This window comes from Centrocercus urophasianus, unplaced genomic scaffold, assembly GCF_019232065.1.
Source record: "Centrocercus urophasianus isolate 14NV4802_14NV808 unplaced genomic scaffold, USGS_Curo_1.0 seq_10, whole genome shotgun sequence".
Classification (NCBI taxonomy): Eukaryota; Metazoa; Chordata; class Aves; order Galliformes; family Phasianidae; genus Centrocercus; species Centrocercus urophasianus.
The window spans coordinates 3,478,052-3,604,425 of NW_024884142.1; the positions used below are offsets into that span (position 1 = coordinate 3,478,052).

General features: G+C 43.5%; 2 protein-coding genes and 3 long non-coding RNA genes across 7 annotated transcripts; 3 read left to right on the plus strand and 2 right to left on the minus strand.

The window, feature by feature from the left end:
- Window positions 1-6,370: 6,370 nt before the first annotated feature.
- LOC122162789 lies at window positions 6,371-29,693 on the minus strand. The gene is made up of 3 exons (XR_006169700.1): window positions 29,562-29,693; window positions 13,772-13,866; window positions 6,371-6,679 (listed from the first exon to the last, which is right to left on the minus strand). It is a non-coding gene; the product is annotated as an uncharacterized LOC122162789 (long non-coding RNA).
- Window positions 29,694-38,434: 8,741 nt separating this feature from the next.
- LOC122162794 lies at window positions 38,435-52,887 on the minus strand. The gene is made up of 3 exons (XR_006169702.1): window positions 52,764-52,887; window positions 39,831-39,915; window positions 38,435-38,727 (listed from the first exon to the last, which is right to left on the minus strand). It is a non-coding gene; the product is annotated as an uncharacterized LOC122162794 (long non-coding RNA).
- Window positions 52,888-70,313: 17,426 nt separating this feature from the next.
- On the plus strand, window positions 70,314-90,553 carry LOC122164514. 3 transcript variants are annotated; one of them, XR_006170242.1, is made up of 5 exons: window positions 70,314-70,392; window positions 72,427-72,488; window positions 73,656-73,768; window positions 88,229-88,289; window positions 89,811-90,553. It is a non-coding gene; the product is annotated as an uncharacterized LOC122164514 (long non-coding RNA). The 3 variants fall into 3 exon arrangements; XR_006170236.1 differs by lacking the exon at window positions 72,427-72,488 and having other exon boundaries at window positions 70,324-70,392; XR_006170241.1 differs by lacking the exons at window positions 72,427-72,488; window positions 88,229-88,289 and having other exon boundaries at window positions 70,324-70,392.
- A 1,141-nt stretch (window positions 90,554-91,694) lies between these two features.
- Window positions 91,695-104,382, plus strand: LAPTM4A (lysosomal protein transmembrane 4 alpha). The gene is made up of 7 exons (XM_042822074.1): window positions 91,695-91,874; window positions 97,941-98,061; window positions 100,213-100,289; window positions 100,375-100,497; window positions 102,021-102,116; window positions 103,020-103,118; window positions 103,610-104,382. The coding sequence occupies exons 1-7, from the start codon at window positions 91,776-91,778 to the stop codon at window positions 103,682-103,684; spliced, it is 690 nt and encodes a 229-aa protein (XP_042678008.1). The 5' UTR covers window positions 91,695-91,775; the 3' UTR covers window positions 103,685-104,382.
- Window positions 104,383-106,287: 1,905 nt separating this feature from the next.
- Window positions 106,288-121,657, plus strand: MATN3 (matrilin 3). The gene is made up of 9 exons (XM_042820211.1): window positions 106,288-106,420; window positions 106,590-106,716; window positions 108,245-108,885; window positions 111,384-111,506; window positions 111,593-111,715; window positions 113,195-113,317; window positions 115,102-115,224; window positions 118,838-118,945; window positions 121,147-121,657. Exons 1-9 carry the CDS (start codon window positions 106,288-106,290, stop codon window positions 121,200-121,202), a joined length of 1,557 nt encoding a protein of 518 aa, XP_042676145.1. The 3' UTR covers window positions 121,203-121,657.
- The last annotated feature ends 4,717 nt before the right edge of the window (window positions 121,658-126,374 follow it).

Genomic DNA, 126,374 nt, shown 5'->3' on the forward strand with positions numbered 1-126,374 from the left:
CATCCCAAACTTTCATTTTAAATGGATGCAGACACATAGAAACTGGTGGTTCTCTCTCTTTCCCCAGTCTCCTACTATGGCCATGCTGATCACTGCAGGTGACCCTGCAGCCCAACATTGTCTCTTACACAAGGCTGTGGGAAAATAAGGGAGCTTCTTAGTGCAAAGAAGAAAAATTGAGTGCCAAAGAGGTGACAGAAAATGATGAAAACCTTCTGGTAGGACCATTTCCAATCTCACCTGGCCAGATGCAATCACCTAGAAGTTCTTCATATAAATGTCTGGGAAACCAAACGACGTGTCCATATGGGTGGTAGTCAGCACTTAGAAATATGCAAACAATACACTAGAAGGTTGAAAAACATCTGGAATTTGTTGGGGGAACATCCACTCCACTGCCTGGCTTTAGGCTAAGCTGCAGGGCTTTAGATCTATGCCAACAGAAGCAAACTCAGAAGGCCCTCCACTGCTTCTCCCACTGCTCTGAGTCCTCTGAGCTTACCAAAGCTACCATTTGCTGCTCCCAGTAAGAAACCATTACCAAAACGGCTCCTCTTGGTGGCTCATGATGTATTCTCACCAGTCTGGTGGTCACAATCCCAGATCCTCTACCACGTCTCCACTCTGCAGAAAAGGATGAGAAGCCTCATGAGAAGCCTAATGGGCTCCAGCAGAGGCTACATTGTTGCAGACCCTCCTGAGCAGAGCCCTTCCTTTCCTGCTTCCTCCTATGTTTTATTTCTCCCCTGTGCTCCTTTGCCCCATAGCTGCAGGCTACAGTTACTAATAGTGACTAATAAAGAGGCAGGGCAGCACCAGATGAACCCTGAAAGGTCAACCTAAAAGCAGTGGTTTAAGAGCAGCCAAAATGAATTGTCCAAAAGCAGTCTGAAATCAATTATTCTTCAGCCCAGCATTACCCTCCAACATAAAATAACTCCTCTTGACCTCACCAAACCTTTGATTTGCTCTGAGAAGCTCTGCTGTTGCTTTCCATTCGGAAATCTCATCTTCCTTTATGCAGGTACTGGGGCAAGTTTCTCCAGGATTGATGCCAACCAAAAGTGAAGCTCCTGTGTTTGATCTGAACCCAACCACAGTCTCTTGCTGAGGTTAGAAGTGCCCAAAATTCAGCCCATGCTGGCCCACAGAGTTTACAAATCTCAGGGGCCTTGAGGCAAGCCAGGAGGAAATGTCTGATGTTTGGTGAAAGCCTGTGCTATGGAGGAACCTTCTGGTAAGTCCACATGGTTATCTCCTTTCTTCATGAATCATACTGAATCCTTTATATTAGCTGTACTAAGGATTTTATCAGAGAGCTCTCTGCAGAGACTGCAACGTAAGAGGGAAAGAAAGTGGTAGCAAAAGGATGAGAAATGCAAAAATGACTTTTTCATATACCTACACTTTGTAACGATGAGCCATCATTGTCCAGGCCCACAATAAATATTCAGTGAAGTGTTAGTCTGTGTTCTGTAAAACCAGAAAAGTTAGAGAATTAACAAGGACTCAACAGCTGGACATTGCAAAGGCTGCCCAGAGAGGCTGTGGGTGCCCCATCCCCAAAGGTGATCAAGGCTGGGTTGAACGGGGCCCTGATCTGGTGGTTGTCAAACCTCACCATGGCAATGGGTTTGAACTAGATGATCTTTGAGGTCCCTTCCAATCCAAGGCATTCTATGACTTATGCTAATTAGATGGGCATCCACAACCCCAACATGAGGATGACATATCACAAAATGGAAGCAACAGTGGAAACTCTCCCATGAATGTCTAAGTTTGGAGTTTTTTAAGAACGTATGTCTGTCTTTTCTATTGCCAATAAGCAATGCAGTTGTCCAGAACTTTTGAATATCACACCACTGTTTAAATACCTCACTGGGGAATTAAGAGCTTGCTTAAGGTCTTGTTTTTGATGCTTCACCTGATAAGTATTTAAGGAATTTGCTATAAAAATATTTCTTTCCACATTCTTTTTCGGCTGAACATAAGCCTTACGCTCTGTGGATTTTTAAAAACAGGTTTTTGTTGCTCCTTGCTGCACAGAGTAAATGAACTTTGGGTACTTTATAGAAATATTAAGCTACTATTGGGACTCATATATGAGAAGTTTTCAGTGGTTGCTACTTTTCCTAAATCACATTGGCTAGGTGTTAATGTTCTGATCTTGCAAATATTTATGCCAAAGGGCAAATATTACTTGCATGTGTCAAAGTAGCTGCAGTCACAAAAATGAGTCAGACCATGGTTTCATATTGTAAACGTTCACTTGTTGAAATTAAAATCATAGGAGTTCCTGATCCGTTGCTTCACGGGTTGATGGCTGGAGTAGATGATCTTAGTGGTCTTTCAAATCTTAATGGTTCTGTGATTCTATGATTCTTTTAACAGCAGACATTTGACACTATTGTTCGGGATACTTTATCTCACAAGGTGCTTAGTGCTGAAACTGCTCTGTTGTAACCAGGTGGCAGATGACAATTTGTACCTTCACGTGAAGGAATACAGGATACCCCTCTGCCTCGTGTTTTGCTGCAGCTAACTACAGAAATCACCACTAGCAGTATTTTTCAGGGAATGGCCTTACTTCACTCTTGACTTCCCATATTTTCTGGCCAGTACCAAGAAAAGCATGTGCTCCTGACACAATAGCATATGATGAATTAAAGCAAAAGCATCCAGCACTGCAAGCAATTGCAAAGGACAGCAGCACCGCATAGTCCATACATCCAAGCACTGGTGTTGCATCTAACCCCTTAACAAGCCTAGAGAACAAAGTTAAGCAAAAGGCAAACACCTAATAACAAAATGTTTCATGCTAGGAAGCCTTCATAAAATGGTGAATTTTTTTTAAAGGGAATTAATCCAGCTGCCCACCATATTATTACAGCAACAGAGTTGCATCATTTCTAAGAAGGAATGTGAGAAGGAACAGCCTTAAATTGCAGGGGAGGTTCATGCTGACTATTAGGAAAAATTTATTCTCTGAAACAGCGGTGAAGCATTGGCACAGGCTGCCCAGGGAGGTGGGGGAGTTGCCATCCCTGGAGGTGCTCAAGAATCATGGAGATGTGGCACTGAAGGATGTGGTCATGGTCAGTATTGGTGGTAGGTGAATGGCTGGAGTAGATGATCTCTGGTCTTTTCCAACCTTAATGATTCTATGAGCATGCTACGAGAGATCATCAATATAAAGGCATTAGAGCAATGAAAATTAGGGCTGTAACTCAAGATGCATGAGCAATCTTTTCCCACTCCTTTAGGACAACATGAGTATTCTCTCAGCAATCTTTCTCCATTACTTGACAAGGCAAATATTACATGGCTTAAAAAAAACCCAACAAACAACAACAGAACAACAGTCTGAAATGGAAGAACACTTTTAAAACAATTTAAGGCCTATTTTGCTCCTTGGTGAAAATATGTTTTACATAAAAACAACATAAAACCAGATCAGCAGGAAAGTCCTGACAAGGAAACAAACACGTGCTGCACGGAGCATCCACACTTCAAACACCTTAATGCAGTAATTTGTTTTTAATGATCCGTGCAACAGAAAATATGAGGAAAATGTCATATAAGTGTCCAAGAATAACAGTGGTTTGTTGCTTGGATTTAAACTCAAAGGAAGTTTCCATGCTCTTGAAGGTTTCCATACCAGTGGGCCTGGGGGAACACGGGTACGGTAGGCTTACATCTGCTGAGAGGGTGGCATCCATCCTTCTGAATCTCCTCCTGCAGCTCTGTATGCTATGTGACTGCACAGTCGGAGCCTGCTTTGAGTCATCCATCTTGCTGGGGCCTTAACCTCTTGCCCAAGCCTTGCTCTGGTGCTGCCCATGCCCTCACAGCTGCTGGCAGCCCCTGGTGCAGCACTAGGCTGAGTTGTTGAACCATGTTGAACCAGAAAAAATATCACTTCTTTCCACAGTGATGACAACAAAATGGCTCTCTGTGGTCACTTGGGGTGAGCAATCTCTCCTCTGTGTGCAGCGACTCTCCAGCCTGGTTTGGGATGGAAAGGAAGTGAATTTTTGTCATGGGGAAATGGAAGGCAGAAAAATCTCTTACGCACCTGTCTGTTTCTTTTGGTGCCTAAATACCTTTGAAAGTCTTGCCTTGAGTGCCAAAGCTATGATGGATCACACAGTATTTCCTTTTTATTATTGCATTGCATCCTTTGGGCCTCACATTAACATAATGAGGGCCATATGGCGTCAGAATTTCTGCTGGTTCAAACCAAGGCAGCTCCTTTGAAGTCAAAAAGCCTGTGCCAGTTTATACCTGCTGAAGATTTGGTTTATGGCCTGGGAAACGAGAGGGAAGGTGGGGTGGGGGAAAAGGGAGCCAGCCACATTTTTGTAGTTAATTAAGAATTATGTAGATATACTTGTGTCCTGCTTCTGCTGTCCACCAGGAGCTGTGCCTGAAGTGCCTTCATGGTTGTAATATTCTTTGCATGACTCTCATTATCAGCTGCTATAACTCAGTATTTCAGTGGTTGGTGGTGAAACTGCAGTGAGCCGGAGCCAGACAGCCAGCCACCTCTGGGCAGCAACCACAAACATCCCGTGTTCCTGGCCAGCAAGTCAGAAGGACATAAGGGTTTCCTTGAGTAACCATGACTTTTGTGCTAGGAAATTAAATTCTTGAGTTTTGGTTTTCCTTGAATTAATTGTGAAAACACTTGATAGTTATAACTAAGTAAAATCTTATAGAAATATCTGCTGAATATCACCAAAATTAAAGATTAAAGATTAGTCTGCTTAGAAAGTAAGCAACCTAAGTCAAAAAATTAAGGCCTAGGAATGAAAGCTAGGGAGAAGGAAATAAATAATACGCCTAGATAAAATTTCAAACTCCATTGCTGAAGTTCTTATTCGAAACACCCAGATAAAAGAAACTGAACTTTCAGAAATGTTGTCACTAGTGAACGCAGCTGAAGTCAGCGAAAGCTCTGTGCTGCTGGTACCCAGAAATGCCCTGTCATGTGGGCCCTGAAGCGGAACATGTCTTCTGGGGAACCCGGACATGGATGCTGGACATGGCACTGAATTTGTGCACCTTGATGAAAACATTCTGCCCAGTTTCTGTAACAACTTCACATTGATGCTTCAATCCCAAACTTGGAGGTAGTTCATATTCACATCAGTCCAAGGATCGATATTGCACATGCTCTTCCTCTGTCTGGCCAGCTCCTGAAGTACTGTCACCTCCCTGTGCTCTCAGCACTGCGACTTCATTGAGAGGGTTTGTATGGCAGGTGATGGGATGTAGAGGCAGCTCCTGGGAAGAGGGAGAACATCAGTTCTCTGTGGGTGTCAGTGGGAGGTGCTGGACACTGCTGGAGCTGGGAAAGAGGGATACATTCTCTCCAGGTATAGCTGCTTTGCTAGATCACACCTGCTCTTAATCTTCTGCTACTATGCACAGTTAAATATTTATTAGTCAGCTCTCAGTTGGGACTCAGAGTTGATTATTCTGAGGAATTTCCTGCTTTGAAATTAGATTATCACAGGGCAGAAAGGGCTCATCTCTGATGGCAGCTTCAGCCCACGAGGACTCCTCCTGTATGTTTCCATATGGCAAATTGATCTTATATGCCCCCTTTGTAGCAGTGATGTAAATCAGCAGCCCTTTGTAGGGTGATGTTCAGGTAAAAGCCACAGAACTGAGCTCTGAGCAGGGTAAAGAATGTAGATTTAGGCAAAGAGACTGAAATATGGGCTATTATCTGTGCAGGAAATGTCCTTTCCAAAATGAAATTAAAAAAAACCTGAAGGCTGTGATCACTAGTGAGGCCACACCTCGAGTACTGTGTCCAGTTTTGGGCCCCTCACTGCAAGAAAGATATTGAGGCCCTGGAACGTGTTCAAAGGAGGGCAACAAAGCTGGTGAGGGGTCTGGAACACAGGCCATATGAGGAGAGGCTGAAGGAGCTGGGAATGTTCAGCCTGCAGAAGAGGAGGCTCAGGGGAGACCTCATTGCTCTCTATAACTTCCTGAAGGGAGGTTGTAGTGAGCTGGGGGTCGGCCTCTTCTCTCGTGTCATTAGTGATAGGACCAGGGGGAATGGCTTCAAGCTACGGCAGGGGAGATTCAGGCTGGACATGAGGAAGTATTACTTTTCAGAAAGGGTGGTCAGGCACTGGAATGGACTGCCCAGGGAGGTGGTGGAGTCACCGACCCTGGGGGTGGTCAAGGAAAGGCTGGATGTTGTGTTGAGGGACATGGTTTAGTGGGAGCTATTGGGAATAGGTGAACGGTTGGACTGGATGATCTTTTAGGTCTTTTCCAACCTTGGTGATTCTATGATTCTATGATTCTATGATTCTATGATTCTATGATTCTATGAAATGTTCTTCCCAAAACGAAATTAAAAAAAACCTGAAGGCTGTGATCTCCATTGTCTCACATCTCATCAGTGCAAATCAATCCAATCGAAATGGAGTAAACTTACTCCACTGAAGCAAACAGGTTGCAAAAGGGCCAGCTGAGAGGACTTAAACAGGACTTCTGATTGGAGGAGAAGTGTGGGTCTTCTCTGTTAGAAGCCACTCTTACATTGGTGCAGTGACGGTGGGACTCTCAGTCCCTCATTTGTGGGAAGAAGGGAAGCTCCGGCTCAGGCAGGTCACAGGGTGAGGGACAGCTCCTTCCTCCATCCTATTCCTCCTTTCTGCAATGCAGAAAAAGATGAGAATCGTGCAGTCTTTGTTCAACTAGATAACAGTGCACAGAGCAATTTCCCAACTGTGCCGAGTATTTTACTGGAAAAATCAACTATTTGAGATTCCTTGTATTCTGCATATGCAGTGATGTCATGGAGGAGGTTGCATTCATAGCACTGTTTGAGTAGCTCAGCTAGGAAAATCCTAGCTTCTGTTAGCTGTTTTAGTGTTGCTGCTAATGTTTTAATGTGGTTATGTAACTCACAGCAATTTGAACATTTCATTAGACTTATTTTGCAGGTTATGTATCACCTTGCACACAAGTCCCCTCCATTAAATCATCTTTGCACATTCTGCAAGCACTCTCTACATCCCATGCCTCTTCAGCAAGGTCAGACAGCACCTTACATTCCCTTTAGCAAAAAGTGAAGAGATTCAAGTATCGGTGCTGGAAGAAATGGAGGAGATTGGAGCCTCAAAGCTGCATAAGACATGAGTTTTTATCTGATCATATTGATGACAAAGTCAGACTCGGCCTTTTTCTCTCCTTGCTAAGGATGCTGCCAGCTCCTTGACCAGTGGTGGTTTTGCACTCACTGAAGTATTAAAGAAGTCTCTGATGCCATTGTGTGGTTTCTCTGGACTGCCTTAGTGCCCTATGTTAGGCCTGCAGGCAAATGACCAGGTCCTTGAGCTGACTGCGGTTTGAGGTGAGGCTAACTAAGCAAGACAAGGGAAACCACAGGTCACAGCTGAAGAAACGGCTGAAGATAACAAACAGCAGTGTAAGAAATAGCAGAAAGCTAGAGACAGTACTGTGAGAGATGGCTGCATCTCACAAGTGGTGAAGGGACTGTTGTGTGAGAAATTTCTGGACTTCATAGGTAGCTGAAGGGTAACACTGGGGACTTCCTGGGGAGCACAATCTGCAAGGCCAAGAGCACTCAGGTAGCCATATCCATAATCCCATGGAAAGCTGTCCCCTGACACCACTGCATCCCAGCCGTGCCCACATACAGGTGACCAGATTTCCCAGTATATACTGTCCCCACACTTGCCTTGGCATCATTGACTATTTTATCATAACCAGGAGTGCCTAACTCCGGGATAGATCTTTGTCACCTAACCTTTGGCACCAGGCAGAGGTGCACGAGGTTGAAGCACGGCCTCTTTTTCTTATTCAGGGAAGCATAAGGGAAAGATAAAACTGTCAAACCACTTTGAGCCTCACATCACTGATATAATACTATTAACTGACCCTCAGGAGTAGCATAAGGCTTAATTAATTGCTCTTTGCAGAGACAAACTGATGGAGGACACTGTAGAAATGCAAGCAGATCTATTAACCTGAAGAACTAGTCTAATTAAGTGCTTGAAATTGCTAATAGATATTTAACTTTATTAAAGCAGAGGCTTCATACCAATATTTTCATGTAAGTGTAGTTAAAGTTTGATTGTCTGTTTTGAAAAATAGTTCCATAATGTTAATTATGGGCTGGTTAATTATCTTATGGCCATTAAAAGTCCTGTGTACAAACAATTTGATTTCTCCATGCCTTGCACACAAACATGGCTAACAATTGTCTTTATTTCTAACATACGAGCGTCTGAGCTGAAAACACAGGAAAAGATCCATCACTTTTTCAAAACCATCCCTGCATCTCTGAGAATGCCCTTGACTCTGTACAGTAATGCTTAGCAGCAACTGTAAACATTGATGTGTTATCAACATTGTATTTCTCTTAGAACCAAAAGCACAGCATCACACCAGACACTCTAAAGAAAACAATTCCATCCCAGCTGAAACTAAAACACACCCACACTGCACAAAAATAGATGTTCATGCCAGCTCCAACCAAAGGCCCAGCTATCTTACAATCATGTTTCCAATATGGACTAAAAATGTAAACCTAAGGAAAGTGTAAGGAAAATACAAGTGCACAGCGATAGCCACCCAAGTACTCTATCAGCTTAAACATGCCTACAGCTTCAGGAATCACAGCGTAAAGAAATATTTCATTCTGTGTGTTCTGAATTTGCATCTCTTGGCTTCATTTCAATCCTGTAATTGCAATAAAATCGTATGATAGAATAATAGAATTGGGTTGAACGAAACCTCAAAGATCATCTCTTTCTTCATAATTTTATAGATATGTATCTCAAAGCCCTCAGCTGCTTCTCCCAGCAGAGGAACCAAGGCACACATTGTGACCGTCCTCTCTCCAACACTCATCCCTGTCAGCATTCTTGGGTGTTCGCTTTCTGGGACAGGGACCCAAATCCTTGCCAAATGTGACAAAGGACACTTTCTGCTGGGTGTAAGGTGATAAGCATGACATAAAAAAAAAAAAAAAGTTGGTATCATGAAAATATTATGCAGCAAAATCCCAGAGAAGGTGTTGATGAGAAGTTTGAAGATTCTACACATGTTCCTTTCCTTCATTAACTACCAGTTCACTACACTTCAATCTTCTGGTTGCTTTTCCTGGTGTAAGGCTGTTTAAGGAAAATTCTACTGATGATTTTACCAGTCAGATACTTTAAAGACTTTCCATACAATCCTAGTTAGTCACTACTGACGCATCCCGTTTACAGTGCTCTTAGGGCTGCACACCATGCCCACTGCGTGACCTCTAAGGGAATACGTCCAAAAATGTTTAAGTAACCTACAGACTGAAATTCTTTTTTAGAACTACTTCAGTTCAGATGTTTTAGGCACCTAAAGGTGCAGGTAGGGTCTTAGCAGAACCTGAATTTAGAGTGTTAGCCACGTGCCTAAGTGCTATGCAGAACTTCACTAGAGCTGAAACCCCCTTGAAAATGAGATCAGGCCTCTAAGATAATGTGCAGCTTTTAGAAAATGCAGTCTACAATTCTGTCATACAATCTTTTAAAATTCTCTTGCCATCTCCGCTCTGCAACAAGAAGCAAGAATACATATAATAGGGCATTTAAGAGAGAAAAGTGGGACACATCAAGTGAAACATTTCCAGCAAAAATAGGGAAGTATCAGTACTATTATGTAGAGATTTAATGAAACCTCATTTGGTCACTCTGAGTTCAAGAAAGAGGAATTCAGACTGGAACAAGAATAGCTTGAATGGTTGGAAGAACAAGCATGCTGTTAGACATGGAGAAACCAAAACAACTTGGGTCTTTAACTGCTCACATTGAATCTGTATTGTACAATATGGAGTCCATGCCTGGGATGGAAAAGACTGCTTATGAAAAGGAAAGTGTTGGTACTGCCAAAACAGTTATAAACTCGCCATGAATAAGTTTAGGCTGGAAAATGGAAGGAAGCTCCAGAGGAATGATGTCCTCTGAGTCTTTCCCAGGGAAACAAACAACCCAGTCACTTTTAAGCTCGAGCAGTTTGTGAAAGGGATTGTATCATAAAGCCACCTGATTATATCACAGCAAGTCTCCGCCAGCTCTACTTGCCAACAGGCTTATACCCAGATAGGCTGAGCCAGACAAAAAACACCCTACATGAATGGGGAACTTGGCACAGGGACCAGACTTTGTAACTTCCTTGTAAAACTGCAATCCAAAACTGCCTTGGTTTTTTGGAATTCCTCGGAAGAAAGTGAAAACATTCAATAAATACTTCAGTATTGGCAAGAGAATGGTCAGTTTCTTTAGCTAAGTTGGTTAACAGCACATTGATGAGCACAGCTGAGAATCTGCAGGTCCAGGCAACTTGAACTCGGGAGCCATAAACCAGTTAGGGGAAGGAAACTTGGCACGCTAATGATAAGCACTGGAAAAGCTGGGAAGTTCCAGAGGGCTGGAAATGGGCCCATGTGAAGGCAGTCACACATGGCAGTCAAGATTATTTGAGGAACTACAGGCCAGCTACCCTGCTGCTCTCAGGCAAGATAATGGGAATGCTTCCATTAGCAAGATTCAATTAGCAAAGTAAGAAATGATAAGCAGATAATTATGTCAGACACATGGTTCGCTGTCTTTTTCAAAGTAGTTTGATTTCATTACCAGAGGCACTGTGGAGTTGAGTGGTAGTAGCAAACAGGGATTTTTAAAGCTTGGTACTCCTGCAGCATTGCAATTAAAAAGAATTCCATGTCATGTCAATAAAATGCACGTTAATTGGGTCAAAATCTTGCTAATTGACAGGTCTCAAAAAGTGATTGTCACTGGGAATCATTTAATGATGAAATGCTGGCTTCATTATATAGTCAGTACTGCTCAACATTTTCTATAGCACTCTGAAAGCAAATATAAGAAACATTGCTGAGTTAATTTACTGTAGATGACACTGAGATTGACAGAATGATAAATAATTATGAAGATAAGGCTGTCATCTAGAATCATTTGAAGAGAGAGATGAATCAAGATGATTCAAACACATCATGTTTTAAATTAGAGAGATGGAAAATTACAGAATTCATAGCAAAGGAAGCTGACCATCTGCAGGGCAAGGCTGTCTCCAAAAAGCAGGAACTCAAGAAGGATTTAAGAGTGCTATTTGGCAAGGCACACACAAGCTCTCAAGGTGACAGGATAAACCGATTTTTGTGTGTACAAGGCAAGGAAGTTATTTAGTAGGAAGAAAGAAATTATTTTACCTCTTTAGTTGGCCCAACTGGAAAAGATTAGATTCTGGAAAAGAATCCTACAAATCTGGTGTGCATTTTAAAACACGCTGCCAAGCTGGAGAAGTCAAGAAATGCATCACAGGAGAGGGTTGTATTTCCAGTGGGAAATACAAGCTCAATCTCTTACTAAAAGCAAGAATGAAATGAGTCTGTTTACAGTATGCATATTTGCAATGCAAAAATGCAAAGTCTAAAATGCTGTGGTGTGCATGGCTGTGATATCTACTGTGCCTTTGAGTATGTAGCCTTTGTGTGCTCACAAAACAGAATTTATCTTCAGCCCCAGCTCACTGCAGGATAGGATGAAACAATTTGTGAGAGAGGGCAAAGAGCAGCATGATGCGTAACAATAATAATTGAGTCTGACAGCACAGCACACTCCAAATGTTGATAAATTCAAGCTCTTTAGAGTACGGGCCATTATCCTCATTAAGTCTGCGGCTCAGACCTGGCCAAATTCTGATATGTTCAGCTTGCTGATGGCTTGGGGCTGTGGACATCCCTCCCAGTCACCACACAGAGATGCAGAGACTGTTTGGCCCTGTCCAGTCCCAGCCCCATTGCGGGAGGCTTGTGTTCAATCTGCCTCTTGCATGAAAGGTCTCTAGCTCCTTTCAGCACCAAAAAGCTGGTCCTTGTAGGAAATCAGGAACCTCAAAAGCCAAATGTAAGCACAGAAAGAGGCAATGATTACATGGTAAGTTGACAGATCCCAGCGAAGACATTTTAAACTAAAAGAGGGAGATTTAGGTTAGATGTTAGGCAGAAATTTTTTTGCTCTGGAGTGGTGAGGCACTGGCATGACTGCCCAGAGAATCTGCAGTTGCCCCATCCTTGGAAGTGCTCAAGGCCATGTTGGATGGGGCTCCGGGCAGCCTCAGCTGGTGGGTAGCAGGTGGTTGGAACTGGTTGATCTTTTAAGGTCCCTTCCAATCTAAGCCATTCTATAATTGTATGATTTTTTGGGAATGTTCTGACCCTGTATGTGCATGTAGAGCAAGGGATGAACCCTAGGTTGAGAAGCAGACCAGGCCAGGAGCCCACAGGAAAGGAAAGAGAGCAGAGAAACCATAGCTGTGTGCCATGGGCACTAGGAAGAGCTCAGACATTTTGAGAACTAAGACCAAAATAAACCAGTTACTTAGTGCTCCTGTGCTCAGGGAAGAAGGCTTTGAACCTTCATGTAGCAAACCAACAGGTATGAAGAGAGTTGAACTCATCTTCAATTTCTACCTGTAACTGAAATGACCTACGAGATCCCGAATTTGGCTAAAGAATCAATGTGTATGAATCTGTGTGTGTGTGTGCAAACGTGTGCTCAGACACAGACTGGGAGTCAGCTTCCAAGAATTGCTTCCCTGCAGTGTCAGCGGCCTGACAGGAAAAGCACGTTTCTAATGAGACAAATGCAAAGTAGAGCCAGAGAGAACTTAGAAGACGCTACAAAAAGGCGACTTCAAAATATTGTTAGAAGTGAGCTCATTAAATCTGCCTGTTTTGATCTCTGCATCCCACACAGTACAAAGGGCCCACTGGCTGTGTATCAAGGGGGACGGAAAGATCGATTCGTATCAAGGACATAGGCAGAAGTACACAAGGGTACGAGTGTCTTGTTTCATTTGCCTGTTTTAATCTTTCACTTGCAACTACTTTTCGTTTTGAACTTTGAACCCAAGAGCAAAGGTGTGCGGAGCAGCGGATGTAAGAGGAAGGCATGAGCAGAGCAGGCCTCAGGTGTCACAGGGCATAAATAGTGGCCACCAACAGAAACGAAGGGGAGAGAAGAGGTCACAGGCAGCACATGTGGCTGTGCAAGGAGGTTCTGTGTGAGCACAGCATGTATGTTTTGGATGCAGGAGTTTTGCAGGGCTGCAAATATTGCAAGGCCCAAGTGCAGTGAAGCAGGAGTACAGGCTGCCAGTGTGGAGGAGATGGGGTCAGGAGGATGCTCGTACATGTGGGGACAGAGCAGACTGGGGTGTGGGGTGGCAGAAAGCAGACATGTGGAAAAATAGAGGCCTCTAATCATGAACACAGTGTTGCATTGCAGCTGTAACAAGAAAAGTGACACAGGGAGGGGACTTCAGCCCTCAGATCCAGTAAGAGCACAAGGGTTGAGCAAAGCAGATCCTCCTCATTGTGGCCTTCCAGTACTTGAAGGGATCTTGTAAGCAGGAAGGAGAGCAACTCCTTACACAGTTTGATAGCAACAGGACAAGGGGAAGTGGCTTTAAACAAAAAGAAAAAATTTAGGTTAGATGTTAGGAAAGTTTTTACTCAGAGGGTGGTGAGGCACTGGCACAGGGTGGCACAAGATGCCCAGAGAAGCTGTGGATACCCTATCCCTGGAGGTGCTCAAGGTTGGGCTGGATGGGGCTCCAGGCAGCCTGAGCTAATGGGGGGCAACCAGCCCACAGCATGGGGGTTGAAAGCCATTCTATGATCCTTCTTAAGGGAGTATGTGTTACTGAGAGTACAAACCAGCATGAGATAGGGCAGCCTTTGCACAGGAGAGAGATGTCATGGAAAGGATGGCATTGCAGACATGAAGATCATCTTCCATAGGCAGCTCTGACCTGTGGAGAAAAGTGAACACCGGGTTAATCTTTCTGATAACATAGCATCCAGTGTTTTCTTCTGGTAAAACTGGGCTGGATATCATGTGCTTCTGCTCCTGCTCTCATTGTTTCCACTGGATTTTGTTGGACTGAGCATAGGAATCTTATATTTGCCATCATACCCATTAAGATGATCCCTACTGTGAGGATGACTGGCACAGGTTGCCCAGAGCAGTGGTGGATGTCCCATCCTTGGAAACACTCAAGGTCAGGCTGGATGGGGCTTTGAGCAACCAATCTAGCTGTAGGTGTCCCTGTTCATTGCAGGGGAGTTGGACTAGATGGCCTTTAAGGGTCACTTCCAACTCAAATGATTCTATGATTCTATGGTTCTATGACCCCACGTACTGTGACTTTGCTCAAGTCACCATATTTACAGTGAACCTGGTCTTGTATCAGAGACAGAAGATTAACACAAGATGAGAATTATGTTGAGCAGTAATTACAGGAGGCTGAGTAATTGGTTTTATAACTACAATACTTCAGCTAGGTGGGATGAGTTTCCCCCTGTCCTCTCCCATCCCCTCATACATGACACAAACCCATGAGCTCCAGGGGCAGAGCTCGCCTGCACCCTGTCCATGGAAACCACTGAGTAAGGGGCACTGGGAGCTGGCTGGTGTTAAGGTAGGTCAGAGCTCTTAACAGGGTACAAAAATGTCATGGCAATTTCACTGCTCCACATGTGAAGGACTACAATACATATTTTTATTTATAAAATAAGAAAAAAGATATAAAACAGGATTCATACCACAGATACACTGATTTGAAAGGATACTGCTATCATAACAGAGGTCATTGACATAGCTGAATCGAGGAAAATGACCAAGAATTTAAGAAATCTGAGAATATATTATTTATGGGAAAGAGATGCTCAGCAAGGAGCTGTGTGGCAATTTCTGGGGGTGGAAAGACTCATGGTGTCTGGGTAAGAAACAGCTTGTGCAATCTGTCTAGGAAGGGAGAAGTCATCTAATTCAAGGAGAAAAGTATACAGATAACCAAAACAACCCCAGGGGGCTGCTGTGTGCAGGCTCTGAGAGAAGTGCAGAGGGAGTACAAGGATCTATTTCAGTAAACACGAAAGCCCTGCAGAGCACTGAGAACACAGATGGGAGCAGAGTTTCCTTCAGAGACTGTACATATCATAGTGAAGGGCAAAAGCCAGTAAAAAAATTGGGACTTCATCCAAAATCCAGTCAAACAGCACAAAAATGCAGATACTGTGCAACAGATAGATCTCTGTTGTGGCCTAAAGGATCCTGGTTGTAATGACAAGGCAGTTGTCTTGTTGAGAAAACTATATGTGGGCTCCTGACTGGTTTACAAAGAGCTTTCCCTCAGTCATTGAATTTGTCTTTCTGCCAGTGCTTTGGGCATGATAGCAAGTCCTGCATTAGTATCTTTCTAAAATCTGAGCTGTTAGAATGAAGTGGTTTTACAAAACTCTTTGGGGCTGTTTTTTCTGAGTTCCTAAGGATCTGTGCTTGTCTAGTTGCTCCTCAATCGGTTTTTAGTAGCAGTGATCTAAAGAGCTTAAACCATGGGACTGCAGTGAATTGGCACACATTAACCGAAACCTCTTGGGAAGGAATGACATGATGCACAGGCCAGCATCGTCTGCATAGGTACAGACAGTGGTCAGGGTGGTCAAGACAGTCTCATCCTTGGGCAGTGGGGAGCGGCTTGGGGATCAGCCCCAAAAATTTGGAATATAATATAAGGCTCTGAAATATAAGGCTTAAAGAGGAAAATATCTTCTGTGTTCCTTGGGTAGGAGCCCCTGAAAGCAGAAGGTGAGCAACGCTGTTTTCTTCTGCACTTTTCTATGGCCAGGGTGAGAATCTCACTTCACAGAGCCCTTGTTTCTCTTTTGCTCCTTCTCTGCCTTCCAGGTCCTTGGTACTTCCCCCCACCTTCAGCCTGCCATTGCCTCATCCACAGCAAATGCTCAGTGCCAACAAAAACCCAGACTGAATTTGGTGGAGTTAAGCCCAGCCTACCTTTCACAGTAATTTCCTATGTACTGGCATATTCATTTTGTCAGAAAATTGAATGGAACCTTAAAATATGAACCTTTTGGAAGAGACTTGTTTCAGAACACGTAGGAATGTGAACATGTTTTATGACTGAAATATAAATGCCTTTAAGGTGGAAAAAAAATCAGTGGAAGAAAAAGATAATGGAAATAGTGGCTCAGTGTTCAGGACAGAGCTGGCCTGAGCCCAGTCTGGTGCTCACAGACCTGCTGGTTTCACAAGAGCTGCCTCCTCAGTGAGGATCAGGCCCTGTAGTCACATTTTATTGAAACACTGGTAGAACAAATTTGAGATTATGGCAGCTAGAGGTAAGATAAAAGGAAATGAACCAAGTACGATGCCTTCATACAGCTGCTGGTTATAGGAATGTACTCTGCTGGCCTTATGGGTAATCCAGACTTTGAGATCCCATTCATTCCCATTCTCTCTCCCATGACTTAAAGTAATTCCTTGTGACTGTCTATAAGCCCAAACTCCTTGGAGCTTGTTCTGTGCAGCGTTACACTGCTGGGGCTCCTCCAACTGTTGTGTAATGGAGTGAGATCACAGGCTAGCTCCATCCATGTGGCTTGCACTATCTTGCCTGCCTGATGGTTAGCTGCAGTTGAAACATTAAAAAAACCAATTCATGTAGGATTACCGTTGTAATTCTTAACAGCAGCAGGAAATTCTGATACATAAATGACCTTACATAAGCAAGAAATCATCTGATGTGGAGATGTTTTCTACTAATGTTTGTAAGTTCATTGACTGCTGTGGCTGCTGTTTGGGACGTTCAGTCTTCGCTTCATGTGCTGTACAAGCAGATGGATATAGGCTGGCCAAGAAGCAAGGACAACAGTGCAGTCATGTTTTCAGACATGACATTTAGCCCGTGTTAAATGAAAAACTGGACAGTATTCACATACTTAACCTTTCAGACTATGCACCACGATTTTCAGATTAGAGCGGCCCTAACAATCACAAACTTCCATCCCATGTGGGGTTTTCCTTTCAAGTAAGTCATAGGCCTTTTAAAAAATCTCTTACTGAGAGGCTATTGACATACGAGGCATAAAGAACAAGCAGTCTAGCTTCCTGAATTTTGGCTTCATGAAAGCAATCAGGAGAATCACGAGCATTCAGTGTCCTTTTATTTACACAAAGCCTCTCGGAAATGCAGTGTAAAAATGAGCCCAGTGTATTTCACTGCATCTGACCAGCAAGTATGAGCAACTGAGGTGGGACTCAAAGCTGTACCTTGGTGACTCATTAAGGTTTCTAACCACCACAAAAATCACAGTGCAGCATAATGTAAACAGTGAATGTGCTTTGTCAAGAACAAGGTTCTTTGGGAGCTTCTGGGCAGCGGACATTCTTTATTGAGTAAAATTGAAAGAACTAGAACAGTCTCTTATGTCAGCATATGAGCAAGTTGACACAGTCAGGTGAATAAGAATACATAGAGTGGTCACTGAAAACAAAAAGAATGTGGCCAGCAGGTTGAGAGAGGTGATTGCTTCCCTCTAGATTGCCCCTGTGAGACCCTGCTTGGAGTAACGTATCCGGCATAAGAACAACATGAACCTGTTGGAGTGAGTCTAGAGGAAGGCAATGAAGATTCTCAGAGGGACAAAGCACCTCTCCTATGAAGAATGGGTGGGACAGCTGGACTTGGCCAGTCTGGAGAGGGCTCCAGGCACACCTTCTTGTGGTCCTTCAGTACATAAAGAGGGCTTAAAAGAAAGATACAGAAAGTCTTTTTACAATGGCCTGTAGTGACAGGACAAGGAGCAAAGATTTTAAACTGAAAGAGGGTAGATTTAGGCTGGATATAAGGTATACGTCTTTCACAGTGAGAGTGGTGAGGCAGTACCTGTACCTACCTCCAGTACCTCACTGGAGGCAGTACTGGAACAGGCTGCCCAGAGAGGCTGTGGATGCCCCGTCCTTGGAGGTGTTCAAGGCCAGGTTGGATGGGGCCCTGGGCAGCCTGGTTTAGCATTAAACAGGGAGGTTGGTGGCCCTGCATGTGGCAGGGGGGTTGGAGATTCATGATCCTTGAGGTCCCTTCCAACCCTGGCCATTCTGTGATTCTGTGAGGCAGTGGCACAGGGTGCCCAGAGAAAATGCGGATGCCTCAACCCTGGAAGTGTTCAACCCAGGTTGGATGGGCCCTGGGCAGCCTGATGTAGGAGGATTGGACTAGTTGGCCTTTAAGGTCCTTTCCAATTCAAATCATGAGATGATTCTATGATTCTGTTCCTCTGAAGAGTGCAGGATCTGCCGTGGGTGCAGGATTAGGAGCACCAGGCCTCCAAAAGCAGCCTGGTAGCACATGGGATGTTTGTCTCTGGTGTGCAGGCACTGTCTCACCCATGCTGCTGCTGCTTCCCCAATCTCTGTACCTTCACCTTTGTCTCCTTCATGACATATCCTTGCTATACTCTTCACCCTTGACTATACAGTTATTGGAGCCTGAAAGTATGTTTTGGGAGAGATTACTATAACATTTTATCATCAAGTCATTTGTTGTTGGCCTGGGTGGCTGTAAACTAGAGCGAGTGATGTGCCTTTAAAACAAGCCCTTCAGTCAGAGAGGATGAGCTGTGGTTGCAAAATTCTGTGCATAGCGTAGCATGGTCTGAGAAGAGAAGGCTGGAAATGCTCAAGAGCCACTGGCTTAAACATTTACACATGAAGGTAAACTATGACATGCGGCCACTCTGCAGCCAGGTGTTGATATTTGTGGCTTGCCCCTGGATTATTCCCTGGGCTGTTTTCCTGCATCAATGACATCCCAGGCTGATTAGAGACAACCCCCAAACCAGACAAAGGATGGGACTGTGCCTGTGGGTTTAACCCAAGGGCCAGAAAATGAAGAGTTGATGAGAAAATTGTTTCCTGTTTGCTTGACTAAATACAACTATAACATTAAGATAAAAACCTATCCACAGTCCTCTGCAGGTGTGCTGTGACGATGCACCACTTAATGCTTGTAAAGTGTTTGGAAGTAGAAAATACTGCAGTAATGTAAAGCCCTGCCCTATTACAAGAAAGCTAATTGCTTCTTTTATAAGGTAACAAACCCCAGAAACATGGAGTGAAAATCATCACCAGATCTCTGGCAGCAGTCCTATCCCTAGCTAATGTCAGTGGCTACAGCTGTTGCAACACAGTGCTGCAATCTTCTGGAAAGAGAGAAGGAAAAAGCCTTCTAGGATTCTTTGGTTTCTAGATGCTCAGAGTTGCTGTTATTTCCACAGAAGAGTGCTGCTGCATCCCCCAAAACAGGAGTTCAGGCCTGAATCTGGCTGCCATCAGTGTGTCTGTAGCAGTTCTAAACACATAAATGAATGCATCTTCAAAACAGAAGATACTTAGAGCCCAGTGCAGTTTGAAACAGAGCAGTTTGTACTCAGTTGGCAAAACTGAGTACAGAAAGAGCCACTCTTGTTTTCTTAAAAACATTTTTTTGTATGAGGATCAATACACGCATTAATTTGTGAGCCTATGGGACACAGAACTGTGAAAATCTTGGATAGGCAAGACAATACAAAATGCTTGTCAGCAGTTCTGGTAAAGAAGACAAAATCCTTAATTTATTGAAAAACCACTGCAGGACGCATTGCCTGGGGACTGGTAACGAGCACAGTGCGAACAGTCTACAGCTCCCCCTTGGAGATCAGTACTGAGAAAGCTTGCTATGCAATGAGATGCAAAATATCTTCCTTCTTCCTCATGTGCAGTATCTAATTTTATTTCCATGGGATGCTTCCAATGACACCACGGATAAGCGCAGCCTGCCAGCCAAGTGCCACCCTTGAGAAGACATCAAAGATGAACAAACAAGAGCCAGAGGGGGATTGATAGTGCAGAAATTCTACACCCAGTTTTCTGCCGAAGGAATGTAGTAAGGAAGTAATGATCCCCTCATTTTTTTTTCTCGTCTAGATTTGTTATTAGAACAGGTATGGGTGACACAACTTCTCATGAGATACAATGCTATACAGCCTGGTGTGAGGACCACAGTGTAACTCCCAGTAGTGGCACTACTATGCGCAATGGTGGCTCAGCCACCAGGGATGGAAACAGGAGGCACAGAACCATAGAATCTTTTTGGTTGAAAGGGACCTTACAGATCATCTAGTCCATCCTCTTTGTCATGGGTAAGAACACATTCCAACAGATCAGGTTGCCCACAGCTCCATCAAACCTAGCCCAGAGGTGGGCTTTCCACAGTGTCTCTGGGCAGCCACAGTCAAGAAGCCACCATGACAGTCCCAGCTCTACTACCTTGTGGGATGAGTAAGTACCCCAGGAAAAGCAAGTACAGACCAAATACAGTACAATGGTTCTTCCCTTTCCAAAGTCCTTCCCTTTCTTATACTACACATCTCTATATACACAGCTTCACTACACATCCAGACGTACAGCTGGGGTAACAATAGAGACCCACCTCCCAGGGTGCTGATTTCAGCAGGGAAATTAGCCCCAGTTCCAGATTCAAAGTTGTACCACATGGAACAAAATTCCCAGCCTCCCTTCTTCCCCGTCCTGTTGGTAAGAGGTCAAACAGCTCCATAGGAAAGCCATGTAATTCCTGCTTCAGTGGAGTGCTGGTTCCCATTGGTTCCTTCCAGCTTTTTTTTTTTTTTTTTTTACAGTTTCTTCAGCCACACATGGGGAGAAGGAAAAAAAAAAACAAACAAAAAAGCACAACAAAAATGCCTTGGGAAAGAGAAAATGTGTGTCATTTTGTGTTGCAAAGGGAGCCAGGAAAGGTGAGCTACATGCAGAGCCTAAATATCCAGCAGCCATACTTGTTATCTGAGCCTCTGTGCCATTAGCAAAGCAGGAATACTGGTTTGGGTTTTCCCCTCTGTTCTCCATGCGAGCAGGTCTCCACAGGCTCCTTGCTTACTGGATTGATACTATGAAAAATAAAACCCTGTCGAGAAATGAAAAAGTATGAAGAGGCAAATAAGTGATCTCAGAACTCCAGAACAAATCTTGGCTCTGATTTAGTCTGCATGGGGGCAAATTTATCTGCCGCCAAGGAAAAAAAAAGCAACAAAATACTAACAGCCTGGTTTTGATTCCCATTCATTCCAGCTGACTGTTGGTCTCCAAGCTGAGCCTGTTGTTTTATTGAGAGCTTCTTATTCAGTGAGCCACAGGCAGTGACTGCTGGGGAAAGCACAGCCTGGTTTTATTTAGGTAGTTTCAATTGTAAGTAAAATGACACTTCCTTCCGTGAATGTCACAAAACCTACTGGACCAAAATATGTCCTATATATTGCAACAGGATTTCCTTGTACTCTGTTAGACACAGATGACCTGAGACCCACTCAGCCCATTTGACCATGGGAAGGAAAATGAGATGAAGAACGAGGAGAAAGAGCAAGAGGGTGAATGCAAAAGCAGAAGGCACCCACCGCTCTGTCCTTGCCTGGCTTTTGATGTGTGCTCTTCCTCTGGCTTTTAGACATGTAAGTTTAAGCCCACTCTGAAGCACTAGAGGGAAAAATTCTGCTTTGGTGAGTTTAAACAAGCTGGTAGTAGGCTTGTTTTACCTCAAGTGCTTGCCCAGTTTGTGAAGGCTACAGATGGAGTGCTGCTGACCTCCCAGGTAAGATGCAGCAGTGGTTCCATGGAATGGAGAGGAGTTTTGTCTGTGACAGAGAAAAAGAGGACAACACAGCCATATTAGGAGTAGCTTTGGGCTCTGCATATCCGCTCAGTAAGAGATTTTTCCACCTTCTCCTGCTGGAAGCATTTAATTCAAACTGAAGCAGCTCAGATATATGCAGAGATCTGTTTGTGTGTGCCATGTATATACATATGCATGGAGATACATGCAAAGCATGCACAGACAGCTGTACATTTGTGGTGTTGTATTTCCTTAGGGACTCACTGATCTCAAGCCACTGCGCAGCGACAGCTTTCTGCTGGAAAGTCAAGAGGGATCTCCTGTTGGCCATTTAACAAGGGATGGAGTCAGACTGAGATTTCTGAGGCCTTGAACGTTCAGCCTTCTCCTTTCTCCAGCCTATTTGCCTTTCATTTTCACATTATGCAAGAGATGTGATCCTCGAATAAAAATACTCACTGTGGGAGAATATTGCTTAATTGTCAGAAGTGGATACTCTGCCAAACATGGCCAGTATCCCATCAGAAATATCAGGATGCTCACAAGTAAGTATATAACCAAAACGAGATCAGAATTGGAGGCAGGAGAGAAGCAGGGTCAGGGCGGTAAAGTGGAGGAGGAAGTCATAAAATTCCCCTGTATTATCTGCACCCAAATCCTACTGCCTCTGAATCACAGTGTGCAGAAATAGCTCACAATCATCTGCAAGAAGTCATCACATTTGTAACCATTGTCCCTTTTACCCAAGAATTTGCATGGTTAAACTATTAGTGGTGCAATATCTTGATCCATACACAAATTATACCTCAACTATGTAGGGTGTAATTCCTCTAATCCAATTTAGCTGTTGAACATTGCTTGAATGTAGCTGGGGAGAAAATCTAATGCAACAAACCAGACCTTTATCCACTAAAGGAGATGAAAAATCATCATTGCTTCAGTCTGAATATATCTAATTCAACCACAAATTGCTAGGCTGAGTAGAGTCCACTGAGCAGCCAGGAAGGCTAATTTCTCCCTTGCAGGAATTATCATATTAAACTCCCTGACCTGGGTTGCACAGGAGGTCAGATTAGATTATCACTGTCCTGAATTCTGGTCTCAGAAGCCAGTTTTCAGTGCCAATCTGGCTGAAATCCCAGGTAAACATCATGAAAGAAATGCGGGCGTGTGGTTAGCATATCTCATTTCTGTGTGCTGTGGTGGATGAGCCAGCTGGCTGCTGTCGGTAAGAAGGCAGCAGAACTTCCTGAAAATGGGAAAATCTTCACCAGATGTCAAGAAGCTGCTCATGGCCAGTGTTGGTCAACATGGGCCCCCCAACACGGCGCATGTTATCAGGCTGGCAGCTCCTGCTGCTCAGGTGGGGTTCTCAAATGTCCCAAGTTTGGTTAAGTAGGTTTGAGAAATGGTTTCAAACTAAAAGAGGAGAGGTTACATCAGCTATATGGAAAAAGTTTTTTATGATAAGCGAGGCACTGGGAGGCCCAGGCATACAGTGGATGCCCCATTCTTGGAGACACTCAAGGCCAGGCTGGATGGGGCTATGAGCACCCTGATGGAGCTGTAGGTGTCTCTGTTGACTGCAGGGGAGTTGGACCAGGCGACCTTCAAGGATCCTTTCCAACTGAAACAATTCTTTGGTTCTATGAAGGCCCTGTTGGGAGCACCTCATGTTTGAAACGCAGAGGCAGATGTTATCAACAGGCCTTGGGCTCTCTTCTTAGGTGCCAAGAAATCACACAGTGATTGATTCTTCCCAGACTTGTCCACCCAATGCTCACCCAGAAGAGGACAAGTCCTCTGCCTCTGGCTGCCTGTCCTTTCCCCACTCCTGGAAATCTAGCGAACAGCAGTGCTGTGACTAATGGCAGCGTGAAGCTGTCAGCCATCTAAATCAGGCACCGAATCAGGAGGAGCAGGGGAAAAAAAGGTATCTGAACCAGCTCTGATCACACACAGGCCACAGCAGGATCAGCTGGGTATGTCACTGACTCACAGGTGAACGTGTGACACTGCGAGTGGTGGCATCAGCGCTGCTCCCAGTCTGTGCGGGAAGGCAGCAACATGGAGACTTTCCCACATGTATTCCTTGCTCAGCACATGATGAAATTTGGTCAGAAGACAGGGCACAGAAGCAGAATGATATTGTCAGGACGAACATGAAAAAAAAAACACACCACCAACAAAAAACAGTGCGGTAAATTCTTGCAAAGAGTGGTATTTCCATGTGCAGGCTTGCTCCACCTGCAATTTTACATGTGTGTGGTGATTGCTGATATAATGCCTCTGGTTAAGATGCTTGATCTGAGCTTTGGGAAAATCCCTTCCTTATTAATCCATGATTTGATATAAACGTAAAGTAGCATATAATGTGGTCTCAATCCACAGAGACTTGTGCATTTGGGGCTGCAGGTATCTGAGGGATGAAGGAGAGAGAAGAGCTAACAGCTGAATGCCCTGCTTCTAGGCAGTCACTGGGGCTATGACTGGGCTATGACTGTCAGCACGGTGGTGGTATTAGCACTAAGACAAAAACTCAGCTGAGGGATTTGAGGCAGAAAAGCATTTCCAAAGGAGTGTTGTCTACCCATTGCCAAGCTCGCCTTGATAAGAGATGTGCGCATGATGGAAAACCATCTAAAAACACACTGCTCCATAGTGAGGAAGCTGCTGTTGGCCAGCAGTGACATCCCAGCCCACTACACACACTGTGCCATTGGAGCAGTGGAAATGAGGTGAGATTTCCTGATGGTGTTCCAGGCACTGGCCTGCAGGTATCCCAAGGACATCAGCCTGATATGGCAGTGTTGCAAACAGAACATCCTTAGACTAATGATAACCAAAAAAATCATTGGGAGTGGAGCTCAGAGGAGAGCATCCTGACCAGGTCCTGCAATTTGGGGTGCATATCCCTGCTGTGCCTGATGATTTACATGGAGCCAGCTGCATTTTTGATTGCACCACAGAGACTTGCAGCATTTTAATGTTAAGCAAACTGGGTATTTTTTCATGTATTCTGGTTATTTGCAGAACCAGGTCCTAAAGTGAGACACAATGCAAAGTATAGTGAAGGAAGAGAGGGGATGGGAAGAGATGGAACAGTGCTCTGTAAAATCAACCAGAAGTGTAAGAGTGCCTGCTTCAACTGTTACCAATCTGAGTGTTATTTCAGACGTACCAAATAGAGGAGGAAAATGCCAGAAGCCCAAGGATGCCTAGAGCCTGCCACAAGCCCACAGGATAACAAATCTACTGTCTAGCTCTCAGGCATCTGGAATACCATTTGCACATCATAGTGACATGTACAGGAATGCTTGGTGGCAACAGAGCCCCATGGGTTTTTTGTGTTATATCTTTACAAACCACCCGGGGAGCTGTATTTGCTGGTCTGTCCTGGTGTGGACATTGCCAAGACAAGCACAGGGTGCCTGCAGCCTTCTGCCTTCCTGTGGTATTTTCCATTGGTTTAGCACATCTTCTGTTGTTTATCCTGATCTTTGTGTGTGTGTGTGTGTGTGTGCAAAAAACGACCTCTGTCTTTTGCAGGGAAGAAGATGCTTGCTCAGAGTGTTGCCAGCCAGGATCCTCATTAGCTCCTGCAGCCCCTCTGGGTGCCAGTGCAGCCCTGTGCAATCCTTGCAGTAGTGTGTTTCTATGGATATGTGAGTTCTAATCCATGCTGTCTCATGCAGACGCCCCAGAAGGGTGGTGGATTAGGTGCAGCCACCCTTCACAGGCTCTTTTGTTATGTGCTCATGAACAACCATGATCCTGGTTTCCAAGTCTCTGGTCACTCCATACCAGCTTTTCTCAGGCAATGTAATCTGTGCTCCTCCGTCACTAGAACCAGCACCTCCTCTATACTAAACATATACTTCCATCCTAGTATGCAGATGGAAAATGCCCACTGTCCTGTCCTCCCTTTTTGAGTTCTGACTCTGGTCTCTCCATGATGAAATGGAGTTGAAAGATCCTATCTCAAGTGAAGCTGCAGCTAATGCAAGCTGCAGTTAATGAAAACTGCACTGAGCACTGAGCTCCTGGTGCTACCGAAGCTCTCTGCCTTTCCCAGACTTCCTGGGAAGTGTTTTGAACTTTATTTTTAAAAGCACAATTAATCACGGAGCAGAGCTTGAAATCAGTCCAAGTGCAATAAAAGCACCCGAGTGGGGCTCAGCCCAGCAAGCATTGTTTGCCACGGCCTGACTTCAGGCATCGGGAAACTTTTCAGATGTGCTAACTTTGCAACTCCTGGCTCCTGCAGGAATCTTAACTGCTACCATCTGTACGAGGGAACAGCAATGGGAGAGCAGCTCTCCCTCTCCCTTTACGTACATTCCTCGGAGCACCCATTTAGCACCCTCTGCAATTTCTCACTCTCGTTGACTGAAAGCTTCACCCTACAAAATTGCCATTTCTTAGTGCTTCCATCCCTCACTGGGAATTCTGAGGACCGGCAACATCTTCGCGGAGCCCCTCGCTCTCGCCCCTCCATCTGTTGCTGCTCTCCATGTGGTTTACAAGACGCTACAGGAAGGCATTTTCTCACGCTATTAAGTTTTCACTAGATGCGGAGGGGGATCAGGAATGCTTCGGACGGCGTAAAAAATCCCTTCTCGGCTCAGTTATTGGGATCTCGCAGCAGCAGCAAGCAAAATTATAGCCTCCATGAAATCCGAGTCTGCTGCCTCACCATGGGCATGGGGTGCTCTTCCAGGTACGCCTGGATGCCTCCCAGGCCAGTTCTCCTTCCCTTATCTGCCTCTCTTTTTGGAGCAGAGGTTGATTGCCTTCTGCTGCACATCCAGCAGATACTGGGCTATGGTTTTGCTTAGCTGCTCTAGGAACAACACCATCAATAAGCCTACTGCAATGAAAAGACCAGGGCTGTACCCTTGGGCTGAACCCAACAATCTGCCTGGATGTGCTGACTGTCATTCATCTCCAGGAGAACTCAGTTGGCTTTCCTTACCTTTGTTTCTTTCCCCAATAAACATCTTTATATGTCCAGAAAAGGGCAATGAAACTCTGAAGAGTCTGGGGCACAAATCTTATATAGAGTTGGTGAGGGAACTGGGGTTGTTCAGTCTCAAGAAGAGGAGGCTCAGGGGAGACCTTGTAGCTCTCTACAACTACCTGAAAGTAAGATGTAGAGATGTGTGAGTTGGACTCTTCTCCCAGATAGCAGTGATAGGAAGAGGGGCAACAGCCTTAGGTTGCACCAGGAGAGGTTCAGGTTGGATATTAGGAAACATTTCTTCTCAGAAAGAGCAGTGATGCACTGGAACAGGCTGTGCAGGGAGGTGGGGGAGTCACTGTCCATGAAGGGTGGATGTGGCACTGAGGGCCACGGCCTAGTGTGGTCACAGGGATAGGTTGGTAGTTGAACTAGAGAATCTCATTGGTCTTTCCAACCTTAATGATTCCATGATTCTATGATCCTCATACATGGTCTCTATAGAAGGTTCTAATCATCCTAACTGTACTCAGCACTTGTAAAGTACTCTGCATACCAGAAGCCCCTCACAAATGTAAACTAGTCGTCCTTTCCAACACCTACATGGAGGTGAGCAGGAGCTACAGCTCCACTTTTCAGCTGAGGAGGCTGACACATGGAGGTCCATGGCTACAACCAGGGCCACACAAGGGCTAGCACAGCTGGGATCAGGCATCTCTGGTTCCTAAACTATGCTTAAACCACCGAACCTCATTGCAGGGGCACACTAGAGGGGGTGGATCCAAACCAAAATGAGCAGTGCCCAGGACTATATATAATTTCTCCTGATTCTGCAAAGCTTGTGCAAAGTACAGAAAAGGCTGGTGTCATCCTGGGTTTATGGTCGTGTTTCCTTCAGAAACCCCACAAATCATTCAGCTCCCAAGTACTCAAATAAGCTCTAGAAATGAGAAGCTGTTGAAGCAGTGTATGTAAGCAGACTTTGTGCCTGGATAAGGACTGTGTCTATAGCATTGTATCACAATAATAACAGTAATGAAGAGCAATACTCAAAAGCAAGCCTACATACAAGGTCTTGAAATAGCAGATAGCTAATAGAAAAGCAGGAAGAACAGGGAGAGGGAAAAGGAGAAGCCCAGTAAGAATGACTTTGGTAATCTGGCCTTCTCTGGTGAAAGCTGAAAGGAGAGACTGTTTCCCTACCAGTCATCTCACTATGGCTAGCTATATTTGCACCCAAATATAAAGCTGAACTTCAGTGTTCAAGAGGCAGCTTTGTCTGCCTCATGCTCCTGGCCAGAAGAAAGCCAACTATGGTTGGGCTGAGCATAAAATCACCACATTTTCCCCGTGTTTTTCATGTAATGTTCCACTCTGCATCTCCAGAACGTTTCCCTTTGTGTGGGTTCAGCTTCTTGTCCCTGTACAGTGGAGGTAGGGGAATGTGACTCAGCCCTACTCACACCAAGGAGCTACGGTCACCCTGCTTGCAAACCAGGTCTGATGTCCACAGGCTGTACAAGCCTCAGGCGATGTCTTCTGAGGGCAGAGCTGGTTTGATCACCGCTGTGTCAAAGGGGAGACAGGATGCACAAACATCCGTTAGTCATCCTGGCTTCAACCCCACAGGATATCTCAAGTGACTGAAATGTAGGTGGAAAGCCAGCTTAAACAATACATCTGGGGATTTCAGCAGTAGGTGATCAACCTCACAGAGGTCCAACACAAGATGGCCAAGTAGGTAGCCCCAAATGACAGCAGAACAACCACCAGACGGAGTTGCTAGCTCCTAACTGGTCTGGTATCACTGGTGGCAGCCAACAGCCAGGCTTTATTATGATATTGTCAGAGCAGAGAAATCATGGTCACGGGGGAAAAAAGTCTCAAGGGCAAGATTTTCTGAATATGCAGCACTCCTATGATTCTGCTCCCATGCTCCCACCTCAGGACTCTTCTGGCTTCCAGATGAAGGAAAGCAAATTGCTGAAGGTAAAGCAAATTCCCATCCTGTGTGCCTGCAGGAGTTAGCAGAAAGAGGACAGCATGCAGAGAGCTGGACTGTTTTAGGGGAAAGAGACTCTGCAGAAGGCACAAGGTAAATTTGTGATAGAGAACTCTAACATCAATCCTTATATTTTGCTTGTCTGTTTTGCTTTTCAGCTGATTATACAATTTTGAAATTAAGAAGATGATCCTGTCTTCTCCATTTTTCTGCCAGTACAGTTTCTGTGTCTGAGGACAGTTCCAAAAACAGAGCATTGGAAGTGAGATGTGAAATGAGAATTCAGATTTTACAGTAGAGTTAGGAATTGTGAAGGACTGCTGGCTCACCCTCTCCACTTTCCATGCAGGACAAATCCACTGACTTCCATTTTCAGTGCTTTCTCTATTTGCTTTATCTGATAGAACAGATGTTTCTCTTGGAGATTAAAACGTTGGAGTGTTATTGAGCAGTAAAGAGCTAAAATATATTTAAGGAACATGGATGTGTCTAAACATGGGAAAAAAAAAAGCAAGGATTTTACTATCTGACTTATACAGAAGATGGCAAGAGATTTATCTGAGTAGCATTTGTAATGTATGCTAATGGTGAGTGTCTTAAAGGGAAATGAAACTGGAAGACAACATCTATGACAGCCGTGACGAAGTGGAAATAATTCAGTGTCACTCCTTAAGGGTGAGCATTTCTCAGCTCATTGCCCCTAAAACAGGCTCCAGCTGTATTTCATCTGTGTAGAAGAGTCAGCCATCGCCATTTCACAAACATCTTTCCATGAAGTTTTTCACTGGAAATAAAATCAAGACAATGTGCTTGAACTAACTTATGGTAGCCCTATAGAATGCCAGTGATGTGCTGGTGAATTTCGAAACTTTTACCCTCAGACATTTTCCCAGCTAGAAAGTTCTTCTTTCCTTGGATTCTTACTCTTTTATCCCCAGCAATGACAAAGAGACTGGTCACCTCCATTGTCACAGCCTGCTGCCACAAGCAACCTCCTTAATATCCACATAAAGTACGTACAGTTATTGTGTGCTGAATATTTTCTAGTGCTGATTTTCCTCATAATGCTCCTCATTTCAGGGAATGCTTGCAATTCCTTGTGGCTGATGGTTCTACAGATGTTGCACCACAGCCGTGATGGCAGCTGGAGTGCACAACGTGAGAACTGGAACTCTGCCCAAGGCATCTGCAGGAACCAAGGAAAATAATAGTCATTCTTATCCCATCCTATCCACTCAAATGCTGGAGTACACTCGTGGACTGCCGTGGCCAGATGGCAGCCATTGCAATTCATTTCTGCAGCTATTCCACTGTGAAGATTTTCTTTAGGATCCACACTGAATAGCATCTGCCAGCCTAAACTTACTCAGCTGGCCTGACTCGCTGTGATCATAGAATTGTAGAATGGCTTGGGCTGGAAGGGCCCTCACAGCCATCCAGCCCCAGCCCCCTGCCATGGGCTGGTTGCCCCCCACCAGCTCAGGCTGCCCAGGGCCCACCCCAGGGCTGTGTGTACCTCAAGGGATGGGGCACCCACAGCTTTCTGTGCAACCTGTGCCAGTGACTCAACACCCTCTGAACAAACGTGGCAGGGTTTGTGTCAGTCATCTCTTCATGAGAAAAAGCAAATAAAAGAGCAAAGAACATCCCTGCTCATGGCTGCAAAGGCAGCCGTGACAAAGGCAGCACACGGTTTGCTCTGTGATTTGTATTAAATCTTAAGAGGACTATTTGATCCTCAATATATTTCAGCAAGTGAATTAACCAGGTTTTTTGAGAGCCTTAAAAAAATTGTCCATCCCATAATTTCTTCTTCTTCTTTTCAGAAAATTAACATCATTGTTATCAGCAATGTCACTCAAAAGCAACCAAAATTTTGTTACCTGGTGGCTTTCCATTAAGATTGGCTGAAATGAAAAGACAAAACAAAACCAAAAGCAAACAAAATAGCTGAATACACAAGTGAAATAAAAGAGGAGAAAAATGAAACATTAACCAATGGGAAAAAAAAGTATATCACAAAATAGTTGCCATGTCTTCTGCTCTGCTACATCCTTTCTACTTGGAAATGGCCAGTCACACGACCTGCCCGTGCCCTTCCCTTATCTTGGTAATGGATAAGATCTGGGATGAAAGTTACTCAGCTGAAACCTCTCCTGGAAATTAAACAGTTTTCAGTAGAGCATTCAACAGACTGCATCTTGAGACACAGGTGGAATTTCCACTTAGAAGTGTTGATATCAAGACTTTTATTCTGATCCCATTGGTTTTCTCCTCAGGCTGTTAAAACATCAACTTTTTTCAAAGTCTTACAAATATAAATCATAATAAATATCAGCAAGGTAAAACATACCTTTTGGATGGGTTTTGTGGTTGTTTATTTTTTTATTTTTATTTCCCCCACTCCCCCCAAAAAAAGCTTTAGGGTTTGCTTCGACTAGATATCAGGAAGAAATTCTTTCCTGTGAGAGTAGTGAGAAAGTGGAACAGGTTCACCAGTGAGGCTGTGGATGCCCCCTGTCTGGAAGCATTCCAGGCCAGGCTGGATGGGGCTGTGAGCAACCTGGTCTAGAGGGAGGTGTTCCTGCCTATAGCAGGGGATTGGAACTATATGATCTTAAAGGCCCCTTCCAACCCAAGCCATTCTATGATTCTATGCTCCTAGCCAAATCCATGGGAAAAAATAAAATAAAATAAAATAAAATAAAATAAAATAAAATAACACATCGATTTCATCAACAGTGGATTTAGGCCGGTGCTTGGAAAATTCCTTCATGTAGCCTTTAATGAATAACAAATCCAGTTAATAATAATTGCTTTGCTCTTTTGGTACAGTGATGTACTCAGGAGCAATCATCATTACTTATCATCCTACCAGAGGTCTGCTCTGAGCTAGGTCAAGAGGCACTTCTCAGCAGCTATTTCTCCTTTATACTCCAAAGGGCTTTACAAGAAGCCCTTGCAGACATGGGGTAAATGTTTGTATTCGTGCATCCTCAAATGACTTGAGCTCATCAGGCTGTAAGCAGCACTAGTATATGCTGCAAGATATTATTCTTGTCTTTCTCTCTTCTGCGCTGACCTTTTTCAGGCTTCCTCGCTGTGACGTATCTTGCTTTGTACATTGTAGCTCTTATTCATTGAAAAGCTTCAGATATCTTAGCCAGCTTTTATGGTACTTAGCCCTGTGGAACCTCTTGGTGAGGTGAATCAAGTTCTGTCATATTCCCCTCTTCTTCCTTATTCCCAGGCTGATTTTTAGCGAGAATAAAAGCAATGAGGTGCTCTGAAGAAAGGAACAGTAAATGCTGTGTAGCAGGTAAGAAAAGCATCACTGTGTCATTTTTCTTAGCCCCTTTTCCTTCCAAACATGGATATCCATACAACTGTGCAAAAGTTCACGTGCAGCTATATATCTATGTCCATACATGCATATGTAAATAAAACACTCTTTTTATGAAACTCATTTAATGGGGGGTTCTGTATATCCTAAATTTTATTTTTCTTCTGACACTGGAAAATTCCCTTAGGCTATCAACATCAGCTGCTTTCTGTTATGCTGCCATCTGTTATGTAAAACAGCTAGAATTCCTTTTTTCTCTTTTCCCAGTGGCTTTCCTGTTTTTCAGCTATGGTCAGCTCTGGTTAGTTTTGCCTTTTTAGCCCTCTTTTATGATGCAAAATAGCCTTTTAGTTGTTACATAATTATAACATTGTGAAATAGGATAAAAGGATTTACCTCTACATGGAAAGTGTGTGTTTATCTATGTCAGCCATTTGAAAAACACTTCTGCTTTCCTTTCGGATTGCAGTTTAAATCATGACACACTCCTCGGTGCATGTGGCATTTACAACGGGAGCATAGTGGTATACTTCAGATCAGAATCCAAATTCAGATTTTAAGACATCTTTGGAATACAACTTAGGTTGACCCAAGGATTTTGATTTAGAACTTTGATTTACTTAAGATCCCATATCCAAATGATGGTGCCAGCAGCTAAATATCCATACTATCTATGCTGCCAGTACTTCACGTAGCACACCGCAGATGGCTTTGAAGTCTTTGAAGACTTGTTAGGTTGGCACAGATTTTGAATATAAGTGAAATATGCAGTAAAACAGACTGCACAGCTGTATTGTTATTCTAATGCTTTTCTTGGAACTAGAACTTTTTGCTTTTTTAGGTGACCCTCAGACAGTGCTTTGGGATAAAGCTTTCTCCCCACATCTTCCTGTGCAGGCTATACATTCTCAGTTTCTTTAAACCGAAAGAATGTTCACTATATATATGGGAAATGCAATTTATATCTGACCAACGTGTTAAAGAAAAAATGTGTCTCCAGGTTTTTAGGTGACTGCATTAAAACCAGGATTCAGTAGCCTGTTTTGCCCTGAAAAGATACCAAAGGCAGTGATGTGATGTCAGTCCCTCCAGCTCACCTTTCTCCTGGGGGTCTGTGCAGCTCCCTCTGGTCCCTCAGCTGCTGGAGGTCATCTTGGAGTCTACAAACTTCCAATACCATCACTCTCTCTATAAATGTAAGTACTGGGGGGGAGGGGAGGTGGTGCTTTGCCATTTTTTAGCCTCTATTTTGAGCTAGATTTCTAGGAGGAAGGCAAATGTAATGGCACAGGACCAGCTACAGAGAATTGATGAACCTCTGTGGTTTTAAAACAAGCATTGACAGAAAGGCGTCTAGTCTACTGACTGGTGCAACTAGCTTTTCAGATGTGAACTGGGGGAACTGGGAAGGTCTGTGGTTGCCTCTTGGAGCGGAATGGGAAAAGCAGAGTGGAAGAACCAGTATGACTGCTCCAATCTAGGACTGTTCTATCTGCTGGCCTTCAATAGGTGAGCTGAATGTGCTCCTGTAGGTAGATATCTGTGTGGCTCCACGAACTCACTACCTTCCCTGGAGAGCTCACAGAGTATTTAAGTGATCCGTATGTGCTCCCCGAGAGCTGTGCCTCTGCTTCCAAGAAGACAGAGATAGCTCTCATTCTGCCTAAATTCAGATATGTAACATTTACTACCGAAATCTCAGCTGCTTTTCTGGGCAATAAACTTTTCTTCTTATCTAACTTTAACATTCACCTTTAGAATCATAGAATCATTTGAGTTGGAAGGCAGCTCTCAAGGTCATCTAGTCCAACCCCTCAGCAATGAACAGGGACACCTACAGCTCCATCCGGTGCTCAGAGCCCCATCCAGCCTGACCTTGATTGTCTCCAGGGATGGGTACCTACCACCTCTGGGCAACCTGTGCCAGTGCCTCACTACTCTTATTGTAAAGAAATTTTTCCTCATATACAGTCTAAATCTCCCCTCTTTTAGCTACCACAGATAACAGAGAGAGCCCAAAACCAACTTAGAGATTTAGATGAAACTGACTGAACCTGGAGTCCCAGTGAGACAAGCAAGTTGAAAGCTGGTAAGTGCACTGAGACACATCACAGTGGGCAGGGAAATGTCCATCTGTGGGAGTACCAGCAACATGGGCAGCACCACAGCAGACCCAACATGCCAAAAATTGCTATCATATGCCAGTCACAGATTTAATTAAAACACAGCTCCATAGAGATGTTCACAATCAGTAAGGTTCCCTGCAGCAGATAAGTAGTGTTTTGGAGTTCCCTCTGCAAGAGTACTTGATGTGGGGATGCTTGCTGTGTGGGGAATTACCCTGACTTCAGTCTTGCAGCAACATGATGGTAGACTGAAACAGTTTCCCTCTTGTGGAAGAATTCCTGCTTTCTTGGATCGCTTGAGGCAATAAATAGTGACTTTGAACATTACGCCTTTAAGATTGCTAAATATGTGGGAAAATTACAAATATACAGTTTTTATCCTATAAAAGTCCTCCAAGGCTGTATGTCATGCATTTACTGAATAACAAGGGGGAGAATACTCACTTGCTGTGTGCAAGAAGTTATGTCACATGGTTCTGTGGGCATGGTGGGGATGGGTTGATGGTTGGACTAGATGCTCTAAGTAGTCTTTTCCAACTCATATGATTCTATTCTATCATTCTGTGACACTATTTGTGCAGACATGGATTCACACAAATGTTGCTGAAATAGAAACTCTCCAGTTAGGAACCTGAAGGGAGTCAGTAACTAGCAAGTCATCCAAGCCACAGAGCAGTGAGTTTGCTCCATGAGACATGCCTACTCAGAGCTTAAAGGCAGATATTTGGATGTTAGGAAATTTAAACCTGGATAGGAAGGAGGTTTTTTGCTATATGACAAATGTGCTGATAAATGTGTGATAAGTTACTGAAACTCCTCAGTCGTGACAGCAAGTTCAATATCCCAGACAGAAACAAGGATTTATCAGTCAGGAAAACCAATAGCTCATCCTTTCCATCACTTTTGAATGATCTATACTTGGATTGCTTCCTGCTCTGCTGACTTGTCCCATCCCTGAAGGTGGCTGCAAGTGCAGCTGTTCAAACAGTGTGCAGCAACCCTAAACCATGCAAGGAGTGGGAGAGAATTCTTTTTATTATTCTCATATTCCTGCAAAGGAATTCTAGAAAGTTGAAATTACTTTGCATCCCTGCAATATTGTCTCTCTTCTGACAGAAAATATGCTAAGGTATCTTCAGTGCCCAAGTGTATTTGTTTGTTTTATGATGACAGAAGCAAGGCCCACAATTGCAAGCTTCGTAGAAAGAGCAATATTTACTGGTCAGCTTGTTTTCTTTATGAATTGAGAAGAAGTGTTTTGAATGAGATGGCATAAGGTAATGAGAGGTTTGAAAAAAAATATATCTTGAAATCTACCCTATTAACAAATTAACAAATGCAGAGAAGGGGGAAAGAATTTCTGTGGACTTCTTGAAAAAATTCCTTTAGTTGAATGCCATTTATGGCTCTTCTGTCCACATACGACTTGATTTCCTTTCCTAGAACATTTTTTTTTAGTCCCTAAAGAAGAAGAATTCTCATTCCAGTAGGATTATTTTCAAGAAAATATTCCCAGTTTGAAGATACCTTAGCAGTATTTAACTACCAAAGGAAATTGTTCTTCTGGTCTTGTTAAAGAGCCAGAACTATCTTGGGAGGTACACTACAAAGGGGTCTGGATAATAGATAACACATCTAGTATCACACTGGAAAGATTTGCAATCAGTTTAGTTGAGACTATAGCCTTTGCTAGTGTAGGCACAAGACACAATTATAGCCCCTATTGAAATATTCAGATCTTTAAAATGCTGGATTAGTAAAGTCAGCAATCTGAGCACATATTAGAAATATGATTTTCAGACCTTTACATGCAACCAGGAGTTGTTTTTTACTAACCAGGTCCATTGGACCTCATGTGTGCTTCAGGCCCTGCCTTCAGAAGAGCAGCCAGATGTACAGAAGAGAGGAGAAGTCCTGGCTGACCACACTGCATGCTCCTTTGCCTTTGACTGTTCCTCCCATAGCTCCCACCTCCCTGTCTGTTTGGTCTCTCATTCATTTACTTTCACTAAGTACTCCCAACATAGTTTGAGGCCTGTGGACAGTACTCTATTACATGTGTATATACAACATTTTCAGAGGAATAACAATTCATTTGCAAGCGGGAATGACCTGCTTTTCCTCTTTGAGCTCCCTACAACAAGAGCTGCTAATGACTCCACTGGGAACTAACTGATCTTGCCTTTCTCTTTCTCTCTCCCCTTGACCTTCCTGGGGCTCCATAATTTCTAGGGATGAGGTTCCTAGTCATGCTGAACCTTACTTTCTGAGACATACAATTCTGCATATTCTTTCCCTGCTGCTTTGAAACCTGTAGCAGAAAAACATGTCCTAGCAGGTCTAATAATCCAAATTAATTCCTCTTAATTCCTCTAGTTCTTTAGGTCATCTATGTTGGTCCATTAGGAAACTGTGGAACACAAACCAAACATGGTTTAGTGGGGAAGACCAGATCGAACAAATATCTTTCCTGTTAGGACACTCATGGCATCATTTATCACCTGCAGTGAGCCCACCTCAGCTTCCCAGCTCTGTGCAATGTGTGCTGTTCTTCCTGTCTGCAGAATGCCTAAGTTGAGAATAACTCAGGCACAGCCACAGGGACAGCTGGAAAACTCTTGAAAGGAAGCATAAGTTTTTCAGTTCTTTCTGTGCAATTTGTTCAGCTTTGGAAAGGAGAGCAACATGCAGTGGCAAGTCTAACTGTGAATGGTTTTAGGGAGGGTGAATCTGTGGGTGTAGCTGTCATCCAGTGTACCCGAGTTCACAGCACAGAAGGAAAGAAGGAAAAAAAGAAAGAGAATGAAAGAAAAAATGAGAAAGTAAGAGAGGGGATCTTCTATAAGTTGTTTATTATTCATGACTTTCCACACAGCCTAACTGTCCTCTCTGAACCAAAATATGAGATTTAACATTAAAAAACGTACTTAAACATGGCAAATACCATAATGGTGGAAATACAATCACAGCTGTCAGTAAAGTGAAATGGCTCAAGGGCAGGCAGCCCTGCTCTGCAGACAAACACCAAGCAACACTCCATCCGAAATGCTAATAGACCGTACAAAGTCTTATGAATATCACTGGATAACTTCTGCTCTCAGAGAGTTCAAACCACATCTGACCTCTGCTGGCCACTTTTTTTCTAGTCTCTCCATTTGCAGAAAACCCACTCCAGCTCCCCAGCTGTGTCTGAGTGTGGCAGATATTTTGCTGGTAACTATTTGGTTCTCCTTCAGTAGAGGAACTATACCACATTTTTCAGCAACTGAAGAACATGACTAAGTTTTCCAACTGTTTTGCAAGCCCTGAGCAGACACCAACACTTTAGAAGGTAACATCTGGCAGAGTGAGGTTTATGACCAGTGTCCCAACAGATCTCCAGGCAGCGTGGCCTCATTTCACTCCTCTGCCTGGGAACACCTCAGGTGAGGTTTCCCACGACCAACACACCTTACTGCCACCCAGCCACCGGGGCAGCTACGACTGCACTGACAGAAGAAATCCACGCTTTGCTTATGGTATACCTTGTGGCCAGATTATTATTAACAGAGATTTTCACGTTCATGCTGTTTAATTATGTTTGTTTAAACCAGAATTGACATTACCTGGTTGTTTTAAACTTACAGTGAGTGCAGAGCGTCCACAAGGCATCGTGCCATCAGTGAGGGATGACTTTTCCTTTTCGACTGCAAAACTGAGTCAGAAACACGCATGACAGGTAGCTTATTGGTTCAGTACATCACTGAAAGGCATCCACATCCCACAGCAATGGGTGTGTTACGGGGACAGCACAAATAAACCACGGCAAAATGCATATTGCAGAGGTACGGGTTCCCACGAGCACCCTCACGTTGTGCTGAGCCCTCACCAAGAGCCCATGTCTGGGTAAGCCATCCCTCCCCCTGAGAGCTGTGGGGTGTCCACCCCACTCCTTGGGAATAATAACCATATGATTTGGGGTAAACATCTGACAGCTACATCATCATTGATCACAGTTTCTCAAAGTCGTTTCAGACATCATTGTTAGCATTTCTCAGAATGCCCAAGCCCTGTTTAATGGCAGAGTTTGTGAGCTCTTGGGCTGTAATATAAAGCGTGTTGTGCAGAGTAATCAGCAGCTTCACATCGACTTCAATGTGAACTCAATGTACTTTCCTCTTTCATGCATCTATATGTATTACAGGTGGTTTCACACTGTAATTCTTGGCTAGCCACAAACGCCTGTAGACATTTAGATGCCTGTCCCCTGTTAAAAAGCCCACAACACTGATTTCTCAGTGTTACGGCATCAATGCAACCTCCTATTTACATGGAAAGAATCACTGACACAAAATATCAGCACATGACAAATCCTAAAATCTTTTCCTGAGCACAAGCTCATCAAAATCAACAAGAGCAAAGATGTAAGGATCACTCACATAAATGTTTCAGGTCTGTTCTTTCAATCTACATCTCTTAAAACAAAGAAAACCTTTTAAAAATGTGTCAGATCAGTTTGCTTTGTGTCTTTTCTTGCCAGCATGAAGAATGCCTTGATGATTGCACAATGACAGTCCTTCAAAGAGTAGCTGTGATTTTGCTTAAAAAAAAAAAAAAATCATAATGCTGGCTTAGACATGTAGACTACACTTACCTTTGGGATGAATGAGATACTTTCTGCCTATCAAGCTGAAATCCTTGCCATAGTTCTCAGATTTTAATGAGCATAAAATCTCTGCTGGAAAGACAGGTTAGACTTGATTTATTCTTTTTTTTTTTTTTTTTATAAGATGAGAAAACGCTGTCAGTAGCAGTGGGAAGGAGGCAACATGTTCATTGGTTACAGCAGATACAAGATCATAGAATTGTTTCAGTTGGAAGGGACTCTTGTAGACCATCTGGTCCCCCTCCCTGGCAATGAACAGGGACACCTACAGCTCCATCAGTGCTCAGAGCCCCATCCAGCCTGACCTTCAGTGTCCCCAGGGATGGGGCATCCACCAGCTCTCTGGGAATTTTATGTATGGGAAAAGTATTAGAGCAGTGTGGATTTTACCTTTTGCAGATCTGGAAAATTTAGTTCACAGTGGGGAACAAATGCCATATGTTGATCTCACTCCTAACAGTGCTAGGGACGGTTTTGTCATTCATTCCTCAGAAGCAGCTTTTATTTTTCGTTCCATGCCCAAGAGTCGCACCTGAACAGCTCAGGCTTTCAACTCCACAACACGCTCGTGGTACACTTACAAAACAGGCAGTGCAGAAAACCTGGTTTTTCAGATTAGCCTTAGTGTAGGCAGCCCTGAAGGAAGAGGGAACAGAGTGCACTATCTAGCTAGCGGGCAGCCCTGGAAATCAAGGACTGCAGACTGGATTTAAGAGCAGCAACATGAGCTCTTAGTGTAAAGCAAAAGGAGATAATGTGATTCATGGATGTATAAACAAGGAAGCAGTGAATAGGAGTGGGGAGCTGATCTTATCTCTCTCCGCTGCTCTAGTAAGCCTAATACTGGCATAGTGTAAAAAGTTCTGGTGCCTGTGTTTAAAGTGGGAAAAGCTGGAGATAAGTCAGGAGAGAGGATGAGAGAAAATGCCTCTCTCTAGTGAAAGCCTGGAAGGGATCTCTCCACTCATCTTATCAAGAAGATGGAGACGTGACTTGATTAAAGTGTACAAGTACCACCACAACAAGATAATAGCATATGCAAAAGATCTCCTTCATCTAGTGGAGAAAGCACAGCAGGAATCAACAGCTAGAAGCCAAAGCCAAACAAATTCATACAAAGAAACCCAGGCATGCATTATTAATAGTAAGAGCAATTAATCCTGGGAACTACTTACCAAAAGAAGAGTTGGATTCTCTGTCTCTTGATGTTTTCAGATCAAGATTGGATGTCTTCCTAGTAGAGATGCTCTAGGCAAACCCCTATGAAAGAGAAGCAAGGTGAGACATAATAACCCATGATATGCAATCAGACAAGTTGACTGGGTGATCCTTTTGTTACTACTCACAGGCTATACTTCTGCTGGTAAATTAGTGCCAGAACCCAGGCCCAGAACATGATTACCTGCACTGTTAAATTCAGAAAGAAGACCCCCACATGTTGTTGTTCTAGGCCACCTAGCCGTCTCCCAGACACACAGTTCGGGAAGTAGCATAGTCCAGGACTACGAGCAATTTGGATATGGCACCCTGTTTTGGAGAGGAAGGAAATGTTATATATTTGCCAACTAGACAGTGCCAGAAGGCCTCAAGGCCCAAGAAACAGATCCTTGCATTATTTTGGTCTTAGAAGTAAAGTACCCTTTCAGCCTTTGGATATGATAAACCAGCCTACATGCTTCATTTCTCCTCTCGCGGTCAGCGGAGCACTGGCACTGAATGCTGTGCCATGCCTGGCAGGTTGCTAAAGGCAGTAAAGCAACCCTGGCCATGTTACCTGCTTAGATTATGCCAGAGGTCTGGGGGAGGAAGGGTTGGGGTGGTAGGGTGCACCTATCACATGTGGGTTTGTGTAGTCCCTTCTGAAAGCAACAGCAGCAATCGCTGCTTGTGTCTTGGTGGGAGCAGCAAGCTTGGTGCCCCCAGCTCCCTGCACACCGCTCCTGTCTGCCCATCCCACCTCTTCCCTTCCCACTTCCCAGCTCCTTTTTTTCCATTGCCAGGTCTGGATGCTCACGCCTTTGTTGGCAAACTCCATTTTTGCCTGAATTACTTGTAAAAGCTCAAGACAGCATTGGCTGCACAAGGCTCAGTGCCAAGCAAGTGAAATGCCTGTGAATCAGATATTCCAGAGCACCTCCCAGTAGGTGGAATGATGTTGACACACTCACAGCTTTGATGAGCCCTAAAAGGGAAAAGGGAAGAATGTTCTGACATATTTTGAATATTCAAAAAGGATAATTGTTTCCTCCAGTAACTGACATTCCACAGGGGTAGTGTATTCCTGCCGGTCATGTCCATACTAGACAGATACACTGGAGCAGTGCTTCCCACACAACCCTCACAATTAGGCAATGTGGAACCTCATAACTGAGATCTTTCAAATGTCAACATTCCTCTTCCAGTGCTCGCTCGCTGCTCATTAGCACCATCGAGTTAATGTGTTTTGTTCCCGATGGTGGTGACGTACAGGGACCCAACTGCTACCCTCAATGTCTGCTGTAACAGGAGAAGGAAGAGTGCAAGAAGCGTGTTGGAAGGTTTACCATCTCATCTCAGGTATCCCAAAAGGATGATCTTTGCTGTTTTCAAGTGCTGGAAGCATTTCTTGCCTCTTGAATATTAAACAGATATTAATCCTTGGGCACTTCATAGTGGGGAAAAAAAAACAACCATATAGCCTAACTACAGTTTTATCATTCTCTAAACCTACAGTGAAACTGCATCAACAATGTGCTGGTTTCCAGCACTACTGAACCTGGGACAACAGTAAGTATTGCATGGTCCGAAAAGAGATGGGAGCTGTTTCATGGAATTATTTAATTCGTTAATACATTCAGTGAAAAGAAATATCCAGAATACTCATGTAGTGTTGGCAAATTTTGTCATTTTCAATGTCTCAAAAAGATCACAAGAAGCGTAAAATAATTTGCAATGTGTTTTTAATTAGTTTTGCAACAGCTCATAGGTTTCGTATTTTTCGTGGGTTTGACTGCTCACTTAAATGAGCTAAACATGCATCTTCAAGGTGAAAAGCAGCTTATCTATGCTGTATTCCAAACTGTAACAGTGCTTAAAGTGAAACTTAACTTAAATTATGTCACAGTGAAGTGATGGCTAATAATTGCATGCATTGTGAGATACTGACTAAACACAGTCCTGTGAACAGTGAAAAATATGCAGCCGTGCTTTTCATTTTTAAAAGAATTTGAGAATAAGTTTCAAGACTGCAAAAAAATGATGATATTTTTTTTGTGTGTATTTGCAACTCCATCTTCAGTCAATCCAGATCTATAGCAAATACAAATACATTACATGTGGATTTTCAATGGAATACACTGAGTTGCAATCAGACATTCAACTCCAAGAAAAATCTGACCATGTCTGTTAACCAGCTTTTTATGAGACCAAAATATCCCTTGCTTCACAATCACGCCTTATTTGTGCTTTTTGGCACTTCTGAACAACTGCTTTCAAGGATGAAGTACAGGAAGGGTAAAACTAGATCAAAAATCTCTGACCAACACCTTAGGAACTCACTGAGAAATGCAACCGCTTCCATCAAACCACGCATTGCTGCATTGGTTTCACAAAAACAAGGTGAAATACCCCACCAGTTTCATGTTTTTGCTGCCCTCTTTTTTAATGTTTTAATTATATAGATATATATACATAAAGAAGTTTTGATACTTACAGACATTAACTATATTTTTTATTTGGCCCAAATACAAAATTCACTTCACTCAGTGTCTCCCAGACAAGCCAAAAGATTGGACACCCATGCATTAGAGCAAGCCTCTACATAAAGACCCAGACTTCATCACCATTAACAAATCAACCAGCACAACACTCCCAGGAGAAAACTAAATAATATTGTCCTTTTTTTTTTTTCTTTTTCTAGTTGAAGAAATCGAGACAGAAAAGCTAAGTGCTTTTGCTTCACAAGACGTCCAAAGAAAACAGAGAGCCAAAGGGCAAGCCTCTGTTGCTGTTTGCTGTGGGGAGACACCAAATAGCTTTACGAACTCTGCATTCCTCAAAAAGAGATATTTTCCTCCACACTGAGCACCACGGTGTCAGGACTAAGTTAGCAAAAAGTGCTGGGGCTGGGGAGTTTTATGTTAATTTACATATCTCCTCAAAACACCCAAACCAGCCTTGTGCCCTCGTGCATTTGACTTGGGGATTGTCAGAATCCAGAAGGAAAACACTACAGCTGCAGCAAGGCAACGCAGAAAAGACCCTTTCCAGTCCTCTTCCACAACCAGAAAGATCCTCTGCTGAAAACAAGGTCATCTATCTTAGATTAAGCTTTATTTTTTTTGGTGAAACTCAGATCACTCAACACCTGGAGGCAATTTCCTAAGCATCTGCATTTTTACAACACGCAGCCAAGGTGGGATGAAAGGGCAAAACTTACTCGGCTGTCAGAAAAGCTGGCACTCCCAGGCTTGGCAAGCTTGCTTTGGCAGAGCAGCGTTGCCATTTGCAGGGTATCCGTGCAAAGCTTCTGGTTTAAGCAAAGCAACACCAGGGCTGTGATTCCCCCTTTGCTATGCAGAACGTACACATTTTAGAAAATTTCAGTCACACAAAAGTGGGTGTAATGCTGAGCAGCAGCACTACAAACAGAGGATGCAATTATACTTGCAAAGTGTACAGAGACCCGCAGGTTGGCCATCTCTCATTCCTGACCTGGGTCAGTTTGCAGTTTTTATCCTTTCAGTTCTACAAGCAACATGTAATTGGATTCTCCTTCCCTCCCTACCGTGTTCCCATGGGTTACAGTAAGTTAAATGTCCTTGAAGAAATAAAAGCGTTTCCTGGATTAAAATTTGCATTTCAAAAACGTTATGAATTTAAAAAGACAGGCAGAAAAAATGGATCCCTAGAAAGTGTTATATTGGTCTTATTTAAGATAATTACAAAGAAACAATCAGAATACTACTCTTATTTACGCCAGTGTTGATTTCCATGCTGTATAGTACCTCATACCCCCTTGAGGCATTCAAAGCCAGGTTGGATGGGGCTCTGGGCATCCTGCTTTGCTGGGTGACAACCAGCCCTTGGCAGCCAGTTGAGACTGAGTGGGCTCTGAGGTCCCCTCCAACCCAGATCATTCTGTGATTCATTCTATTGCTCTAAATACTGAAATTCTGTCTATGTGAGATGGCATAACATTTTTAGAGAAAGCCACGGGTGGATCATGTCTGTGAAGAGGCACAACACCGGTCTCTAGTGTTTTTTATTGGTTTTTATAGAGCATAGAAAGCAAAGCCCACAATATGTGGTTGACCACCTGCCTGATCCTGGGAGCATCCATCACCACTTTGAGCCTCTGCTGCCCTTCATCCCATTTCTTTGGTCTCACCTGCTTACCTCTGTAATTCTTCTGACATGTGCTGCTACGCTGGGACCACTTTCAAACTATGCCTCCTGTAAACTGTAGCAGCCCAGACTCTAACTCCCATTCAGAAACATGAGAAGTTAAATGCTCTGTTTGTATGCTCTGATTTCAGCAATGTTTTCCTGGTCACAGCAGCAAGCCTTAACAGAACTTTATTAGAGGGAAGGGCAGGAAACAAAAGGAAGCCTTAGCCTGGGAAAGCTAAACTAATAGCCATCAAGCTCCAGCTATACTCCTCAGTGCAGTTCTTAGGAATTACTTTGGATCCAGTCCTCTGCCTACAGACATGAGGGTGCCAAAGAGACACTGCCACCTCCTCCCAGGCCATGCTCCCCTTGCAGCATGCCCATGCTCATGGCAGTTCAGTGAGATGTTCCAGGCCTGTGCCTGTCCCAGGATGTCAGCTTCACTCTCTGAATGGAGTCCTCAGTCTAGACATGTGCTCCCGGTTGTCCCAGGTCAGCATTCAGTAGCTTTCATGCCATGGGTTTTGCCCTGGACTGCTGTGGCTTGCAGGAGTCTTGGGCTCCACTGCTTAGCAGTGCTACCTCTTCCTGGGGACTTGTTCTCTGCAGTTCTCATGCTCTCAGGCCACCTCCTCACAACCTCAGGACCAACATAACTCTGGTATCCAACTATAGTTCCCTAAGGAAGCTGAGGGTGGCTCTTCTGCCCACTCACCATCAGGGCCAATGTCGTCCCCAGCTTTTTGTTGTGCCCAGCTACCATTTTAACAAGCTTCTCACATGTACCAGCTGTCTCATGCATTTCCATTTTAGAAGGACCTAAAAAATGCAAAGCTGATGGCTATTACTGATGTAATTAACAAAATAATGGCTTCAGTGATACAATGCTACATGGTTCCTGTCCCAGAGAACTGCAGCTCTCGAAATGATCAAAAGTGATGGGGGTGCAAACAGGAGAGTGGGCTACATAATACCAGTAGGTAGTGAACTGTTGAAGTATTGACTTCTTTGCAATGGACAACGAGGTCAGTAGCACTGGAAAGGATTAGCAGATGACCACACGAATGTGATGGAAAGGGATGGAAAGGTGGTGCAGTGTGAACTGGATGTCTAAATGTGGGCAGAACTGCGTCCAGTGAGCGCCATTCCTGACTGCTGGGGGACGTCCAACAGCAGCTCACAGAAGAGCAGAACACCCAAGAATTCAAGTATATCACACTGGAGATAACACTTTATTAAAAAATAAAAATAAATAGAGACCACTCTGTGTGTGCAGGTGCCACAGCCTCCCTTCTCTCTCGGGTGGGAGTGAGGTTTTGGGACTTGGCAGTTTCAGCGTGGGAGTTTCAACGGAGCCCTGTGTGGTTCTTCACTAAATAACTCCTATTTAAATCTGTTTCTTTACCATCAGAAGAATCATTATGGACAAATCCTATGCCCCTTTCTTTCACAAGTGACTGCCATGAGCTCACTCATACGCATGTGTCCTGCATTGCTTAAAGTTAGTAACTTCAGGAAACCAAAATCAGGACCTTAGCCACTTCTTTCTCAGATTCTCATTTCCCGATTTCACTTCACGCTATTTGTAAGAGGAAAACAAGTGAGGTCTTCAACCTTTCTGTCTGTGAGGCAATTAATTCCTCTTTTTAATTGCAGGGGTGTTTTGCAACAAATGGTTTAACTTCTACCCAGGTTGTCCTACATCTCCCATGGCTTCTCAAAATCTCTCGCTGCATGGGGCTCCTTATCTCCCACATTGTTCCACCTCTGGAAAACACTTCTGTGGGCATAACTATTATGTCAACTGTGTTTTAAAATCGTAGAGGCTCTAAGCAATGCTCCTCGCTGTCAGACCCCACTGCATTGCCACGAGGATGGAGACAGCCTCCTATTGCCCCTGCTAAATCTTTTCCACGTTGTGAAGGTGGCCTAGGCCAGAGTTTAAATACTCTTTCTACAAACAGCTGGACATTCAGACAGAGGCTTAACTTTTAGTCTGTCTCATTGTGCTGAGTATAAAAAAAAGTTTCCTGTTTATTGAGAAGTAGAACAAACAAGTACAGTGGAAACTCCGGCTTGCGTTGAACCAACAACAATAACAACAAAAGAGTAACACGGGGTCTTATGGAGAATAAAACTACTTTTGTCACTGTCTAAAATATTTTTTATCTAAAACAAAATGTTTTAAGACTTTTGGGGGAGATAGAACTTAGCCCTCAAAAAAGCTTTCTTTGGGAAATTTTTAAATTTTAAGATTAAAAATGCCTTTTTGTAATGAAAAGTGAAGAGTTATGGTTGGCCAATACCAAGAAGAAACAGCAAAGTAGTACTTTCAAAAAGTATTCCTGTATTTTGAAGGTAAACATCTTTGGCCAAACCCTACCCAGATCTGTAAATAGACAGACTCTTTCCAAAGCAGGTTTCTAGAAGTAAGTAGCTGCCACACCTGGTTGAAGGACCTGGCCCATTCAGTTATTCTGGAGTAGACAAGGGGCTTCTCCCTCATTTTTTTCATTGCTAAGAATCATGGTTTTCTTTCCTCTGGTGAAATGATGGATCAGTTTTTCTGTGCCCCACCTCTGAGGAGGGGTGAACTCAATTGCAAACCTGATTTCCCATTACTTTGATCTTCCAAGCATGAAGGAGCAGCTTATGAAGGGGAGCGCTACCAGCAAACCTATGAGCACTTCCCATTTTTCTGGCTTCCCATCAGGATGCTGAAAGAGAAAGTGGTGAGAGAGGAATTATCTAAGCTGTGTGGCACAGTCTCTTGTGGACTAATTCCTGCAGAAATAAAGCCAAAATTATCCTCTGGATTTCAGCCTCTTGCTGTCCAAACAAACAAACAAAAAGACAAAAAACCCAAGACAGTAAATAAAAGATTTTGGGTGAGCTAAACATGAGGGGATGTACTTGTCACTAAACATGTCTTTAATTAATTGAGCTGCAGATCAGTTACACCATCACAAGAACTACCAGTGGGTTTTTGCTGTTTCAGCACTCCTGCAGACTTGGGATGGGAAGCCCAAATCGTTGCCTTTATCTGCTGCTCTTGTGAAAAGTGAAAAGTGAGGGACAGGTTTTTCAGGGATCATCGTCAACGGCTGCAATTGCTTTCAACACAGTTCACACCCAAAGGCAGGTCAGTGAGCATGATCTTCACTTCCATTGGAAATGTACTGCGAATGACGGAGATGAGATTTTATGTAATGCAGGGACCTGGTGCAGCACTCAGCAGGCAATTTACCGGACCCTGTGATTTCACCTTGCACGAAGAAGCAAGGTTACTTCACTCAAAGCTCACTCCCGCCTCTACAGTATCATCGAAACAGAAAGTTTCACATGATCTCTGCATCAGACATACTGGTTATCAATGGCTCTGCAGTGCACCGATGCTCACGGGAATGCAAGTTTTACAGCCAATGCATGCATCATAAACTCACACAAAAACATGCTTTCCCTGTATTTACGGCTGCTGTCACGCACAAGGCCTTATTCTTGGATTCTGTAATCATTCCCTTCTCTGGGCAGAAGCCTTAATACTGACAAGATAAATAAAACTGAAACAAATGCCAAGGGAATATTGGCCTCAGCATAAACTGTCTAAATTCCAGCTACCTCAGCTGGCACCTTGCTTGTGTAAGTCCAAGTGTGACCCTAAATGCTCAGTCACTGCCACTTAGGTGCTATGGAGAAAGCTGAGCCGCATCTCCCCAGCAGCTAATTCTCTAAAGCGTGTCATGAAGCTTAACACATGGAAGGGCAGGACTAAGCTTTACATCACTTTTTAACTCAACAGCTCATTCATTCAAGTAAGATTTACCAAGACATTTTGCAACTCTGCCGCATGCAGTCATCAGGGGCGTGTAACGAATATCTGATCTGCAGGCTGAAAGATTTAATTGGATGTAGATTGCCTTATGACCGTGGCCAGAAAGCAAACAGGGACTGAGCACCAAATGAGCTTGTAACAGAACGTGTCGAGGTCTCTGACTCAGTTTTTGCCTTACATAAAGGAGAAATGCTTAAGAATTGTGAAACCTTGGGAATTACACAAGCAGGCTGTTTAATAATTTTGATGGAACTTATAGGTCTTTTCTGTACTGCTTGTAGTTCTTCTTATTATATTTTGAATACTTCAAAACCAGAAATAAGAACTGCAGGCAAATTTGACCTTGATATGGCTTTAGAATAATGGAAAATTATTCAGGTTGGAATAGGCTAAACCAGGCTATTTTACAGCGCCGTTTTAATTCATACAAAACATAAGAAAAAAAAAGCAGAAAAAAAATAGTTCATCTAATTTTCTCATTTCTTACTGAAAAATTGTGAAAGAGTTTAAATGAGTTTAATTTTCAGCAATCCTATGGAAGCATTTCTGCCTCCACTTGAAAGAATCTCCTATTTTGAGAAACCAAATGCATTTATTTACGTTACCACAGAGCATTTCAGAAAGTTACAACACAGAGATACAACACATCTGTTTTCCAGCCTGCAGTTTACTGAAAGTGTCACATAGATACAGTATAATATTCATTCCTAATTATATAAGAATCTAATAATGAAACTTGACACGTGGATTAACTGAAAGAACTTCTTTTTTCCACACTTAGAAGTTCTAAACGTATCATCAAGAGGTAAAATCAGAAACTTCAACATGCCCCACTATTGTTCAAAGCAGCTGAGTGCAAATGGGGTGAAAGAGACAGTGATGTGAATTTTTGTACGTGGGCATATGCAGCCATTCATTTTATAAAAAATATCAGAATAAAACCAAGTGAAAATGCGTTTGTAAATGTAGCATAAGTACTTGATACAGGGAAATGAAAGTGATCTGGAGAGTTATGGAAATTAACATATTTTAACCCAGAAAATTGCTGAGCATTATTTCTGGCAATGCTGACCCAACCCTACTCAGTTCCTTAATACAGTCACCTTGGCCATGGACATAACAGCCACTGGAATTAAATTTAATTCTTAATTACAGCTGTGTAGTTATTAGTGAGCTTAATTTGTGTATTTGTTTTATTAGTTAATTAGTTGTGTGAAACTAAGAATAGTTTCAGGCACCTACAATTCAAGAAACTTGTAGATGTGGTACTTAGGGACACGGTTATTGGGCAACATTGGTGGTAGTGGATGGTTAGAAAAGATGATCTTGGAGCCCTTTTTCAACCTCAATGATTCTGTGATTCTACGACTCTACGAACTAGCAGTACCTGTATTGTGCAATACCAAGCACTGCCTCTCCACTGATTTTATTGACCAGCAGGGAATACAATCTGAATTGCCGTAACGGGGGGAAAAAGGGCCGTATTTGTGTTCCTGTATTGCCAGTGTTACTAATTTCCACTTAATCTGCACACTGAGCATCTTTAGGGTTGCAGTAATTCTTGTTTTCAATTCAGTAATTGTATTTCTCTGCTTCTTAATAGACACATATAGACAAAGCATCTCAATTTGATTTGAGTATTTTGACATCTCCTCTGACATCTTTACACCTTAAACACATCAATAGCAAACCACTATCCTTATTTATTATCTCCGGCAAAAGCATTGGCTACAGTCTGGACATGAGTGTAGTAACGTCTTTCTTCATGAAAGGGTCTCTGCCTCAAAGGTCGAAAATGACTGAAAAAAACAATTAGTGTAACTGCAAGGTTTACTCCTCCTTATTTATACAATTACTTACACTGATCTTTCATTAAAAAATAAGGAAATTTATATATGTATGAACACATTAAAGATCACTTAGTTTTGCTGAAAACAGATGTCACAATAATTAGTGCCACTCTGCTCACCAATTTTAGCTGGGTTAATTGCATGTATTACAACACAGTCTTGCACTGTTTTAATTTGTGAGTTTAGGCTTCCTCAAATACGAAAAAGACATGAAAGGGAGAAAACAAAAGTCAGATGTTTTGCTGATAGACTCTGCTCAGCTCAAAGAGGCGCTTTGGGGGGTTGGTGATACTCCAGCTGCTGGCCCCTGCATGGTTTACAGACTAAAGCCTAAATAATGTGAAGTTGTCATACCACTGCTCTGTATTTATGCAGTCTGGACATTCTCAAGCAAAGTTTTCAGCTAGGAAGACCTTGGTGCTAAACACAGAAATGAAACAAAAGGATAAGGGCCAGTGGCAAAAAGCCACAGGTCCGCATGGCTTAGTGGGCCTCAGGCTTGGCTGGCCCCAGTTTTGGGTCACAGCACATATGACTTGGACAGGGAGAGCAAATGACAGGAGGGGCTGGGAATAAATGTGTTTGGGGGAGGAAACTGAAGGAAGAAAACCTTTTTCGTAGTGGAGTAGAAAGGTCATATGGTGGAAATCCAACATGAACCTTGTGAAAGTCTAACTGCTCTACCTCCAATGACTGCATGATCCTTCCTTAAGCAACTGAGGCTTCAGCCAAGAGAAGAGTCTAAGTTTAGGCTTTGTTTAATGCTATCTTGAAGTGCTTTGCTGAATCGGGGCTTATAGCATCAAGCTTGGAGCACAAGGTTTATCCCACCTGATTTTAGGCATTTGCAAAGCAGGTATCTGCATCAGAGCTGGTGCCCACTTGTTATCAGCAGGGAAACACAAGCATTGCCAGGGCATGTTCTTTAGGTCCACTCTACACTGGGACAAGAAATACCATGCAGTAGAAGTGCTAGGAAGCAGAGCTGAAAACAGTTAGATCCAATGTAAACATCTACAGCCTCCGTATCTACCTCCACATACCCAAACCACAACAACCTCTGATGACAGATAAGTAGGAAAAAAATGCACTAGTTGTAATGTATCAGGCCAATGCTGACTGAACTTTTACAGTCAGACGGGCAAATGAAACTGAAAATTCTTTTCTTTGTGAAAAAGTTCCTGTTTTAATTGTTTTTAAGACAAACAATGGAAGGAAAGAATAGACCATTATGATTTCCATGTTTAAAGCATTGTTTCTTTCATATTTTCCTCATCTGAAATTGCCTTTTCTTCCTCCACTGGCTACTGAGGGTTCAAGACATTTTTTTGCTGCAATATTCAACTCAGAACTGGTATTTGCTTTGAATGCTGTAGAGAGCTGCTCTTCTTGTGCAAGGAGATGGGAAGCAAACTTCTGAGAATTACTGCAAATTTGAGAATGCCTGGAATCCCTGTGGAAAATAACTGCAAGACCCTTAGTCCTTGTTATCTCTGAATGTGCATATTTTTGTTTGGTTGATTAGCAATGGGACAGGATGATAGATGAGCTGGATACTAAAGCATCACACTGCTTCTCTGCCTCTGGGAAAATGCTGGTTCCAGGACAAACATTACCAAACTGAGAAGCTGCCTGGTCCTCAGTGTAAAGCCACGGTGGAGTCAGGGAATATGCAGCAGCTGCAAACACATCAGCAGCAACTGCAGTTTTTGACAGCACAATGCAGTGGCAAATACTCTTCACTTATACATGACAAGTTGGTGCTTAATGTGGTCTGATACCTAGGGAACAAGTCAGGGACGCAGAGGAGTATGGTGGGACTGTGGCATTGGTTGATGCCACCTATTCGAGCACTGATCTGGGGCAATATGTTGAGATTAAAATGGCTTGACATTTCCTTTTATGAATAGTGGTGAAAGATAGACAGCTCCAGAAAACAATTCATCCAATCCCAATAAAAAGATATCAAATACGTGGTTTGAATCACTGTCTGAATACAGCAACCTTTCTAGCAGCAAGAAAATCACCCAGATTCTTAGCTGAGTTGGACACTCCAGTCCTTACACGCTGCTAATATAAATGATCAGCTTCTTAGCACTGCAAAGGTGTTTTTCTCTGCACTTCTGCAAAGCCCACAGAAATGTGGACCATGCTGAGGTGGCTGCTTCTGTGTCCTGTCACAGGGAGGCTGATAGCAGAGCTCTGGACTCAGTGAAATCTCAGAAGAATTCACGTATAGGACCACAGCACAGTTGTCTCTGTTGGTGTTTAAAGCTTTCCAGTTCTAACACACATTAGAGTTTCCACTACAGGCAGCAGCCTTGGAGTTGCATTAGAGTTGAACCTGGTAAAGGGTTTGTTTTACTTGGGGACAGATTCTGTCTGGGTGTTTTGTGGGACTCAAAGAAGAGGAAATGATTCATTGGCAAAGTGGGGAACAGACGCCTTGACTCACAGTTTCCTGATCTAACCACTAGACAGTTCCTCTAGCAATTTCTTAGCATATCAAAAAGATGGATTCGCTTCTTCTTAAATCCTTAAACCTCAGCAAATGGTCATCCTGAATTATATGTCCAGACTTCCCATGCTGCCCTTTAAGGGAAAATCTCTAGGTCATATTCTATGTGTTTGTATAATGAGTTCCAAAACAAGAACATTTGCTTAACAATCCCATTGATGATAATGGAATCCAAATGCTACGTTTGCTGCACTCACATGTTCAGGGGCTGGACTTTGGGAGCTGATATATCTTGTTTAGGGCACAAAATTCCAAACATTAGAAGCATTTTGCTAATTTTCTTGTGCCTAATTCTGTAAGATACTGGATGTGTACTAAGAAACACAAAAAGATTAGATCTGCATGGAAGCAAATCATATGTTCAATCAAATAGTTGTAGAGTTTCACCTCCCTTCCACTAAACAGAATATCTCTATATATCTCTAGCCACTATAAATTGTTTCTACTTTATATAATGACAATTCACATAGTGCCTTATGATACACGGATGCATAAAAATAAAACAGAACAGTAATTACATTTAAAATGACAGTCATACCTGAGAGTCTTGAAATAAACTCCACTGCTACCAAGTTGTCTCAGAAATGCCATTTCTTTTATAAATAATTTGCCCCGAAGAGAAAATACACTATTTCCAAAACCAGCCTACAACAACAGCCTGCTGGTTGACAAACCAGTAGATTTACTCCGCAGGACCTTTCCAGGGGCTTTCAGATTTGTATCCTGGGAAATATTTCCCCACGGCTGCACTGCGGGCTGATGTAAGCGTTAGGATTGTGCCATCTGCTGTTGGAATCGCAAATTTCCCCGTGTCCGCACTACGTGCAAACACTAGCTCTGACAATTTGGCTGTGCAGTGGCTGCAATTTGTTCTCGTGTCAGAGACAGATGAAGGGTGATGCTTCCTGCCATTCTCATCAGAGGCTTGAACCTTCCCAGGACCATTTAGGACCACTTTGAAGGCTTCCACTTCGTGAGAGGTATTTAAGGACCTCCTTTTGTCTCTCTTGTTAAGAAGCAATCTTATCAAATGCAGATGGACAAAGGTTGCTCAGAGATGTGGTGGATGTGTCACCCCTGGAGACAATCAAGGTCAGGCTGAATGGGGCTCTGAGCACTGATAGAGCTGTAGGTGTCCCTGTTCATTGCAGAGGAATTCATATCATCATAGAATCATAAAATCATAGAATGGCCTGGGTTGAAAAAACCACAATGATCATCTGGTTCCATCCCCCTGCTCTGTTCAGGGTCACCAACCAGCAGACCAGGCTGCCCAGAGCCACATCCAGCCTGGCCTTGAATGCCTCCAGGGATGGGGCATCCACAGCCTCCTTAGGCAACCTGTTCCAATGTGTCACCACTCTCTTGGTGAAAAACTTCCTCCTAATATCTAACTTAAATCTTCCCTGTCTCAGTTTAAAACCATTCCCCCTTGTCCTATCACTGTCCACATTTTACTAGATGACCTTTAAAGGTCCCTTCCAACTCAAATGATTCTGTGATTCTATGAAATAACATGCAGGGCCTTATTCTGCAATATAAAATTTTCACACCACAAAATTGCAACTCCTTTTTGCTGTCCAGTTCCATGCATAGAGAACGTGCAGATAAGGACAGATAAGGACCCGGCAGCCCGAGGCAGCATGACCCTTTGTGCATACTTTTCACAGAGCCCCTTGTGTGGAATGCATCATGTGCCTAATCCCATTGGCCCACACAATATGGCCAGCTGGTGGCTTCCCATAGCACAGGTTACCTCTTCAGTGCGAAGACCTCTGTGCTAGCACCACAAAAACTGGGTTACCAGTGCAGTATCTGTGGGCAGCATTTTGTCCTGCTACACAGATCCTAAATCTGCATTTGGAACAAGATTTATCATGGCGACGGATCATGCGGCAGGGATATGAACTGAATGTTCTCTACTTGGGACTGGCAGTTTTTGTCAGGGCTCAGAACGCAGCACACACCAGGATTTGACCATCAGGACAGGCTGAACTCTCAATAGCTAAATAAATAAATGAATGAATAAATAAAAAAGCACTAGCAAAGTTTAAAATGCCATCAATTTTCTGAAAAATAAAATAAAGAATAAAATAGGAAATAGTTTTTGGGATAAACACCGTGCTCGGATGAATGTAACATGAGTTGGAGCTTAGGTGGTGCCACCACCACCACATCCAAGCACCCTCCCCTAAGTGCTAACTTGGCAGTGGTGCTTTGATCAGCAGTGTGATAAATAAGCCTAAAAATGAGATGCTGGTGATTGAAATATAGTACTGGTTGCTGCTCTTGGAGCTTGTTGCAGACTCACGTCATTTGTAGATCAGTGTCTTAAAGGGGCTGCATGTGTGTGAGAATGAGAGGATCGAGAACAAGAAATGAACTCCCAGCACTAACACTGTACTTCAGTTCCCATTCTTTACAAGCTGCTGAGACTATGGTGCTACAAAAGATTAGCGGGAACAATAGAAGTATTTACTGCTGAAACTACATTAGACTCAACCACAAATCTCTCCTATCTGACAACATGAACGCAACTTCATCTGCCACTTCATTGGGAAAATGGAAAAGCACAGCGCATTTGCGCCACCGGCTTCCTCACAAGTGTAGCTTCTCAGTCTTAACATTCTGACAGTAGGGACGTCTCCCCAGCAGGCAGAGCAGAAGTGGTGCAGCTAGTTTGGGGAGTCAGGTGGTTGGCATACGGGTGAGCTCTTTATGAAGCCAAAATCACACTTTGAGAGACACAACTAACCTGAAACTTTTTAATTCTACCCTTGGTTCCTGCTGTAATTACATGAGAGTGCCTCACACCACCAACGTATTTAGCTACTGACAGTGTTAGGAGAATAAATGTCTTGTATCTTACTTGGACACAGAATAGTCTTAATAGCTCACATGAGGGTTTGGTTACTGAGAGCTGCAGACAGTAACACTGAGACTCACAGGGAGAGCAAAGCCTGGTGCTGCCCAGAAAACTTGTCTTTGTAGCCCGTGGGCCTATGGGCACCATCCCCATAAGTCTTTGGCCTAACGCGCCTCAGTCAGTGCTTTGCCCCAGCTCCTATAGCCTTCCCACTGGAGCAGTCCCTGCCATCCCACCAAGCACAGAGAGCATCACTTCGCAGGAAACAGTAACCCCACACATAAAACCCATGGGTGTATGAGGGGGAAAAATTGCTGCGAAGAAGGAGTTATACCCACTGTTTTCTTCATGATGGTATATGGCTTCCAGCTTGGTCATGGGCTCCAGCTCCCTCTTCAACCCTGCCTGGGGTTTTGCCTCACAGACCATCTGAGCTACACCACCTGTCAGCACAGAGAGTACGTGGGTTCTTTATGAAACCAGAGCTTTAGAGTAGAAAAGCCATGAATGTTTGTGTGATGATGCTGGGAACCCAGAGTGCTGCTTGCTGCCCACACTGGTGACAGTGCAACTTCAGGTAGTTTGCTCTGGGATTTTTGCAGGCAAACTCATGATTTCTCTGCCTTTAATGTTGAAAATACTGAACACAAGCCAGGTCTGGGCAACCAGCTGCAGGTAGAACAAATAGGCATGTCCCTACAAAGCACCATGTAGACAGTCCCTGAAAGCCACTTTTATTCTTAGAAGGTATGCCAATAATGCAAGAAATCAAATACATCTATAATAATTCTTTTCACCCAATCCTTCATTACTGCTAACAGTCAGTACAGAAGCAATTTTTAATCTAGTGCCTGTACCTGCTATGCAGACACAATGAAAGAGACAACCTGAAATGTATGCAACAAGCACAACTCCCTTCAGCGTCCTCAGAAAGATTTACCTTTTCAGTGCTCCAGATCCTCTGTTAATTGTGAAAACAGAAACAAGTTCTTGACGATGTTAAGTTAAAACTGACTGTACAAAGCACTGCAGAAACACTAATTCTCCTGTGCAGAGGCGGGCACTGAGCACAGGGCGCTTACCTCCTGCTGGTCTGTGTATGTCATTTACTTCAGTAACCCAGCAAACATGTACGAACTGAAAGTAGCAGTGTGCCGGTCTCAGCATCTTAACACCAAAATGTGAGCAACGCTCTTTGTGTTGCTCATACATTTTTGACTCTAAAGCCTTCCTGAGGGCAATGGCTTCTTCTGTTCAGGTGCCAGTCACAGCTCTCCAAGTGCTGCACTTCATAGCAGTAAATTATCCCTCATTTAGTCTCGTTCGCTGTGTCACATGACAGTTTGGAATAAAGCAAGGACTGATATTTATCTTGGTTTTAGGAAACTTCCCTGTAGTCACCATTGTCTTGAAGAAAGGTATACGTGCTGCTTATCTCAGATTAAGGGATTTAGGAAATTCCTGAAGAGAGAATTTGAACTGCCCATCAAAGAAACAGAAAATTACCAGCTGGTTTCTCAGACAGCTGGATCAGAGACAGCCTGAAGAGCTGTAAGACCAAAAATGCATGTAAAGAATGTAATAACAGCCCTGTCTTCTGCTGCTAGACAAATCCATTTTTTAAATTGTATAAAATATTTACAAAGGGATGTGGTAGATTGCAGTCAGCTTATTTTGTTCTTGTTTCTGTAAAAGGGAGGGGGATAAATTCTACTGCCCAGTTCCCAGATCTCCTCTGCAGATGGGATGTAGAGAAAAGCCACCAGTGGTGCTGCACACTCCTGCAGGTTTTCAGCCATGTAAAATGAGGGGGCACGAGTGACCTGTGGTGTGCAGCAGCTTCTTTATGCACTGCTTCACAGGGATGCAAACTTCTCACCTTCAGGAGAGTTAACCATGCATATTTCTATGTCTGCTTCTGCTTTGCTCTCGAGGCCCTTGATTTTATCTTTAAACCAGCGGTGATTACAGTTCTCAAGATGATCATGTTCTGCTAAACATGTTTCTTTGTCCCATACTGTTGCTGACAAATCTGCTAGCGAAACAATTCTATTATGCACTAAGTTCAGTTTTGCCTCCAACTTTTTCACTGTACCCTTTGAACTAACATTGTTTGCATTAATGCCTGCTATGATTTTGTCCACCACACATGTCATTGCTGTATCCTATGAAAAGCAGTTGCAGCCATTCTTACTGCTGGCTTCCTTTTCCCTTTTGAAGCAGCTTTCTTTGACTGGTCTTAATTAACGCCTAAGCTGGGAAAATGCCTTTTTTCCGCCTGGTGTTTCTATTTCTTTGTTTCAATTTCACTTGTATGGCTGAATAGATGTTTTCAGTATGCTTCTTAAGAAAATGAAAGGGAAATTGAAGTTTGTGCGATTTTTTTTTAAATTATTTTTGTAAAAGAACCCAGGTTGTGGTTCTACTTTGACTGCATTACTGTTGCATGTTTGAGTCAATTTCTTCTCCCTATTCTGAAAAGCCAAGTAATGTTATTCAAGTTCTTTTCCAGCTCAAAGACTTTAACAATCAGCAAAGGTGGATCACTCACCAACTGACAGCAGCATCTAGAGGAAACCAAGTGAGTGTTAAACATATTTACTAGGGGAATCAGCTAGGAATGGTATTCCGAAGACCTATCATTAATGAAAACAAGATGAAACAAGAGACTGAAGGCCTATTAGATCACTACTAAAAATCTAAAAAGCTGCAAACCTCGGAGCAGACACAGATGTCATAGGAAATACCTTTGCTAGATACCAACTTGCCAAGGAACTAATCATCCTATTTAATAGGCAATACCGGGCTGTGTGGGCAGCCATGCCAAAGGCAGCAGCTGGGTAATGTGGACATTAGTTCTCATTACTGGTCACTGCTGCACTTTGGCCAGGTGTGCACCCAGCACATGCCTCATTTTCCTCATCAATAAGCTATGCAATCTTGGCAGGTCCTCAGCTTCATACATGTTCATGAGAAGCCCCTAGTGCACCACAGCTTCAGATGGGAGAAAAATGGGAACTGTGTGAATTGGCTGGAAAACACACAAATGTTACCAATTCACCCATTGTCTATTGATAAACCTTGCAGTTTGGTGCCTCTTTGAACCTGTAAATAGGGCTGGAAGATCATCTCCACCTGAAAATGAGCTTCAGTGCAGCAGAGAGGGTGGAGTTGCAGCTCAGGGACACACCTTCGCTCTGCACCACATTACCTGCAAATGCCTGTAACACAGACCTCAGCTTTGATCTCAGCATCCCTAAGAAACAACTGGCACAGAGCTCAGGAACTGGCTGTAGGAAGGAGAACTGCTCCAGGTCGCTTCAGAACAGTGCAAAACCCATCGGGCAGTTACTCAACATTCCCCCAGCTTCAGAGCAGGGAGGATGAGTAGGACATGAGAACAGTCTGTTCTGAACAACCTCGTCACCGCTGGGTGTTTCTAACAGTGAGGGGAAGGCTCATTCTCTCCCTGTACTGAAGGCATTCAGAACAGCTGTTACAAATAAAGCTGGCCTGTCTCCTCACAGCTGTAGCTTTCTAAACTGTCAGCTCAGGGAAGCTGATAAAAATGTATTAAATACTGCAAAGGTCTTCTTGCTGCCCCTCAGAAGGTGTTTCTGCTGAGTCAGTTTAAAAGCTTCCTCTGAGCATCTCTGACTTGTTTGAAATCACTCATTTTTCTGTCTCATCTGGTGCTCTTGATTAAACACAAGCAAGATGTTCAGCATCAAGGTTAGGGCATTCCCCTTAACTGCAACGGGTGAATCCTTAAGTCTATTGCAAACACTTCAGATCAGGGTCTTACAATTTCTGTGAGATGTTATTAAAATACTTCAATTCCTTCCCAGGCACTGAGGATTACACCTATTTTGTCAGTGTATGGGAAGTGTAGATGGATTTGCAACATATAAGTGGTTCCACTTCCTGGTTGTTGCACTGCCTTTGTGAGCGTGGAGAGCAACTTCACATCAGATTTTTGCCATTACTATACATCATGCCAAAATAGAAAATTATCTTCTCAGGCTTGCAATAAAATTTCAGTCTATCTTTATAACATGGCTTCGTGATAATCTGTGCTATTTTCCTAGACCAATTCTCTAAGTGGTATGTTGCCAACTATGCCTGTATTAATATTAGAAGAAAATTTATTATGGTGATCTTTTATCTTTGAAGATGAATGCCATCACAGGCCATCCACAATAAAGTAATTGTCTTTATTTTGTGGGGGAAAAAAATAGACGTTATGCTCTCCAGACGCAGCATCATTTTAGACAGATCCTGGAGTGCGTTAAAAAAAGTGTGGCCAGCAGGTCAAGGGAGGTGATCCTTCCCCTCTGCTCTGATGAGATCACATCTGGAGTACTGTGTGGAGCACTGAGCTCCTTTGTTCCAAAAAGACAGGGAACTTCTAGAGAGAGTCCAGCAGAGGGCCTCAAAGATGATTTAGGGCCTGAGCATCTCCCTTGTGAGGAAAGGCCAAGAGACCTGGTACTGTTCAGCCTGGAGAAAACTTCTGGGGGATTTATCAACATTTTTAAATATCTAAAGGGTGGGTGTCAACAGAATGGGGCTAGGCTCTTTTTGGTGGTGCCCAGAGAGAAGACAAGGGGAAACAGGCAAAAACTGCAACACAGGAAATTCCAACATGAGAAAAAACTTATGTGAGGGTGACAGAGCACTGGAACAGGTTGCCCAGGCAGTTTGTAGAGTCTCCTTCTCTGGAGATATTCAAGACCTTCCTGGGCCTACTGTAGGGAACCTACCTTAGCAGGGAGGTTGGACTCAATGATCTCCAGAGGTCCCTTCCAACTCCTATGATTCTGTGACATTCTTCTAAGAAAACAGTGCCAGGTCTCAGAGTAGAAACACAGACATTTGGAAGATTAGTCAGTACTGAACAACGTTCTTGAGATCAGCAGGGTGAGAGGCAAACAAAGGGTGGATTATCCCTGGGATTCGTGTTTAAATGGGACCTTCCAGTCCCAACAGTAGTGCTCCAACTAGCACTGTACATACCCTCATGGCTCTTTACTATGTATTCAGTATTCCTCCTTCCCTCCTGAAGACTTATTCTCCCCATAAAGCTTCTTAGCACATCATCTTATTGATAATCAGCCCATGTTTTTTTGGTAATACCCAATGTTATGCCTTCTTATTACGCTTCTAAAAACTAAGCCTATCCAAGACCAACAGGAATTAGGCACAGAGTATGAAAATATTTAGTCTTTCTTCCTTGAAGCATTGATAATTCAATGGAAGGGTCATTGATGAACCTTCCCCACTGCCTTCTTGAACATGTTTGCAATGCTGACAATCATGACTTCAGATGTGCCATGCTTCCTATCATAATACTGGTTTTCAAGGTTTTATTACTTTGTCTTAGAAATTTTAACTGTTAATTGTATTATGGTTGTGTCTTAATTGACTATTTTTTTTTTCTTTCATTGGTAAAAGCAGAATCTGCACCTGACAGCATACATGTCCTTGAATTACAGAAGAACAATTAAATCAAAATCAAATCCTACTGATACAATCATTAAGGTTGGAAATATCACATCTAGTCCAACCATCAACCCATCCCAACCATGCCCACTAACCACATCCCTCAGTGCCACATCTCCACGGTTCTTGAACACCTTTAGGAATGGTGACTCCACCACCTCCCTAGGCAGCCTGTTCCAGTGCCTCATCAGTTCTTCTGAGAAGAAATGTTTCCTAATATCCAACCTGAACTCCCCCTGGTGCAAATTAAGGCCATCACCTCTCATCCTGTAACTGTTACCTGGGAGAAGAAGCGGACCATCACTTGTCTGCAGCTTCCTTTCAGGGAGTTGTAGAGAACTGCAAGGTCTCCCCTGAGCCTCCTCTTCTTGGAATAAACAGTCCCAGATGGATGGACCTAAGGGATGAAGAAGAATTTCAGTAACAATTTATTAGTAGTTTTACAATCATTGTTTTACAATCATAGATTTATCATTATCAATATTACATAATTTGACTTTAACATTCTGCAGAACCACTGGGAGCAGAGGGGGCAAAAGGGATGGACAGCCACAGGACAGATGCTGGGCTGTTAGTTCAAGCAGAAGACAATGATTCAAATAGGTATTTCCTAGTCAGAGATGCTGTACCTCAAAGGTCTGAATTACAGAAACCAAACTAGAAGAGGAAGAGGCAAACTGAAGGGATGAATTTGTTGACAGTCACCTGCAGTTTCTATCACTAACCTCATCTTCTGCTGCACTGAGCTGAGTCCTACACTTTAAGGGCCAGACTTAAGGGCCAGAAGCAGCCACATCTCACCTGTGTGAGACCCACCAGTTGTGGTGTGAGTGCAGAGGAGGCAAAATATGCTCCTAAGGAGGTGGAGGATGAGAAGAGGATGATCAAGAAAAATAAGTTAAAAGACCCTAAAGGCAGATAACCTGGGGAAAACATCTCACATGCTGAAATGAAAAATTCAGTTTGTCCTCCCATGACAGTACCTTGCCCTTCCTCTTCTCTATTTTTCTCTTTTGTTTTCTTCTCCCCACCCCTCTTCTCCATGGCTCCTTGTCATTTCCCAGCATGTTATCTCTGCCTTAGGAACACCATATCCTCGAGGCAAAAACTTTATCTCCTTACGTAAGTGTAAAACACTGTGTGCTGCTTTGGCACTCGGCTGATGCGAGAATGCCAGAACTGCAGAACACTTTTAAGATGCCGAAATTTGCGTCTGGAAATTCCTACCAAGACAGCATCTGTGAGATTATCAGTAACAAAATACTGAGAGACATGGCCAATGGCATGAGGTGGGGAGCACAGGTACAGCAGGGTGGGAGCCCCGCTCTGCTGCATGCTGAGGTACGCAGCCAAAGAGGAATCGCCTCCAGTGCTCAGGTGTGTTGATGCATCCCAGCAGCCAAACATCCGCATATCCTGGAGTGGTGGATAAGTCAAGGTCTTAATTAAAAGAAACTAGGTGGTTAATTATTTTTTCAGTTTGGGAATGCGTGTCTGCCAGTGATTCCCAGCCGCTGCCCCGTGGGTGGGCTGTGAGACTGCCTCTGCAGGGCAGCTCTGCACACAAAGCTGTGGATCTCTCCAATATAGGGCTGATCTGACATCCCAGAGTCAATGAGGCAAACGTCAGACCAGGGTGCCTTTGCTTCACTCTCTGCAGGGCTCCTTCTCAGCCTGTGGCCCCCTGCTCTCACAATCACCCCCACACTTTCCCAAGGCCCAGTCACCAGCATACAAAGCTATAGTGACCGCGTCAGTCTCTCTCAGTATCAATGCTGGTGTCAGGGAGCTTTGTTTAATTGACTCATTAACTTTGCATATAGCGTTTGCAATGGAATGATTGCAAGTCTCAAAGCAAGCGGTGCACTTCAAGGCGAGTCTGGACTTTTTTCACAGCTCATGTGAAGGAAGTATGTTGAGCAACATTTGTTCAAATGTGAGCATGGTCTTAACACAGTCATACAAGCAAATTTTGAATGTGATCTCATTAGTCATCATGCATGCCAAGTAACATACTAAGTCAATTTGTGTGTTTGTCACACATAAAAAAACTTCTAGAAATGATGCTCCAGGCTTTAAACCTTTTCAACACAGTTTCTTCCCCAGTTAAGAGTTTTTGAGGAAATTGTTAACACAGTTTGCCAGAAGACATCCAATTGAACAGGATGGCCATTGGATTTTTGAGGTTTAACAAAAGCAAGTGTAGACTCTTGCATCTAGGGAGGAATAATTGCATGCACCAGCACAGGTTGGGGGATGAGCTGCTGCAGAGGAGCTCTGTGGAGAGGGACCTGGGTGTCCTGGTGGACGACAGGTTGGCCATGAGCCAGCAGTGTGCCCTTGTGGCCAAGAGGGCCAATGGCATCCTGGGGTGCATTAAAAAGAGCGTGGCCAGCAGGTCGAGGGAGGTGATCCTCCCCCTCTACTCTGCCCTGGTGAGGCCTCATCTGGAGTACTGCGTCCAGTTCTGGGCTCCCCAGTACAAAAAAGACAGGGATCTCTTGGAAAGAGTCCAGCGGAGGGCCACGAAGATGGTGAAGGGCCTGGAGCATCTCTGCTATGAGGAAAGGCTGAGTGAACTGGGTCTGTTCAGCCTTGAGAAAAGAAGACTGAGAGGAGACCTGATCCAGGTCTATAAATATCTAAGGTGTGGGGGGCAGAATGGTGAGGACGGACTCTTTTCAGCAGTGAGTGCAGACAGGACAAGGGGAAATGGCCAGAAACTGCAGCATAGGAAGTTCTGCACAAATGTGCACAAGAACTTCTTTACAGTGAGGTGACGGAGCACTGGAACAGGCTGGCCAGGGAGGTGGTGGAGTCTCCTTCTCTGGAGATGTTCAAGACCCGCAGGCAGGGTAGTTTTGCTTTCTTTTATTTCCAGCCTCCAACCCGTTTTGTTCCAGTTTTCTGAAAGGGGCAGCCTACCTTTCTCTGCATCTTTATTCACGTTCTTAAGCGAATTAGTAGATCCCCAGTGTGTGAGACACATACCAGCTCCCCTTGGGTTTCCTGGGCTGGGTTTGCCCTGTATTGGTGTCCTGTTAAGGAAGCAGGCAGTGTGAGGTGGGATGCAGGGCTGTGCCTGGAGCTGCAGATACACTCCTGGCGTTGTTAATTAAACCTGCAGCCAGCTGGTGGCACCCAGAGCAGAAAGCAGAGCTCCTCATTTGATAAGACACTTAATTGTACGAGGGACTGCTCTTTTGAAAGGTAGGCGTTTCAGGGTGCTGTCTTTATGGCTTTGAACACACGTTGTTGTTGTATTTTCATGATGATTTTTAATATTCAGCCCTATCGCTGCACCTTCTTTTTTTTTGTTACTGTATGAGAACGGCACGAAAGAAATTAAACACTGGCACAAAAGCACAACGGTTTCAGAGCAATCATCAGAAATATAACCGTAGGTTACATCAGATGGAAAAAAAAACCACACAGGGTGTGTGGGGGGGAAATCCTGTTCTACTGGGTTGCAAACCAAATGGCCCTGAACTAAAAATAATCTTTCTATTGTTCCACAGCATGTGAGTACAAAATAATATGCGAAGTCTGATACCACTAAAAGTCCTGATTTTTTTTCTCTGCATGTATTTCATGTATTTGGAATCGTGCTGGGGACAGGATCCAGTTCGTAAAGTCATCCGGTGTAGACGTGTTCTCCCTGCACAAAACTACATTTTTCATAAGGAAAACATTACCCTGACAAAACCCATTTCTCCTTAATGAGTCCATTAGGTTAAGTGAAATAAATCATGGAAGTTCCTCCTTTTTCTTTTTTTTTTTTTTTCTCTTTTCTTTTCAGAATGGCTGAACAGCGCGATAAAGAGGCTTGACTAATTCAGTGTCCTGAGGGCTTTCAGGGGAAAGAATAGGGAAGGGTGAGGTGGGGCCCCTCATCTCTACAGTCTGCAAACAGGGCTGGATAAAGGCAGGATTTAACATGAAGCTCAGGCTAGAATAATGCTTCTCCACTAGAAGGAAGCTGAACTCGGCAGAATTGCTGGTGATGAAAGGAAGGGAGTTGCTGTTGTTACCAAAGGATGGTGGAAAAGCAGCAGGTATTTCAGGTTTGGAAGAAGACCTTCACAGAGCTATTTGGTGATCAAGGGTCAGTGGTCAGATCTGGTATTTATCTTACACTCAGAAGCCCATTAGGAAGGATGCAATGAGTTTCTGGAGTTCCAGGTGGGTATTTAGGGCTGAGGAGCAGCCAACATGAGGACCCTTGGGATATAGTAAATACTGTCAGCAGCATATTTTTAACATCTCAGTCATTGATGGAAAGGAAATAGGATCTTTGCCTAGCAGATGAAATATCATTTAAGTAGGAAATGTTGTGCTTGTCTGGTAAAGGTATATAGCAGTCAGATTGGCAAAACATTAAAAGAAAGTGCTATATTTTTTTCCAGCTTATAGCTTGCTCTCATTTCTATAGGGAAAAAATCCAGGAACGTGATCCTGCCCTAGCTGAGATTTTGCCATCAGAGCAAGCGTGGGTATAGAGTATAGGTTGTGTCTTCCCTAATTCTCTGTTGCACTCCAAATTTCCCCTCTGGAGTTTTCCCAGCCCCAGGTTGTTCTGGCTTATGGCAGTCCGTGGGAGGGAGATGGTGCTTTTCCTTCATCCTGACAATCCTCCTCATCTCTCTGTGCATCAAGCTTGCAGAAGCATCTTGATGTAAAGAGACACTAATAGGAGGTGGGATGTCTCTTACAGTCTGCGTTTGTCTGAAAAATGGCATAAAAGCCTCCTCCTTCCTGCCTCATGATTTGGTGCTGTCATTTTTGTTGCTGATGATGGCAGTCTTGCTACAAGCAGCTTTACTTGGGAGCTCATTGGCAAAGTCTTTACAAAATGGTGACTATTTAGTTATGATAATTGGGAAATCAACTAAGTTTTGTTGAGTTTGGAAAGGAATATTTTGCTTCCCTCAGTTGTCTCTTTCTGTACTCATCCTTTAACGCTGTTTTCTTGAAGTCCTGTGTCATGTAGTAGGTTTTTACATCAGAAACTCCTACCAACCCCAACATTTTATATTGCACAAAGACACAATCTGTTTGGATTTTCACACATTTCTCTGGACAGATGCATATGCTCAGAAGATAAGAATAGTGTAAGCTTGAGATCTTCATATTTCAATCCTTTTTTTTTTCTTTTTCAGCAAAATTCCCCTGGCTTTACATTTTTATTTTGTTTCTTATCCTATATGAGAACCTGACTCTCTCCCTATTAGTGGCAAGATGCATGTGAGCACTTCCAGATGCTTTGCCAGTGTGTGGGTGCCTATAGCTCACTTTGATGCACTGTTCAGATCAGACCTTTCTGAGACTGGTGAAACACAGCTCTGAAATCTGCAACCTGCACCAGGGAGAGGAGTGCAATATGCTGAACTCCTGTTAATTACAGAGAATTAAAATAAGCCTGCCTCGGCTGCTTCTGTGAGACAGGCTTGCTCTATTTGAACACCAACTTTGATCCTAGACAAATTTTAGGATAAATCACAAATATGTCTGCTTTGGAATAAATCTATGCGGTGTTTCTAGATTTACATTCATAAAGGCTCAGCTAACACTAATTAATTTGGAATAAGTTAGCTTAAACTGGAACAGGGCCATCAATTCTAGCCCAGATTTGTACTGGGTGTTATTTAGCTATGTCTTTCATAAAAAAATAATGTTATGTATATATGTTTACAAACACACATTCACATATATTCCATAATGCATTTTTACTGCCAATCTTCTAAGTTCCAGTCAGTGGGCAGCTTGAAGTGTTGGTCAACATCAGGGAGAAAAAGCTTTCGAGTTTATGGAGCATCTTTCAAGAGAAACGTGTTGGAGATTGCTCCTTATTTGATATTTCTTTGTTAAAATAACTTATCGCACCTGTTGATGGAGAAGTCAAGGGAAGAATGAGGAACACGAAGCTGAATAATGCTGTGGCACACTCATGCCATGGTGCTTGTTACTGTATGAAAATGGCCTGAGGCATTGCTGGGTCCTTCTAAACCCGTGTAAACTGCAGATACTTTCATTAAAAGTAGCCTGTTGTATAAGTGGCTTTTATTTGTTAAACATAAGCAGGGTCTTAACTGTTGCTAATTGGAAAGGGGATGAATATTTGTAAGTTTCCCTCCTCTACAGTCTTAGGAATGATAAATGCAAATCTTACAGAGTTGGTGCCTGAATTATAAGATAAGCTTTCTATCTTGGCAGATAAGTCTATTTTTGTAGACCAAGAGCTGTTATGTTCATCACTTGCAAGTTCGGAATAAAATGTGCTCAGGAAGGCTCTACACCCACTTACAGAGTCCAGCAGCCTCCTGCTGTCTCAGTTAGCCCTCTGTGGTCTCCATGTCAAAACTATTGCACTGACTCCTTGTCTCCTCTTTTGGAGATGTGACAAATGCCTGTTAGATCTTTCTTTGTGCATCTCTTGGTTGCTGAGGTATAAGAAGAAGAAGAAAGCCAAGTGCTCAGATGAGGTGTTGAAAGATTTGCCTTGTATAGAGAAAGACGAACTGTAAGAGAAGGAAGGGAACAAAAGTTCTGGTTGTTCTGTTACCTGATTGATATTGCCAGAAGAACATGGGATAAAATACTTGGAAAGGGAAGTGTTCTCCACCATTCTAGTGTTCCATGTTACAGGGAAAAACAGGCATTTTGAAAAAGACTTGTGTCATCTGCTCGTAACTACATGTAACTACACAGACAAAGGCTATGTGCTTTCCTGCCACACTTCTCAGACCCATTCTGCATTCACAGTGCTGGCAAACCTGTGGATGAGGAATCATATCTGGTGTGGCCAGAGGTCCACTCAAAGCAGGGTCCTGCCTTCCTGTTCTGTTTCTTTGGCTTCTGTGATATTGATCCATGCTGGAATGTTTTGTTGGGGCCGTGACTGAGGCTGCTAAAGGCCCAGGGGTAATGTACAGCCAATTTCTAGTACACCTACCATCAGAGCCAAGATCTTTGGTTACAAATAAAGTTGTAAAGAAATCTGGCAGAGGCAAGCAAGGGTCAGGCAGCTATAATTTCACCAGAAAATACACTGCACCTAATTTTCTCCTGTCTCTTTCCCCCCACTAGGGGTCATATTGTAAACGATCACATCTAAGCTTTCCCAGGCTTAAAAGATATAATGTGATTGGAGTGGAGGGGAGAGCAAGAGGAGCCCTCAGTGCTGAATGGAGTCATCCCTGTGAGCTCCAGGACCAAGGCGTGCCTCCAGGACAGGGGAGAGTGATGGGAACAGCAGAGGCTTTCTTCAAACAGCTGTTTAGTTTTTTGGACAGATGAACCAGCTGAAGTGTTTCACTTGTTCTGGGATGTTTAGAGAAAGATGTTTGCGAGGGGATGGTGTTTTTCCTTTATTAACCATTTCTAGTGGTCCCTTCTGGGTCTCGGAGTGCATGGATGAAGGCAGGGCATGGCCTGATCAGTGTGAATGAGTGTTTGTGGAAATCAGCTGCTTGGCAGGGGCTTCACATTGCACACCAGAACTGAGGGTGTGTTCAGGGCTAGGGAAAGACAGGAAACTGAAGCCATGTTTGATGTTTGAAGCCAGATTTTCATGAACTTCTTTCCAGTGTCAGATGTACGAGGCAGCTGATGCTCTGCTGTCACATCTCCCCAAGGCAATTTACAGCTTCATGGGAAACAGTCAGCGAGCATCTACCTTGTAAGCAATACTGGCAGCAAAGAAAGATTCTTGTTAACTTAAGATGAGTCACGGTGACCTTTGCTCTGTGTTGTAGGAGTCTGGCAGAGTAAGATCAGAAGTGGATAAAAGAGACACTTGAGGAAGGAAAGTCTGGAAAAAAAAGTAAATTTACAGGCTATGGAGAGTTTGCATACCTGATCTAACTGGGCTTCATACCCCTGTTAACTTGCCAGTCTTCCCATTTTCTCTGTTCACCCATTTAGGCTGCTCAGGAAAAAGGCAGGTTGGGGAACTTTGTTCTTTGCTCCAGGCTTTCATTACAGCACAAATTATTACCCACAGGACTTTGAAAATAAATATCCATTAGATCAGGCATCTGCTGAAGGTGTAGTGTGATGGGATTAGTTACTTCTGCATGACTTGACAAAAGACGTTTTCCAACAATGAATGTATAGAAACCTGCATTATTTGCCCAGTTCCAAACAAGTTCTTTAATTCATGCCTGCCCAGAGTAAACAGATGTAAGAGGGGAAATATGTTAACCCAGTGAGATAAAATAATGCAATGTTTTTCACTCACACCATGCTTTTCCTCTGGGGATTTCAAATCCCACTGCATTTACACTGATATACATTTCTACTAATTACGTTATTATAACTGCTGTATAAAAGCAGACCATTGAACTAATGTACCTGGAAATGTCTTGATAATTTAATTATCTGCATTAAAACTGTCAGCATAACAGCATAACAGAGAAACTTATGAAGTCAAATTTATTAGAGTAATTTAGAAACTAAAATGTTTGAGACACACAGCTGAGTAAATATGGATATTTTTGCACTGAGTGCAGTAAGACATTATCTTAGAGTACTCTCAGATGCTCCACTGAAATAGAAGATCAGAGCAAGTGAACAGAAAATTTTGATTTAAAAATATATGGACGTTTCTCTATCACATGGATTGTAGAAAACAACAGTTAAATATCTATGTGATGATGGCTAAGGGCTTAAAGCACTGAGGTCTTGAAGTGCTCTCCAGCAGAGCACATGGGCTCACATTTATTCATGGAAGTTGGCCTGTTGGCACCACTGGGCTGGCTGCCTGTTCAGAAGTACGTGCACATTAACCCAAAGCCCACACAGGTGTATGTGCTTTGCTGGTCTGGGGTGAGGGAGCTCAGAGGACCAAGTTGCAGCTGAAACATCAGAAGTCACCCATGAAGTCCAGAAGGCTGCTTTGTGCAGTGGGCTAAGTCAGCTGTTCGTGCTGGTCCTTCTTAGCAATTATATTTACAGAGCAGTGAAATATGCTCTTCCCACTTCCAGGAAGAACCTCTAATCCCTCTGAGTGCTGTTTTCAGCAGGGAATAAGCAGCAGCAGCAGCAGCACCAAGCTATGTGAAAGCAGGGTTTATGTCAATGCTGGTCCCCTGCTCACCACAGCCTCAGGAAAAGCCTCTGCTATTCTGAAAGCTGGAGTTGTAAAGTGCTTTGGGAGTCCTGTGGAACAAAAGATGTCGAAGATAAATGCCGTAATTTATAATACATGTATGCCTAGCACCAATTTCTACAGTAGCCTTGAATTATCTACATGCAGGAAGTTTGCTTTCTTTTCCCTTGGATATCTCACTGTCCTCTTTCTCCCATTTACTGCTCCACATGCCAGCTGGTCCCTCAAGGCCTTAAGTCACGCGTGCAGTCAGGGAGCAATGCCCAAGGCCTCTGCTGCTGAGTCACCTCCTGCAGGGCTCAGTGCCCAGCTGCATGGTGCCTTCCTTCTGACACGGCTTTCAGCCGTTGCTTCAGCATTCCTTCCCAGCAGCATGCTTTACTGCCACTGTTCCTGTAAATAATTTCAATTGGAATCTGGACATTACATCTGATGCATTCGGATCAGGCTTTGTTTCCCTTGTATGAAATCTCTGTAGTAATTAAAACTAGTAATAACCTTGTGATGAAGTTTAGTTTCTCTAGAAGATGCCAGCAGGGCATCACAGGGCATCTTGATAGCTGAGCCAACCTTTGGCTGGGATAAAAAGGCTCTCATTGGCAGGGCAGAGTGTGGGACTATGCCAAACTCTTCAGAAGCTACAAAAAGAGGAATCTGTGCCCTCCTGGTCGGTAGATTTTTCTAACGTAGGTGAGCATCTACATTCAAGCAGTGTGGGAGGGAGCATTGCAGAAGGAAAATTTACAACTGCAGAATCATAGAATGGTTTGTGTTGGAAGGGACCTTAAAGATTATCCAGTTCCAACCCCCCTGCCTTGATTTCATGAATTAGAGTTGATTTTGTGAATTTTGGGGTCCTGCAGCACACAGTGCTTCAGGCAGTCCTGCCTGCTGGCATCTACGCTGCACATGTGGTGGTGTTGTCCACATTTGAACCCTGGTAGCTGTCCTTTATTTTCTAGCATGATAGCAACATGAAAAGAGAAGTGTTTAACACAGGAATTTATCTTGTTTTGCACACTATATAGTGGGTGTACTTTCTACCCACAGGTATTTAGCATTTGGTACCTTTGCAAAGTCTGAGGCTGCTCACAATCACAGTTAGGCTTTGGGGTAAATCCATGCGTTTCAAAGAAGTATGAAGTAAGATATTCCTAAATTATCTCGGGTATTTGGCAGTTGGAAGCAGTCTTTTCATGTCGGCGCTGTGTTGTACCAACAGTTTGCCCAGCTCCCCAGCTGATTCACCCCATGTTGGTAGCCAAACACAATCGTGTAGAGCTACTGTGACTCTCTGGTTGTGCTACTGGGGCATTCTCTGTATGCTGGAGATGAGAAACTGCATCTTTAGAAATTCAGACACCATGAAGACAGTGAAAAGATGGATTGCCAGGCCATTACGTTAAAGATCAGGAGACATAGATATCTTACTCGTTTTTGATGACTTATTTCCATCATGGCTTAGTTTTTATTGCAAAGCCATGTCTCACATTGTATTTCTGCTGCAGATGGTACTGCAGATTCTAGAGTAATGCTAACAATTAATAGCTAGGTGGAAATTGGATGCTTACACTTTTTAGATTCTCTCTCTAAGTTTTTAGGAATGAGGGGGTATGACTTAAAAATTAAAGTAGTTACTATTGGTTTTTTGTTCATTTCCAAAAGCGTCTCATTTTCATTAAGAGCTCACTGACTGATCCACCTAAATGGCTGGGTTGATTAGTTTATAAGGCCACACAATGTCTCACCTTCAGTAGAAGTAGTCCGGGTCTCTGATGATTCAGAAAGCTTACCCTTACATTAGTTGCTTTCTTTGCTGGAGTCAGGTTGGTTTAGGATGGACATTAGTACCATTTTTCACTCTCCTGCCTTCAGAAGGCTAAACTCCAACCTGATGTATGGCATCATCCTGATGTATGATAACATTCTGTTGTTCATGAAGAGCAGAGCAGTCCAGATGAGCGGGGAATTAAGTCCAGAGAAATGCTGTGTTGGTATGACATACAATTGGAAGGGCTGAGAAGGTGCAAATAGCAACTTGGCTGGATTCTGTACCTAAGAGATCATTTAGCCTTTGCTTGATTCTTCTCCAGCAATAAAAGTAGCTGCAGGCTTGGGATGATGAGAACATGGAAAGGCTGTAAAAGGATTGGGAGTGTCAGACTGAAAATGCAGTTGCCAACTGTCAACATGACATCACATTTTGGGTTGCTGTTGGTTTGCTTTTTTAAAATGCAGGGCATGGGATACTGCAGAAGTGAAATTGTGTCCTGTGATCTCTGGAACTTTTCCAGAGCTGTCAAAGGAGTTAGGTGTGTGGTCTCTCTTTATACTTTTTCATTGTTTCCTTTTGTTTTTTTCTTCTGCTGTCTCAGATGCTTGGTTTAAAGTGTTCATACTGGTCGTATCTGGGTCTTTTCCCTCAAAGCAATGTTTCAATAGTCACTCTCCTTTTTAAAGCTTGCTCACATCTGCAGTCCAGCACACCAGTGTTTTGGGGAGTGACATCCAAACGTTTTACTGAACGCTTTCCAAACTGTTGCCTCATCTTGGAATAAATAAAAAAATATTGCCCCCTCTAGCAAATTCCTTCTTGGTTAGATTTACTCACAAGTAAGGCTTCCTGTATGTTCTGATGATGAGCAAATTCAGAGGGGAGCAAATGCTGGGGATGGGGGGGCCTTGGTAGAAGTTGCTTAGACGGAGTTTTTCTCTCCTGTGCAGTGATGGATTTTCAGCTTCAGACTATGCATGGCCTAGAGAAGGAAGTACTCCCTTGGCTTTATGTAAGTCTTGGGCCTTGTTTCTGGGTTTCCCTTTGCCTCTCTGCCTCTCACTGCCCAGCTCTGAGTGCTCCTATTGTGAGGCGTCTGCCTGGCTGCTGAGTGCCCAGAGAGTGGATGCTGTGGTCTTTTCTGTATACGATAATGGTTATTTCCAAAAGATTCCTTCATATGCCCTCAGCCTGTATGAAACTCCCATTCATCTGGAGGTCTGGCTGAGAAGTGAAGAATCAGATCCTAATTGGCTTTGAGATGCTAAATGCAAGCACAGATACATGTACATGGGCATCCACACACAAAACTTAGTTTGTGTGGAGTAAGCCAGAACAAGGAAATTCAATTTTGAAGCCAAACATTACAGTCCATATAATACTTGTCCTATTTGATCATCTATTTTCCAACAGTGCATCAGCAGAATGAAGCAGTTCCTAACATAACACGCACTCAACAGAGAGAAATATTTATTAACATTTACATTTATGCAGCAAAAAAAAAGTTAAACAGGGGTGAAAACAAGGTAGAAATTTCTCACATATGTTAAAAAAGTTCAATTGTGTATGATGGAAATGAAGAAAATGCTAGTCTGTTAGGTACAGCTGTTAAGAATGGGGCTAAAGGAGTCCTTCAGGGAAGCGTGTGAATCCCACCGGTTACTTCATTTGCTGAAAATAATTATCCAAAGAACTTTTAACTTTATTTCCTCCACTAACTCTCTCTTACTGTGCTTTCTCTGATTCATTTGGCAATTAAGGCTGTAGCTGAATTACTGTCAGAGTGAGCAGAAGCTTTCTCATGGAAGTCAGTGGGAGCTGGAGCTTCACTTGATGTGGCTGGAACTGTAACTCCCTTTTTACATGCTCAACAGAGATTTGTTGGAGTTTACATCTCTGAATAGTATTAGTGTGGGCTGTTTTAAATAGCTAACGTGTGTAGTGTCTTCATCCAGCTTTCTTTAATAAATCCACTGTGATAAGCAGCAGAGATTAATGTGTGGCTTAAATTACATAACATCTAGGCATCACAACATAACATGCAGATAAAAACATGATTAGTTGGTTTTAATAATATGAATGTAGCAGTGTGATTATCTTTTAGTTTAGAGCTTATTTTCTGTTGTTGGTGGTCTTTAATTATTCTTTATTTTTTTTTAAACATGCCTTTTCTGTATAGAAAACATGTAGAAGAGTGCATGGAGAGTAAATCATCCAAGGACAGTCCTTCAAGATGCTGCTGGAGTGCCAGTTTGACTTTCTTCCCAGCAGATGACGTATGACAGGGACAAGGTAGGTCTGGTTGCTTATTTTCTATTCAAGAGGGATGTGCTAATATTGATGCCCTTCTAGGTCTGCTCTGTAAGCTGCAAAAAATTAGGATCCACTTTCCTCTGTGGCTTGCTCACATGAGGCTGGCAGAAGTAAGGGTGAAGCTCAGGTTGGGTCTGGTTTTGGGTGGGTGCCCAGAACTGCTGTGAGCTCAGAGCAACAGGCACCCTGTGTGGCATCCTTGAGAATAGAGCACTTTATTTATGTATTTACTTAAATGGTGACACAAAAGGAGCAAAGTAGGTACAGTCTTGTTTGGTGTACACATACTGCTGTGTAAAAGGTAATTAGAGCTTCTGGGCAGCAAGACCAACTGTAATGGGACTGTGTGAAAGCTCCCATACACTCGTGTCCTCCTTCTTACAGTTGCACATAGCAACTGCTGGCAGATAAGCTCAGGAACAGGTCAAGCGTAGAGCAATCACCCTGTGTCCCTCTCCACACCCAGCAGAGAGTGGTTCGGGGATACACTGAGCCAGAGGCAACAATATGAGCCCTGTGTTTCAAGCAAAAATCCAAAACACATGTTAGCAATCATCTCAGATTGCTAAATTTTCAAAACAAATTCAAAATTAGGTTTGGTTCTCATAACTGAAGTGTTACGTCTCTCTTCACTGTATGGTCCCGCTGAGGTGGAGCTGAGCAGCCTCCATCCAGCTACCCAGTGGGGTAGCTGCACTGTGCTCCCACCTGGAGCCCAAATGGGGCACCTGGAAGGGCAGAACAAACTACCAGTGGATGGTGGCAGTCAGGATTTCAGCCCATTTATGATGAGCAACCTTTTTCTTGACTTTAAAAATCCGTTGGAAAGGCCAGAGTAGGTCCTGAGTGCTGAAATGATTTGGCATGAACAGTATGCGTATTAGGTGGCCTTTTCTCTTGACCTTTTGATCAGGGTTAAGTGCAATATCTATTTATACCCCTGCTGTTGAGGCACCTTCCCCTGCTCTTGCAGGAATGGTGGCTGCCAAGCTGAGTAGACCCAGAATGGCTGAATGCAGAAAATAAACATAACTGCAGTCTTCTTATTTCTCTGCTACAGAGCTCAGGTTCTCAGCAGATGCATCACTTTGGCCATCAGAAAGTCTTATAAGTAACACTGTTTGGTTTAAAATAAAAATTTAAAATAAATAAATAAATAACCAAAAAAAGAAACAGCCAAGCATTCCCTTCCCTGAGTGCAGCGTTAAGCCTGTGAAGCTGCTGGGAAGCTCCAGGCCCCATGTAACTCCTGAGCCTGGCTCAAGGGGGAAGTGACACTGGCAGACCTTTAGCAGCACGTCCCTGCATGGCATTTGGCACACACCAACCTCAGCATGCCCTGGGTTTGGCGTGCAGAGCTGAGCTGTTCTTTTTCAGCACAGCAATGCCACGTCTCTCGGAGGGAAGGACATACAAAAGCGCACTCAGCAGCTGCTCCTACAAACATTTAAGCAGATGCACGGTGATTGAAAGCAGGACTGGAAGGAAGGCTTTCTGTCCCTTTACAACCTTCTCCTAAGAAGCAGGAGTTTTTTCCCTTTGAATCATCAGCCCTGATACCGATGCAGAGGGGAGTGTCGTGAACATGTATTCCCTGAATTCAGATGAGGTAATGGTTGGCATCGAGGCCTGCACTGCCAGCAAAATGAGCTCTCTGACAGTCAGACAAGGCCTGTTCGTTCCTGCCGGCCTGTGAACTAAAAAAATGCCATTCATAACCTGAATATGAGCTGGGGTCATTTTATCAAACCTAGATCAGTACATTTAATGAGCTTCTTTGTTCGGTGGCAGGGCCATGCGGGGCTGGGCCTTGCCCAGCTCCCAGTCAGCACTGGTCCATGCTGGGAAGTGCTGGTGGGAGTGGTGGCCTCACTCTCAGGGCTCTCAGGCTTACCTGTGGCTGCATTCCAAGCATGTGTGCAGAGAGGCCTGCAATTCAAAGCAGGGAGAGAGGAGAAGAGGGAGGGGTAGGGATAGTTAGCAGGTACACTGTGATGTGGGAGTATATAAAAGACTGATAAATCAAGCTGGTTTCAAAACAACATGTTACTAGCTTGGTGTTCATGCACAAAGTACATTGCCAGTGGTTAATTCTTAATCTCTGTCCTGTTTAGAGTGTTCAGGCTGGACTCCCCACTACCAGGCAGGCAAGGACATTTGTGGGTCCAGCAAGGTTCATCAGTGTGTAAAGACACCTGATGGGAGAGTACAGAAAATATAGGCAGGCTCTTCTTGTTGGCGCTCAGTGAGATGAGAAGCGGCAGTCACAGAGGGAAGGATGGGAAATTCCATGTAAAAGTACAAAAATATTTTTTTATGGTGAGAGTGGTCAGGCAGCAGAATGATTGCCCAGAGAGGTTGTGGAGCCTCCATCCTTGGCGATACTCAAAATCCATCTGGACGTGGCCTCAAGCAACCTGCCTAGCTGACCTGGCTATGAGCAGTAGGACCAGAGGATCTCCACAGGCCCCTTCCATGCTCAGTGGTTCTCTAATTACCATTCTGTAAGCAGTCATTGTGCCCACATACTCAAACAATTAGTCCTTACTTATCTTACCTTTAGTTGGCTAGGGGTATTTAGGATCTTGGAGCTAAAGCCACCTGGTTAACACTGATGGGCTCTTCCCTGAGGGAACAAGGCCCTGAAATGGAAGCTTATTTCTTCCTCTTTTTGCCCTGCCCATCATTGAAGTTTTTATGTTTTTCATCCTTGTGCGTGAAGGAGGGAGCGGCGGGTGAAGCTCTTGTAGTCCTGGCATAGTTCACTTTAATTCCAGGCCCTGGAGTTGTTCTGGTTTTGCCAGACATCTTTCCATCTTGCTCTGCAGGGTTGTCCTGATTCCACCAGACATCATTCTTGCCTGCCTTACTCCTCCTCCCCTCATACCTTTCAGGCTTTACTGCTTGCATATATTTCCCAGTATTGCCCTTGTGCCTCTCTACTACCAGTCTCCCTCTGCCCCTCTGGTGACGTATTATTTATCTGTTTGTGCTTAGCTGTCTCTCAAAACACATACACACTATGGCTGGAGATGCTACAAAATGTGTCACTTGCACAGTGCTGCTGGCACGACTGTTTTAGCACTGTGCTGTCTGATTCCCAGGCAAGTAAACACTAATTTTACTGTATGCTTCTGCTACCAAGAGCAGTGGGCTTGTGCTTTGGTGACAGCCTGCACAGCTGCTGGTCTGTCAGGGCAGTTTCTGGGAATCCATATACTGCTTCATAAATTCAGAATGTCCATCTCATTAGCATGGGCGTAGTCTTTTTACCTATGGCTTTGTATTGTCCCAGCAAATCCATCTTCTTTGCTGGGGCATGTTTTCCCTGGGACCTTCAGAAAGATTCTGTCTCATGATTCCCTTCCTTCCTTCTGTCCTGGGGTTAGACTGAATTTGAATTCCTTGGTTTCATGGGAATAATCCTTCTTTGGATTAAAAGAAGTCTTCAGTCTGAGATTTACTTTGTACTTTTGCATCTTATGAATTATATCAGAATAAGGTGCCGATGAGGAACTCTACCCCTAGCTGTTGGCAGCAGTAATTTCTACTTGTATTATGTAAATGGAAGCTTTCCACTGGAAATTGCCTATCCATTTCCAGTGAAGGGATTCCACATGGCTTACAAGGAAGGACCCAGCAAGGATTCGGGCTAGGACCATGCTCATTACACAGCCATCTGCCCTTTGTGAAAGGATTTTCTACACCAGCCACAGAAGGACTAAATGGTGCAGACAATACACAGTCCACTAAGGATTCTGCTCTGCCATATGAAGGATGCTGTCAGTTAGGCTTCTGCTGACCGTACTGGGTTAGAGCATGTCAAAGAGAACTCCTGACATCATGGGATCCAAAGCTACAATTCTGGATAAAAAAAAATTTAATGTTCTTCTTGGAGACACAAACTTAATGGAAAGTGACAGTTTTCCATGAGGTGTTTTAGTGAAAAGGCAGAGGTACATGGCACAGGCTGCAGAGGGGATTCCTCATCTCCTCTTCTGCTGCTGGGGCTGGAGATACAGTCTGGTATTGCCTTCAACCACTGCTTCTTGATCCTCCAGAACTTGAGCCCAAAGCTCATGCAACCTGGAGAGAAGGAGCAGAAGCTTTTTGGTGGTAGTATCCCATAGTACAGCTCAGAGAAACTGTTCTTCACACATAAATCTCAGTCACGTATATTGTGTACCCGTCCAATGTTGATGCCTTCATTTGCCTACAATACTGGAATTTTGTTGGGAAACAAATTAGAAAATACTTGTTTCTGTCCCTTTTGAAGGAGGAATGAACGTATAGGAGATAGATTTTGAACTGAAAAGCTCAAGCAGTGTTTATAATCATGTTTATAAATTTGGCAGCAAGCTGGACAGAGCAACATTTTGGAAACAGTTGTCTTCTATCATCCCCAGCATGCTTTTGGTTTTGGCTCTGCTTCAACTAGAAGTTTTTCCATCTAGCCTGGGATTTTTTTTAATATTTCTTTTTATTTTAAGAGACGTGATCAGCTAAGAGTTATTATATGTTGTGTTCTCAAAGTCTTTCTCCCTGTTAGGATAAGATTGTTAGACCTGACCCATTAAAAAACAATCAAATGATCCTTTCAGCATCTTATGCTGATTTATCTGCTTTTTTGCACCTCATTCAGTATGGGCAAAATAAATAAAGAAATAAATAGACTGTTCTGTTTTGCTTTCCTGTCTGAGGATCATTTGCCAGTGCTTTGTGGAGAGGCAGCTGAGGGCTTGAGGCCAAATTTGCAAAGCAGCAGATGCCTGCAGATACAGAAACCTAAAAGTTTTTCAAGTTTTCTGCCCAGCCCCCATGAAATAATCAGTATCAAAGCAAGATAGGGATTATCTATTTAGATAGCAACGTTCAGAGTTGCATGTTAGAGTTTTGGAAGTCTGTGCCGTGACGGTGCCTTTTGGGCGTATATCCAAGAAAAAAAGAAATAGAAAAGGAAGCTGAAGTCAAGAATGCACTCGGTACAACTTTTTATAGGAAAGAAAATGCCAGCAAGAGTATTAACAAATGCTCAAATATTTCACTGATATTATTCTTCCATATATGTCATTGGCCTGAGAATCGCAGCGAGTAGAAGAGGAGGTGGGCTGAGAAGTAGTCCTGCTAATAAAAATGTATAACTGAGCCTGCAGCCTCTGCTGGTATTTCTGGATATACCTGAATCCTTCTCCTTGAAACTAAAAGAAAATATCTGGCAAGCTGTTCTACTATCAGTTTGGTACAGCTTGTGTTATTAATGCACAGGCTGAAAGGGTGTCAGCTGCTGTATGTGTTTTTCTGCCTTTCTTTAACTTTATGCCTGTCTTGAAGAGTGCTATCACTTATTGTCACTTAGCAGTTGGTGTATTCTTTTTGAAAAATACATTTCAAATTAATGTGCATACGTGTACATCCAACCCCATCTGAAGGCAGGGAAGGTGAGACATTTTTTCCACTGTTTGTTACTCACATGAGCCTGGGAAGTAGTATGGATTTTTATGTAAGTCATGCATATGATTGCCTTAATAGATGGTCCTTCAGTGATTGACCTGGACTCTGTCTGGAAGGCTTCCACAGAACAGTGAGGAAACTGGGCAAGAAATGAGCAGCATCACGCATGAGACCATAAAGAGAAGTGAGGCGGCGGTGTTGGTGACTGGGAAAGACCTGCTGCCTTCTGGGCCAGCCTCAGCCAGGCTGCGGTGTCCAGCCCAGCCCCAAAGCAAACTTCTCTAATACTTGTCTTAAGAGGTTTAGAATCCCCACCCAACACCAGCCTTTGTGCCATCCCAGGTGGCTTGAACATAGTTATTTAAGTGAGGTGATTTGCTGATAGTAATACAGATGTAATTCAAGTGGTGAGGAAAGCACCAGGCTTCCTGTTTTACTGCTTGCTAGAAATCCAGGGAGACAGCACACTTTGGCTACAGTGGGGAGAGTGTGCAGAGCTCTTTGCAAACAGCTATGTTAAGCCAAGGTGCGTCTCTTACCCAGAGATACTCTACTTGAATGCTGTCAGCACACACTCCAAAAGGTAATCAGCTTTCCTGGAAAAAGAAAACAACCAAACATGTAACCAATGAATCAGCTGTCCCAGGCCGCCTCTTACAAAATCTCTGATGCTTTTAGGATTTGCCAAAGGGGAAAGAAGTCATTAATTTCTGTCCATTTGGACTCAAAAGCAAAACGTAAGAAGAAAATTGAAGTGAAGGAAGCTAGGGGTGGAGCTGGACTGCTGCTTCTGAGTCTTCTGTATTCCCAGAATAGCATTTGGTTTTCCAAGAGGGAAACTGAAGGGGAATGTCTTCTTCATTAGGTTGATGTGACCAGGGCAGGTCTGTCTTCTCTCCGTTGTCAAGCTCCCTCTTCTCTTTCTCCCTGCTCTGCTATAAAAGAACAGTGTGCACAGTGACCACTGGGCTTTTGCAACATGGCATTCCCTAACAGCAATTTGATTTTGCACTGCCAACAGGAGCAGATGGCTTTAATCATGGAAGAAAAATGCTTTCTCAGGCAAATGTATTCCAAGTTTACTGTACAACTGGGCTGTGTTTTATCTCTGTTGAAAGGTCACCTAGAGGTATTTTTAACAATCTGCAAAGGTAATTCCCAAAAGCCAGTGAAGATAAAATGAGGCCAATTTTAAACCAACGAAAAGCTTATTGAGAGAGAAATGGATAAGAGTGCAACAAAGGAAGGCTGTAGAAAATGTTAGCTCATTTGGGACAGAAGTACAAAAGAACAGTGTTAAGTGGATTTGGGACCATTTGGCTGTGATGTCCTTGATGCTCAATGAAATGAGACGTGGAGAAGACTCCCCAAAGTGTCCTAATTATTTTTCATTCATTTATCACTGAATATGTTGCTCTGGACTCTTATCTTACTCTCATTTCTCTTCCCTCACACCCACTGTGGTCTTTCCTGATCTTTTGCTCCTTGAATTGATGCTCCCATTTTTAGGGAAAGACATTTAGGTAACTCACTGCCCGCAGTCCTTCTAATGGTCATTAGGACAAGCCAAAGAGTCAAGTGAGTGCTGCCAGGCCACTCTTTCTCTTGCACATCCAATTAGCTGCTCTAGCTTCGACTGGACCTTAATGGATAATCTTAGCAGTACTGTTCAGATTCCTTAGGACTGCATTATTCCTGTTGGCACGCTTACGATGAGCCAGGAGTTTGATTTGCATGCATGCACCAAATGCAGGTGTCTGCAGCTGTGTAAGCTCATCTTTTGGAGATGTACATCAAATAATAAAATAAATGATGACAGATACAGTTGTTCATCACTCTTATTCTTAAGTCTCACTATACAGTTACAGCGCTCTCTCCTTTGTATTCTTCTACTCTCTGGGAAAAATATAAAAAAGATGGTTGTGAAAGGCAGTTTCAACATTATAATCCCTTCTAAAAAATATACGGGTAGATAGATGACATGCCAGAATAATCCAATCATCTCAAACCTAATTTGTTCTGCAGTTTCTTTAAATATCCTAATTCCCTGACATTCTCACTTGTATTTTGTACTTGCATATGCTTTGTTTAACTTACATGCTTGGTGAAGCACATTGTTTCAATTAAGCCTCAGCAAGATTTGGAAACAATAGGAGAAGACCCAAGGGACTTGCTATCTCCAAAGCACGGCAGTGATGCAGTCTGTGCTTCCTTCACAAAGTCCTTAGACATTCCTAATAATTCACCCAAGAGCAGTGAGTTATCAGTTTTGTCTCTCATGAATTTTGATTTCAGAGCAATGTGTAACCTCAAAGGTGTTCATAAATGCATTTTGAGTATGCTAAGTGCTCCTCCTTTAGCTGTGTTACTTCTTCCAGAGGCTCTGTAATACTTACAGGTTTTTCTGTGACAAACACCTTGTCCTGCTCCTGTTAATGAGCAAAACTACACTGAATCTTGTGGGAGTAATTTTTGCAAAACACTTTCAGATGTGAAACAGAAGAAAACGTGTCGGAGCTCAACACAGCCGTTCACAGCCTTTCCAATGGCTTTGGACTACCCTTGTAAGTAGGTGGCCATTGCAGAACGCATCTAAGAATCACAAAATAGCCAGAAAGAAAGACAATGAGGAAAGAGACTTGAGGGACCAGTGTAACTCCCAGAGTGGCAACGAAATGGGGGCAGGCATGCTGATGAGCTGTAAGATACAATGTCACTCTGAGCACAAAGTAAAAAGAAGACCTAGAAGACTTCCTAGCGAGAGGAAGAGAACAGGAACAGCGAGCAAGAGAGAGTGCGAGCGTGTGAGAGAAAGGAGAGAACCAGCACACTGTGGTGTTGAAACAGAATGGGTGTTAATCGGAGAATCACAGAATTGTAGGGGTTGGAAGGGACCTCTAGAGATCATCGAGTCCAACCCCCTGCCAAAGCAGGTTCCCTACAGCAGGTCACACAGGTAGGCATCCAGGCAGGTCTTGAACATCTCCAGAGAAGGAGACTCCACAACCCCCCTGGGCAGCCTGTTCCAGTGCTCCGTCACCTCACTGTAAAGAAGTTCTTGTGCACATTCGTGCGGAACTTCCTATGCACAACTGATGTCTGTTTCCCCTTGTCCTGTCTCCACTCACCACAGAAAAGAGACTGGCCTCACCATTATGGTCCCCACACCTGAGATATTTATAAACCTGGATTAGATCCCTGGATTAGATAATTGTTTAATAACAAATTGCTGCCCTTTATTAAAAACTGTTGAATGGGTTTCTACTGGTGGCATTAAGTCCTTTCAGTTTTTCACTGTCACACTGTCACATGCCATTGTAGAAATGGTCGGGTTGTAACTGACCGTGATTACCACCTCAGTTCCACGGAGATGCAGCCTGGTGTCCTCTGGCACATTTGCAGATGTACCCATTGACAGACTAGTTATGTGCAGAAGAAAGCACTGTTCAGAGACAAAGGGAAAATACCAAGGAATGTTATCAACCCTTCTCCATTTTACAAGTCCTTGTTGGTTGCTACAGTCTGACTTTTGCCTTTGACGTATTCCTACTTTTCACCCCATATCGATGCACAAGGCAAAATCTCTCAAGGAGGTTTTAAAGTTATTTGGAAAGACACGATAAACCCTTTCATCCTCCAAATTTTCATGGTGAGCTAAAGTGTAAAGCCTGTATGTCCAAAGCATGCTGCACTTGTACTGACAGTAGACTAAAGTTACTTTCTGAAATCATTTTTATAACTTGATGTTTGGAAGTTTTTATCATTTTGTTATTGAACTATTCCAAGATAAACTGAATTTGTGAATGAAATTTTTTTAAATGTCATTTTAATATTTACTGCAGTATGTGTACTTACCATTGTCAGAGTGTTTATAGCATGGGTATCCAACCTTTTGGCTTGGATGGGCAACATTTACAGCAGTTGCTCCAAAAGTAATGCTGCAGAACGGGCTGGGCCAGGCCGCCTGTGGGCTGCAGATTGGACATGGCTGGTTTATAGTATGGAGGAAGGAGCATCCTAAAAGCGAGTACAGTGATTTATAAGTCATTGCAAGCTGACACCACTGAAAGCTGAAGCCCTTCATCTCTAGAGGAGCTGCAGCTTTGGCAGTAGCTGCCAGACTGTCCCAAGACTGGGCCTCAGCATGACCCATCTTAGAAGTGTTGCCTCGATGACTGCGAAATCTCCTTCAGCATTCTATTCTGCGCTTCGGAGACTGTGTGGGAAGGTAACAGATAGTAATGCATGTTAAACTAATTCAAAATTCACTTATTCATAGGCACTGGGCTGATGATGCTCATTTCATATTGATTTGTGGAATCAAACTCTCTAACCCACGTAAGGTTAAAAGAGCAGATACATCTTTATTTCAGCGTTGTGCCACACGCTGGGTGCAAGGAGGATCGCTCCTCCTAGCTTGCACACCAGAGAGTGAGGTCTCGATACATTCATTAGCCAAGCCGTCCATATTCAGTAGTATTACCCAAAACTCATTGACATATTCATTACTTTTCCGGGAATTCATTTACATACTGTCCCCTCTCCCCAGGACATGCACTGTAGCTTCCATTGGATGAAGGCTCGTCTTCCTCCCCATTTGGTGGTTGGTGGTCGTTTGGGATGAAGTCAGTTGTCTACCTCACCACGTCCTTCCGACCTTTGTCCCAGTTCTGGGCTCTTCTCTTGCCCTGCATGTCTCAGCAATTTCCTATTCTGCTTATCTTCCCTTTTTTCGTTGCTCTCTTAGGGGCCCCTCTTCCACTGTCTGGAGAGGGCTCCCTTTTTAGAATATGCCTGGGCTGACAAACGGTTAGACTAAGCAATAAGTTTTTCTTGAGTTAGCAAAAGGTTAAACTAAGCGATGCTATTTGCGACCTCTTTTGAGTTAGCATAACCAGGTGATGTTATGGACCCCTTACATCTTGTATTCTTCAGCTTACTATCTCAATATGGGACAATCGTATGATGTTAATGACTTTAAACTGCAGCAGCACTCCTGGTTGCCTGCTGAACCAGAGAGCTCTCTGCTTCTGCCATCTCAGCCATCCTGTCCCTGATGCTGGCTTGCTTGAGCTTTACCCACAGCTCCAAATTTTTACCCCATAGTCTTTATCCATTGCTTAGATATCAAAGCAGCTGTTTCCTTCAAGAAGCAATTAATCACAGCAGTGTTTGTGTTTTGAATTCAGCTAGTACAAGCAGAAGGACAGTTCTCTTCTGCTGCGGCTGTCTGGGGGGCAGCCAGCTGTTCAGTGTGACCTGAAGTTCCACAGTATGGGATTGTTTCAGACAGGTGAGGGATCATCTTAGCTGATGCCATTTAGCAGCTCACTGCCTAAACTCTACCCATCTTGATGTTTGTGTGCTAGTGCAGGGGAAATACAGGCAATTTATGCATGAAGAGACCAAGTGGCTTTTATGTTGAAAGAAAGTGTATTGGAACAAGAAAATGCACGGCCTCACCAGAGGAACAAGAATAGCAAGTTCAAGGATTTAGAAGATGTGTTAATGAGTGTGTAGATAATGAGTGAAATTCTAACTCTGAAGCCAATGGAAAACATTCGTTGACCTAAGTGAAGCCAGGATGTTGCCCAAGGTCTCTGCATAGCATTGAGGATAACTGTGTCATCCGAAAGAAAAAAAGACAGACACTTACAATATTGGTAGATTCCAGACTTCTTTTTTTTTTTCTTTTTTCTCTTTGATACCACTGTAACTGTGTTTTCTTTTCAACATGCTGTAGTATTTCAAGTATTTCTCATGTTCGTTGTTTTTATAATAGAAAAAATCAAAACTTTTACTCAAAGGCCACAGCGCTCGTGGGCAATTCTACTTAATTAGTGTGTGTGTGTAAGAGCAAGTGCTCTTTTGCTAAAAGAATTTCATTTTCAAGCTTCTAAGGAGGTATAGTAAATGTTTCTTAAAAGATACACTTCATCTTAACCCTGTTAATGTTTAGGAATATAACTTTCTTCTCTTGATGGAATAAAAGAACAGTCAAGCCCCGTAATGCTGATGAGATGACTGCGATTCTGATGGCAAGAAGCAGCAAGTTATATTGCCTTGTTTTTCATTGGTACTGCTCTTACTGACAGCAGAGGTATTGGCAGAACTCTATTTTTCTTCTGGCTCCACTGTTTCACAGATGGGAAACCACTGCTGTAATAAAGAAGCGCTCAGTAGTTTCTATCAGAACATTATTTAATACTACATTATTTAATTCTAACATAGACAGTGGCACAGCAAAGAAAACACAACTAGCTACAGTTGATGATAAGCTTTCCTAAATACTTGCACAGTTGAATTCTGGATAAATTTAGTTGGAACAGACTGTTTTTGCAATCCATCTGCTGTATCAGTATGATTGCTGCAAGTAGTAGGAAGTACTATGTTGGGTTAATGTGGCTGCACCATTTCTGTGCCACAACCTCCAGCACTGCTGCTTCAGGGGTTTCCAGGGCTGGCCCAGAGTTTTGAAGAAAGTGTGCTGAGAGCCTGGTTCCTCAGTAAGAAGGCCAAATTTTAAACAAAACAAAGCACAAAACACTCTCAGCAGCTGCTGCTAACTTCCATTCTTTCACTTCCTCATCCTCAAGGGCTGTGAAACCATCACTCAGTGTAACAAATGGCCTTTGCAGATGGCCAGCGCCTTTGAAAAGCAGATCTCAGAGTCCCTTACAAAATTCCCTTTCCTTTCATCACTGTGCGCTCAGGCTACTGCTGGTTTTTTTATGCTTTTAGATAGCTCTTGCCTTCTCTCCTGTGAGCATTATCACCCTGCTCAAATCATCTGCCTGCTATGCTGCTTCTGGCTCTTGGGGCATTAGACAAATGAGGCTGATACTCTCCTCCTTGTAGGCTCTGTCTGGTCTTAAACATCCCTCTAACAAGTTCTAGCATTGGTTGTACTGTAGCTGCATGTTTTTATATCCTCCAGATAACCTCTCTCCTAGAGATGTAAATCTAGAGTAGCCTCTTTGGTCCTTCATTAACCTAGTGTAGTCTAATTGCTGGTTGGACTACAATGGTACCCTGGGTCACAGGCCAGAACCAGCTGGCTCCCTTTGCCTGCTCCCTGAGTGATTTATCTGTTGCTTGAGTGGCACAAGCTGCACTAACAGCCAGGTGTTCTCCCTGCACCTGCAGGTGGCCCAGCAACCAGGAATGTGGCCTCTGGGGCAGCCGCAGCGTGGGAAGTGGTGATGTGTGGCAGGGAGAACATCTACAGTCTGGTTAGGAGCATACAGTTAACTGTTATGGCAGCAGCTGCAAATGATGAAACACGCTGCTTTAAGTTTCAACTTTCCCTTAAACTCGGTCTGCTCTATTTTTGCAATGATACTCTTTCTTGTGGGAAGCCTTTTGAAGATGAGAGGTTGGCTATATCCCTAATGATGAGGCCATGAGACGGTATCTCAAGCATGAAGCTGTGGTTGATGTGATGAACTTCTGACCTACAAAGCTGTGTTTACTCGCAGGCAGGCTGCAGACACAGATTCTAAAGCTCTGCTTTACACTCAAACCATGGCGTAACACTGTCAGGGTTAAGTGGGGCAACCGCTGTGCCATAATTGTCTGTAATTGATAACTGTAGTTATCTATAATTATCAAGGTTCCACCCACCACCCAATCTGCATATCAGAAGCACAGCTGACACATCTGCATGAGCTGAGTATCAGGTAGACATGCTAATTCCTTGGCAGAAAATAATTTATTTGCTATGCTAACAACAAAAGCCTGCTGTATAATACCAAAAAAACTCTTTGTGAGGAGAGGGGCCTTTTTAAGTTACGGTATACAAAGATCAGATATGGGAAGTCTTGTCCTTCTGTGGTAGTACTCAGACTATCACACTCAGACTTGGACTCAGAGGTCTTTTCAAGGTAAATAGAACTTTTCAGCATGTGCCACTCCTGACGTTCTGCTCTGCAGATGTTCCTATCTGTGTTGGAAGCGTCCTCCCCTGCTGAAGGTCACTGCAGTGCAATTGTGCTCCGAAATAAATGTGTCTCCTCAGGAAAATGTCGCTGTGACAGTAACTGACCCTTGGATTGTCCCACTAAAAAGCTACTAGAAACTTCATGAACTTACGTCAAACTTTGATTTCTGCACATGTGCACTACTGTCCTTTGGCACTGTAAGCCACAGAGACACAAAGAGCTTCATCGGGCACTTCTGAGTGCATTAGCTGCCTGCCACGCTACTCCTTCAGGAACTCTTTCCCAGAGTCCCAAACTGCAAATCAATTCAGAGAGGCAATGTTAAAAAAACAACAAATCACCAGGTAAAGCTTCCTCCTTCCGTGAGCAGACAGCATTCAGATTTCTAGGCACCTCTCCGTACTTCCAGCACTCAGAGAGAGGCACGGCTGGGCTCAGGGCTGGGAGAAGGGGACTGCTAGTAGGTAAAGGATGTGCCTCATTTGCAGAGGGAGCCAGTGCTCATTTCTTGACATGTGAAACCACTGAGATATCTGAACTTGCAAGTATCAGCCTAGATTGAGGAAAATGCTGTAGGTTATTTTCAGACATTTTTATTTCTCCTCAGCTGTATGAAGGCTGATTTAAATGAACTATAGCTTTTCTGGGTTAGCAAACTTTGATTCCGCAAATGAATAGGGGAACTTTTTTTCAGTTATTGATATTAAGAAAGCATGAGTACAAGTAACCCAGAAACAGTCTTGTGTTAACAAAAGTGTTACATCATGGTGTCATATTTTAGCTGCTTTTCTAGCCCTGACTTTCTGAACCATCTGTTACAAGTTAAAAGGTTTGGAATGTAACTGTAGTAACAGATAATTCATATTGTTAACAGCAATCAACTGAAACAAAAAGGAGAGATGATTGGAACATTACTTTAGAGATCCAAATTGATGTTGTTTAATTCAATAAAGTAAAATCCACTAACCACAAAACTCATTGTGATACATTCTTCTCTCTTACACAAGAAATCACTGAATGCTTGGATTCATCTGTTTTCTTCTAGCAGGATCCATTTTGGAGAAGAAGGGTGGTCAGATTTGGTAGTTCAGCATATCAAGGACTGCACTGTGAGTCACGAACAGGAAAGCTTTTCTCCCACCTAGCATATTTTAGTGGGTTTTTTTTTGTTTGTTTGTTTGTTTCCTCATGTTAACGCTTTGCTTTTACTCCAATCCCCTCTTACCATCAATCCAATCCGTGCTCTCAGCCCAGGTATTTTCACATCCACAGGACAGGAGAATTGCTCCTATCACTTTCACCAGCCTTTGTGGTATTGGTGACATCACTTGATCTCACTGTTCCTCAGTTTCCCCAGCCCCAAACAGCACAGCGTTTTCATTATAAAGCAGTATGAACCATGCTCATGGACTACACAAGATTATCAGGCCACGGTGTGCAGCTTTTCCCTTATTCAAACATGCACAGAAAATGCTGAAGGAGAACAGCACCTCATTTTTCATATGCAACCTAATAATAACTCAGTGCACGCAGTCAAGAATTAATGGCTACAGTATAACTCCATACATATTTTAGCCACAGATAGATTGAGAATGGAACAAAAGATGGAACAAAATGGAATCTCAAAAATCTGCATAGAACAGCCTTCATGCTGTACTGTTTGGCGTCTTACAGGCATTGGACTCTTGTTTTTTTTAAGAAAATGAATCATGGAGGAGCAGGAAGGAGAATGCAACCTGGTATCTATCTTATTTACATGAGCCTAGCTATTCTGCTATTACGTTATTTTTGAGTATGATTATATTCAAACAGAACTATATGAATATGATAATTCAAAAATAATACTTTATGTTTGGTAAAACACTGACATGCACTCTCAAGACAGAATTAAAATTTTCTGTCTAGACGTAGATTTTGAAACACTTCACCAGCCTGGGTAATAAGGAACACCACCATCTCAAAACTCCTTCCCTCTCAGCATGTATGGATGGAAGAGTTAAGCGCTGTGCTTGTAAGGGATCTGGAATCCTTTTGCAGCTGCTTATCACTAGTTGGTATGTCTAGGACCTTCTACTCTTACTGTTGTAAGAAGTGGACGATCTGCTCCCAGACTGCCAAGGTCTTTTTGCTATTTGGGAAGAACAGTTCATTCTATCTCTCTTGGTAGTTTGCTCTGGCTGTCATGACTGCAAGCTGAGTTGAGTCCTTCAGAATTATTACTATATTTAGCCTCACAAATCTTCTCTGAAGTAGCAAAAGAGGAGAATTAATGCTTAAAGAGAAGGAAGTGTCTTCCCTGAGGTGTGCCAGTGGCATGGAGGAACTGGTATCTTTCGCAGGGAGTAGGGCTGAAGTTATTGAACTGTGCTCTCTTCTCCATTTTACAGGAAACACTGCAATCATTCTCTAAATGCTCTTTTATTTCTTTTTTTTCCTTTTCTCTCTCTCTCTTTCTTTCTTTCTTTCTTTCTTTCTTTTTTTTTTTTTTTAATGAGGGAAAGAGACAGTAGAGAGATATTTTTTTTTTCCCCACTCAATAGTTCCACATCAACCTATCCAGTTGTAGAAAACCGCTTTGTGATGTTAAATGACATTCACATTATTCTTCTCAGTATCTTTGTTGTCTGCAGGGTATAACAAGCAGTGAAGCTCATGGGAAATGCATCAGTTCTCATTCCGAGTCTGGCTAACAAAGATACGAACACTTAATTAAGATTTCTTTCATCTCATGAAAATAGCTCTGAAGATCTGAGCCTGACATGAGAGCTGCCAGCAAGACTAGCAAAAGCAAAGTTTCCAGCTGTGGAAGATCTTCATTCAAGAACTTGCCCTCACAAACCACATTTCTTTAAATTGTGAGTGGGATCTAGGTGCTTCTAAGTGGATGACCTAACTCAAGCAAGAAACTCTTCTGACCCACTCTGGTCCTCTCAATTCCTCTCTTGCACATGGAGAGACCTACAGGAGGGAGAGCCTCTTTGCTCGGCAAGGAACGATGGAATCAGTTCAGTTGTGAATGCTGCAGAAACAGTTGGCTCAGGCTTCCCAACATGCCATCTGTGAGAAAACAGATATTTTAGGTGACTGATTCAAAAAAATGCACATTCTTTTAATATTTATTTACATACTTACATTTATATTGATTAAAATCAGTCCGGTTTAGTTACATTGAATTAGTCTGTTGATAATTAAGCATCTGTGAACAGGGAACATTAGGAGCACTGAAGAAACAAACAATAGTTTATAACAGGATCATTACAGCAGTCTTAGCAGCACTTACAACATGTTTATTCAAAAATGAAATATGCCCTAAGGAAGAAAAACGTCGATTATGGAACATGAGGGATTTAAAATAAAAAAGGTCAGTTTTAAAGCCTTTAAGTAAATCATTTCAAACAACTCAGCAACAGTTCATGTTTAAAAATAGACTAAGTAGCTCAAACAATAAAATGTGTTAATTGTAGGATCTGGAATGCATCAGCGGGAGAACTAGTCACCCTTGTTAACTTCTCATTGTTCAGAGCGAACCACCATACTGACAGATAAGGTACCTCTCGGTGTATATACACACAGCAAATATTTAAGTTCTATGAGTGTCTCCAAACAGTTGTATACAGCCAAGAAGGAAACACTTGCAGCTGCAGTAAGGTTAAAATAAACCACGCACGTTTCTGTATCAACACAGCAGGTCTGCAAACGCAGGGCTGTGCTCGGGTCGGGGGAAGGTTACGGGTGCTCCTCTTACGGGAACAGGAGCACTCCTTATCTCTCACACATACAAAAGCAGCACTCAGGATCTATATACATTACTTCTAATCAATGCTTAATAGCACCTGCAGCTTTCAGTGGGACTAGCAGTGTTGTCACCACACAGGACGTGGAACTCATACAGAATTTAAGCATGTGTGAACCTCTTCTGTTCGCACTTTGCTCGCGCATCCTCTCACCATGTAACGCACGACATTAATAACGAGAATTCTCTCTGGAAGAACAGCCAAAGGTTTAAGCGAATCGCAAAGTACTAACTGAATTTCAGTGGAATCTGTGGGATTTGGGTGCTCCGAGGTCCACTGAAGTGACTTCGCTGTCCTTTCAAAGGGCTGTAACAAAGGGCTGTCTGCAAAATTGGTTTCGTAATGTTTTACGGCCGCCCCCACTGGTCCTCAGGAGGAAGCAGCCCAGGCACCAGCCCCGCACAACACGACGCCCGCCGCCATCCCAGGCTGCCTCCGGGCCGAGGTGAGTGGGGGAGGGCGGCTCCTCCCCAATATGGCGGACGTCGGACAGCCCCTACCGCGCGTCGCCTCAGGTGAGCTCCACCCCGCCGCCGCGCAGGTGAACGGCAGGGCGTTGCACTCGGGGCACTGCGATTGGTCCGCGGCGCCGCCAATCCGCTGTTGCCGCGGCGACGCGTAGGCCCTCCCGCGGGCACACCCCTCAGCGCCCCCGCTGTCGACACGCGATTGGCCGGAGAGGCGGTGACGCGCGAGCGGGGGTTTTACGGCCCTCAGCTGAGGGGAAGTGCTGGGAGAGAGCGAGCGGCGAGTTCGGAGGAGGGCGTCTGGTGGAGCGAGCGCGGCGGAGCAGCTGCCAGCATGACGTTCAAGCGGAGCCGCGACCGTTTTTACAGTACTCGTTGTTGTGGTTGCTGCCATGTGCGGACCGGCACCATCATTTTAGGAACCTGGTACATGGTGAGCAGCTGGCGCGGGGGGCGGCCGGGGGAGCGCCGGGGAGGCGGCAGCGGCGGCGATGGTTCCGGTTGAGCGCAGCGCGCGTGCGCGGGGCTCCGGCCGTTGCCCGGCGGTGGGCGACGGGTGGGCAGCGCGCATGCGCCCTGCGCGGGGGGCGCCGCGTGCGGTTAGGGTGGGCGGTGTCGCGTGGGTCGCGGTGTGGGCGCCGGCTGTCCCGTGTGCGCGTGTCGTGCGGGAGAAGCAACGTGGGCTTCCCGAGGTGATTCAGGCCTCCCGGTGTTGCCTAGCATTCGACGTCCCTCACCGTAGTGAAGAAAACAAAGTGCGGCGAGACTGAAGGCCGTGGCAGCTGAGCTGTTAGCGTTCCTCTTTCCCTCCTTGGGGGCTTAGAAGCGGCTTTTCAGTCAGTGCTGAGCGTGTCCTTGGCCGGGAGGAGCTGGAGGAAGGTGGAATTCGGGGCATGTGGGGAATAAAGCGATAAGAGATGTGCCTTCGAGTGGTGTGTAGCCTTTGAGAGGCAGGTGCTGTGTGAACGTTGGGCAGCTTCGGCTGTCCTTTGCCCTCAGCTCTCAGCACAGCTGCAGTGGTGAAGCTGAGGGATTAAAGACTGTTTTGAACTGAAGTGGGGAAGAAAAAAAGTAAAAACGTGAGAACAGTACCCACGAGTTAAGGCACAGAGCAGAGTTCCCTTTTATTCAGTTTCTTTCCTCATCTTTCCTTCCTCTTACCCCCGTGGGCAGGGAAAATGTGAGGATGATGTAAACAGGTTGCATCACAGCTTTTCTGTTCTCCCAGAGCTGTAACCAAACTATGTGCACCTTTACCCTTTTCCTGATGGTAAAAATGAAAACCTGAGTTCGTATGCCCTGGCATGCACACAAACTGATTCAGCAGAAGCAGAAATAGTGGGAATTGAAGTTTAGTGAGTTCATGGTCTCTCATGAGTATTGAGAGATGCCTGGCTTTTTTGCTTTTTCTTTTTTTTCACTGTCAGCAATAGTGTTCTGGTAAATGATAGAATGACTGGAGAAAGTGGGGCAGGGTGTAAGAAATGCAGCAAAACTCTAGAAAAAGGGGTGTTATTATTTTTCCAAAAAAGAATAGGGAAGATGATCTGGCACTGATTTCACTCTAAAATCCGTACGAAGTCCATATAAAATAACAAAGACCTTTGTAGTAGTGAACATGTAACCTGTTGTGGAACGCTGTGAAACTTCTGGAAGTTGATCAATCTGCTGTGTCAAGTAGAAGTGTAAGCCTTTGCTCGTAAGGAGTTGTTCGTGTTCTTATGAATCAAATATACCTGACTGCATTCCACACTTTTGCTTCCTGGTAGCTGGATATTGAGAAACCCAGGATGTCAGAGGGACATGGTTCTGCTTTCAGTTTCGCCAGGCCTGGTAGCACTCAGTTTTTTCCTGTGTTTCTGAGCTGCTGTTTATTCTTAGCTCATGGGTGCAACCCCTTTTCCTCCTCTCTAAATCTAAAGATATACCGCAGTGCTTATAGACTTGGGAAGGCCTTGGTGTGGTGACAAAGTGTCCTCTGGTCTTGTGTGACTGCAGGCTATTAGAAGAAAAAACGGAGTTGAATTCTGGGTAGCTGGGTGCCACTGAGGGGCTTGATTACTGTGTTTTGTTATAAACCTACCAAATCCTTTGAAAATGTTTCTTTTGGTTTCCTCTGAGATGCCAGCTGAGAAAAGGTGCTGACTGTTCTGTTAGCTGTCTGAGTTGAAATAAGATCTTAACGTGAATTCTTAGGTGGTTTGCCTTGCCTGATGCTTTAAATCAAAATATATTTTATTATTTAGCTGTGTTGACATCTAATAACAATTCAGACAGTGAAAATAAAACTAATCTTTCTGTTGAGAAACTTTTCCTTAAGAAACAAATGCATAAATGGGTTAAGGCACGTCAGGCTGTTTGGACATTTTCACTAGTAAGCCATTTATTTATAATAATCATTAATTTCAATCTTTCAGATGCTAGCTGGTGATAAATGTTTCTAAACTAATTTAATGATCTGCTTGTAAGTTATGGTGGGACAGATAGGGGGAACTTCACTGTCCTGTTTCTTAGGAGGCAGGTAGGAAATGCAGTCCAGCCGTAGGTTGGTGTGGCTGAGGCCTTGGCACCAGCCTGCATTCAGTGGATACACTGCTCTTGTGCTGTGCACCCCTGGAGGAATTTGATAGCAACCATAAAATGGAGTCCTGTAGCAATCTCCTCCAGATGTTTTAGTAAGATAAGAGGTTGGGCCTTTTAATACATATGCGTTGTTCTTATGTAACACTTCAGGCATTTTATCTGATTTTTTGCTTATACGAATACTTTAAAATCTCGTATCAAATGAACTCACCTCCTCATTAAAGCAGCTACGTGTTACTGTCCTGAAGGTGTACTTCTGTCAGTCCGTGGAGAGCAGCGGCGTTATCTCCAATGCCTGCTCTTGGTGCCGTGTCACACACCCGCCTGCTCTAAGCACATGCAGTCTGTTTGCTGCTGCTGCTTCTGATAAACAGATGAGCTGTTTATGTGGAAAACTGAGTTCAGACCGTTTCTAGAGGACCATGCTTAATTTTCAGGACTAGTTTAGCTTGATTTATTCTATAATGCTCCCTGCTGTCCTGCGTAGGAAGGAAAGAAAACCTCCTATTCCCAGCTTCGTAATTGCAAACATGTGGCTTTGAAGTTTTTTTTTTTTTCTTCCTGTAAACTTTCTTATTAGGCACAGTGCTTTCCAGAGACCGGAAACATGAACGCTGCATTGGCAAAATCGGATCAGAGTTCAATAAACAGCCTGAAAGTAACAGCATTGTTTGGGAGGGAGCTGCTGTTTCATTCTGGCAGGAAACTTCAGTGATGGAATCAAAATGATGCGAGTGCTACTGGATAACAGGAGCATCAGGAGCATCTCTGGAGATGGTTCTTCTCCGAGCGCAGCTTCCAAATGTAAAGGATTATAATAGTACTAGAAGCTGTGGAATGCTCTGTTGAAAATATGCTTTTCTCAGTAGATCAGGGGGGAAAAAAAAAAAAAAGCAGGACTAAAACGCACAGAAGAACCCACAGGCACACAAAAAAGCACTGCCAAGAAACTACCTCATTTTGTTTCTTCAAGGATGTGTTAAAGTACTGGGAAACGAAGAGAAAGCTGGGGAAGTGTAGTTGTGCAAGGCAGCTTCACTTTACTTCCCTGCTCGTGTAAGCAGATTGCAAGTAGGAATTGTTTCTAAGTCTTGTAAGCACTCAGAGTGCTGGGGGAAACCTACATTTCATGTTTAGGCCTCCAGAGATGCAAAGCAGTGCGTGATTAGCCATTAAATATATACAGTGGAGATAAGAGCTCAGTAATTAAAAAGCTAATGCTCATTACAGTTCAATCTCTGGAGTTCTGAGCGTACAGGGAGCTGATGTTTCTGTGTGTGGAATCGCAGAATGGTTGAGGTTGAAAGGGACCCCTGGAGATGTCTTTGTGCAACCTCAGTTTGTTACCTGGTTGAAGTAGAAAGTCATTTATTACATTGCCAGCTACTAATGTTATTTGTGGTGAGTGGGTTCTGTTAAAACTTGGAAGATGCCTTGCAATCCAAGCTCTGGCTGTTGTTTGCGTTGACTGTGGAGCTGAAACGAGCCTTGTGGTTTTGCTGTTATCAGGCTTGTGTGGAAGAGGAATGGCTGCAGCTAAAATGCAGGCTCGGGCTTGAAAGGATACCTTATTTGGAGTTGTTTGTAACTTAATATAAATCCATATGTTGTACATGATGAATTGTTCAGTGCTGTTTATGATTCAAGTAGAGCAACAGTGGAGCAATGGAAGCCCTGCCGTATTAATTAGCAGAGGTGTTTGGTTTTTGCTCTCTGATCCAGGCTGGAGGGGGAGGAGGATCAAACCACACTGTTCACATAGCAAACCAGGGCATTCAAAAGCCAATCCGTTTTCCTTGCACTCTTTCTGGCTGAGCTCTGATACTCTGAACTTAACTGGTGATGTCACTAAGAGTTAGTTATGCTAAATCAGGACCGTGGGTAGAAAGAAAACCGAAACAGTGGCAGTTGTAGGGCTGCACGAGTGCAATGGAAAGGCATTAAAGCTTTCAATTTTAAAGACCGGACTGACTTCTGCACTTCTGTGTTAATGCAAGTGCTGCTTGGCCCTTATCTGCAAGCAGATAGCCTATCACAGCAGTTAAACTCAGCAATGAAGTCATTTCAGTCTGAACTTAATCACTATTCGAGTTAAAATGGTGATGGTGTATAAACATAAGTGAATGGGCTATGACTGAACAAGTCTCATTGTGTTTTATGAAGTAGAAAATTAATGTTTCAGCAACCAGATATCCAGACTTGATGTGAGCTTATAAAGATAAATACAGCCAAAGAAGTTGTTTTCCAAAACAGGTTGATACCTCTGATTCATTCACAGAGAGGAAGGAAATAAAAAGCTTGAAAAAGCATTGAGAGCAGAAAGGCAGAATAGAGGAGGAGGAAATGAGGGTGAGAAAAGATCACGTTCTGTACCTCCAAATGATGGTGGAACAAAGTCAGAGCATTAAACCAGTGGCAGATCAGTAGGTCTCCTACAGGGCAAACTCGTGAGGGGAAACATCAGTGTATTGTGAAGATAGTGGTGGGCAAACTCAGTGCCAGTTCCTAGCAGCTGCTGTTTCTAAGGCATAAAAGCAAGGATACCAAGGAGAACCTGGCGTGCCTGGTAAGTTCTCCTAATGCACGATGCCATGGCAGTGCTTTACACAACTGCCACCTTTCACTGAAAGGTTCTTTTCGTGTAAGTGTTAATCTCTAAACCTTAATAGCTAAACCTCCTTTTAAATGTTGTCGAACTATTTGCCTTACTTAATGTAAGGAAACTTCTGTATTGTGCATGGATTTGCCGTTGCTGCCATCGCAGGCTCTTGGAGCACTGCCAGTAACAGAAGAAATCTCTGGCAAATAATCTTAGGAGAAACTGCGGGGCACTGTGTGGGGTTTTCTTTTCTATTTTTTTCTTGCTCGTTGCCTCTTTTGGAGGCTAATTGTAAGAGATCCTGCTGCTGGTGCTGAATACTGATGCTGAATACTGAAATGGCTGCGGCTTGGAAATACTGCTGCGAAGGTTTCTAGTAGGAAACCTTTTTCTTTGGCCTATCTCTCCAGGTAGTAAGAACCAAAACTATGCCCTGTAAATCCTGACCAGCCTATAAATGCTGTGAAGGTAGTTTTCCAGAGCTTTAATCTACTTCGGACTCTTTGAGCCTCACTGAAAGCATTTCTGGTTTGTACCAAACAGGGGAGCAGGAGCAGTCTTTGACAGTAAGGAGGAGTACTGGTAAGCATATAGCCAAGTGCTGAATGCTTATGGATTTTGGAGTTCAACCTTTATGCAAGATTTCTTCAGCTTTCACTATTTGTTTGTTTAGCCTGTCTGATAAGACTTGAGGAGGTTTTAATAAATGTTCTAGGTAGGAGAGAGCCAGTTCTCCATAGCTTCTGTAAGTTGGTAACATGGAGGGATGGGGAGGGCTGGAAGCAAGCTGTAGCTGAGGATGTGAGCTGTAGCATGGATTTTCCCTTTTGCACATCCATTTGTACTGCCTTACCCTAGCACCATTTGGAAGAGTAGCATGCAGTACCTTATTTGTGTATTAAATTACCTCTGCCTTTCAAGTTGTTGTAGGAAGCAAAATCTCTTCCAAATGTGCTTTGTTGTGTCCCTCAGTGTAATCTTTCATTCCTGCCTCTTTTAACTATTTCCAGTTCACAGATCTGCCTTGATCAATTAGTATCTGTGTCATTTGAATGACTGTAAGCTCTTCCATCCTCTTCATCTGCAAAGTTAGTTAGTTTTGAATTCATTAAAGCTAATCCAGTGCATTTTTTTGGGCATGGCTTTAACTAAATTAGCTTGCAATTTGATCTTAAGTTGTCCTGTGTTCCCTTCCTGCATTTTCACAATAGGCAAAGCAAAGAGCCTGCTTCTCACTGAAGTGAAAAGCTTACTGGTGTTGTTAAGATGATCAGAGCTGTTACAGTAACTTACCCAGGAAACTGTGATCTTTTTCAGGTGGTGAACTTGCTGATGGGCATCTTGTTGACTGTAGAAGTGACTCATCCAAACGTAGTGCCAACTGTTAATATCCAGTATGAAGTCATTGGAAACTACTATGCTTCTGAGAGGATGGCTGGTAGGTGCATAGCTCTTCCATGCAATTGAACACAAAAATGCAGTGTCATAGTGTACTTGCCTTGCAATGGTGTATCATGAAGACATGCAGCTTTTAAAAATGATTTCCTTGTTTGTTTGTTTTTGAGTGTCTTTTGAATTATTAGTAATTCAGATCTGCTGTACGTGTGAAAAGGTTAGTGGAATATTATTTTTACTTCATGTTAGTCCCAATCCTGTTGAACAGCAGGATTTCTAAAGGTTTCCTGGCCTTTTTCAACACTCAGTACACGTAGAACATCAGTACTTTGCTTTCTCTGTGAACATTTGTTGTCCTTGCTGGGTCAGTAAAACAGAAATAGAGCTTATTTTTAGGAAGCTCTTGGAATTTGTGTTGATCTTCCTGAATGTAAGGAAAGAACTCTACAGTCTACAGGCTTGGAAGTCTACTGAAAGAAAAGCACAATATCTTTCTAAGAGAGAAAATCAGACTATGAAGTACTTCAGGGAGATATTTATTCTGTACATCAAATTTTGAGAGAAACCAAACAACAGAAAGCATAGAACGGAAAGAGCAAAATTAAACCTAGTTTTTGGCTTGTTGTTACAGATGAACTGTATGATGCTCACAAAGGGAATTGGTGTCAAACTCTTATCTTCAGTGACCAGGTTTCTTAGCTCCAGTGTGACATATAATCTTGTGTACGTGCTTGCTAAATTCTGGGTTTGTTGTAAGTGTGCAGGAATATGTTGAGTGGCACTTCTAATGTGTCAGGTCTTCTGTTATACTGAAATTTAGCAAGATCTGGTATGGAGTGAAGATGAATAGTACAGCACAAGTCTGGGTTTGGAGAGTTCCAGTTCAGTCTTTGTGAGTTATCATACAGTCACAGAATCACCCAGGTTGGAAAAGACCCCCGGGATCAGCCAGTCCAACCATCACCAATAGCTCTCATTAAACCACCAACGCCAAATGTTCCTTGGGCACCTGCAGGGTCGGTGACTCCACCACCTCCCTGGGCAGCCCATTGCACTGCCTGGCCACTCTTGTAGAGAAGCAGTGTTTCCTAACGTGCAGCTTGAAGCTGAGTTGTTTGTGACCTGGCTTCTCATCTGTAGCCGTAACTCATGTATGTTAGTAGTTAAATGGGAGCAGGAGCAAGGAGCAAACAAGGTTTTGTGGCTACAAAGGGGCTTCACCCTCTTGCACGATCAAAATTCTATTGTGTGAATTCTATTCTAAGGATTTGTCAGTATGAGTTTAACACTTGTTTGTCATTCACAATTTCTGATGAAGACAGTGCATTTTAGGAGGGCCTTCTTGATGCCATCTGTGTGTGTAGTTATTATCTCATAATGAGTTAGATATGCGAATGTGGTATAATTTTCACATCAGTTGCAGATAATTTCTTTTCAAGCATGTTGAACCACGGGAGTTTGGCTTCAGCTTTGCTAAAATCAGGAGCTTACAACATCTATAGGCTTGAGCTGGTTTCTTTCTCTGTGTTTAAAAATACAACTGTGCTTGCTGTAGGACAGTGAATATAATCTAACTGGTGGAAAGCAGCTGTGCTTCTGTCATCACTAACCGTGTTGCACAGGGGGGATCTTTATCATTCAGCTTCCATGGGTGTCCTGGATTCTGCTACCATTTGGCTTCTGTTCAGCTGCTTTTTCTCCCAAATAATAGGATACCTTCCACACAGCCATTTCCTGTTTTCCTTACTGGTACTTAAGCAGCAGTGCAGTTCCTGCTGCCAATGACCAAATTATATAACCCAAGCACTTTAAGCAGAAAGGTTGGCGTTGTGCTGACTTCACTTGAAGTCTTTCCAGTAGTAAAATTAATCACCCGCATACTTTGGGCACTGACATACTGCAAATAAGCATTGTTATGCTGTGTTACAATTATACGATGTCAGGCTTCTAATTGGTATGCCTGAGCTTTATGAAGGCTTTTGATTAAGGTAAAGCCTTTTTTTTTCCAGCTGGTTTTCTTGAGCCAAACCTTTTCCTTTTAGTAGAGAACTGAGTTACTCAAATCTGCAGCTTCCAGTTTGTGTAGATAACCATGATTTCCCTCTCAACTGTTTTATGTATAGAGATTGTGTACCAGTCAGTGTGCTAACGTGAAGTAATGATTGACTCTAAATTGTTTTTTCTTTTAATGCAGAAAATGCCTGCGTTCTCTTTGCTATCTCCCTCCTCATGTTCACAATCAGTGCAATGATGGTGTATGGTGCAATTGCTGTAAGTATACTCACAGTCTGTATCTTTAAAGTTGCTATTTGAACATTTAACTGAATATCTTACAGATGGCTTTTTTCTTTTCCAGCACCGTGTAGGCTGGCTGATCCCGTTTTTCTGTTACCAACTCTTTGACTTTGTGGTCAGTTGTCTGGTTGCAATCAGTTCTTTAACCTATTTGCCAAGAATCAAGGATTACTTGGATCAGTTGGTAAGTGTTTGTCCAGCTCGCGTTAGTATTTCTCATCTGAAGTTGAACTTTGGTTTGATAAGTGCTACAAGAACTTGAATTATTTTCCACAGAGGAAAAAGGCTCTGGGGGGACCTGATAGTTACCTTCCCTTATCTAAAGGGGGGCTGTAAGAAAGGAGATGGCTTTTTTAACAGTGTCTGTTGTGGTAGGGCAAAGAAAAGTGATTTCAAACTAAAGGAGGGGAGATATTGGAGTTTTCTTAAGTCGGGGTGGTGAAGCACTGGCACAGGTTGCCTGGAGATGTAGTGGAGGCCCCATCTCTGGAGGCACTCAGGCTGGGCAGGGCTGTGAGCACTGATGGAGCCATAGGTGTCCCTGTTCATTGCAGGGCAGTTGGGCTAGATTGCCTTGAGAGCTCCCTTCCAACTCGAACAATTCTGTGACCTTGTAGCTGCTTAAAAAAGAGTAACTTGGACTGCAGCAGCCATAGGGGATGACAAGGTGGTTGTGAGCATGAGATCTTATCAGAAGTGGAAGGACTGATGGTGTGACTTCTCCCTAAATGGAAACCTAAGGGGAGGAGAGAAGTATCTGTGAGGGGAGATGTTGGTTTAAACTCTTTGTGCTTAATTTACTCTTGACACAAAGATTTTGCAAGCTGAATAATGTGGTTCTGTGGTACATTTGTTACTGCAGAATAAAAACATCAACTCTTATTTGGTTGGGGTGAGAGGGAAGGGTAAGAGTCAGTATAGGGCAAGACTGATGGATGCAGAGTCTACAGCATCATAGGATGGAGCCTGAGGTTCTGAGGGTTCCTTTTTTTTTTTTTTTACATCCTGTATTATTCTCATTTTTCAGCAAGACTTTGAGGAAACAGCAGCAGAATGTTCATTAATGCTGCCTATGTTTAACTGTGAAAAGATGCAGTGTGTTGGATATACCAGCAATTGAGTTGGGTCACAAGCTTATTTCTGGCTGGTGTGTAGATCTGTGCAAGCAGATGTTTAAAAATGAACACTGAGGAGAAGCCCTGTTAGTGTGGTCAGGGGAGAAGAGAGTGAAATTTGCAGCAGCTCCTTGCTGTGTTTTGGCTCCTCTTCTAAGTTTGGAGTCAACTCTTCTTGCTTTCTGCTTTGCAGACATAACATAACTGGTTGGACTGATAAGAGGTTATTGGTACTAAGTCAATAAAGGCCTCTCAAGTAAAGGACCTGTACGGATGCTGTGCTGCAGTTGCTCAGAAGGAAATTTCATGGACATCTGTCCTAGTATAAGACAGAGAAAATGACAGAAAGTACACTGCTTCCTTACAGCTCTCTTTTGCAGTGACCCATTCTTGCAGGACAGAAGCAGGATAAAAGCTCTGCTTTGCGAGAGGGTAAAGAAGGAGCAAAGGAGAGAGTAAATTTCTCATTGTTTCTGAGAGGATAATTTAGGCAGGGCTTGGTGGAATGTGGGTGTCTGATATTTATAAATGTACTGTTTGTGCTCATCTCCTCCATTTCTCTCTACCCCCCCCCCTATTTATTTTTAACTAGCCGGATTTCCCTTACAAAGATGATCTTCTTTCACTGGATTCCAGCTGTCTTCTGTTTATTGTTCTGGTGTTCTTCGCTTTATTTATCATTTTAAAGGTAAGTTACAATTTTGAACTTGTGACCATTTAATGAGCAGCTCTGTTCACATGCTATCAGTAGATACAGACATACTGAATTAACTTGGAGTGCAATTGCTGACCTGTTAGGATGTTCAGTTATGACACAACTCCAGTCATGCATGTGGTGTATTGTTGTCTCCCATGAGTTTGTGCTGCCTGCAGTGGGGCATGTTTGCACCTTAGTAGGGAGCAGGAAAGCACAAAGACTCCAGATACCTTTTTTTTTTTTTTTTTTTTTTGTATATGTGGAAATAATATTTATTATTTCCTAAGCTTATCTATATTGAATTGTGGCATGCAAGTTACTTAAATAAAACTTTGAAAATCTTAATCATAATAAACAGGGTGCGAGGAGTATAAAGATTAATCATAAAAATGAAGTGCAGTCATCAGAACATGACGGTGTGTCTTTCTGCAGCAGCTGATGTTAGCTTAACATCAGGCTGCTCTGCTGTGCTGTCCTGTCCTTAGTGCCTCAGGCTTCATTCTCTCTTCTGCATGTGGTTAGACAAATAATAACATGAATTTGGGTAAGTGGAATTGTGCTGTTGGCCTGTCCTCCTCCTGCAAGCAAGTTTGGACTGAGATGCACAGAAGCATAAGCCAGTTAGGGATCAGTTTGACTAGCAGTTCTGAGGCACGCAGATGAAGTGGCTAGATTGTGAATTCCTTTGCTAAGATCTGTGGGGCTCATCCTGTCCTGAATCACTGTGGTAGCAAGGCTAAACAGGACTAAACCTGCTAATAAGCAGCATCCTTCATGTGTGTATCTGTATGTCGATGGACGTTGCTCCTTTTTGTCACACAGAAGTTATCTAGCATCTAGTTTCTGAATCAGCTAATATGAGGTCTTTAAAAAAAGAAATCTTTCCTCTTTCAGGCGTATCTAATCAACTGTGTATGGAACTGCTATAAATACATCAGCAACAGAAATTTGCCAGAGATAGCAGTGTACCCTGCTTTTGAAGCACCTCCACAGGTAAGGCCTCTTTGTGAAGGGAATCGGAAATTAACTTTGGAATAGAAAAGCACAGCATCCATGTTTACATGTCTTGTCTGGATTTCTGAACAAAGAATGGGAGGATTAACATCAGCTGCTTTAACTTGTTTAAGGTAGATTGGCATTGCGTTCTCACAGCACGTAAACAGGAGGGCTTTACAGGGAGGAATCTGGTGGGCTTTCTTGTAATTGAGGGAAGCTTTCTGACTGCACCTATCAAAGCCTTCTTGCTGCTTGTAAAACCAAGAGGCAGCGGGGTGGAACTACTGGCCTAGGGGAGCGCAGCAGTGAAGTGCTTGTGCACAGTCTTTCACTTTGTCACTCGTCAGCTCATTGGAAGCATCGCTAGGTTCCTACATCAGCCTGCAACAGAGAATTAAATTGCAGTGGGCGTGTGATGATACTTTCACTCTGGGCTTTTTGTACCTTCAGCCTTCTGCATTAATCTCTTCAACATGTTTTTTGTTCAGTACGTTCTGCCAACTTACGAAATGGCAGTGAAGATGCCTGAGAAGGAGCCTCCACCTCCCTACATCCCTGCCTGAAGCACCCTGGATGGTCGTTCACACCTGTACCAGCTCCTTGGGGGTTTTGTCTTTCAATCTTGCAAAACTGCTTAAGTAATAGAAATATTCAGGACTTTAGGAGCAAACTGTTTTAAAATGTTTGATAGAAACTTACTAAGCAAAACTCATCTGGGAGTGATTTTGTTTGCTTTAATTTTTTGTTCTCCTTAATGCTTTTAAACATTTTATTGCCTTAGGGCCTTCTACTGCAGGAACTTCTGCGTGTGACTAACCAGTGGCTTTTCCTAATACCATACCTGAGCCCATCTTTGATTCAAGTTAGCTACAAACAAAAGTGTCTGCAGGACTGTGCCCTTAATTTATATTCATTTTTTGTAAAGTAGATAAAGACAATCTGTGCAGCAGGATGACAGTTTGCCTTTATTTGGTTTTTGGAGGGGAAGGGGTTTGAATGTGGTATATACATGAATTTTTTTTTACTTTGCACTTTTCTCATATGTTACCTTACTGTGGGTTTTTTGTTTTATCCTATGTCCTGAAACATAGTATTTTCAGGAAGAAGCGAGGTTGGCACAGGACTTGTATTACAATGTGCTGTCAATGCAAGGGAATAAATAGAAACGTAGATGATGGTTGCATGCTCCTAATCTTATACGTATTTTCATCTTTGTGATAAATGATACTTAAATAAATCTTTTATGAAATGTTTACCAGTAGCCTGGATTGGTCTGCCTCTTTTTTAAATGCTGAAGTCCTTCACTGCCCTGCAGGCAGGTTCACTAAGCCGTATCTGTATGGCACTGACTGAGAATGGTGTTGTGCAGTGGTTGATCCGTGTTCTCTAGCAGAAGTCCTCTGTATAGAAAGCATGGATTCCCTTCAGTATACAAGCTCATACTGCAGCCTTGGTTGCAGTTGAACGACTCAGTGGCCTTCTGTTTGGTTGCTACTTATATAAGCTGAGTAAAGGGAATTGTACTGAAACCTTCCAGACCTGTGGGCAAATTTGATGCCTGATAAGGTCAGATGCTAAGAGCAGGACAGACACCCAGTGGGATTAGAGCAGTACTTGCACTGGAGAATGTCCAAAGCTGTTGGATGTGTGCCATACATTCAGTACTGTTCTCTTTTTAAACAGATGAAATTGAGATCTTTCTGTTCTTCCTCCTTTGCAGTAACAGATAAAATACATTTTACTGATTTGATACATCTGAAGAGGAATTGGCTTCCTACCATGGTAGACGAAAGGGATCTGTGATTAAACTAGGGAAAAGGGGCAGGCAGGTTATTTCTGTTGGTTATTTCAGTCAGCTGCAATAGGTACCTCCTTCCTGTTGCTTTGCTGTTTAAGAAAATGCTTTTGGTCATTCCCACATATCAGCACGAGGCTGCTTAATTTCTACCTAAAATGCCATCCATGAGAGCACCTTGCACTGCAGTAGTGTATGGATGTCCTGTGCTGCCCTTCTGCACCCTGCCTCTCCCGTTACCTTTGCACACTGGTGTCCTGTAAGTGCGCTCAGTTTTTGAGTTCTTGAGAGCTTGAGTTCTTGAGAGATTCTTTAAGAGCAAAGACCACTAAAATACAAGTTTTTGGAGGAGAGCTGGAAGAAATTGATCACCGAAGTTAGAAGAGACCTTCGAGACCATCAAGTCCCAGCATCAGCCTGATTGCAGAGTCTTACCACTGAACCATTTCCCTCAGTGCCACGTCCACATCTCTTAAATACCTCCAGCTGTGCAGACTCCATTCAGCAACCTGTTTCAATGTGTAACAACTCCATCCACAGAGAAATTCTTCCTAATATCCAATCTGAACCTCCTGTGGTGCTGCCTGAGATAATGTCCTATTGTTGGTAACCGGGCAGGAGAGGCTTTACACCCTCCCTTCTGCAGCCTCCTTTCAGGTCACTGTAAAGAATGTGTGAAACTGAAGTGGTCTTTAACTACATCGCATGGAATTGTAGGGGTTGGGGTCTGCAGTTCTGAATGGTGGTGATGTGGCCCCTGTGCTGCTGTCTGTCAGCTCTGCAGATGCTATCATGGCCTCTTCCAAAGTCAGAAAGGCAAGTGGCTGAAGTGACTAATGCCAAAGACTATCGCTGGTGAGGTGAGAGGCTGTGGTTCTGTTCCTCATCACAGGTAACAGTTCCCCTTCCAAAGGTCAAAGGAGACGAGCTCTGGCAGCCCTGCCCGTGGCTCTGCACGGGAGCGAGCTGCCCGCAGGCACTGAATGATGGCAGTCCTGCGCCAGAAGTCATGTGCTGGGCCGAGCCTTACGCCGCCTGCCCCGAAATTGTCTACCGGGCAGCTCAACCGGGATTAGAACTGAAAACAAAGGCGGGTTTGTGCGCCTCGCAGGTCGCCCGTGAGCCTTTCCCCGTATTCTTCGCAAACGTTGTCTTGGAGACGCTCGCTTGAAGCTCGAAGCGCAGCGTTAACGGAGTCATACGAATCATTTCAACGAGAGCGATGAGTTCAGCCCTCCATCCCCTCCGCTCCGAGCGCCGAGCCGTCTCACCCCTCAATCCTTCCCTCCGAGGCTGCGCGGCAGCGGGGCGGGCGTGGGCAGCGACCGCGGGCTTTTAAAGGCAGCGCGGCGGCGGCGGGCAGGCGGCACCATGCGGCGGGCGCTCGGAACGCTGGGCTGCTGCCTGGCGCTGCTCCTCCCGCTGCTGCCCGCGACGCGCGGCGTCCCGCACCGCCTGCGCCGGCAGCCGCCGGGCAACGGCCCGGGGAGGCGCGGAGCGGCAGGTACCGCGCTGCTGTGCCGCGCCGCCGCCCGGAGCTGCCCGCTTCCCGCTGCGCTGTGCCCGGCTGCCGCTCCTGCCGCATGCTTTGCTTTGCTCGGCGCTGCGCGGCCTCTGCGGGCCCCCGCTGCCCTGGCTTCCCGTGGGGCTTGCTGCGTGCTGGCTTCTGTAAGTGACTGCGGGAAAGTTGGGTCCTGAGGACATCTTAGCTGCAGCTGTCCGGGGCCCCATGCGTGCAGACAGGAGCATCAACTGCTTGGACCAGCTGACCTCCAAGGGTCCCTTCGAGTTTTACATGATGTGATTCCTTTTCCCCTTCCCTTTTTCCTTTTCCCCTTCCCTTTTTCCTGTTCTTTTCCCCTTCCCTCTTTCCTTTTCTTCTCCCCTTGCCTCCCTCTTAACACCTGAGGGTGTTTTTATACCCACTGAATTTTCAGAACGTCTCTATTTCAGACTCAGAAGGAGTTGGCTGCTGAAAAGTTTTGTTCCCTCTTCTGAGATAGATGATCATTTTACCTGCAAATCTCACATTTGGCCTTTTCCTTTGTAGGATGAAAAGTGTGCCTCTTTCTTTCATATCTTCAGAGGCACGTGCATGTACTAACATTACCTTACATTTTCTGAGCTTCAGGAGGGTCACAAAGCTGTGCTTCTAAATGCTAATGCAGACAGCAAGCTGGGGGATGCATGTAGAAGTATATATAAGGCGCCTGGATGGGATCTGCAGTTCAGCTGACCGCTTCTCTGTCCCAAAGCAAATCCAACTGTAGTGCTGTTTCCTGGCTGTGCAATTTGATTTTTTCCTTCCTTCTCACTTGCACAGGAAAAGGTTCTTTCATGCATTGGAAAAAAACATTTTCACCTCTACTTTGAAAAGCCTTCTGAAGACAGGGATTTATTTATCTATTTTTAAACCATAATGAAATAATAGAAGTCAGCTTGGTAGTAGCTGGACAAGTGTGTGAGATTACACTCTAAGTGTACTCAGGCTGCCTGAACGCTTAACATTGTGCTGGCTAACGGGCTGTTGGGCAGAGATGCCTCCATGCCTCTTTTGTAGGAATACTTTGCTTCTGGGTTGTCTTTTTTTCTTGTGCCAGTAGTACAAACCCATTCCCTGATGGCAAACCCTGTTCACATCAAGGTCAGGGTTTCAAGATGGGGTTTCAGAGCATACGGCCGAGGTTGCCTCCTGGTACCAATGGTTCTTTCTGAGTTTTCCTAGCAGAGCTGCTTGTCTTTCTCTGCTCCGAGCTGTGGTGTCTCTGCTCAGTCCAGATTTCTATGTCAGTGAGGAATTGTTGAAGCTACAAATATGTGTGTATATTTTTACATGTGAAAATACTTTGCTCTTTGCTGTGGAAGCTTTAAAGCAGCAACAACAGTATTTGTAACAGCATCATCTGCCTCTGAATTTCTTCTTGTTGTGTACTTTGGCTTTGGAATTGCAAACAAGAAATAATTTCTAATCATTACTCTGCTGTATTTTTACAACTGCTAACAAATACTGTAAGAATCTGCTATGTAGACTGTCCCTTTTTTAAAAAAACACTTTCTATTGCTGTAAAAATTCAGGCTTTATAAAAATAAATGCATTTATATATCGTTGCTAATCTGTATAGGCTGCAACTCATCTATGCAACTGCTTGTATCAATGATAGATTGACATTTTGTGGGCTCAAGTGTATTTTTTTAATGCTTAGAAGCTTTCAATTGCATTAAATGAATACCTTAGAATTTCAAATGTGTTGCTCGCTGTAACTTTCGGCCTCTGCCTTGGTAATGAAGGTGCCTTTATTCATTTGGTGTGAGTACATTGCCACTGCAGCTGTCACTGCGCTGGGAGCTCTGGTCTACTCAGCTCTGGTAGATTGAAATGCTGTCCTTCCCTCCTGACAGATGCTGCCTGCAAGAACCGTCCCCTCGACCTCGTCTTCATCATCGACAGCTCCCGCAGCGTCCGACCTGAAGAGTTTGAGAAAGTGAAAGTCTTTTTGTCAGAAATGATCGATACTCTGGACGTTGGTGAAAGAACAACTCGTGTGGCAGTCATGAATTACGCCAGCACCGTCAAGGTAGAGTTTCCCCTCCGGACCTACTTTGATAAAGCCTCCATGAAGGAGGCCGTGTCTCGCATTCAGCCCCTGTCTGCTGGCACCATGACCGGCCTCGCCATCCAAGCTGCCATGGACGAAGTCTTCACTGAGGAAATGGGTACCCGGCCAGCCAACTTCAACATCCCCAAGGTGGTCATCATTGTGACGGACGGCCGGCCGCAAGACCAGGTTGAAGATGTGGCAGCAAACGCCCGCACGGCTGGCATTGAGATCTACGCGGTGGGGGTGGGCCGTGCTGACATGCAGTCCCTGCGGATAATGGCCAGCGAGCCGCTGGATGAACACGTCTTTTATGTGGAGACCTACGGTGTGATCGAGAAGCTGACAGCCAAGTTCCGAGAGACCTTCTGTGGTAAGGTGGTCAGGCCAGGACAGTAGTGTAATTTGGCTCCTTTTGGCTCCTGCTGTGGTTCCACAACCTAAGAAAGAAGTTTTTGAGCAGTGTTATGTATCGCATTTACGTATTTCCTTCGCCATTGGTTGGGCAAACAAACCAACCCTTCTATTCAGTTGAGGCCAAGTAATGACCTTTCATTTTGAATAGCAACCTTACCGTGCGAGGAACAGGACTGATGTCGTGTTTCCATGTTCCTCCCCCTCTTGATTTTGATGCAGAAATGCTTCAGCAGCACTTGGGGCTGGATGCATATATGGCTTGTGGTAGATACTAGTAATGCCAGGGCAGGGTAGGCTGCTACCATCATTGACAGAAGTCTGTGGTGTATCTGGAGTGCTTAGGATTGCCTAAAAGCAACCTTGCCACGGAAAAAAAAGAGACTTTTTGTTAAATAAAAAGGCATGCACGTAGTAGATTTTTCAAGTAAAATTCAGAGGAAATGCCTTGTAAAATAAGTTTCCAACAAGAAATGGATTAGATCAGGTGTAAACAATATTGTGAGAGAATTAACATGGCAGCCATTGCTTTAGGAACTCGGCTGATGAGAATGTGTTACTTCATTACTTCACAGCCCTATTAAAAATGCCCACCGTATCTTTTGAATACATTTAGAGTGAATAGACTTCTTTCTCTAGATATAAAATGAATGTGTGGGACCATCTGTAGGCAGGATACTTTGCCCAGTAATTAATATAGGAAATGCTTGAGGTTTGGCTTGACATTGTGCTGTGTTGCTGCTGTGACCACATCCTCTCCCTAACAGCTAGAAGATACAAGCTTCCCCCTGGCTGGGCAGGTACGAGCATTAATTTTCCACCTATGGCCTAGCCAAAGTGAGGCTTTTCATAGCACCAAAGAAAAAATTCTTGTTCTGAAAATTACCCTTTTTTGTGCTGAGGCACAGCAGTTACGCTTCTGCTAAGCTGGAGGACTTACCGAAGAGAGCTGACTCGTTTATACTCTCAGAGTAACTCTGAGTTTCTTGTATAAAGTTAGCCAGGCTCGTTAGGACTTAAGAATAAGACTGGGGTAAAGGGAATAACTTTTCAAATGGTGCTTATAAGCCAAGTGAATTGAAGACTGTCTTGTAAAATAGTGTGGGTGAATTGGGTCTTTTCCAACTACACGCTGTTTTTTTGGACAGCCAGAAATTTGGACTCACCAGTGACAATTAGGAGGTCCTTTGCATTGGCCAAGCCAAACAAGATTGTTTGTGGGGTGAACTGGGAACAAGAAAAGTAATGTTCAGGGGTGAAACAGTTGGCCAGATTCAGGTCCTTGATGCACTGAGAGCATCATTCAGCATGAGACCATCCCGAAGATGGAAAATCTTCTCCTTGATTTGGTGTCAAGGTCAGTGGAAACTTGCCTTTCCTGCCACAAAAATCTGACCGTTTGAATCTGAGCTTCTCAGTTGTGTTTGAAAATATCACCCACAGATTTTGTTCCTAAGTCACTGAGATGGATTCTCTTATTCCCAAGGTCATAACTGGAAAGACACTGGCTTAGTTTGAGATAGTGTTTGCCAAGGGAAAGACAAGGCACACTTTCAATCAGCCTTATTAGGGGACACCTAAATTTTCCACATTTAATGTTTACTTACCTTAGATGAGACAATTCAAGCATTCTCACTTATTTTCTTCCCCTCTTTTCTATCCTGTTTTTTTTTCTGCTCCTGCTCTCTCTCTTCTTCCCCTTTTCATCTAATCTACATACAGTCATTTAAAGATCATTTAAAGTCATTTGAAGTGAACATCTAGCCTTCCTATGCAGGGCAGCATTGCATGGACACTTTTTATCCCTGATGGCCTGTTCTCCTAGCACCTCTGAATTACTTTCCTGTTCTTCCTACTCTTGATGCTCTTTCTATTGTAATTTAATTTGTTTTACTGTGCTGTCACATTTCACTTTACATGAGAGGTTTTTTTTTTGGAAGCATCAGGTTGTGCGCCACTAAGTGGAGCTTCGCAAGGTAGCCAGAAGGTCTTTCTTATTGCTGAGTTCCTATGCCCGGTGTAATTAAAGGCTACTTTAATAGATGAAGCTCATGGAGACATGGGTGTATTTTCTGTGAGTTACTGTAATTGCTTCTAATAAAAAAATTGCTTTAGATGTCAACTCTCGAAGTGAGAATTCACCTGTAGCCTTCCCCCATGGTTCCAAAACCCGTGTTCCAAAATGCTCAAAACCTCTCTCTCCCATCCTTTTGCAGATCAGCCTGTCTTTTTTGTGGGGAGCTACTTTGGTGTCATTCACAACCTCTTTCTGAAAGGCTATAAAATGTTGTGAAAGATGCCTGTAACTGTTGTGATGGTGATACAGCGCTGAGATTTCTCACTACTAATCCGGCAAAGAGTACAAAACCTGAAACACTTTCATAGGCATAAAATGTCAGTGAGTGTTTCTTTCCCCTGAGATGACTGAAATGCTTCTTCTGAAAATGCCCTCTGTAGCTGCAAATACGTGTGCACTTGGGACCCACGACTGTGAGCAGCTCTGCGTGAGTAACGGCGGATCCTACCTCTGTGATTGCTATGAAGGCTACACTCTGAATCCGGATAAGAGAACGTGCTCGGGTATTACTCCTTTGGTAAAAGTACTATTCTTGCCATTTCTGAGATGATTCCAAATAGAAACCTATTAAAAAATGTTCTTTTTGCAGCTGTGGATGTGTGTGCACCTGGGAGGCATGAGTGCGATCAGATCTGTGTGAGTAACAACGGGTCCTATGTCTGTGAATGCTTTGAAGGCTACACCCTGAATCCAGATAAGAAGACTTGCTCAGGTAGGAATTAAAGGCTACGTTTGTATATGGAACTCAACAATATATGAGCATATCTAATTCATTGTTTCTGGCTGAAAAATTGCTTGGAGATGTCAACTCTTGAAGCCCTTCCTCTTGGTTCCAATATCATTAGAACTGCACTTTTCTTTAGAACTCTCAATTGAAAAAATATATATATATATATTTCATCACTTACCTACCACTGTACTGTCTTCATGGTACTTCCTAAACATTGCCCTTGGGAGATGGGGAACCTATCTCAGACATGTTGACCAGCACTGTGTCTCCACTCCAGTGTGAGTGCCCCTGCTTGGATATTAGGAGAAAATTCTTCTCCAAAAGAAGGTTATGCATCGTCACAGGCTGTCTGGGGGTGTGCAGCTCACTGTCTCTAGAGGTGTTCAAGAGGCGTGGAGATGTGGCAGTGAGGACCATGGTTAGTGAGCATGGTGGGGGTGGGTGGTCTGTTGGACATGGTGATCTTAGCAGTCTCTTCCAACCTTTATGATTCTGTATAGGACTTAAACCCTGTCCATTTTTCCATAACCCCTCCATCTCCCTGTCAAAATTCAGGTGTTTTTTTTTAATTTTTTTTTTTAAAGCTTGCTGTTGATAGGCTATGCAGTGCTCCACAGCATAGCAAGCCCAGTCTTATACTAAAAACAGCTTCTTCCTTTCCTACTCTTCGAATTTTCACCCTGAAAAGTTAGCCTATTAGGAAAACTTTTTTCCCCAAATATTTTTCTGGAGTTGTCACAGATTCATAGAATCACATATTGGCTCAGGTTGGAAGGGACCTCACTGATCATGAAGCTCCAACCCGCCTGCCGCAGGCAGGGCCACCAACCTCCCCATTTCATAGCAGCCCAGGCTGCCCAGGGCCCCATCCAACCTGGCCTTGAACACCTCCAGGGATGGATGGGGCATCCATAACCTCTCTGGGCAGCCTGTTCCAGCACCTCACCACTCTCTGTGTAAAGAACTTCCCCCTGACATCCAACCTAAATCTTCCGTTCTTCGACCAAAAACCATTTCCCCTTCTCCTCCTATTATCTACCCTTTCAAAGAGTTGAAGAGTTGAAGAGTTGTTCCTTTGGATCCAGAAGTTTTGAGCCTGGTAAGTGCCTCCCTCCCTCGGTGAGTGAAAAATCACTCTTTCTCACTTAACAGCAACATGGCTCATCTCAGTACGGCGCTTTAGCTTCATCCATCACAGGGCTGTTCAGGGCAGTCAAAACTGCAAGTGAAAATCAGACTGTGTGAAATGTGGTGCAGCAATCTTGGAGCTCAGATATGTGCCTCCTGCATTAAATAATTAGGAACTGAATTCAGTTATCTGCAGCATAATAAAAGAATGTGGTAGGTAGGGTGCTGGTTGAACCCTGATTAAGTTATATTTATAAATGTTCAAGTATTTACGATGCTTGAGTGTCTGGGAAGGATTAATTGCTTTCTCCTCTAAAACATGGTCCACGGCAGCCATGGATATGTGTGCACCTGGAAGGCATGATTGTGCCCAAGTCTGTCGGAGAAACGGTGGATCCTACAGCTGTGACTGCTTTGAGGGATTCACTCTGAATCCAGATAAGAAGACTTGCTCAGGTAAGACTTGGCCAAGGAAAAACTGTGTTCAGCTAAAAACACATACTCTTCTAAGGTTAATTTACATTATTTTTCTGATAGTAATTCAGGAGTTGCTGTACAACTCCTAAGAGCACAGTACAAGTTCAGGTTTTTTCCTTCATATTTACAGTAATAATTTGAGACTTTTGAATCTTCTACAGTTGTGGGAGGCTTGCAATTGCTGTAATTATTGCTGTATTTCCCTAGGGGCTTCTCAGTATTTTCACACTTTTGGGGCATGAGTTGCCATATCCACCTGAACAGCAGAGAAGGATGGTATATTTGGTAGGAATATGTGATACACACTACCTGTGAGGTAACTCTTCAGCAAACCAGTATAATGAAGCTGTAGGAATAAGATGAAGAAGAGCAAGGACTGTGCTCAGGACAGACGAGAGTCCGTACCTCTTCCTGATGGATGTGTTTGGACCTTAAAAAAATACTCCAGCCTTAAAGCTACAGGGGCTGGAGAGAAATGGTCTTTCTCAGTGCTGGTCTCTTGCAGAGAATAGGAGCATAGATCTTGTTGGTACATAAGGACATGTAGAAATACATAGTACATACAGACGAATGTGTACTCTGTGTCATTTTCACTCCATTAGGGTTTAAACTTCACTTTTCATTTCCTTACATGTCTCAGTGATGATTTATTGATGTAAAAATCCTTTTTTTCTACTTCTGTCATAGTCTCTTTCCTTACCATAGTTGCTGTGACAAATCCATGTTTACAATCCCAGGAAATTCCTAGGGAAATCTCTCCGATTAATTCAAAGCTCTCACATCTCAAAGAAGCAAACTCCTTAATACTTCTTCCTGCGTAGTTCAGGAACAGATTTTGTAAATGCAGTTCTAAAGATTAACTCTCAACTGGTATTATATAGAGGCAATAAACATCCGTGAGGAAACATGTAGAGAGGCATCCATTTTGTGAGTCCAGTCCTGAATCTCCTTTCATAGCAGTGATTATCCCCGTGCAGACTCAAATTTCAGAGTATTTGTCCAATGTACTTGCTTTTTTCATTCTTTTCCCTCTTCAGTCTCATTGTGCAGCAAGCTGCTTGTGATTTCTCAACTCTCCGAGTCTTTCTGATATAATAAAAATAGCATAGATCCAGGAGGGGCTCTTTCATTGCTCCTTTGCTTGTTTTCTTGCTGTCTCTGCTTCTTTCTTTCTGTCTTCAGTTACTTTTGCCTTACAGAGCCTCCTTACTGCTGAGATATCCAAATATAGGAACTCCTCAACTTGCTCTTTTGGAGTTGACGTGTTAAATTTGGCAGAAGACATTTTCCTCACACATAAAGTACCCACTTCGTGACTGGCAGCGGTTGCCACGTCTTTCTTTTTTTTGAGCAGCCTTGAATTCTGTCCTGATTATGGTCTTTTCACTCCATAAAACAGCATCTTATCTAATTAGAGCTGACTTAATGCCAAATGCTCTCTTAAAATCCAGATATTTGTTCTCTGAAATTCCTTTGGATCATTATTTTGTAACTGGGTCACTGCTAGTTCAGTTCCTTTCACAATCTGTCACAATGACAGAAAAGTGTTGCTGGAGTTCCCAAGGTCGTATTAACTTTGTGATGCTGACAGATAAAAACACACTCTGTGTGCTTTACTGTGGCTAATAGCCTGTGGATGTGCAACAAAAACATGCTGGTTTGAATCCAAATGTGAATATGGTGGCAAGAGGGAATTGCTAATGCCAAATACACAGTCTGAAGTTGGGATATCTTTTAATGTTCTTCTCCGGTGTCTTTCTTAGCTGTTGACATGTGTGCACCTGGAAGGCATGACTGCGAGCAGGTCTGTGTGAGAGATGATCTGTTCTACACATGCGACTGCTATCAAGGCTACGTCCTGAACCCAGACAAGAAGACTTGCTCAAGTAAGGCCAGATTGCTGTCTCCTGTCCCTCTCCCCACCTAATCACTGAAGTGCTATAAGACAGCTCTATGTCACTCTGCCCTCTCCTCTTTCAGCATTTGGATATATGAAGTGCTTCATGCCTAGCAGCACTCGTAGCCTGACATTTCACCCTTCTTTATCACTCTGTAGTCAGCAAACCCTGTTTGCAGAGCCTCTGCAGAATTTGATGTGAAATCGTAAGTTGGACTGGAAGGGACCTCAAGTGGTACCTTGTCTGATCTACAGCTGCTCAGAGCACAAATAATTAGACATTGCATGAAGCAGCTAAAGATCTATGTAAGAACAAAGTCCAAAAGAGGTGGATATAGCCAAAGGACTATCTGCAAAAACAGTAGTTTTTTGTAGGTCTGGACTTAAACATAATTACAGTGTAAGAACACCACCCTAGCATGCTTTGTATGATTTGTTGCGCATCCCATGAGTAGCAGAATTGCACAGTATTTTGAATAGCAAATGCTGGAAGGCTCTGACCTTCACAGAAGCTCTGCAGAGAAGTTTAGGATACTCTTGGACAGTTGTCATTTGGAAAAGTAATTTGGTTAAAACAGACATAATCCAAAAAGGATCTGTATTTGCCACTGGAGAATTCAAATGCAAACACACAAGCTTCACTGGCAGTCAATGGGAAACCAACCATGCTGGTGTGATATTTTGAACTGGCTTTCCTCCAGCCAAATTCTGAACAGCTCTTCTTTGTAACACTGGCCATAAGGCTGGCAGGAGGTTCCAAAAAATGGGAGCTGAGCAAATACGTGTTCAGTGGAATCAAGGAGACACCAGTTTCAACACTGGCTCTAAGGTACAAATGATTTTCTGCACTGCTGGAAATGAATCTGTTTACAGAATTTTTATTTTTTTTTTGAGTGAAATACTGAAAGAACAAACTTTTGAAAATCAGTATTTCAGTCATTTTCTGTAAGTCAAGCAGCCATCAGTTTCCTTGCAAAATGGAAATATCAGTGGCATGGTAAAAACAGAAACTAAAATAATTTAAGAAAGAAGAGAAATTGTATCCAGGTACAATATTTCTATTGTTTTATTGCTAAAATGCTCTCATCATTTGTTTAGCATTGATTAGCTTTGCACTTATAAATCTGGAGAAAAAAAAAATCATTTGAATAATCTACTGTCAGTGCCTTTGCAAGCTGTTGTGGTTCAAGGTGGCAGGTGGCTGAGCACCCATACTGTTGTTCACTTGCTTCCCTCCCTCCCTGCTGGAATGGGGGGAGAGAATTGAAAAGAACAAAGTACAACTTTGTTCTACACGTTAACGTGTTATAAATGTTACAAAATAATGTCCATCCCTTACTGATAGTTCACGCTGGCATTGATGAAGTCACTGAGAGAAGCCTGAGAGACTTCAGGGAACTGGGGTGGTTAGTGCTGTAGGAGTACAGGGGGTGTTTTTCTCTATCCCTTTGGTGACAGGGAGGGATATTGAGAGCTCCAGGAAAAGCCATCTGATAAATACATGGCTGAGAGGCTGGTTGGAACCAGGCAGGGGGTGATAGCAAAACTGCCCTCAACAAGGTGCAGGATGGCATAGCTAAGTTAAGGGACAGGGTTCTAGCAGGAGCCTTCAACCTGCTGCATCTTATGACTATGAAGGCAACAGAGAGACTAAAGGTAAATACTTGAAAGGATTTAAGGAGTTATCCACTAAGAAGGCGACAAGGTCGGCTGCTCAACTGAACTGCCTCTACAGCAATGCCTGCAGCTTTGGAAATAAACAAGAGGAGTTTGAAGTCCCCGTACCACTGGAAAAACACAATGTAGTTGCCATTACTGAAACCTGGTGGGGTGTTCCCACGACTGGAATGTGGCTGTCGATAGCTACTAGCTGTTCAGAAAGGACAGGCAAGGAAGGAAGGGAGGAGGCAATGCCCTCTACATCAAGGAAGGAATTGAGAGTGAAGAGCTGTTCTTGAAGAATGGCCATGAGCAAGTTGAAAGCCTGGGGGTGAGTCAGAGACCAAGGCAACAAAGGGAGCCTTGTGGCTGGGTTCTACTACAGGCTGTCTGATCAAGCAGAGCCTGTTGGTTAAGGTTTCTTCCTACAGATACAGGAGGAATCACAATTGCAGGCTCTCATCGTGATTGGTGACATCAGGACTGGAGGCTGCCTGGGCTGTAGTGACCATGCAGTGATGGAATGCACACTTAAGGAATATCAGACATAAAAAGAAGTAAAATCAGGAAGCTGAATTTTAGGAAAGCCTACTTCCAGCTCTTCTGGGAGATAGTCAGCAAAATCCTCTGGGAATCTGTCCTCCAGGACAAATTATCACATATATGAGCCTTCTGTTTGTGAACATCCATGTTTTGTGGTAGATTATGTTAAAAAAAGAATTCTTAAGGACAGCTGAGGCCCTGGTCCTCAGAAAGCTTGAGGGCAAGACCTTGGAACAGATTAAATCGAATCACTGCAAAATATGGCAGTGTTTGCTTTGTCTTTCCTAAGAGGCTGATTACCTTTCCTCCATATTAACTGCTCAGCTTTCCTACTGGATTTTAAATTCATTTGGACTGATTGGGACCCTTCATACATATTTATGTGACATTGAGTGGACTGATGTTCGCATCTCTTGAGAAATGAAGGGTGATGCTCCCCATGTATGCGTACTGCCAGTGTTAAAAGCATACCTGTGGGGTGAAACATGATGATGGCTTAGCTGAACCTCTGCTGCTTGCTATTTAACATTATTGAACGTGTTCCTCATATTTTGTATTATTTACAAAGTGGCAAAATGAATAATTTTAATTCTGTATCACGCTAGATACTTAAGTATCTAAATTCCACCCGTATCTCATAAACCAACCCAAGCCAATTGATTTCTGACACTGATAATTCTTTATGTACTCAAAATCACTACCTGCCTTTCTGCTTGGCTGCAAAACTCCCTGGAGAATTAACTTTGCCTGTTTATGCACTCTAAGAAATCCCTATACCTGTGTGTCATAGACACCCCAAATGGCATTGTGTTCCAGGTTTGACAGGTAGCAACCCAGGTTCTGAAGCAAAACCCAAAAAGTTAGTCATAGCCTACAATACAGCTGAGTTAATAGAAGGTGATTCTAGTAGCCTTCCTGCATGGATGGTCGAAGTGCTTCTTACAAGATGGAATCTGAACTGCAGGTTCTTAGTCTGTAGCACTTGAGCATCCTCATCCCATTTCCCAGTGTGCCCTAACTTTTGGGGCAGGGGATATTCTGGATGAGAGGGAAAATTGGTCTAGTGACTATAGTTGATGGGAGGAGGCTGGTTGGTCCTTGTCCCCAGGGTAGGGCGCCTGTGCTTTACTCAATAATGGTCTGATTTGTAGAGCTCAAGAGGATCTGCTCAGGCAGGCCAGCTCCCAGCTCTGCCTCCTTTTCAGTCAGAGCTGAGCTCTCTCTTGCTTGCCCTGCTCCTGGAGATGGGACACCTGTGCTACAAGATGACCTCCGTCTACGTCACCTCTTCCTCCCCCCTGCCGTGGGCTGCAGTCTGACAGTCTGGCTTCAACTCTCTGTGCCTTTTCCTGGCTTATAAATATTTTCATCAGTATTTTAAATGCTGTTTTCTCTCTTAGAAGCCACAACAAGCAGTCTTGTAACAAATGAAGAGGCCTGTAAGTGTGAAGCCATAGCTGCACTGCAGGATTCAGTCACCTCACGCCTGGAAGCTCTGTCCACAAAACATATCCTTTTTCTTACGTGTTCAGCTCTTTACTGCTGTTTCAAAGGTAGCTGTTTTGGTGGAAGCTGGGGGTTACACACCTCACAAACAAAAGCATTTTCTTGACTGTACAAATGTTAGGGAGTGAAATCATGGGTGTTGCAAATACTGTTATGTTTTCACATTTCCTTGAAGGGTTTTCCTAACAGGGTGCAGATAAAATGCACAATCCCCATCACCTGGACTATATTCATTATGTTGGACATCAAATGTTGTTCTATTTGTAATTCTTCAAGGTGACATTGACAGCAAATGCTCACATTAGAGCTTTTCTATTTGTAGCTTGTGTATGTCCCAACATTTCTAAGGGCCCTTCAGAGGCAGCATGGCTGCAGTCTGACCAGCTGTGGCTTCCAAGCTGGCATACGAGCTTTTTTATATAAAAAACAAACAAACAAACAAACAAACCTACTAACTTGTTAATACTCAACTGCTGTGAGATATTAGGGATCTGTTGGACAGAGTGGGAGGGCTGTGAGACAGGCTGAGCACCCAGGCTGCAAGGTTTACTGGCTCCATTCACTGCAGCGGCAGAGAAGAGAAAGGTGCCTGGCTCCCAGGTCAGACATTTCACAGACACGTGGGAGGAAAAATGAAAGTGGTGAATTCTGTGGTGTGGTGGCAAACCTGAATGCTGGAATAAATGTCCTCAGATGGAATGACAAGAACTACTGACGGGAAGTTGGACAAGCTGTAATTCAGCAGAAGGCACAGTTTTTAAAAGTGAGAGTGGTTGATGGCAGTGACAGTTTACCAAAGGTTGTGGTATGTTTGCAGCACTGGAAACTTCTGAGACTGCATGCTTGTTTTTCTGTGAAAGGTGCTCTTGTTCAAATAGGAATTAATGCAGGGCAGGGCGAGGCCTGCGGTTGTCATTGTGATAACTAGGGATTCAGAATCAACGAAGAGGGGGATATGTTGGATTAGTCAAAGCAAGATGCTGTCAAGTTTTCTGTATTGGAATTTGTACAGATAAATGAAGCTAACTACCAAGGATGCAAGACTTTCCAGGCTCTTTAATAAATTCAAAGTTATTTTTATAGGTTTAAGTGTAAATCCTTCTTTTAGGATCTCTAGAACTGAGTTCATCTGCTTTGGAAAGGTGAAGGGAAGAATCTGATTTTCCTTAGATTAAAATACGAGGGCTGCTCCAAAAGTAATGCCTCCTATTTTACAATGTTGGCCCGTGACATCTGAGGCAGATATTGTTGGGATGACTGTAGAGTTTCAACCTTCTCAATGTTGTGTTTTGTTGCCATGTAACAGATGGCTGCAGAGGGGCTATCTGACAAAATGACATCTGACATGGAAGTGCATATGTAGCAAAGGTTTGCCATTGAGTTCCTCCATGTTCAAAAAATGGCACCCAGTGACATTCATCAGCGCTTGCTGAATCTTTCTGGAGACCAAACAGTGGATGTGGGCACAGTGAGGCAGTGGATGGTGCATTTCAGCAGTGGTGAAAGCGGCAGTGCGTTACTTGTGCTGGTGTGGATTTTTATGACCTTGGCATATGCAGACTTTTGTTCATAACTGGCAAAAATGCATAGCTAGTGGAGGTGACTACACTGAAAAATAGAGCTTTTAGCTGAGAGTGTGCCTATCAAATGGTGTTACTGTGCTGTTTGTACCGGTTGTCATTTCCATGGAAATAAATAGGAGGCATTATTTTTGGAGTAACTTAGATATATCATTCCAGGAATGCAAGCAGTTAAAACTGAGTGCTGAGATAATTAAGCCTATACTGTAATCTCAATAGTAATAGAGTATTTATCTCAAAAGCACTGATATGAAACAAGACGGTGGTGGTTTCAAGTTAGGAATACACTTCATTACAAATAACCAATGCTTTCTTTCAAAGTAATTCTTTTCTGAGCAATCTGTATCCTTTGCGTCCTCTCTGAACAAACTGGAAAAAGCAGTGGAGATTATCATCTGCTGCTCCTCAGATCTGAATGTCACTTGCTCCAACTCCTTAGTACAGGAAATTTGCTAAGTTACTAGATCTTAACAGGTCTCTAAAACATCTTGAAATCTCTAGTTCAAGCACTTATTAAGCTCACTTAAAAAGCAGCGTATCTGTGTGAAATGCAGTAATGAGAAAGATTATAAATAAACCAAACCTGGTAGCTATTTATTATACCACCCTTAACATCTGACCACTAGATGAAGTGTCTCAGAAGCTGCAAGCCTATCAAGGCACACAGCAGGTTGTCTGAGGCAGCGTTCTACTCGCCTTCAAAATGATCTTTCATAAGCAATTCTTTTTATTGTGTTCAGCAAGCTTTATTTTGTTGCGCAGCTTACAGAAAAGCAGTTGGTCGTTGTTATTGGCAAGTGTTAAGAAGACTTCAGGAAGACAGCAATCTTGAAAGTACAGTGACTCTGAGGATCTTCATGTACATTTCATTTTGTAACCATAAAGCCAACTGTACCTGCTTTGGTCTGTACTGCAAGGAGCACAGCAGGTATTTCTGTTCTGCAGTAACTGCATTTTTATTGTCTTATTTAAAGCAATACAGGAAAAAAAAAGTACGGGTACAGTATTCACTCATATAAAGCTGTGAAATGGCAAGGCAGAGTAAAAGTGTGCCCATGGAATCCGTCCATTAAAAGGGAAAGTAATTTGGGGTCTTGTAACTTATTTTGATAAAATAAAGTATGAACAAGCGCACTGATGTTGGAAGTGTGTTTTTTTAATGCGTATTAAAGTGTGTGTGTTACAAAATAGTTTCACAAAGACCAGGAAACAAAACCTCGAAGAGGCACTGAATCACAGAACTCTGCATCATTAAACAGGAATCTGCTGCTGAGTCGCACAGATGGAAAAAGGACAGTTTGATTTTGAAACCTATGACTCCTTGCTGGTGTCTGTTGAAGACTAACAGTCATTTCAAGGTTTTGCACTTGGAAAGACAAAATATTAGCTCAATTTCAAGGTTTTTTATATTGTAAGAGTTATGTAAGCAATCAATCTCTGCTTTTGTCGCTCCAAAATCTCTCCCAAGACTACTGGTCTCAGTTGGGCACACAAAGTTGGGCAACAAAACTTGCTGTGTCAAAGGAAACCCACTCATTCTGCATATTTGCATGTGCAATCATGCAAATGGTTTTAAAACTGTATTTAAATTACACAAAGTATTAAATTGGTAGATGGTATGCCAAGGGCATGCTGTAACAACACTGATGCTCATGTCACACCCTGAGCTTAGTAGATAGAGACAATTTCAAGGAAAGTCAGAGGACAGAAGTTCACTTAGACAGTATGTATGATTTTTGAGTGAATGCTGTTGAACAGAGGTTCACCCCATTAATGGCAACAGTAAAATGGAAGAGTGAAAAGCTGAAGATCTTTCAGTAGGATGAAAACACTGTATGCTTCATTCTGTTCTCTCACGTACTCGTGTTCTGAAGTTGTAAAATGGAACAAAAAGCTGTATATATGAGTGAGCCTTCAGGTACGTCTGTCCAGTAATGTTAAGTTGGCATGAAATTCTAAATGATGAACAGGGGACACAGCTTCAGCAAGAACTGAAAATGAGTCTGCAAACTCTCCCAGGCTGCTGGATTGGTGTGTCAGCGTTATGCTGTGAAGTGCCTCCACCCGTTTGCTGCCTTTCAGCTACAGTTGCTTCCTCAAAGTACTGTGCATGCTTTTTTTTTTTTTTTTTTCCTGTAACTCACGGAGTTTTATATCCAGCTCTTTACTCTTATGTCCTTGGGTTGAACATGGGTATTACATAAGGATTTATGGGAGCAGGGTACGCCACAGCCTCTGTAATTAGAAAAAATAAACAAGTTGTAAATCTAGTGAAAGACTTCTCAGGTTCCTGGCAGCTGGGAGCAAATTATGGTAATCCCACTTACACTAGGGCTGGTTGTCAGATGAGATGTATAATTTCATATGATGGTGGAAAATTGTCCTGGAGGCCAGATCTGCCTTGCAAGCTGTCAGCTGGACAAGCTTTGTTTCATGTGCTAGCATTCATAATGCTGTTCTACCTTTATTCTACCTCATTACCATTGCTACCAAAGCTACTAAACCATATCTCACAGCTCCTCATCCAGATGCCTCTTGAACACTGCCAGGGACAGCCACTCCACCACCTCCCTGGGCAGCCATTCCAGTGCCTGACCACTCTCTGAGAGAAAAAGTTCTTCCTCATGTCCAACCTAAACCTCCTCTGGTACAACTTGTGGCCATTTCCCTGGGTCCTGTTTGTTGCCTGGGAGAAGAAGCCAAAACTCTCTTCACCACAGCCTCCCTTCAGGAGGTTGTAGAGTGCAGTGAGGTCTCCCTGAGCCTCCTCTTCTCCAGACTGAACAATCCCAGCTCCCTCAGCTGCTCCTCATAAGACTTGTGCTCCAGACCTCTCACCAGTTTTGTTGCCCTTCTCTGTACACACTCCAGGCCCTCAATGTCTTTCCTGTAGCAAGGAGCCCAAAACTGAACACAGTACTCAAGGTGCGGCCTCACCAGTGCTGAGTACAGGGGGATGATCACCTCCCTGCTCCTGCTGGCCACACTGTTTCTAATGCAGGCCAGGATGCTGTTGGCCCTCTTGGCCACCTGGGCACACCGTCGGCTCATGTTCAGCCGAGCATCAACCAACAGCCCCAGGTCCCTTTCCTCTTCACAGTCATCCAGCCACTCGTCCCCAAGCCTCTAACGCTGCATGGGGTTGCTGTGCCCAAAGTGCAGGACCTGGCACTTGGCCTTGTTGAACCTCATCCCATTCACCTCAGCCCAGCGGTCCAGCCTGTCTAAATCCCTCTGAAGGGCTTCCCTACCCTCAGGCAGATCAACACCACCTCCCAGCTTAGTGTCATCTGCAAACTTACTGAGTAATGATAGTATCTAACATTTAATTCCTCTGAGCAATTATCTTGTCTCACTCTGTAAGCACTGGATAAAAATCCAAGGTGATATAAGCAATTAAAAAAACAAAAAAAAAAAACCAAAAAAAAAACCAAGATATAAGAGCATGTCAAATTGAGTGAATTTCTAAAACTTACTCATTTTAAATACAGATGCTCTTGTATGAATGAGTAAACATATTATTTCAATTATTGAGACAATATAACTTCAGTGCAGAGAACTGTTATAAAAAATAACTAAGCAGGATTTTTTGAGTGATATTTTCAAATTGTTATAATTCCACTTACTAACTTACGTCTGGCCCTCTTGTTCAGCTCTAAGATGCTGTAGTTCATCACACATAGGAGTTGAGCCAACTTTGCTTTATAATTCTTACGTATGTGCTCCTAAATCAGCATTAGTTAAAAAGTTGGATGTCCAGCACTTGAAGTTGCATACAAAGTATACCTTCAATTAAATGATCTGATGATAACTAATGGTTAGTTCTATCTCTATATTTTCAGATAGCCTCTCAGAAGAGGGATATGGCATTGAACTTGACAAGATGCAGGTGTGAGTACTTCATCACAATCCTCCTTTATGGAAGACACTGAACAAAATGTTCCTATTTTGGTGTTCTGGGGTGCTAGCTGGCAACTAGCTGAACATGAGCCAGCACAGTGCTGAGGTGCCAAGAAGGCCAATGGCATCCTGGCTTGTATCAGAAACAGTGTAGTCAGCAGGACTAGGGAGGTGATAATTCCCCTGTACGTAGTACTGGTGAGGCCGCACTTTCAGTGCTGTGTTCAGTTTTGAGCCCCTCACTACACTGAAGCCCTGGAGCGTGTCCAGATAAGAGTAATGAAGCTGTGAAGGGTCTGGAGCATAAGTCCTTTGAGGTGCAGCTGAAGGAACTGGGATTGTTCATCCTGAAGAAGAGGCTCAGGCTGATACCCTGGAGATACATGGCACTTGCATTGCATGAAGTGGATGAGTGTTCAGAGCAGGATGCAGAAAACACGACACTGATAGCCTACTGTCCACTCCTATGCTTTTTGTTAGGTCCATCACCTAAAGGGCAGCTTTGGCATGTAAGAGGTGCATTTCATAGTGGTGTCTTCAGTTGGCCACAGGCTGCTTCTGGAGCCCTCTGCAACAGTGGCAGGGACAAGGGCCTGGGCCTCATCCTACTGCTGCTGAGGCACTGTGCATATAACCAGCACCATCTCTCTCTGAAGAAAGGGACAAGGAGCAAGGAGGACCTGGGGAACTACAGGCTGGTGAGTCTCACCTCTGTGCCTGGGAAGATCATGGAACAGATCATCCTGGATGACATGCTTGATCACATGAGGAATGAGCGTGTGATCCAAGACAGCCAGCATGGCTTCACCAGGGGAAGGTCATGCTTGACCAATCTGGTGGCCTTCTATGGTGGAGTGATGGCATCGGTGGACAAGGGAAAGGTGACCGATGTCATTTACCTGCACTTGAGCAAGGCCTTTGACACTGTCCCCCACCACATCCTTATCTCCAAATTGGAGGGATGTGGATTTGATGGGTGGACCACTTGATGGATAAGAAACTGGTTGAAAGGCCGCAGACAGAGGGTGGTCATCAATGGTTCTGTGTCCAGGTAGAGGCCGGTAATCAGGGGTCTGTTTTGGGACCTGTGCACTCTGACATCTTTATCAATGACATCGATGACAGAATCAAGTGCACCCTCAGCAAGTTTGCTGACGATACCAAACTGAGTGGTGTGGTTAACATGGTAGAAGGAAGGGATGCCATTCAGAGGGACCTCGAGAGGCTAGAAAGGTGGGCCCGGGTGAACCTGATGAGGTTCAACATGGCAAAGTGCAGAGTTTTGCAGTTGGGCTGGAGGAATCCCAGGCATCCATACAGGCTGGAAGGAGCAGTCCTTGAGAGCAGGCCTGCAGAGAAGGACCTGGGGATCTTGATGGATGAAAAACTGAACATGAGCCAGCAATGTGCCTTTGCAGCTCAAAAAGCAAATGGTATCCTGGGCTCCATCAAAAGAGGGGTGGCCAGCAGGGACAGGGAGGTGATTGTCCTCCTCTATTCTGCTCTTGTGAGGCCCCATGTGGAGTACTGTGTCCAGGTCTGGAGCCCCCAGTACAAAAAAGACAGGGAGCTGTTGGAGAGGGTCCAGAGGAGAGCCACGAAGAAGATCAGAGGACTGGAGCACCTCCCCTATGAAGACAGGCTGAGGGAGCTGGGCTTGTTCAGCCTGGAGAAAAGAAGGCTGCGGGGTGACCTCATTGCAGCCTTTCATTACCTAAAGGGAGCCTATAAACAAACAGGAGGGAAATCAACTCTTTGAAAGGGTTGACAACTGCAGGACAAGGGGAAATGGTTTTAGGTTGAGGGAGGGAAGATTTAGGTTGGATATCAGGGGGAAGTTCTTTACAGAGAGTGGTGAGGTGCTGGAACAGGCTGCCCAGAGACGTTATGGATGCCCCATCCCTAGAGGTGTTCAAGGCTAGGTTGGATGGGGCCCTGGGCAGCCTGGCCT

Bases quoted from the DNA above. Each gene is read 5' to 3' on its own strand.
- LAPTM4A (XM_042822074.1), top strand. From the start codon at position 91,776: ATGACGTTCAAGCGGAGCCGCGACCGTTTTTACAGTACTCGTTGTTGT. The intron at 100,290-100,374 runs GTAAGTATACTC...TTTCTTTTCCAG, and splicing joins TGGTGTATGGTGCAATTGCT to CACCGTGTAGGCTGGCTGAT. The intron at 102,117-103,019 runs GTAAGTTACAAT...TTCCTCTTTCAG, and splicing joins CTTTATTTATCATTTTAAAG to GCGTATCTAATCAACTGTGT.
- MATN3 (XM_042820211.1), top strand. From the start codon at position 106,288: ATGCGGCGGGCGCTCGGAACGCTGGGCTGCTGCCTGGCGCTGCTCCTC. The intron at 106,717-108,244 runs GTGATTCCTTTT...TTGCCACTGCAG, and splicing joins CCCTTCGAGTTTTACATGAT to CTGTCACTGCGCTGGGAGCT. The intron at 118,946-121,146 runs ATATCCTTTTTC...ACATCTGACCAC, and splicing joins GGAAGCTCTGTCCACAAAAC to TAGATGAAGTGTCTCAGAAG.